Source organism: Coregonus lavaretus (genome assembly GCF_964263955.1).
Source record: "Coregonus lavaretus genome assembly, chromosome: 5".
Lineage (NCBI taxonomy): Eukaryota > Metazoa > Chordata > Actinopteri > Salmoniformes > Salmonidae > Coregonus > Coregonus lavaretus.
The window spans coordinates 73,250,707-73,394,885 of NC_139992.1; the positions used below are offsets into that span (position 1 = coordinate 73,250,707).

Genomic DNA, 144,179 nt, shown 5'->3' on the forward strand with positions numbered 1-144,179 from the left:
AATTGCCATCCCTTATTTTTATTTATTGGTAAAATAAACTATCTTAAAGTCCTCCTCTCATGCCTTTAGAATTTACCAGTGTGGATGATTAATTAACACCAGAAAGTTAAAACAAGAGTTCAGAGGCAATTGAAATTCCATCCCATAGTATACCAAACATTACCATTATTCTAAATATTTAATAAATGTTACTTATCCCAAGTGTTCATTGATCCTCATGACATTCATTCTCATAAGAAATCATATATACCCCAAACTCAGCCAAAACCTAAAAAACTCCATAAAATTCACTGTGTGCTCCTCTAAGACCTATCACCCTTGACCTGCTGAAAACCCCCCAAAATTGATACAACAAGGCTTTATAAACATCATACTAGGTGTGTTGTTTTTTATTTGAAAACCCCAATTAAAAAACAACAACCAAACAGCCAGGTCATGAGGACTCCTGATTTCTCTCTTCCCCTTCTGCCTACAGTTTCTTAACTGGTGCCCTTTCCTTGCACAGTAACTACACGGTTCCTCACATTCTCTAGCAAAATGTCCCGTTTTGTCACAATTGTAACAATTCCACTCACTCCTGTCTCCACTATTACCATTTCCTTCTTGTCGGTCTTTGCTACCGTAACCTCTCTTCTCTCCTAGGTATTGACTAATAGTCTCACTGTCTCTAATTCAACACAAAACCCCATCATCCAATGTACTCCCAGCAGAACTGAAAAAAAAAAACAGACTGTGATTTCCAGGACACTGCACCTTTGTTTCTGGCCTCACTATCTCCCCGAGAATTGGCCCTCCCTCAAGGTCCCTCACAATCTGCTTTTGGTAAACTGCAAACCTTTTATTGCTTCTGGTTTCATAGGGTATTGCTTCTGATACGGCCTATGATTAGATTTGGATATCACCTGTACTGGAATTACCCCTTTTATTAATCCTACGTATGCTGGACCCCGGGACCACAAATGCTCTGGAACTTCTTTTAAGTCTGACTCCTGTTGTTCTGTCAACAGGTATTCCTCTCCTCAGCATCTGCTATTCTCATCTAAATGTACTATCTGTGGATGGGCTGTGTTGATCGCCACTCACAATATTGACACAATCAGTGATCCTCTTACCCTTGGATACCCACTGGCCCATGTCTTTCCAGTCCTCTGCTGGCTCCTTTGCTAGGGACACATGTGGGCTCCATATTTCCCTGAACAGTCTCTGACTTTGGGGCCCTAGTTCCACCTCTACTACTGCGTGGGTGTTGTCATAGTGAAACCATTTCAAGGCTATAGTCCTTTCTGTGGTTTTAAATAATGCTTCCTCATATATTGCATCTGGACCTGGGTGTTTGTTATACCAGAGAGTACAGTGTAGGTCATCTGGGGACATTTTAGTGGGGCCTGGTACTACATCATCAGCAAGTTCCATCAAGGTTCGGGGAATATTCCCCCCATTAACAATTCTTGCCTATACCAATAACATGGCTCCCCTTACCCACAGACCACCATATTGTCTCTGACTATGTGTACTTTCATTCCACTCTCAGCGGAAATGACAGCCACATTCAATTTAGTCATTACATCACGTCCTAGTAAATTTACCGGACACAGCTTAGATATCAGGATGGGTATGGTTGCCTCTCCTCCTGATTGGTCATGTTTTAGGGTTATTGGGGCTGATAACCTTTCAATAAATTGATGACCAGAGGCAGATCGCACTATGATTTTCTCCCCATCAATCCTGACTCCATCTGGCTTGTCTGTTGCACAGATTGCTGTCCTGCAGGCTCCCGTATCACAAAGGAATTTAATTTTCTTACCCATTACTGTCAATGTCAAATAAGGTTTCTGGTCCTGTTGAAGTGCTAAGTCAATAGTAGCCAATTCAAACACCTCACAATTTGGATCAAAAGGTTCCTTAGTCTTCCCCTCACTAGAGTCTACTATTTCTCCCTCAAGGACTAGTCACGGCTTATCTTCCTCTTCCTCACGCTCAAAGCTGGGGGATGGACTTCTCTCTCGCTCTTCTCTCTTTTCTCTCCCCGGTTTCCCTTCTTGCCCTCTCCTTTATGTTTGCAGCGGGAAAAGTTATTGCCTATCTTGCCACAGTATTTACACAGGGCCTCACATTCTTTGGCGAAGTGCCCTCCCTTGTTACAGTTAAAGCCCCTATTCCCCCCCCCCCCCCCCCCCCGTGGCCTTCACTCTTTCCTGCCTTATCTCCTCTCTCTCCTAAGTTTCTAGTTCTCCCCGCCATCTCTCCCAGAGTGGCAATTAGTTACTCTGCATCTTCGTCTTCTTTCTTGGCTCTGTCCTGTCTGTTATTCTGCTCATGATGGATTGCATGTCTCTCTGAGGCTATTACTCTCCATGATCGGCCCATGGCAAAAGTGTCCTCTGGGCATCCCCTGAAACCCACTGCCCTCTAACGGCAGCCCAAACCTTACTATTCCTGTTTTGGGGTGGGTCATTCCTTCTACCGCTCTGGCCACGTCCTCTGTGTTCATGGCCTGTCTGCTAAATGGCATATTATTATTATTACTGTATACATCTAAGGTTGCTGGGGCCCCTTTCATTCCCCGCCAATAGGTTAGGTGAGGCTATCAGTGGGTACTGGCCCCCTCCTACTCTCTCTCTCTCTCACTGCTTATTTCTCCTTTACACACCTTATGTATCTGTTTAAGCATGGATTCGAGTTTATCTGCGTCTAAACGTCCCTCAAAACCATACCTCTCCCTCCACCTGGTTACATAATGGAGATTTCTTCTATCCCTGGATTCCATTTTAATTACATCAAGTATTTCTCGTCCCCAGTAAATTCTGGGACCTCTTGTGAGGATTTGCCCCCCCATGGTTGGTACTGTTAAAAATCCCTTAGCCACCTCTTCTATATAACAAGTCAATTTAACAAGTAATTCAAAATAGCTTCACACAACAACACCTTGAATCACCCCTTCCTGTATATGTAATCTTGACTAGTTCCCCAGAATTATCTCATACTTTTACAGAGGGATTGATCCCCACAATGTAATCTTGATCATTCCTGACAGTCTCATACAACAGGAATGGGTTCTCCCTCCTCTATACAACCACCTGGAATTATTCATAGGATGTGACTTTTGAGCAAACATTAGGTCTCACACGTATACAACCTTACATGATTATTGGTGTTATATCGGTAACCTGGAGTTTATAAGGCTCCAGAACGGATAGAGTTACAGCAAAATCTACAGTTGTTTGTGACTTTTGACTTTACTAATATTCTATTTCTCACACATGCTATTTTAATTCCTTCTGGTGTACTTTTTGTATTTGTTTAACCCGGATTATTTGTTGACTGTTCAATAATCTCTTACAGGTTCCATCCCATAGGTGTACTTTTAATAGTTCCTTCTATTTCAACACCGGGTAGTTTCTTTTGGTAATGGCCTATTACCGTGAATCATTACGGACCCACCAACAGGTTGACTAGTCCCCCAGAATTATCTCCTACTCTACGGAGGAGTCTATCCTCACAATGGAATCTTGATAATTCTTGACAGTCCCCTACATTTCACTTAAAATGGCTACGCATTGATCAATTTGCTACTTTTCAATATTTTAGCAAGTTCTCAAATCAATTTCACCAAGTAATGAATAAAGACTACTGACCTTATCCTTGCAGCCAAGATTCAATGTAGGTTTGGATTCCGTCACCGTCTCTGTCATTAATCAGGTGTCCTCTGGCCTGTTTTAACCCTTAATGTCAAAGGGCAGGACTTTCTATTTACGAATGTATCATTCGCCCGTCGACGGTTTTCAGAGTTACCTGGAATGACAGAAACAGGGTATTGGAGTCCGGCTCAGAAGGACCAAGCTGTTATGTGAATTATTTAACAAACTATTTTAGTGTCTCTGTGCGTCTCCCAAAAGGTTGTAAGTCTTTTGGGATTTTAAGTAACGGCCAGAGTCCCGGTCTGCATAGTCAGAGATATTTATTCATTGAGAATTCTGCCATCACAATTTCAGAGTCCATCTTTTATACTCATACGTCATACAAAAAGAAATCCCTTCCCTCTGTAGGTGGGCTGTAGTTTTCCACTCTAAAACTGCTCTACTGACCTTCAGTTCACACACATATACACACATACATACACACACACACACACACACACACATATCCTACTCCCTGCTTTACTCAGTTATTGCCGTTCTCACAATATTCTGCACCATGTTTTCATAACAGTTTCTCCCCTCCCTAAATTGGGAGGCCTCTTTATCTTAGTTTCTCAGTTGTCTTTGTTGTCTGGCCTAACTCTTACTCACATTGCTAAATAGTGGCTCAATGCCATAGCCTTTACTGGTCCTACACTCACACATTTCTAACACATTATACACAGTTTCAGGGTGTAATAATTAGTCATTAATAATTAATCTATCAGGGAGGTTTTTGATAATTGCCGTAGAGTGGATCTACAGGCTTTGGCTGACCACTTTTCTGTACCCATACCAAGGGTTGTAGTGAAAGCAGAAGTTAGGAAAGCGGTGTTAGAGATATTATTGAACGAGCGAGTGCTTGCGTTACCGCCGCCTGCTGCTCCTGTAGGGGATGTGGGTGCTGCTCCTGTAAGCCCGTCGGTGTCTGAGGACGAGACGAGGCTAAGGCTCCAGCCACATTGCCCTGTTTTGACCCACTCTCCCCACTGGCCGACAGTGATGCCAGGATGGACGTCCGCTCGACACGGCTCCAAATGGAGGCGGAAGAGTGGGCACAAATCAGGCAAGAAAAGTTGGAGATGCGTAAGATAGAACTGGAGACGCGTAGACTTGATCAGGAACTGGAGACGCGTAAGATGGAACTGGGGGCAGAGACGGCAAGGTTACACTCTGCTCATGCTAAGCCTGCTAGTGAGCTGTCCTCACCAGCTCTGTCTGCTACTTTTGATATTAGTAGACAGATCACCTTGGTACCTGTGTTTAGGGAGTCAGAGATTGACTCCTATTTCAGTGTTTTTGAGCGTATAGCAGTAGCATTGAAATGGCCCGAAGAGGTATGGTGCCTATTACTTCAGTGTAAATTAACAGGTAAAGTCCAAGAGGTTCTGTCAGCGCTACCTCTTGAAGACAGCTTGAATTATGACGTGGTCAAAGCTACTGTTCTTCGTGCCTATGAGCTGGTTCCTGAGGCATATCGACAGAGATTTACGTCTCATAAAAAGTATTCTACTCAGACTTATGTGGAGTTTGCTAGAGACAAAGGAAATCTGTTTGACAAATGGCACACTACTAGTAAGGTAACTGATTTTAACTCTCTACGGGAGTTAATCTTGTTAGAAGAGTTTAAAAATTGCTTACCCGAACGCATTATAGTTTATCTGAACGAACAGAAAGTATCCTCACTGTCGGAAGCGTCTGTATTGGCGAGTTATGAGTTTGTGTTGACGCATAAGAGCGTGTTTTCGGCTCGTACGGAGAGCAGGGCCGCAGAGTTGCTAACTTTTAGCCCTAGTCGACCAGCAGTACATCCAGCACGCCCGAAAGATGTGCGTCACTGTTTCTATTGTCATAAGGTGGGACATATGGTTAATGATTGCTTTCTGCTAAAACGCAAACAGGGGATGCCTCTGCACGCCAGGCCGCCAACAAGTGTTGGGCTGATTCGTACGGTTGTAAGACCAGAAACAAAACAGATGCCTCAGGGTAAAGGTGGTTTGAAAGTCCCAGTCCCAGATCGCAGTTATGAACGATTCATTTTTGAGGGGTTTGTTTCCATATCAGATGACGAAGCGTCTCAGCGTCCAGTTAGAATCCTTAGAGATACTGGTGCGGCGCAGTCGTTTATACTATCTGATGTTTTGCCCTTGTCTGATAATACATATTGTGGTTCCAGTGTGTTAGTACAAGGAATTGAAATGGGATTCGTCCCAGTGCCATTGCACTTTGTGAACGTACACTCTGAGTTAGTCAGTGGATTGTTCAGAGTTGGAGTACGTCCTATGTTGCCAGTAAAAGGTGTGACATTTATAATGGGCAACGATATTGCCGGAGGAAAGGTGATACCCGTATTGGAGGTATTGGATAAAAGTGACCAGTCTCTCTCCGAGGAGCTGGCACAGAGTTATCCAGATGTGTTCCCCGCTTGTGCTGTCACACGTGCTCAAGCACGACAAGTGGGTGACGTGATAGATTTGTCGAACACGATTCTATTCAGAGAGTGTGACCCAGAGTATAGCTTGTGTGCTACCTCTGGTAAGCTGGTGCAGTCTGACCAACAGCCCAGGGAAAGGGAGAAGTATGTGGAACTTGTTGCTGATGCAATACAGTTACCAGTCACTAGTGAGCAGCTGATCGCTAACCAGAAGGTTGACATTAGCCTGGCTAAATGTTTTTCTAGTGTTGTCTCAGAGGAGGAGCTAAAAAAGAAAAACATAGCATACTTCATTGATGGTAATCTCCTCATGCGTAAATGGACATCCCATGTTGTGGACCAAATAGTGATTCCTACAGTCTTTCGACAAAATGTTTTATCCCTCACTCATGATCACCAGTGGTCCGGACATCTGGGAGTCACCAAGACTTATGATCAGGTTTTGCGACATTTATTTTGGCCTGGTTTAAAACAAGATGTGGCTCAGTTCTGTCGGATATGCCACACCTGTCAAGTAACTGGGAAACCGACCAGGTCATTCCTCCCACGCCTCTTTGTCCCATACCTGCCATAGGTGAACCATTCGAACATGTGATGGTTGATTGTGTTGGACCATTACCAAAGTCAAAATCTGGTAACCAGTTTCTGTTAACGATAATGTGTGTGGCCACCAGGTACCCAGAGGCCATTCCTTTGCGAAGGATTACTGCTCTGGTGGTGAGTAAAGCTTTGATCAAATTCTTCTCAACTTTTGGGTTACCTAAGGTGGTACAAACTGATCAGGGTACGAATTTCCTTTCTAAGCTTTTCAAACAAGTGTTAAAATCCTTGTCAGTTACACACCGTGTGTCAAGCGCATATCACCCAGAGTCTCAGGGTGCGCTTGAACGTTGGCATCAGACACTGAAGTCTATGCTCCGTAAATATTGCTTGGAATCTGAGAAGGATTGGGATGAGGGAGTTCCTCTAGTTTTGTTTGCTGTCCGTGAGACGGTACAGGAATCCCTAGGGTTCAGCCAGCTGAACTGGTGTTTGGACACACAGTGAGAGGACCTATGAAAGTCCTTAAGGAGCAGTTTTCATCACAAGAGTTGTGTGTGAAAGAAAATGTGTTGGACTACTTTAGTCGCTTTTGTGAGCGCCTACATGGTGCCTGAGCTCTAGCAAAGGAAGCGCTGTCTTCCTCACAGAGACGTATGAAACGGCACTATGACAACCAGGCTGTTTCTCGTTATCTGCAGCCAGGTGACCAAGTTCTTGTATTGTTGCCTGTGCCAGGAGCGTCATTGTCAGCACATTTCTCTGGACAACGACAATCTCGTGTGTGCCACATTAACATGTTGAAGATATACCACACCAGACCCGTCACTCAGATAGACAGTCCAGAGAAACTGGCAGAGACGGCTGTCTCTAATGCTGCTGCGGCTGTAGTGGGAGGTCATGTTAATGATGTGGACAGAGATGGTTTGGAGTTGCGCAATACTCAGCAGCGGTATGCTAGATTGCCCAATTCAGAGATGTTGCTGTCTCTCCCGTCAAGCCTGATTCATTTAACGGACGGACGGTCAGATGATATTGTGAGGCTATTACTCAGCTTTCCATGTCTTTTTAATGATGTTCCTACATGCACAAATGTGTTAGAACATGACATTCATGTGGGAAACGCTGCACCTATCAAGCAACATGCTTATTGTGTCAACGTCTCTAAAAGAAAGATAATGAGGGATGAGGTCGGTTATTTGCTGGAGAATAACCTGGCTATGCCAAGTTCAAGTCCTTGGAGTTCTCCGTGCATTCTGGTTCCCAAACCTGATGGGACATCCAGGTTATGTACGGACTATCGAAAGGTCAATGCTGTCACAGTGCCCGACTCGTTCCCGTTACCCAGACTGGATGATTGTATTGACACTGTTGGTGCTGCTACTTATGTAACCAAACTAGATCTTCTAAAAGGTTACTGGCAGGTGCCGTTAACCTCACGTGCCTCCGACATCTCTGCCTTTGTGACCCCAGACCACTTCCTACAATATGCTGTCATGGCATTTGGGATGCGGAATGCACCAGCCACTTTCCAACGCCTGGTTAACACAGTATTGGCTGGAGTTCCTAATTGTAGTGCTTACCTTGATGATCTTGTCATTTATTCTACTGAGTGGTCAGATCATATTAACACTCTAAGGGTAGTGTGTGAACATCTAGCAGCCGCTTCTCTAACCCTGAACTTAGCAAAGTGCGAGTTTGGGAAGGCCACTGTTACTTATCTCAGTAAACAGGTTGGCCATGGTCAGGTGCGCCCTGTAGATGCCAAGGTCTCAGCTATAAATGCATTTCCCGCACCTATCACTAGAAGAGAGCTACGCTGCTTTTTAGGGATGGTTGGCTACTACCGTAGTTTCTGTAAAAATGTCTCTGCGGTAGTTGCTCCATTAACGGATTTGCTCAGTCCGGCGAGAAAATTTGTATGGTCTACAGATTGTCACACTGCATTCAACACTGCTAAAGCACTCTTATGTAGTACCCCTGTTCTTGCTGTGCCAGATTTTGAACGGCCGTTTAAACTGGAGGTAGATGCGAGTGCCAGAGGTGCTGGTGCTGTTCTACTGCAGCCGGACCAGAGTGGAGTGGACCATCCTGTCTGTTATTTTTTGCCGAAATTTAACAAATGTCAAACTAACTATTCAACCATTGAACAAGAAGCCCTAGCTTTGTTGTTAGCTCTGCAGTACTTTGAAGTCTATGTTGGTTCCAGTGCACTACCAGTGATAGTGTATACTGACCATAACCCCTTAGTTTTTCTCGTCCGAATGTACAACCAGAACCAACGCCTTATGTGTTGGGCACTTGTTGTGCAAAATTATAATTTGGAGATCTGCCACAAAAAGGGTTCGGATAATGTGTTGGCAGATGCTTTGTCTCGTGTTTAGAGATCTTCAATTTATTTTCTATCCCATGAGGATGCTTTTGCTCTTAGAATGTTTGTGTTGTGATAGTACGTGTGTCGCAAACCATTGTGGTTTGCTCTTTTAAGGGTGGGAGTGTTACGGATACAGGTATCCTGTGTTTGTGTTTTTCCTCTCCTTCTGTTCTAATCACAGGTGTCCTTTGTGTACCTGATTGGAGGTTGTTGGGGTGTCCCACCTGTCAGTCATCAGTTAATCTGCTGATTGCTGAGGTGGACCAATCAGTGGACATTTCTCCTGATTGCACCACCTGTTTCTGTTTTCTTACCCAATCATATCACACATCCCCTTGTGTTAAAAGCTAGTCAGTTGTGTTGGCTGACAGACTATTTTTGTTTGTGAGTATGTATACGGTGGTGTCTTGTTTTTGTGTACTCACTCGTTAACTGTTTAGTCCGTATGGTACCTATATTGTTTGTTTGTGCCTGGGAAAAGGGGGATTTAGTAAGTCGCCCTTGGGCATACACTACCCGTAGGAAAACCTTGTCTAAACACATTAGTTAGACCTGAGCGGACCACCCACTGTATTTTTGTATGGTTAGCAGTAAGCTTAGTAGTTCTTGAGGCAGGCAATATCAGTTTAGGGAGTTTTGACTTTATTGTTTCATTCCTTGGGTCCAGCTCAGCCCCTTTTCCCCAAACCATTTACCGTGCATTTTATAATAAACATTTTGTGTTTGACGGTAGCATTTGGTTGTTGGCGTATTTTGTTCTCACTGTTCCTTGGCAGTAGCCTAATTTGCATGAGTTATGTTACGGGCCTCTTTTCCATCCACCCTAGACCTTTAAAGCCACAGGGTTCGTAACAGACTGCAAGAGACAGGTTGGAAAGTCTGACTGAAATACGGGACAAATCAACCTACTTTTCTACTTTTCTAAATTGGTATTGTTTGAATTTGTTGATAAAATACGGGACATGATTGTTTGGTTACGGGACAAACGGACAAAATGCAGGACTGTCCCGCACAATCCCTCTAGGCCAGGGTTTCCCAAAGTCGGTCCTGGGTGCACGTTTTGACTTTTGCCCTAGCACTACACAGCTGATTCAAATATCAAAACTTGATGATGAGTTGGTTATTTGAATCAGCTGTGTAGTGCTAGGGCAAAAACCAAAACGTGCACCCAGGGGGGACCCCAGGACCGACTTTGGGAAACCCTGCTCTAAGCTAACATTAGCCACTCTGTATACCTGCAGATGCTAGCTAGCTAACATAACAAGGCGGGAAAGCATAGCTAACTGATTTGCTTACTTGTTGTATGGGTTAACTAGCTATCTAACTAGCTATCATAGCTTGTGATCGAGGGGCATTAATAGGCCACTAACAAGGGGGGACGAGGGGAATGAGTTGGCCAAATGTACTTACTGCTGATGATTAGTCATTGGTCTGTGCGCATGTAGATAGCTAATTTTAGCTATGTAGCTAGCTAGCAGCTAACCAGTGGAGGCTGGTGGGAGGAACTATAGGAGGACAGGCTCATTGTAATGGCTAGAATGGAATTAATGGAGCGCAGGCAAATGTGGTTTCCATTTGTTTGATGTGTTTGATACTGTTTAGTTTATTCCATTCCAGCCTTTACAATGAGCCTGTCCTCCGATAGCTCCTCCCACCAGCCTCCTCTGCAGCTAAAGTTAACGCTAGCTAACGTTAGCTACTCTGGGTAACGTTACACAAGCTGTGTTCGAATACCCATACTAACATACCGTATACTACATACTTAATGAGTATATACTACATACTATATACTATTAGTTCATTTTAGTATGCTGTAAACAAATGGTATCCTTTCAGTTGAGCGTACTAGCGCTTCGCCTGTCTACCGGAAGTTGATGCTGTTGCCATGCAACCTCTTGCTAGCTTGTTAGCATAACAAATGACTAGCTAGACATTTTACGATTTCGGGTTTGTTCGTAAATTCAATCTGGAGCGCCAGAGTGTGCAAATCCAGAGCGCTGTCAGATTGTCCGTTCGTAAATTCAGAGCGTTTTGCTCTCTGAGCATATACTGGACGCTCTGGCTGAGGAGTAGGGTTGATCCGAGCGTTCTGACCTCACAACGGCAGTCAAGCACCCAAGCTAACTGGCTAACGTTGGCTAGCTTGCTAGCTACTTCCAGACACAAATGAGAGAACACGTCACTCTGACCATTTTACTCGCCCTAGCAGAGCTGAGTGGGCTGTTTTCATGTTATCCAGAGCATTTTAATTACGCTTGTTTTTGCCGACGTTTACTGACACCGGCCATGTTCAACGGGTGTTGAGCGTTTGTAAATCCATCAGTTATTCTGCGCTCTGGCACACTCAGATGACTATACCACTTAGCTATGAATGACGTGAATAATCAAATCAATAAACGTTGGGTAGTTAGTTAGATAGCATATAGTTAATATACTGCCTGGCAAGTTCGATGTATTAGTAGCCAACTAACGTTAGGACGGTAACTAGCTAACATGCCGGTACATACTGTAATGCTATGAGGTTCGTAAGGATAGCGTAGCTAACAAATTGTCAGACAACATAACGTGTAACGTAACTTATTTGAAAAGTCATTACTTTATTGCATTGCTCAACATGTTCTGAATATTTGTCATAATTAGTTAAAGCAATGAATTTGTATCTGCTCTCGTTGGACTTCGGCTGCATATTTTCCTCAATTTTCTTCAAATCTGAAAACGTTGTGAAGTCACACCCATTTTCTGAAGAATTGCAATATGGGCCCTAAAAGCACGGAAATAATGTCCACTGCTTGTATACTTTGTACGACATCCGGGAACTTTTGGCATGCTAACTATATCCATACTATGACCAATAAGCATACTACATACTCGATTTACGTCACAAATAGTACAGTTAGTGTGGTTAGTATGAGTATTCGAACAAAGCTCTGCAGTCAGATGCTAGGTAGCTAGTTAGCAAGGTGAGAAAGCATAGCTAGCTGGTTTGCTAACTAACTAACTAACTAGCTTGTTGTAGCTATGCAACTATCATAGCTCGTAAGAGAGGGGTGTTAAAATGCCACTAAGAAGGGGGAATGAGAACAATGAGTTGCCAAATTTACCTACTGCTGGTGCGTGAGCACACACGTTTTCTGCTATGATACATTTGATTACTGCACCATTTGTATTAGCTAGCTTGTTAAACATGTTTTAAGCAATCAAGAATCAGCCTGTCCAAATTTTGTTTAAACCTTCAAACCCCTCTCTGCCCCTTCCGCTTTTGCTTCTCCCATGCTACCTTGTGTGTGTCTGTGTGCACTGTCACTGGCAAATGCAGTTCAAAAATGAGAGAGCTGTGCATTCTCCTTACCAGAGTTTTGTTAGGCTATGATGCACTTCACTTTATTGTTAAACAGACTTTTTGTAGTCATGGTAGGATCACATCAACAGAACAGTTTTTACAATATGCTAAGGCTAATTTTTGCTTTTTGCCTTTTATCACAGATCAGCATTGTGTTGGTGGGCTGTTACACAAGTTTCATCATGTAGCAGTTGGGTTTTTGCATAGCTGATGATAAAACATAATATGAAGCATCATATGATGCTAAATGCATCATACGTGGAAGATTGTCTGTATTTTCTAAGTTACATATCTTGAAAACTTGATTGCTGACAAGCAAAATATTTTTGGGATTATGTCAACAATGGACTAATGAAACAAACACCAAAATATAGTTATTGGGTGGAATTTTCCTTTAAGTTTATTTTTGAATCTTTTATCTCGGTTTTGTACACCAGCTTCAAACAGCTGAAAATACAATATTTTGGGTTATGGAAAATATATTTCACAGCGGTATAGTTGGTACAATGATCCTCTACACAGTTACTGCTTGTTTTGTTACATAAACTGAAATTAGGCGAACTATTAGAATTTTAGCAACCAGGAAATGGCAGAGAGATTTCTGCATAGTGCACCTTTAACCCCCTAAGATTGATGTATGTGCCCACATGGAAATCGAATTAGCATAATAAAATAATCTGTTAGTTTAAGCTAGAGATATGTGTTTTTTTGCATCGGATGCGTCTCAAACCACCGCATCCACCTATGTAACACTTCTGCATTTGCAGTGAATGGTAACAGATCTAGAGCGGTGTTTGTCAGACCATGAGACACCCCGAAAATCAGTCTTCTCACAAAATCGTCTGTAGCGTCTGAACTATTTGGCCTACATGACCCCTCTATGGAAAGATGAGACTCTCATGAACACGATGGTGTTCTCCGTTTTGCTCTACGACTCCCACAAGCGTCTTGGGACTCGTCTGAAGTCGGTACAGCATATCTGCCAACTTCTGTCTGTAGTGTTAGAACAGTTGGGGCTACACACTAATAGGACCCCTCTGTGTAAAGGTGAGACTCTCAAGAACACGTACATGTCGGTTTTGCTCTAGGACGCCTACAGGCCTCACAAGACTTGTCGGAAGGTACCGCGGTACCAGTTGAAAAAATTGATGGAAGTACAGTATTATTGGAGACTGATTATTGACAATAATAAGGGGTTAAATACATGTTTAAAAAAATAAAATAAAAAAAGTGGTTGTCCCACTGGCTATCATGAGTTGAATGCACCAATTTGTAAGTCGCTCTGGATAAGAGTGTCTGCTAAATGATGTACATGTAAAATGTTTGTATGGGCTAACAGTTGTAAGGCAAAAATAAATACATCAGCGAAAAATTAATTCTTATTTTTTTATATACTTCAAGGGGTCTTATAATTCAAAAAAATCTAATAGCAAAATGATCCTTGGTATGACCTTCTTCTTCCATATAGCTTAGTAGTACCCCTCCCCCGGCTTAGACAGGAATTAGTACATTCTGATTAAGGGCCTATTTATGGCTGTATTAACTTTAACTGTCTATATCGAACATCACATTGTAGGATTTTTAATGAATTTATTTGAAAATTATGGTGGAAAATAAGTATTTGGTCACCTACAAACAAGCAAGTTTCTGGCTCTCACAGACCTGTAACTTCTTCTTTAAGAGGCTCCTCTGTCCTCCACTTGTTACCTGTATTAATGGCACCTGTTTGAACTTGTTATCAGTATAAAAGACGCCTGTCCACAACCTCAAACAGTCACACTCCAAACGCCACTATGGCCAAGACCAAAGAGCTGTCAAAGGACACCAGAAACAAAATTGTAGACCTGCACCAGGCTGGGAAGACTGAATCTGCAATAGGTAAGCAGCTTGGTTTGAAGAAATCAACTGTGGGAGCAATTATTAGGAAATGGAAGACATACAAGACCACTGATAATCTCCCTCGATCTGGGGCTCCACGCAAGATCTCACCCCGTGGGGTCAAAATGATCACAAGAACGGTGAGCAAAAATCCCAGAACCACACGGGGGGACCTAGTGAATGACCTGCAGAGAGCTGGGACCAAAGTAACAAAGCCTACCATCAGTAACACACTACGCCGCCAGGGACTCAAATCCTGCAGTGCCAGACGTGCCCCCCTGCTTAAGCCAGTACATGTCCAGGCCCGTCTGAAGTTTGCTAGAGTGCATTTGGATGATCCAGAAGAGGATTGGGAGAATGTCATATGGTCAGATGAAACCAAAATAGAACTTTTTGGTAAAAACTCAACTCGTCATGTTTGGAGGACAAAGAATGCTGAGTTGCATCCAAAGAACACCATACCTACTGTGAAGCATGGGGGTGGAAACATCATGCTTTGGGGCTGTTTTTCTGCAAAGGGACCAGGACGACTGATCCGTGTAAAGGAAAGAATGAATGGGGCCATGTATCGTGAGATTTTGAGTGAAAACCTCCTTCCATCAGCAAGGGCATTGAAGATGAAACGTGGCTGGGTCTTTCAGCATGACAATGATCCCAAACACACCGCCCGGGCAACGAAGGAGTGGCTTCGTAAGAAGCATTTCAAGGTCCTGGAGTGGCCTAGCCAGTCTCCAGATCTCAACCCCATAGAAAATCTTTGGAGGGGGTTGAAAGTCCGTGTTGCCCAGCGACAGCCCCAAAACATCACCGCTCTAGAGGAGATCTGCATGGAGGAATGGGCCAAAATACCAGCAACAGTGTGTGAAAACCTTGTGAAGACTTACAGAAAACGTTTGACCTGTGTCATTGCCAACAAAGGGTATATAACAAAGTATTGATAAACTTTTGTTATTGACCAAATACTTATTTTCCACCATAATTTGCAAATAAATTCATTAAAAATCCTACAATGTGATTTTCTGGAATTTTTTTCACATTCTGTCTGTCATAGTTGACGTGTACCTATGATTAAAATTACAGGCCTCTCTCATCTTTTTAAGTGGGAGAACTTGCACAATTGGTGGCTGACTAAATACTTTCCCCCCCCCCACTGTAGTTGTCTAATGTTGGTGGGGCATATTATTCTGCTTTAATGTTACACCTGAATCACTACGAGAAATATAATTATTGATTTTTAACAAAGCTGAGAAGTACTTTGAAGTCCAAAGCTGTCACGGTCGTCTAGGAGCGAAGGAGACCAAGGCGCAGCGTGTGCAAGAAACATGACTTTATTAAATAAAGTTTCGAACTACAAACAAAAGACGACTCATGAAGTCCACGGTACACCGACCGAAACGGAACAAAAACCCACAACACCCAAAGGAAAACATACAGATAAATATGGCTCCCAATCAGAGATAACGAGCCGACAGCTGACACTCGTTACCTCCGATTGGGAGTCACATGACTACACAAGAACTAACCAAAACCACACACACCCAAATGAACACACCCTATTCCCAACCTAATCAAAACAAACCCCAACAACACGAATACACCCTGGCTCAAATACAAGTCCCGGAGCCAGAGTGTGACAGTACCCCCCCCTAAAGGCGCGGACTGCGACCGCGCCTCAACTAGGGCTAACCCAGGGAGGGCTGGGTGGGCATACCTCTTCGGCGGTGGTTCCGGCTCTGGTCGTGGTCCCCACCCCACCATAGTCACTACCCGCTTCCGTAGCCTCCTCCAACTGACCACCCTCCAACTTAACCCCACCGGATTAAGGGGCAGCACCGGACTAAGAGGCAGCACCGGACTAAGGGGCAGCACCGGACTAAGGGGCAGCACCAGGATAAGGGGCAGCACCGGACTAAGGGGCAGCACCGGACTAAGGGGCAGCACCGGACTGAATGGCAGATCCTGGCTGGCTGGCTCTGGCGGATCCTGGCTGGCTGGCGGACCCCGGCTGGACGGCTCTGGCGGATCCTGGCTGGACGGCTCATGGCTGGCTGACGGATCTGGCTGCTCATGGCTGGCTGACGGATCTGGCTGCTCATGGCTGGCTGACGGATCTGGCTGCTCATGGCTGGCTGACGGATCTGGCTGCTCATGGCAGGCTGACGGATCTGGCTGCTCATGGCTGGCTGACGGATCTGGCTGCTCATGGCAGGCTGACGGATCTGGCTGCTCATGGCTGGCGGAAGGCTCTGGCTGATCCTGTCTGGCGGACGGCTCTGGCTGATCCTGTCTGGCGGAAGGCTCTGGCTGATCCTGTCTGGCGGAAGGCTCTGGCTGATCCTGTCTGGCGGAAGGCTCTGGCTGATCCTGTCTGGCGGAAGGCTCTGGCTGATCCTGTCTGGCGGAAGGCTCTGGCTGATCCTGTCTGGCGGAAGGCTCTGGCTGATCCTGTCTGGCGGCAGGCTCTGGCTAATCCTGTCTGGCGGAAGGCTCTAGCGGCTCCTGTCTGGCGGAAGGCTTTAGCGGCTCCGGTCTGGCGGACGGCTCTGAAGGCTCATGGCAGACGGGCGGCTTTGCAGGCTCAGTACAGACGGGCAGTTCATGCAGCGCTTGGCAGACGGACAGTTCAGACGGCGTTGGGCAGACAGGCAGTTCAGGCGCCGTTGGGCAGACGGGCAGTTCAAGCGCCGTTGGGCAGACGGGCAGTTCAGGCGCCGTTGGGCAGACGGGCAGTTCAGGCGCCGTTGGGCAGACGGGCAGTTCAGGCGCCGTTGGGCAGACGGGCAGTTCAGGCGCCGTTGGGCAGACGGCAGACTCTGGCCGGCCGAGACGCACTATAGGCCTGGTGCGTGGTGCCGGAACTGGTGGTCCCGGGCTGAGGACACGCATCTCAGGGCTAGTGCGGGGAGCAGCAACAGGACGCACAGGACTCTGGGGACACACAGGAGGCTTGGTGCGTGGTGTAGGCACTGGTGGTACTGGGCTGGAGCGGGGAGGTGGCGCCGGAAATACCGGACCGTGCAGGCTTACTGGCTCCCTTGAGCACTGAGCCTGCCCAACCTTACCTGGTTGTATGCTCCCCGTCGCCCGACCAGTACGGGAAGGAGGAATAACCCGCACCGGGCTATGTAGGCGAACCGGGGACACCATGCGTAAGGCTGGTGCCATGTAAGCCGGCCCGAGGAGACGCACTGGTGGCCTGATGCGTTGGGCCGGCTTCATGACATCCGGCTCAACGCTCAATCTAGCCCGGCCGATACGTGGAGCTGGAATGTACCGAACCGGGCTATGCACGCGTACAGGAGACACCATGCGCTCTACTGCGTAACACGGTGTCTGCCCGTACTCTCGCTCTCCACGGTAAGTACAGGGAGTAGGCGCAGGTCTCCTACCTGACTTCGCCACACTCCCTTTAAGGCCCCCCCCAAGAAATTTTTGGCTAGTGCTCACGGGCTTCCAGCCTTGCCTCTGTGCTGCCTCCTCATATTGCCTCCTCTCGGCTTTAGCTGCCTCCAGCTCTTCACGAGGGCGGCGATATTCTCCCGGTTGTGCCCAAGGACCCCTTCCATCCAGTATCTCCTCCCATGTCCATGAATCCTGTGTAGGTGGATCCTGTTGCCGCTTGACACGCCGCTTGGTCCTAGATTGGTGGGTTTTTCTGTCACGGTCGTCTAGGAGCGAAGGAGACCAAGGCGCAGCGTGTGCAAGAAACATGACTTTATTAAATAAAGTTTCGAACTACAAACAAAAGACGACTCATGAAGTCCACGGTACACCGACCGAAACGGAACAAAAACCCACAACACCCAAAGGAAAACATACAGATAAATATGGCTCCCAATCAGAGATAACGAGCCGACAGCTGACACTCGTTACCTCCGATTGGGAGTCACATGACTACACAAGAACTAACCAAAACCACACACACCCAAATGAACACACCCTATTCCCAACCTAACCAAAACAAACCCCAACAACACGAATACACCCTGGCTCAAATACAAGTCCCGGAGCCAGAGTGTGACAAAAGCGCAGGAATACAGGTGAAATCAGTTATTGACACAGACATGGTGGCGTAGTAGGACGATCAGAATGCACCAAGATGTTGTGGGTTTAAATCCCAGGTAAGGACATGTTGAATAATAATTACTGTATAAATAAACATTTACAATGTAGTAATGTATGTCAAAGTGTGTCAAATATGTAAGTTGAAAACACTATGTTAAAAGCACTGTGTGTATCATAACGACTCATTTTGTCTGTCATAGTTGACGTGTACCTGTGTAAGTGGGAGAACTTGCACAATTGCTCCAGCTCTTCAAGGCAAAACTGCTCCAGCTCCTTCAAGTTGGATGGGTTCCACTGGTGTACAGCAATCTTTATCATACCACAGATTCGCAATTGGATTGAGGTCTGGGTTTTGACAGATACTCCAATCTCCGCTGTGGAGCTTTGCAGCTCCTTCAGGGTTATCTTTGGTCTCTTTGTTGCCTCTCTGATTAATGCCCTCCTTGCCTGGTCCGTGAGTTTTGGTGGGCGGCCCTCTCTTAGCAGGTTTGTTGTGGTGCCATATTCTTTAAATTTTTTAATAATGGATTTAATGGTGCTCCGTGGGATGTTCAAAGTTTCGGATATTTTTTTATAACCCAACCCTGATCTGTACTTCTCCAGAACTTTGTCCCTGACCTGTTTGGAGAGCTCCTTGCTTGGTGGTGCCCCTTGCTTAGTGGTGTTGCAGACTCTGGGGCCTTTCAGAACATGTGTATATATACTGAGATCATGTGACACTTACATTGCACACAAGTGGACTTTATTTAACTAATTATGTGACTTCTGAAGGTAATTGGTTTCACCAGATCTTATGTAGTCCCGCCTTGTTGAAGTCTGTTTTCTTCTGTTTGGTGCCTAATGATCACAACCCTGATGTCCTTCCCCCTGTCAGAGCTGCTGCCGTGCATGCTGGGTATGCAGAGCTACCTGGACAGCAGTGTAGTGGGTGTGAGGCGCATGGGCATTGTGGTTGGGGAATGTCTCTGCTGGACATCATCGGAGCCAAGCTCAAATTAGAGGTACAGTCTGGCACCTTACCCAAGGTTTTGGGTGCATCTCAATAATCTCTCACTATTTTCTGTTCTCTGCTCATACTGATCTGAAAGGACAGGTGAAAACAAATACAATAATGCTTTCAGATCAGTGCAAATTAAAGAAAGGAGATAGAGGAAGCCACTGTAGACTATTGAGGTGCACCCCTACAGTAGGCTATGGCTGCCTTGTTATGAGTCCTGTGTAGGACACAGGGAAGGGTGTGTGTTCAGTGTTGTGTTTCTCTCCCACAGGAGGAGGAGACCAATGAGTTGCTTTCACTGATGACTCCACTGTCTGATGAAGAAACAGAGCAGCTTGATAGCAGTATTATAATCAAACCCATAACACTGTAATACTTGTTGTTATACACTACATTTATTAACATAATGTTGTCTGTGAGACTGAAGTTTTATATTTAATTAAAATCATTACAACTTAATTAATCTTCCCACGGGCAGTTAAGAAGGCATGGTATAGTAGTGTTGTATTAACAAGGCTCTATGTTCCTGTCCTGTGTGTGTATGAACCAGTGATGATTCGCTCACCCCAGATATGTCAGCTGACCAGGAGATGAGCCATGCAGCCCCGCCTCGCTACCTCCGAGACTGTTTGGAGGGTAAGATACAGTATATACTGTAGGTCTCTCCATGGGTGGGAGATGGACATTTAAGCTTATCAACGCTCTCTTTATTTTACTGACTTGTTGAATGATTGATCCATTCATTCTTCCATCCTGCCGTCTCCTCCCCAGCCTTCCTCTCTTCTGAGGGTGGAGCTCAGTCTGAGAGCTGTTGAGGGACTGGTCAAGAAGACCACTTCTACACCCCGAGAGGTGAGAGGTCACACATAGTTCAGATGGTAAATATTTATATCCCTTTAGCGGTTCATCACGTAAGCAAAAGGGAATATGTTACATTATCTATGTTCATTTACATTAACAGCGCCGGAGAAGATGGCTGCCGTTTTACAGCCCTCTAACCAATTGTACTATTATGTGTGTTTTTCCGCGTTATTTGTAATTTATTTTGTACATAATGTTTCTGCCATCGTCTCTTATAACCAAAAGGAGCTTCTGGATATCAGGACAGCGATTACTCACCTCGTATTGGACGAAGATTTTTTCTTCAACGAGGCGGCCGCGCAGGATATCCTACAGACACCCGACAAGGCCCAAATCCCCGTCATTCGCGTGAGGAAGAGACGGAGATATCGTGGACGTAGGTCGGGGTGCCTTGTAAGGATCCGACGGCGAGCGAGTAAACTGCCTCTTCCATCAATCCTATTAGCCAATCTTCAATCATTGGAGAACAAATTGGATGACCTAAGATTACGGTTATCCTACCAACGGGACATTAGAAACTGTAATATCTTATGTTTCACCGAGTCGTGGCTGAACGACGACATGGATAACATACAGCTAGCGGGCTATACGCTACATCGGCAGGATAGAACGGCTGACTCCGGTAAGACAAGGGGTGGCGGTCTGTGTATATTTGTAAACAACAGCTGGTGCACAAAATCAAATACTAAGGAAGTGTCGAGGTTTTGCTCGCCTGAGGTAGAGTATCTTATGATAAGCTGTTGTCGTGTATTAGGATTATGCCTTTGTTAAATGTTTTAAGTGGAACCGGAGAGGACGTTAATTTTAGTATCAAGAGGGAATGTTTTAGTGTAACGCCACATACAACAGACAGGAAGTGTGTTGTAGACAGGGGAGACTGGTGATTGGCCAGAAGAGGGAGCACCCATCTTTTTGCATTGTTTATAAGTAGGGGCTAAACGAAGAAGAAGGCAGAGCGGCCATTGCAATCTGAGGCGTCGCTCTCCGGGTGGGCATGTCACCTGTAACTTATGCTGAAAGCTTGTGATCTGAATAAACCTTATGATCAAAGTTCAGTATGAGCGGACTCCTTTGTTTATCAGCAATAATTGCCAGCACTTACGCGATACGACAAATGGCGCCCAACGTGGGGCTGGTCTGCATCTCTCCTTTACTTCATTTGTAGCCGCCAAGCTAACTCAAGCTAACTCGGTCTGAAGTCATGACCAGACAAGGGTGAGTGTTCCTCACAGCTAAGTTGTTAGTTTTGATACTGCTTGTGTACACTGGAGAGGTGTACCATACGACCGAAATGTGCCTCGTGTGGCGTTATTGCGGTCGACTAGGAGTCTGGTAATAATTATTCTAAAATTGTACAGCAATTGAAGGCAGATATTAACGGCAGATATTGGCAGAATAAAGTCAGGAATACGTATGCAATAAGGGCATTGTGAATCTGTTAAAGACCTCGAAACGAGGCGACTCCTTAGGAGTGGGCCATAAATCCTTGCAACGCGCTAGTGTGGTGTCAGGTTGGTTCTAGGAACTATAAGGTGGACGTTTATATTGTAAGTTATTCTCATCTTATAGTCGACGGAGTATTTGCATGGGGTAACCGCTCATATATGATATCCATAACTTACGGCAGCATAAAGTTAGCAGGGGATAAATGGACAATGATTTAGGCACAATGCAGGGTTACTTAGGGCGTGGTAGGCCGCAGTTAGCTAAAGGCTAAGGCTAATGCTAAATGCTGGATTGGGTTTCATGCTACATGGTACATAGCGGCTAATGCTAAATGCTAAGGCTAAATGCTAATTGTGTTGCGTGCTACATGCTAACGTGTCCTTAGAGGGCCATTGCGATGGATTAAAGCCTCTTAAAATATGTCTGTGTGTGTAGAATTCAGAGTTCTACGCAAATGTGAGCTCTGTTATGTGTAATTGTGTGAGTATAAGGTATAAAATAGTGAAGCTGTAGCGTAATGCTATCGTTCTATTGTCTGGGAATCGTATCATTGAATGCATTTGCGCATGCGTTTAATTTTGCGACACTACACTACAGAAAGGGGGAGTTTATGGCACGAGATTAAGACACGTTTTGTTTCACGGCACTAAACTACAACACGAGGGTATAGTAAAACTACAACACGGGATTGTGGGTAACGTGTCATATTTCTGTGGGGCCTGCGTGTCGCAGGGGGAGACAGAGAAACACAGACGAGAGAACAAAGAGGAAAGATTTGAAAATGAATTAGATCTTCTATTTGTTACATCGGCGGATGGTTAAAGATGAAACTTGTTTTGTGACCTATTGAATTTATAAATTAGATATATGAGGACGAATTATAATAAATTAAATTAAATGACGATTAAAATAAATAAAAATTAAATAAAAATGTTATTGATCTATTTAGTCCTGAGTTGATTCTTAGAGCGAATGTGAACGAAGGAATGTTGAATATGGTTGAGATAACTCAGTGATTGCAGTAACTACTAAAATCTTTTTCTGTGTCTCTGTTTTTGTCATATGAGAGACGATAGGACTAGACGACAGGAGAGAGAGAGAGAAGGAGAGGGGGTGCTGACGTAGCGTCACGTGACGCGACAGAGGATCGAGTCAAGGGTTTGAGACTGGTCTGATTACAACATCTTCCCCTACAGGATATTTGATGTTATGACAATTTCACATAGGCTTGGCAAATACTATTTCATAAAAAATTGCATTTTGGAGGCTATGTGCATCACTGGGGTTGATTGGAGTTGTGTTGGGAATCAAGGACTGACATTATTCTGTAAATTTAAGATAATTAGGTGCTTATAGAGCAAGGGGTTATGGGAATTGTAGTCTGAAGTTGACTACTTGCATTTGATGGGTTGTGGTAAGATAGCCACCACTAATTGATAAATTGGTGACATAGGATGTAGAAATAAAAAATTGGTTTTAATTATTCATAATTTTTAATTGAGTTTTTAATTGATTTTTTATTTTAAAATCGAAATGGTTTTTGAATAAAAAATTTAATTGAATTTGTTCATATTCATATTTTTATTGATTTAATAAAAAAAAAAAAAAAAAAATGGGGGTTGTTAGGTTATATTAATAATTAAAGGGGGGAAGCCATAGGCTATATAGTCTAAAATAAAATAATTCACGATAAAGGAATATAAAAGGGTTGTTACAATGGGGAAAACGACATCAAGGCTATAAAAGTTATTACACCGATTGATATAGTACAAAATAGTAACCCTTTAACTAAAGTATTGCTAGGTTATCCGGCAAATGAAACAAAAGTTGCCCTTCATTCTCAAACAAAAACTGATAAAAGATTCCAGCGATAAGATAAACAACGGTATAGAGAAGGCGACAGGAAAACTAATGGCAGAAGTTAGTACACCTTTCTCACATACGGATTCAGCAAAAAGACACCCACCTTATGAGAAGGAAGTAGAGCTTAGGGATGTTTATCCTCAGCTTCCAGTGATCATCCAGCAGGGTGATTATTATTGCATCAGAGATGAAGATGAATAATAGATAGAGGACAAGCAGAAACGACAATGAAGATGAATCCAAAACTCCAGAAGGAAGAAAAACCGAGATGTCTGGAAACTAAGAGAAGAATGAGGTTCGGAAAGATGAGGATGAAGATACAGAAGGAGAAAACCTGCTGAGAAAATAATCCCAAGAATTGGAGGAGAAGAAGAATACATTGAGGCCAAGAAGCTGAAGAAAAGTAAGAAGATGATGGAAGATGATATTTCGAGGACAGAACATAGAATATAAGCTGTTGAAGAATCCTGATATGTCAACACCAAGAAAGAACAGGACGAAGAAACTCTCAAAAAACTCAATCATACAACTGGTGGAGAAGAGAAGCTTTGGTTAGGAAGAATCAGAGTGAACCAAATCAACAATCACTGTTACAGCTTCAACTGAACAATATCAAATGCAATTGTACCAGCCAAGGGGGTACCAGGTGTTTCATATCCACAGCCAGTTTCTGGACAGACACAGAATTGGAGAGGAAGAGGACGAGAAGGCTTAGAAGGAGGAGGAAGATTTCAGCTACACTTCCAGCAACTTTCAGAAGACTGTTATAATTATGGACAGGTTGGTCACTTTACCTGTGAGTACAACAAGTCAGGAGGAAACAACAGAGAACATTTTTAAGGAAGATACAGGGGCCAGTCAAGATCACCTGTTCTCCAGGTGAACCCTAAGGATTCTAGAGTGCCTAGAAGATACGAAGGGGGGTGTCAGCTGATAGCACCGATTAGAGAAGAAGAGAAAATATCTAACAATTGAAGTAAAACCAGAGGACTATGAGAAGTGATGGTGAATAGTGGAAAAGCTTTTATCTGTGTTCAGCCTAAAGAGGTTAAACATCTCACTATGTAAAATTAACTAATTAGGATAGGGATTTGAGGTAGTAAAACAGTTAATTACTCTTAAGGTACTAATATTAGAACATATACCTATTGCAGTGTTGGGAAGAGATGCATTGTGTAAATTGAACTGTACAATAAGATGTACACTAGACGGCTGTCTGGTAGAAGATTTTAAAAAAGTAGGGTTTTTGGGAATCATATTTGCTTAAAAAGATAATATCATAGGAAGGATGATAATCTATTAGACTGCCTATTAGACAATCTGTCTGGAAAATAAAGTTAAAAGGGGTGACTGTTATTCTGGGTTACATTCTTACACCAAGAGATTTCAGGCTAGGCTAAAAGGTGTTTAGTCGTTTGCCAAGTCTGTGTGTAAAGAAGTCAGAAGCAGGTGGGGACTTTCCCAATCACATATTCTAAAATTTGGTGGTAAAGGGATTTTGTGAATAAATCAGTGGGAAAAGGTTTTTAAAGGTTAGGAGAAAAGATTAGATTAAAATAAGTTAGGAGAACTAGGTTGAAGGAACTCTAAGACAGTAAGCTAAGTTTCAAAGTTAGTAGTAAGAGAGAGAGAACAGTGGTGAAGGACATTTTAGAGTAGGGAGATCAAGGTAATTATAGGTGTATTTTTATAATCAAAAGTTTGAAAGTTAGGGTTTAGAGTAGGAAGAGAGAGTGAATGTAAGTTACATTTACGTCATTTGACACTAGTGGTGATAGATGGAAGTACAAGCAAAGAGTTCAAAGCTTTGGGGAAAATGGATGAAGTAACTAGGGACATTAACACTTCAGTCTATTAAAACAACAGTGAGAAGCAATTTAACTCTTTCAACATTGATAGTTATTAAAGCCATAAATATATCGCATTTGATTATAAGGGAACCAATAGCTCCAGCACCAATTTTAGGGAAAAATACTTATTGGGGTTAGGATGGGGACGTTCCTCCCACATGGAGAGATAATTATGGAGAATAAGTATTGTTATCAGGACCAGGAGTAGAAGCTGGTGCCCGCTAGTCAAAGGAGGTATAGTTTGTACAACGATATGAAGTGGAAGAGGGTTATGAGTGACTGTTCACTTATTTTGCGTAATGATAAAAGAAGATTAGGGAGAATATGTGTACTTATCTAGTGCAAGCATTAAAATTTGTTCCGGTTAAGAATTATTGGTTAAAAGGCTATGTAATTCGTAAAGTGACGCCTATAATGGAAGATTTGAAATCTGTTGAAACTTCCGCAGTCACCGAGGGAGTTCAGGAGGAGTAGATTACAGTAGTCACTCCAACAGTAGATAATACACAGAGGATATCGGGAACTTTCGCACTAGAAGTAGTTAAGAGTGTTAATACATCAACTAAATCAACTACTTTAATGGTAACTTTGGAAGGGATTAATGATACGATGGCAATAGCAAATGTAGGAAGTATGACACCGACAACAACTTTTCTGAAATTAAAGGGGGTAGCAAGAAGGACTCAGGGGTTTATGGTACGAATTGGAGAGTGCTGTCAATGATAGTACGAATAGGGTTAAAATAGGAGAGCAGATAGTAGTAGAGAGAATATAGATTCATCTGAAATAGTGAAGGATACTATCATGGAAGTACAGGATGAGGTCTTTGATTTTAATGACAGACAAGGAGAGGTATCTGATCAGTACCGCTCGTTAGGGAAGAGAGAAACTAAAGGGATGGGTTTGATTCTTCTGTTGTGAAAATTAGAGATAGCAGCTCATTCTGTAAGATCAGTGAGGAATCTTGAGGGTCCATGTCTGTTGAGAATTCCAGCACCAGACACGTGGGGTTCGACCTCTATCAAGTATGTGTCAATCTTATGCTTTGTCATGACTGTTGTATCAGCAACAACAATCAGTAACAGATAAAATAATGTCATTGTCAAAACATTTGTTGAAGCCTAGGTTTTAGATGTTCTTGGTTAAATGAATTACCCTATGTGAATTTGTTGGATGGTAGGGAAAGTCAGGTAACAGCGAACCCTGAAGCATTTGAGGTGAAAGCAGTGAGGGCTAAAAGTTGTTTTTGTTCTAATAAAACATATGATGTAAAGGGTATGTTTATGGGAATATCAGATTGTGATGTTATATGATAACTTTGGGTAAGCATGACCTTAAGGGTAGTAATGAGAAATATAAATGTAACTTTTTATGTTCCAGGTAGTAGGAACAGCAGGACTTTGATGGTTAAAAGATTAGCTTTTGCCTGTCAATGTAACTATTGGGAATTTTAGAGATATTTGGTGGGTTTGTGGTGATAAAGCATATATATTCTTACCCTATGGATAGACAGGATGTTGTTACATGTCAACGTTGAAGCTTCCATATGAGGTTTTACCATTAAAAGAGGGGTAGCACCGGACACAGATAAATCTGAAGCTAGGTTTGAAATTGGATGAAAAGAGACATGGCTACATGTCATAGTCTTCAAGCCTATCATTGAAGTATAAATCTAAGGGAGAAGGGGGGACTTTTTCCATGGTATGGTGTAACATTTGGGAAGATCCTATTGGTAATGTTAGTTATACTTTGAGTCCAGATAGTTCAGATATTATCACTAGGGTTATATATGCATTGAAGAATATAAGGGATGCATTTGGTAGATCTGAAGGAGCGGAAGTCAGCGAAGACTTGGTTGCAAGATCAGGTAGGCCCAGTAGGGGCAGTGATGGTTCAGATTTTAGTTGCAGCTTTGATAGCACTGTGTGTGAGGTTTGTAATTTGTTACTCACCTTTGCGAAAGCTATGATATTGAGATAGGTTGGAGAGTGATGCCTGGAGACAACACTCAGATGCCGGTGTTGACTGTTCCTGATCTGGATGAAGATGGACAAGTGGAACTGAATGGATAAATATCATTTTTTGATGTTTTGATCATTTTTCAATTTTTTTTCAATATTAGTGTGATTTTAGTATGATTTTATAAATCAAAGGGGGGAAGTGGGTTAATGTGATTCATACATCATTTATATATCATTTCTATATTCTTAGTTGATATTGATGTTCAATTTGAAAGTGTTGTTTTGCAAAAGATACTGTTTGGTCTTTTCTTTCATTTCAGAAGCATTTGGGGGAACATGTGGAGATTGAAATACTCAAACAAGGACAATATGAAGGGACAATATGACTGGAGGAGATGAAACAAGGAGGGTGTGGAAAGATTCCGATTCCATCATCAACAATACATTGGAAGTCGAGACTACGGGGAGATGAAGTGTAGTGGACTACATTCCAGTGTCTGCAATGAAATATAGACATGTGTAATACATAATTTGTGTCATACTCTTACGTATTAATTTTTGTAGAATGATATTTGATGTTATTGAATACATGTGGGGAACTTAGATGTTTTTGTTTATTTCGTGAATGCTTAGGGACAGGGAGTCTAGGCAGGGAGAGGTCCACTGTAGGGTCCAATGGGTTGACCAGCCTTAGAGTGGATATTTTTTGGATAGGATTTTGTTTGCAGGGGCTTACATGTGTATTTAATTGCATCATAGTTTCAAATGCATTTACATTGTTTATGAGTTTATCTGGAGTACCGAGGTGGTTGCCTGGGGCAGAGGGACCGTGAGAGAATTTTACTGTCTTGATTGATGGATGGATTTGGAACGAAGGTTGCCGGACAGTTTTTCGCTCTTACACTCCATAAAGATTTGTTCATATTTCATAGTAATGTATTCACACTTCATAAACAGTTATTCATATTTCATAGAAAGGTATATACACTCTAGAGGAGAATGTTTTTGGTTTAATGTTAAAGATACTCAATAAGATAAATTGTTACTTGTCATAATCCTATTCTGTTTGTTTTCGAGACTTTTAGTTCGTCTCGAAGGGGGGAAATGTCGTGTATTAGGATTATGCCTTTGTTAAATGTTTTAAGTGGAACCGGAGAGGACGTTAATTTTAGTATCAAGAGGGAATGTTTTAGTGTAACGCCACATACAACAGACAGGAAGTGTGTTGTAGACAGGGGAGACTGGTGATTGGCCAGAAGAGGGAGCACCCATCTTTTTGCATTGTTTATAAGTAGGGGCTAAACGAAGAAGAAGGCAGAGCGGCCATTGCAATCTGAGGCGTCGCTCTCCGGGTGGGCATGTCACCTGTAACTTATGCTGAAAGCTTGTGATCTGAATAAACCTTATGATCAAAGTTCAGTATGAGCGGACTCCTTTGTTTATCAGCAATAATTGCCAGCACTTACGCGATACGACACTGTAGACCACACTATTTACCAAGAGAGTTTTCATCTATATTTTTCATAGCTGTCTATTTACCACCACAAACCAATGCTGGCATTAAGATTGCATTGAATGAGCTGTATAAGGCCATAAATCAACAGGAAAACGCTCATCCAGATGCAGCGCTCCTAGTGGCCGGGGACTTTAATGCAGGGAAACTTAAATCCGTTCTACCTAATTTCTACCAGCATGTTAAATGTGCAAACAGAGGAAAAAAAACTCTAGACCACCTTCACTCCACACACAGAGACGCATACAAAGCTCTCCCTCGCCCTCCATTTGGCAAATCTGACCATAACTCTATCCTCCTGATTCCTGCTTATAAGCAAAAACTAAAGCAGGAAGCACCAGTGACTCGGTTAATAAAAAAGTGGTCAGATGACACAGATGCTAAGCTACAGGACTGTTTTGCTAGCACAGACTGGAACATGTTCCGGGATTCTTCAGATGGCATTGAGGAGTACACCACATCAGTCACTGGCTTCATCAATAAGTGCATCGATGATGTCGTCCCCACAGTGACCGTACGTACATACCCCAACCAGAAGCCATGGATTACAGGAAACATCCGCACTGAGCTAAAGGGTAGAGCTGCCGCTTTCAAGGAGCGGGACTCTAACCCGGACGCTTATAAGAAATCCCGCTATGCCCTCCGACGAACCATCAAACAGGCAAAGAGTCAATACAGGACTAAGATTGAATCGTACTACACTGGCTCTGACGCTCGTCGGATGTGGCAGGGCTTGAAAACTATTACAGACTACAAAGGGAAGCACAGCCGCGAGCTGCCCAGTGACGCAAGACTCCCAGACGAGCTAAACCACTTATATGCTCGCTTCGAGGCAAGCAACACTGAAGCATGCATGAGAGCACCAGCTGTTCCGGATGACTATGTGATCGTGCTCTCCGTAGCCGATGTGAGTAAGACTTTTAAGCAGGTCAACATTCACAAGGCCGCAGGGCCAGACGGATTACCAGGACGTGTACTCCAAGCATGTGCTGACCAACTGGCAAGTGTCTTCACTGACATTTTCAACATGTCCCTGACTGAGTCTGTAATACCAACATGTTTCAAGCAGACCACCATAGTCCCCGTGCCCAAGGACTCTAAGATATACTGCCTAAATGACTACCGACCCGTAGCACTGACGTCTGTAGCCATGAAGTGCTTCGAAAGGCTGGTCATGGCTCACATCAACAGCATTATCCCAGAAACCCTAGACCCACTCCAATTTGCATACCGCCCCAACAGATCTACAGATGATGCAATCTCTATTGCACTCCACACTGCCCTTTCCCACCTGGACAAGAGGAACACCTACATGAGAATGCTATTCATTGACTACAGCTCAGCATTCAACACCATAGTGCCCTCAAAGCTCATCACTAAGCTAAGGATCCTGGGACTAAACACCTCCCTCTGCAACTGGATCCTGGACTTCCTGACAGGCCGCCCCCAAGTGGTAAGGGTAGGTAACAACACATCTGCCACACTGATCCTCAACACGGGGGCCCCTCAGGGGTGCGTGCTCAGTCCCCTCCTGTACTCCCTGTTCACCCATGACTGCATGGCCAGGCACGACTCCAACACCATCATTAAGTTTGCCGACGACACAACAGTGGTAGGCCTGATCACCGACAACGATGAGACAGCCTATAGGGAGGAGGTCAGAGACCTGGCCGTGTGGTGCCAGGACAACAACCTCTCCCTCAACGTGACCAAGACAAAGGAGATGATTGTGGACTACAGGAAAAAAAAGAGGACTGAGCACGCCCCCATTCTCATCGACGGGGCTGCAGTGGAACAGGTTGAGAGCTTCAAGTTCCTTGGTGTCTCCAACCACCCTAGTCATAGACTGTTCTCTCTGCTACCGCACGGCAAGTGGTACCGGAGTGCCAAGTCTAGGTCCAAAAGACTTCTCAACAGCTTCTACCCCCAAGCCATAAGACTCCTGAACAGCTAATCATGGCTACCCGGACTATTTGCACTGCCCCCCCACCCCATCCTTTTACGCTGCTGCCACTCTGTTAATTATTTATGCATAGTCACTTTAACTCTGCCCACATGTACATATTACTTCAACTACCTCAACTAGCCGGTGCCCCCGCACATTGACTCTGCACCGGTACCCCCCTGTATATATAGCCTCCCTACTGTTATTTTATTTTACTTCTGCTCTTTTTCTCTCAACACTTTTTTTTGTTGTTGTTTTATTTTTAAATGCACTGTTGGTTAAGGGCTGTAAGTAAGCATTTCACTGTAATGTCTGCACCTGTTGTATTCGGCGCATGTGGCCAATAACATTTGATTTGATTTGATTTGATTAGTGCAAATTGTCCACCGATATTCGTGTAATAGCTCGCCCCTTTTGGCTGTATGAACGTTTATTTCCCCTCAGGCACACACATTTGTTCTTTGATATTATAAAATCAATTTGTGTAGAATGTGCTTTTCCCCACTCATTCACCCCATCTCCTTACATTGCTTATGCATGTCCAATTCTGAACACAATTCCCTTCCTGGCAGATCTGAACCTACAGTGCCTTGCAAAAGTATTCATCCCCCTTCGCGTTTTTCCTATTTTGTTGCATTACAACCTATAATTTATAATGTATATATACTCAAGTTTTCTGTTTTTGTGTCTTATTTCTTGTTTGTTTCACAATAAAAAATATTTTGCATCTTCAAAGTGGTAGGCATGTTGTGTAAATCAAATGATACAAACCCCCCAAAAATCAATTTTAATTCCAGGTTGTAAGGCAACAAAATAGGAAAAATGCCAAGCCACTGTAATGCAAGCACAATGTGACTTTCGTGCATCCAGACCTAATGCAGCTTGGAGTGATAGGAAGACAGAAGTCGCATTTAAGTGCCAGGTGTAACCGAGGCCATACAGTAGATGCTCCATATCCATTACTTTGAGTGTTTCATATAATATAACTTTTTGTGTTTGTGTTGCAGGGGCAGTCAAGAAATGGAACGGCAAGGCCACAGAACGTGACATACGCAGAGCCATGGGAGACCACCTCAAGCATGCCCCTGGTTTGAGCCGGGGGTGGTGTTTACAACGCCACCACCACACGCCTTCAGCAGGCTTGAAAAGAGGGATTGATCTATTTGTCTTTGTTTGATCCATTTGTTTGTTTCAGTTTTCAGTAGTTGAATACTTTGACCTATTGTTGATTTAAAAGATGCACTGGATTGGTAGAAAAGTGATACTAAACTTACATACCATGCACAATTTTGACATAGTGGAAGATACACTATATATACAAAAGTATGTGGACACCCCTTCAAATTAGTGGATTCTGCTATTTCAGCCACACCCGTTGCTGACATAGACCAACATCGGCAGTAGAATGGCCTTACTGAAGAGTTCAGGGACATTCAACGTGGCAACGTCATAGGATGCCACCTTCCAGCAATTCAGTTCCTCAAATTTCTGCCCTGCTAGAGTTGCCCCGGTCAACTGTAAGTGCTGTTATTGTGAAGGGGAAACGTCTAGGCGCAACAACAGCTCAGCTGTGAAGTGGTAGGCCACACAAGCTCACAGAATGGGACCGCCGAGTGCTGAAGCGCATAGCGCATAATAAGTCTGTCCTCGGATGGAAGGAAGTCCCAGCAGCAATGTTCCAACATCTAGTGGAAAACCTTCCCAGAAGAGTGGAGGCTGTTATAGCAGCAAAGGGCGGACCAACTCCATATTAATGTCCATGATTTTGGAATGAGATGTTCAACAAGCAGGTGTCCACATACTTTTGGTCATGTAGTGTACATCCTGAATTTATACTGTTTTTTCATACTAAGATGGACAAAGATATGTGTTGCTTTTGCACATATTTGTTCATGGGTTTTGCAAGAGTCAGTTGATTGGTCAGTTCATTGGGTTCATTTTTTTTTGCAATATGATGACATTGATTAAAAGAGTAAGAATAGGATGCAATGTCCAACCCAAAATATAAGCTTGTTTTACTCCATTGTTTGTAAAATATATAATTGTACAAAACAATTCTCAGTTGGTTGCATAAATAATGATTATTACTAAATGCTACATGAAATGTAAATATCAAATATCAAAACTGAATAGAAACCTCTTTGTTAATATGTATTGGCAATAATTCCCTTAATGGTGAGGCATGGAATAATTAAAAATGTATCTTTCGTCACGCTGGATGTTTGAAATAATGAGTAAGTATGATGATTTGAGACATACTTCTTCAGTAGTGGAATAAAGACATTTAGCACTTAAATGTTCTAAAGAAATACTGTGTGTAAATACTGGAGTGTTGTATGATTGTTCATAAAATAGTTCATATAGCAATTGTATATATTGTGTCCATGTGTATAGGCTGCAAGTACATTGAAACAACAACTCCAGTATTTTCAACTTTCACTTTCAACCAAAAACAAACATAGACGGATGGCTTTGTATAGTCGTCTTTTCAACGACATGAGAATGACGTATTTTCAATGACTTGAAAAATACATATTTTCAACTTTCACTTTCAACCAAAACTGAACAGATTGGACGTTGGGCACAATCGTATTTTCAACAAGATTTTGCTTGGTGGGATATCTTGCAACTGTTCATCACATCCCAAATTATGGAGAGAGAGAGAAGTTCCTTTGGTTGCCAAAGAAGGCCAAATATGAAAGGTTACAACTGTAATGTGTTACAAGGTCCTGAACAGTCATTGTGAAAAGTTTTTCTCTCATGGCTAACTACCAGGAAGTTTGAAAAAACAGGCTGAGTGGGCGGGAAGCTTATATTCATGAGCTCGCCTTGACTGACAGCTCATTGTAACACCTATGTCAAGAAACTTGGATGTAGGGCTGCAGTAAAATAATCTCAAACTAATTTGGTCATACACAAATCAACTCAAACAAAATTGAAATTGCATCAATGATATACATTTTTATTTAAACATCTCCCGTTTGGCATGTTCCTTGTGATGTGGTTCACAGCAGCACTGACAGATGTGTTGACTTGACAACTGCGTCTTGAGTTTTGATAGACCCTCCCACCTTTTGTTCCATGCTGGCTGAAAACCTAGCTAGCCAGTAACTCTATAGCTAACACCAGACACAGATTAAAAGGGAAACATAAACTCAGCAACAACAAAAAAGTCCTCTCACTGTCAACTGTGTTTATTTTCAGCAAACTTAACATGTGTAAATATTTGTAGGAACTTAACAAGATTCAACAACTGAGACATAAACTGAACAAGTTCCACAGACATGTGACTAACAGAAATTGAATAATGTGTCCCTGAACAAACAAGGGGGTCAAAAAGTAACAGTCAGTATCTGGTGTGGCCACCAGCTGCATTAAGTACTGCAGTGTATCTCCTCCTCATGGACTGCACCAGATTTGCCAGTTCTTGCTGTGAGATGTTGCCCCACTCTTCCACCAAGGCACCTGCAATTTCCCGGACATTTCTGGGGGGAATGGCCCTAGCCCTCATTCTCCGATCCAACAGGTCCCAGACGTGCTCAATGGGATTGAGATCCGGGCTCTTCGCTGGCCATGGCAGAACACTGACATTCCTGTCTTGCAGGAAATCACGCACAGAACGAGCAGTATGGCTGGTGGCATTGTCATGCTGGAGGGTCATTTCAGGATGAGCCTGCAGGAAGTGTACCACATGAGGGAGGAGGATGTCTTCCCTGTAACGCACAGCGTTGAGATTGCCTGCAATGACAACAAACTCAGTCCGATGATGCTGTCACACACCGCCCCAGACAATGATGGACCCTCCACCTCCAAATCGATCCCGCTCCAGAGTACAGGCCTCGGTGTAATGCTCATTCCTTCGAAGATAAACGTGAATCCGACCATCACCCCTGGTAAGACAAAACCGCGACTCTTCAGTGAAGAGCACTTTTTGCCAGTTCTGTCTGGTCCAGCGACGGTGGGTTTGTGCCCATAGGCGACATTGTTGTCGGTGATGTCTGGTGAGGACCTGCCTTACAACAGGCCTACAAGCCCTTGGTCCAGCCTCTCTCAGCCTATTGCGGACAGTCTGAGCACTGATGGAGGGATTGTGCGTTCCTGGTGTAACTCGGGCAGTTGTTGTTGCCATCCTGTACCTGTCCCGCAGGTGTGCTGTTCGGATGTACCGATCCAGTGCAGGTGTTGTTACATGTGGTCTGCCACTGCGAGGACGATCAGCTGTCCGTCCTGTCTCCCTGTAGTGCTGTCTTAGGCGTCTCACAGTACGGACATTGCAATTGATTGCACTGGCCACATCTGCAGTCCTCATGCCTCCTTGCAGCATGCCTAAGGCACGTTCATGCAGATGAGCAGGGACCCTGGGCATCTTTCTTTTGGTGTTTTTCAGAGTCAGTAGAAAGGCCTCGAGTGTCCTAAGTTTTCATAACTGTGACCTTAATTGCCTACCGTCTGTAAGCTTAACGACCGTTCCACAGGTGCATGTTCATTAATTGTTTATGGTTCATTGAACAAGCATGGGAAACAGTGTTTAAACCCATTACAATGAAGATCTATGAAGTTATTTGGATTTTAAGAATTATCTTTGAAAGACAGGGTCCTGAAAAAGGGAAGTTTCTTTTTTTGCTGAGTTTATATGCATCTTTGCCATAGATGAATAGGGTAAAATATTAATTATATTTTCTGACACCCTACAGTAAAAATGTTGGCACCAGCAGAGTAGTTATCTAGCTATATAAACCACCCCCCCCTGCAAACAGGTCTTCTCCAATGTTGGTTACAAGGCGGTACTTATTTAAATTAGGTAAGAGAATAACATGTTACCATTGGTGTGTTAAAATGAGAGTTAGGGCGATTTCACCTTGTTCCCCTAATAATGAATCCAAGTTTTTGACATGTGGGAGGGGACCAGTAACTTCATGATCAAACTTTATCAATGTAGAAGCAACAGTCATTTTTCATACTTTGGTTATCATACTTTGATCCAATTTAATGAAAAACATGATTTTGACTGTTCATGACCTTTAAATAATAAAATGTGAATGATAACATACAGTATTTACTCTGGATCTCACATGGTGAAGCCCATAGGACTGAAAATAGTCTGTTGTCCTTAACAGTCATTCTGATCTAGTTCCCAATGATCAGTGCTTTAGTTCTGAATTTGCGATGCACACGATTGTCCACGTTTTTTTGTGCATTAGCCTTTTGATTTGAACATTTGAAAAGTGTTGGTGTGTACTAGGCTATTTGATTTAATTTATGTATGTTACAGCACTTTGGTTTCACTAATAAATATGTTGAAATGGAACCAAATTATCGCTTCTTCTTCTTCTTCTTCTTCTTCTTCTTCTTCTTCTTCTTCTTCTTCTTCTTTGGATTTGGTTGGCGGAGCGCATCCAACTTTTAGGTGCATTCACTGCCACGTACTGTACTGGAGTCAGAGGCCAGTCACGGTAATACAAAATTGGGAAAAAGGAAGATTACCCTGCAAATTATTAGCCCTCACAATAAAAGAAAAGAAAAAAGAAAAGAAACCACCATCCCATTCCACTATTTAACCTTATCTAATCCTACACCAGGCCAATGGTCTTGGAGGACAGAACACTACCACTCAACACCCCCTGAAAATCTTCTTCAGTAAAACCTTGCAATCCCAAATACTTCTCTGCAGCTGCCACGACAACCTCTATTTTCTGTGACATACGTTCCATTTCTGCAGTACAGTTGACAACCATGGCTATGAATGCTAAGAACCACAACTTACTGAAGCACATATTATTCCCATCCCTCTCTACTGTTCTCTCTGCTACCGCACGGCAAGCAGTACCGGAGTGCCAAGTCTAGGTCCAAAAGACTTCTCAACAGCTTCTACCCCCAAGCCATAAGACTCCTGAACAGCTAATCATGGCTACCCGGACTATTTGCACTGCCCCCCACCCCCACCCCCACCCCATCTTTTTACGCTGCTGCTACTCTGTTAATTATTTATGCATAGTCACTTTAACTCTACCCACATGTACATATTACTTCAACTACCTCAACTAGCCGGTGCCCCCGCACATTGACTCTGCACCGGTACCCCCCTGTATATATAGCCTCCCTACTGTTATTTTATTTTACTTCTGCTCTTTATTTCTCAGCACTTTTTTGTTGTTGTTTTATTTTACTTTTTTATTAAAAATAAATGCACTGTTGGTTAAGGGCTGTAAAGCATTTCACTGTAATGTCTGCACCTGTTGTATTGGGCGCATGTGGCCAATAAAATTTGATTTGATTTGGTTTGGTCTCTGCCTACTCACAGCAATCCTCTGAGGATCCCTCACCATGTACCCATCTTCCTCTCCCACTCTCTCAACTGCTTCAGCATACTACACTTGTTTTACTACTCTGACCCTGGCTACTCAACCTGCCTTTCTCTCACTGGAGCACAACTTTCTCCATCTGATACTACACATTCCTTCTTCTCACGTCCTCCTGCACACTTCTCAAATCTATGAATCTCACTCCTACACACTCCTGCAACATGACCATAGGCTTGGCACTTAAAACACCATAGTATTTCTGGAACAAAAGCTCTCACGGGATAACTAACACATCCTAACTTGACCTTGTCGGGCAAAGACTTTGCATCAAAACTTAGCAGGTCAGACAATGTCTTCTCCATTTCACTACGCTCTCCACAGGGTCTGCGTTGCACCAAACGGCGGGGCGTCACAGTATAAATGTTTTCCTAGCTATTTATATTACCTGAAGTGTAGGCTAATATTCATACACAAATTCAACACCGCACTATCATCAATACAGTAGGAGTGAATAACAACAGTGATAATAATAATACCAGAAATATAGTAATGTATTATTCATTTCGAAAATATGAATATGAACAGTTTTAAGCATTTGTGTCCAGCTCATTATCAAGGAGAGTAAATATAGCCCATAGTCTATTATCAACCGGAAGTGCGTGCGTGAACTGCTACCACGTCTCTTGAAGAAAAGTTCATGAAGTTTTCACAACACAACTTTAATGTAGTCTACTCTCCGACTGCTGACATGGCTGCAATGAATAGCTGGTGGATTTCATGCATCGTGTTAGTTCATTCCGCTTATTTGGGATCTTGTGATTCGGACTCTGAAATAGGTAAGATAAATATTTTTACTTATTGATGAATAATTTTCTCCATTGTGTGTCCATGAGTTCGAGTCGGACTTTGCATGCAATGATCTACAGTTGTTTAGTTGTTTCAAGATGTATGTTTTGCGATATTTCCCCCGAATAGACAATAGATAATTTGGATTTTGCCAATTCAATATCACCTGATGGCGCGTGACATCCCCAAAATTGATAAACGTTAAACGGAGTTATGCTACATTCACGTTTCAGTTCTGTCAGCTTTAGTTCGGTTATGTTGATACAAATAATGTACCTTAATCATTGTTAATAGTTAATCATAAGGGTTATAGTGTTTGTGCGCAGATGTGCATGTCGCACACTCGCAACGGCGGCGCGTGAGTTTGAAGTTTGTGGAAGCTAATTTTCAACATAAACATGCACCTTTAATAAAGCATTCCATGCATTGCATTTGCAGACTTGTGTCGCCTACTATTACTAATCTGATGAGTAGATTGGATAGTTAGTTATAATTTAGGCTAATAATATAACTCCACGGGTAAAATGTTGCCTTTTATAAACACATTTCATGCAATTCTGCTATACTTTTAATACGACAAAAAAAGACAGGGTAGCGTACTCTGCTGACGCTGACAAACAGATCAATAAAAACGGCGTTATCTGATCCATATAATATGCCCACGAGAAGGGGAGACACAAATTCAATACGATGTTCATCTAACCTGGAGGAGGAAATGATTGTCCAAAAACAAACTGTCAAGTGGCACTGACCCAACAATGATAAAGAGTGAATATGCGCACTCAACAGGAATATGGCTAATGCTCTCTGCTGGTGCCAATAACATAGGCTATATTGGTCACTCAATTAAGTTGAGCATTTGTATAACTAAAAGACAGATTACAGTCTTCATTGTCTTGTCTTTACAGCATAAGCCATTTGCTTTCCAAACTACACTGTAAAAATGTCCAGTATACTGGCAGCACAGTAGCCAGTAGGTTACTGTAACTGTGCAATAAAATACTGGCAGTGCAGAAGCCAGTAAATTACTGTAGATATACAAGACCTTTACTGAAACACACATTTACAGCTTATTACTGTAACACCTGACTACAGCAGCATGCTGTATTTCCAGAATTTACAGTGCATTACTGGAAGCACAGTGGTTAGATTTACAGTGCAGGCATGTGTTTAATTAAGGTATTTCAATACCGAATTTGTAATTTGTATTTCACTGGCTTGAAGTACAATTCATATATTTTGTAACAGTTTAATTAGAATACATGTATTTTTGTAATATAATAATAAACTTGCAAGTTGCCGCTTAACTACAACAACATTCTCAGTAACGGTAACAATATTTTTTCTGGCTATGACTGTGATATGTTCTTGGTTATCTACTTTAGTTTAATGCACTGATTCTTGCACAGCACGCTGCTGGGTATTATTCTAATGAGCTCCGCCCCCAAACAAGGCCACATTTGATCAAAGTAGAAAGAGTTTCAGGGCGGAGCTCATTAGAATAATACCCAGCTCGGGGTGAAGGTCAATTTATTTGGTTTTTCCTAAATTCATTACAGTTTAAAAGGAAATTCAGAATAGTCAATAAAATTCAAAGTAATAGACAATTCAAGCAAATCAAATCAAATCTTATTTGTCACATACACGTTTAGCAGATGTTATTGCTGGTGTAGCGAAATGCTTGTGTTTCTAGCTCCAACAGTGCAGTATATCTAACAATACACACACTACACACAACCTAAAAGTAAAATAATGGAATTAAGGAATATATACATATTAAAAATATTAGAATGAGCAATGTTGAAGTGGCATAGACTAAAATACAGTAGAATAGAATACAGTATATACATATGAGATGAGTAAAGCAAAAATATGTAAACATTATTAGAGTGACTAGTGTTCAATTGTTAAAGTGGCCAGTGATTTCAAATCTATGTACATGGGGCAGCAGCCTCTAAGGTGCAGGGTTACGTAACCGGGTGGAAGCCGCCTAGTGATGGCTATTTAACAGTTTGATGGCCTTGAGATGGAAGCTGTTTTTCAGTCTCTCGGGTCCCAGCTTTGATGCACCTGTACTGACCTCGCCTTCTGGATGATAGCAGGGTGAACAGGCAGTGGCTCGGGTGGTTGTTGTCCTTGATGATCTTTTTGGCCTTTCTGTGACATCGGGTGCTGTAGGTGTCCTGGAGGGCAGGTAGTTTGTCCCCGGTGACCCTCTGGAGAGCCCTACGGTTGTGGGCGGTGCAGTTGCCGTACCAGGTGGTGATGCAGCCCGACAGGATGCTCTCAATTGTGCATCTGTAAACATTTGTGAGGGTTTTAGGTGCCAAGCCCTATTTCTTCAGCCTCCTGAGGTTGAAAAGGCACTGTTGCGCCTTCTTCACCACACTGTCTGTGTGGGTGGACCATTTCAGATCGTCAGTGATGTGTACGCCGAGGACCTTGAAGCTTTCCACCTGCTCCACTGCGGTCCCGTCGATGTGGATAGGGGTGTGCTCCCTCTGCTGTTTCCTGAAGTCCACAATCAGCTCTTTTGTTTTGTCGACATTGAGGGAGAGGTTATTTTCCTGGCACCACACTCCCAGGGCCTTCACCTCCTCTCAGTAGGTTGTCTCGTCATTGTTGGTAATCAGGCCCACTACTGTTGTGTGGTCTGCAAACTTGATGATTGAGTTGGAGGCGTGCGTGACCACGTAGTCATGGGTGAACAGGGAGTACAGGAGGGGGCTGAGTATGCACCCTTGTGGGCCCCTGTGTTGAGGATCAGCAAAGTGGAAGTGTTGTTTCCTACCTTCACCACCTGGGGGCAGACCATCAGGAAGTCCAGGACCCAGTTGCACAGGGCGGAGTTCAGACCGATGGCCCCAAGCTTAATGATGAGCTTGGAGGGTACTATGGTGTTGAATGCTGAGCTATAGTCAATGAACAGCATGCTTACATACAGTTGAAGTCGGAAGTTTACATACACGTAGGTTGGAGTCATTAAAACTCGTTTTTCAACCACTCCACACATTTCTTGTTAACAAACTATAGTTTTGGCAAGTCGGTTAGGCAAATCTACTTTGTGCATGACACAAGTAATTTGTCCAACATTTTTTTACAGACAGATTATTTCACTTATAATTCACTGTATCACAATTCCAGTGGGTCAGAAGTTTACATACACTAAGTTGACTGTGCCTTTAAACAGCTTGGAAAATTCCAGAAAATTATGTCATAGCTTTAGAAGCTTCTGATAGGCTAATTGACATCATTTGAGTCAATTGGAGGTGTACCTGTGGATGTATTTCAAGGCCTACCTTCAAACTCAGTGCCTCTTTGCTTGACATCACGAGAAAATGAAAAGAAATGAGCCAAGACCTCAGAAAAAAATGTGTAGACCTCCACAAGTCTGGTTCATCCTTGGGAGTAATTTCCAAACGCCTGAAGGTACCACATTCATCTGTACAAACAATAGTACGCAAGTATAAACACCATGGGACCACGCAGCCGTCATACCGCTCAGGAAGGAGACGCGTTCTGTCTCCTAGAGATGAATGTACTTTGGTGCGAAAAGTGCAAATCAATACCAGAACAACAGCAAAGGGCCTTGTGAAGATGCTGGAGGAAACGGGGACAAAAATATATATATATCTACAGTAAAACAAGTCCTATATCGACATAACCTAAAAGGCCGCTCGGCAAGGAAGAAGCCACTGCTCCAAAACCGCCATAAAAAGGCAGACTACGGTTTGCAACTGCACATGGTGACAAAGATCATACTTTTTGGAGAAATTTCCTCTGGTCTGATGAAACAAAAATAGAACTGTTCGGCCATAATGACCATTGTTATGTTTGGAGGAAAGGGGGGGTCTTGCAAGCTGAAGAACACCATCCCAACCGTGAAGCACGGAGGTGGCAGCATCATGCTGTGTGGAGGCTTTGCTGCAGGAGGGACTGGTGCACTTCACAAAATAGATGGCATCATGAGGAAGGAAAATTATGTGGATATATTGATGCAACATCTCAAGACATCAGTCAGGAAGTTAAAGCTTGGTCGCAAATGGGTCTTCCAAATGGACAATGACCCCAAGCATCCTTCCAAAGTTGTGGCAAAATGGCTTAAGGACAACAAAGTCAAGGTATTGGAGTGGCCATCACAAAGCCCTGACCTCAATCCTATAGAGAATTTGTGGGCAGAACTGAAAAAGCGTGTGCGAGCAAGGAGGCCTACAAACCTGACTCAGTTACACCAGCTCTGTCAGGAGGAATGGGCCAATATTCACCCAACTTATTGTGGGAAGCTTGTGGAAGGCTACCCAAAACGTTTGACCCAAGTTAAACAATTTAAAGGCAATGCTACCAAATACTAATTGAGTGTATGTAAACTTCTGACCCACTGGGAATGTGATGAAAGAAATAAAAGCTGAAATAAATCATTCTCTCTACTATTATTCTAACATTTCACATTCTTAAAATAAAGTGGTGATCCTAACTGACCTAAGACAGGGAATTGTTACTAGGATTAAATGTCAGGAATTGTGAAAAACTGTGTTTAAATGTATTTGGCTAAGGTGTATGGAAACTTCTCACTTCAACTGTAGGTATTCCTCTTGGGCAGTGTGCAGTGCGATGGAGATTGCATCGTCTGTGGATCTATTGGGGCGGTAAGCAAATTGAAGTGGGTCTAGGGTGTCAGGTAAGGTAGAGGTGATATGATCCTTAACTAGCCTCTCAAAGCACTTCATAATGACAGAAGTGAGTTCTACGGGGCGATAGTCATTTAGTTCAGTTACCTTTGCTTTCTTGGGTACAATAACAATGGTGGACATCTTGAAGCAAGTGGGGACAGCAGACTGGGATAGGGAGAGATTGAATATGTCCGTAAACACTCCAGCCAGCTGGTCTGCGCATGCTCTGAGGACGCGGCTAGGGATGCCGTCTGGGTCAGCAGCCTTGCGAGGGTTAACACGCTTAAACGTCTTACTCACGTTGGCCACGGAGAAGGAGAGCCCACAGTCCTTGTTTGCCGGCCGCGTTGGTGGCACTGTGTTATCCTCAAAGCGGGCGAAGAAGGTGTTTTGCTTGTCCGGAAGCAAGACGTCGGTGTCCGCGACGTGGCTGGTTTTCCCTTAGTTGTCCATGATTGTCTGTAAACCCTGCCACATACTTCTCGTGTCTGAGCCGTTGAATTGCGACTCCACTTTGTCTCTATACTGACGTTTTGCCTGTTTGATTGCCTTACGGAGGGAATAACTACACTGTTTGTATTCGGCCATATTCCCAGTCACCTTGCCATGGTTAAATGCAGTGGTTCGCGCTATCAGTTTTGCGTGAATGCTGCCATCTATCCACGGTTTCTGGTTAGGGTAGGTTTTAATAGTCACTGTGGGTACAACATCTCTTATACACTTCTTAATAAACTCAGTCACCGTATCCGTGTATTCGTCAATGTTATTTTCGGAGGCTACCCAGAACATATCCTAGTCTGCGTGATCAAAACAATCTTGAAGCGTGGATTCCGATTGGTCAGACCAGCGTTGAATAGTCCTTAGCCCGGGTACTTCCTGTTTGAGTTTCTGCCTATAGGAAGGGAGGAGCAAAATGTAGTCGTGATCAGATTTGCCGAAGGGAGGGCGGGGGAGGGCCTTGTAGGCATCCCGGAAGTTGGAGTAGCAGTGGTCGAGTGTTTTAGCAGTGCGAGTACTACAGTCAATGTGTTGATAGAACTTCGGTAGCGTTTTCCTCAAATTTGCTTTGTTAAAATCCCCAGCTAAAATAAATGCAGCCTTAGGATATGTGGTTTCCAGTTTGCATAAAGTCCAGTGAAGTTCTTTGAGGGTCGTCGTGGTATTGGCTTGAGGGGGAATATACACGGCTGTGACTATAACCGAAGAGAATTCTCTTGGGAGGTAATACGGTCTGCATTTGATTGTGAGGTATTCTAGGTCAGGTGAACAAAAGGACTTGAGTTCCTGTATGTTATCACAATCACACCATGAGTGGTTAATCATGAAACAAACACCCCCACCTTTGACATCATGGTTTGCGTTTTCAACTCCACAGTCTGCACAGTTTGGTTGCTGGAATTATATTTTGGACGAACGTGCGCAGGTAGCCTACAGGAGAGTAGCCTAATCAGCTTAAAACATTGTGAATGGTTGTGTTTATTCCACACATAAAATGTAATACGTTTAAAAAGTTTAATTACAAATATTTAGGCTATTGAAGCGTTATGGGTTCTAGATGCGTGAGAAATAGCCGCTCGGATTGGAGAGGAGGCAGAGCGTGTTTTAAGCTTTCCTGAATAACTGGGCCTGCTGGAAACATATGTGACCCACAGGCGGCCAGTGACACCTTAATTGTGGAGGATGGGCTCATAGTAATGGCTGGAACGGAATCAATGGAATGGTATTGAACACATTAAATACATATTTTCCATGTGTTTGATACCATTCCATTTACTCCATTCCAGCCATTATTATGAGCTATCCTCCCCTCAGCAGCCTCCTGTGATGTGGCCACATTATTAGAACGACTTCGGAGAATGATGATCCGCAACAGACAGTGCATCTCAGTATCAGCACTTAAAATATAGCCAGACTGGCCTGCTACTATGCCTTTCTATACCTTATAAACTGTCAAGAGTAGACATACAACTGATCCAAATGGAATCAAATATTCAAATCACAGGGCTTTGGCACCGTTATTCTAATTACATTTTCACTGCAGTGTAGAGTAGAAATTTGTACTCATTTGAAAACAATAATGCAATTATTATTTGCAATGTGGTGTTGGAGGCTAGGTTGGATAATTGTATTGTCCCTGAACAAGATCAATAGGGGAGCTTTTTGAGCTGCGTGTCTCATGTCTTCACTGTTCTTTCATTCGCAATGACCATTGCCTCTCTGCCTATATTGAAAATTGGTGCAGCTTTGAATGATTTTATGTGTGGTATAATTGCTAGTTAGCTTATTGCAGATCTTGAAAAACAATCCCCTTACCACTATTGCCATTATGAATGGTGGCTAGAGGGCAGGATAGACAGTTAGACTGGTAGACTATATTGACCTGACTGGTATGGTTAGCATGCGGAAAAGCGTTGCGCATAAGCAAAGTACCAAAACACCTTGATATAAGGGAGGTGCATGCAAGCAGATTAGGAAATGTGTCTAGGATGGAAGAAATTATACAGTAAAACCTGCAAAATGGTGAATGTAAACCTGGGAAAAAACACACTACCCTCCCATGTGCCCAATAAAAAACCACACAACCCTCCCCAAAGCATAAAATACATTTTAAAAAGTTAGACAACCCTCAACTATTTTGGACCACCTGCCTCCAAAAGGGGGGGGAGGGTCGTTCAAAACTTGTTCAAAACTCCACAGCACAAGGGACATGTATAAAAAGGTTATACGTCAACCAAATTTGTTTGAGATGATTTTACTGTAACACTGCTCACTGCATTTAAGTTTCTTGACAGATGTTTCAAAGAGCTGTCAGGCAAGGCAAGTTCATGAATATAAGCTTCCACTCAGCCTGTCTTTTCAAACTTCCTGGTAGTTAGCCATGAGACCAAAATAATCTTCTCACATCTTTTGCATTTCTATCCTCCCAAAATATTATGGGTGAAATTTTTGTCACTCAAAAGGCTATTTTACATGGGACTCAGAAAGAATTGTTCGGGACCTTTAATTTAACACTGTTCCTGTGTCTATACAAGTCTACATTTTCAATATTAATTTAACACTCTCAGTGTTGATTTAACACTGGAGAATTTGCTGTGTTCATTGAGCCCCTATAAATTAGTATTTTAACAAGTTTGCATGTGTACCTTTTTATGGCACCTCACAGTGTACAAGTTTGATAATACATTATTTATGATTTACACAAACACACACATACAACAAGCATTTGGCCTGTATATCACAACCATGACCTTAGAATAAACAATATGCTTGAATGCTAATAAGCAGTATTTGCTCTCTGCACTATGCAAAAAGGGTTTGCTTACAGAAGAACGTTGTCATTCGCTAATTGCATATCATTTGGGTGAATTAGAGGAAAAACAGTCATTGAGTAGCATACCCTTTTATAAATTCAACAGTAGTATCAACAGTGAAATGGAGCTGCACTCTTAAAGGGATAGTGCGCTATTTTGGCAATTAAGCCCTTTATCTACTTACCCACAGTCAGATTAACTAATTGAAACTACCTCTAACTTCTTTCATACTGGACACAGCGACATAAGAATGGTATCCATGAGTTCATCTGACTTTGGGTAAGTAGACAAAATCTCACACAATCCCTTTAAGGCCCCTTCAATCGTCTGGTGGAGGCGAACAGCATAAACAATCCCACTCTCATTAATTTGTGGGGAAATGTAATTAGCTGTTCACTCAGTGTTTGATGTGGTTCATTATGCTAAAACCCCAGGCCATATGCAAAGGGGAATTGCATACCATGTTTCATTTTTAATTAGCTTTTAGCTTTTATAAAAAGGAATTTGACTTTAGTGAAGTCTACTGTAACTCTGTTGTAGTGTATTGATGTGAGTTTGTGAGGTATACTACTGTAGCTAGATCGCGTACTTACAGTAGATCTGTAAAAGAGCAACAGTCTTTTGGGTTCTACCAGTGAAAATCTGTAATGATTTCAGTGTTCGGCCCCAATTTTGATTTTTTTTACGGGACAGTGGCCATTTCACTTGACCGTAAATCTCACCTGCAGGCAATTTAAGATGCAGCATTCTCCTTTGGTTTGTTTTGGCAGTAAGTCATCTGGTTAACTTTTCAGACCTGCTTAACTACACTCTTAGAAAAAAGGGTTCCAAAAGGGTTCTTTACAGAGAGATGGGGTTCTACCAAGAACCATTTTGATCTGAACAACCCTTTTTGGAAGACAAGGGTTCTTTGTAAGGCAAAGGGTTCTACTTAGAACCTTTAACATCCTAAGAACCATTTTTGGAAGAAAGGGATCTTTGATGATTCTTTGGAATGCAAGAATGATTCTTTGGAAGGCAAGAAGGATTCTACATAGGACCATATATAATATTTCCCAGCATGCTCTATTGCAGGGAGATTTTCAGAATTGTTTGTTTTAATGTAATATTTGGGTTTTGGCATGTACATTAATTGGTTGATTCATTTTATGCTACAGGAAGATAAATAACATACCGTTTTTTAAACTAATCCAATCTGTTAGTAATTTGATTTATTGGACCCGTTACTGAGATGGTTGTTCCAGTTTAGATGATTAAGGTAGTCTCAATATTCAATATTTCTTACCCTGTCATTTTGAAAGCAGGTTGTAGGTGGGTAACAAGTCAAATTTTTGGCTATCCTAACTCTGTCTGGATTCCAATAGATTTACAAATCACTTTGCAATCCAGCATAATGTGATTTGCAGGCCTGATGTGGCATGTAAACCAGGAGTTTCCTAACACCACTCTGTTAGGGTATAACTAGGCCCTCAAAGAAAGGCCTTATGATATACAGTGCCTTTGGAAAGTATTCAGACCCCTTGACTTTTTCCACGTTTTGTTACGCCTTATTCTAAAATGGATAAAAAAATTAAAAAAACATCAATCTACACTCATAATGACAAAGCGAAAACAGGTTTTTAGAAATTTTTACAAATGTATTACAAATAAAAAAACAGAAATACCTTATTTACATAAGTATTCAGACCCTTTGCTATGAGACTCGAAATTGAGATCAGGTGCATCCTGTTTCCCGCGATCATCCTTGAGATGTTTCTACAACTTGATTGGAGTCCACCTGTGGTAAATTCAATTGATTGGACATGATTTGGAAAGGCACACACCTGTCTATATAAGGTCCCACAGCTGACAGTGCATGTCAGAGCAAAATCCAAGCCATGAGGTAGAAGGAATGGTCCGTAGAGCTCCGAGACAGGATTGTGTCGAGGCGCAAATCTGGGGAAGGGTACCAAAACATTTCTGCAGCATTGAATGGAAATGCAGGAAATTATTTATGGTTGAAGTTGAATTGAACAGAATAAAACAATCAGACTGGAGAAAGACCCATTTAAATCACTTAGAATGTATGTGTTGCCACCCTAGGGTCATAAAGCAAATGTATAACTTTTTTATTATTGAAAAACATAAAATACCGTCAAATACTGTAAAAACGTTGAAAAATACAGTGATATGATATTTTGGCCATATCGCCCAGCCCTTATCTGGAGAAGCAATGCCTACTCCTGTCCAATTCCTTCCATCAGCTTCTGACTAACTAGCTATCAGGCTATTCCTCACCTGCAATACAAAGTTGGTCAAGCAAACTTCATAAGGGCTTCCAATACTTTCCAGTATGTGACTGTAGCTTATAAAATTAAATGATGTCGTTCAAAATCATTTAAGTGTGTGTGTATTGTAGGAGTTAAACATTAATAGAAATAGGATGCACCTTGGGCAAACTAAACAAAGGTTTACACATTTTATAGCAGTTGCCAGGAGTAACAGACTGTATGGTGTCACTTAGAGCTTTGTGTTCAACCATCTACTACCCCCCATGTGTCATGCCTCTTCCTATGAGTCAGTACAGGCTGGTGCATGTCTGAGTTGATAGTGATATCTTTTTTTCTTGTTCTGAAACTTTTGGGGGGAGTGTATGTAGGCTATTTGAGTCTGTTAGAGCTGATCAGGACTTCACTGAGCATCTGTTAGCTGATAGGATTATGATCTTCCTGGCTGACTAACAAATGATTCAGTGCTGAAGTCGAATGCTTCGTTGTATAGGGATGTGTGTCAGGAAACCATGGTATGTACATGATACTGGCTCCACGAGAGATGTGGCTTGAGTTACTGGAATACTTGGAAACAAAAGGAAAACCCTGATGAAAAGGGCAATGACCAAGCCGCTTTTAAGACGTGTATGTTTTCCTAGATCTACCTGATCTTCCACTGCACATTAGTGACCCATTTTGACCATGCATTACATCAGCAGTTTACATACTGCCCACAAGCCTTTTCCAATACATATACATTTTAAAAATAAATAATTGTGACGTTCATGAAAAGCCAGTGATAATCTATGAAGGTGTGATGAAACCCCAATCTGCTGTATTCCAAAAGTGTTTTGAATCAAATTACTTGCCTAATTAGGCCTATATGAATTGATATGGTAGATTTTTGGCAACATCTTCACATTTTTCCGTTGTCAAAATGTCACCCTGTATAGAATATCAAGCCACACCGTGAGAAGATAACTCTCATGAAAACAGCAGATCCAGGTCAAGTGTTCTTCTGATGCAGAGGGAGAGAGAGAGATCTGTTCAGACACATGCCTTTTAGGTATCTATGAAACAATCAGCCTGACATTCTGCTAAGTATATAGCCTACAATACGGTTGATGAGATAAAAGATCAGATAGTCATAACAACATGTTGTGCAATGATATACTAAGCGCTCATGCAGAACAGCTGATATCAGAGAGTGTACAAAAGGTGTGGAAAAGAGACCTGGTTAGACTAAGTCGTAGCTTGCCTTTCACAAGAGATCTGAACAGAGTGAGCAATACGGGCTATTAGTTGTCCTCTATGTAAAGTGCTTTTAATTTGTTTCCTTATAATGGGGTGGAAGTGGTAGAGGTCCAATGATGTACTCTGTGTTAGGGTAAGGAATTGTTTAAGGTCCAATGCAGCCATTTTATCTCAATATCAAACATTTTCTGGGTAACAATTAAGTACCTTACTCTGATTGTTTTCAATTAAAATGGTCAAAAGGAAACAAAAATAGCTTCATAGCAAATAGCAATTTCTCAAGCAAGAATTTTGCTATAACTGTCTGGGAGTTGTCTGAGTGGGGAGGGGAAAACTGAAAATGTGCTGTTTTTGGCAGAGAGGTTAGGAATTGTATATCTTATTGGTCTATCAACTAATTTAACGCTTGGTGACGTCACCAGGGAGGCCAAAACTCCATCCTACCAAAACAGTCTGAAATTTCAGCCGGTCTTTTCAAACATACTCTTTCACAGTATTATTCCAACCTCATAGTGAGGAAATATATATACACTACCGGTGAAACGTTTTAGAACACCTACTCATTCAGGGGGTTTTCTTTATTTTTACTATTCTACAATAGTGAAGACATCAAAACTATGAAATACCACATATGTAATCGAAAAAAGTGTTAAACAAATCAAAATATATTTTATATTTGAGATTCTTCAAATAGCCACCCTTTGCCTTGATGACAGCTTTGCACACTCTTTGCATTCTCTCAACCAGCTTCATGAGGTAGTCACCTGGAATGCATTTCAATTAACAGGTGTGCCTTGTTAAAAGTGAATGTGTGGAATTTCTTTCCTTCTTAATGCGTTTGAGCCAATCAGTTGTGTTGTGACAAGGTAGGGGGGGGGGGGTGTACAGAAGATAGCCCTATTTGGTAAAAGACCAAGTCCATATTATGGCAAGAATAGCTCAAATAAGCAAAGAGAAACAACAGTCCATCATTACCTTAAGACATGAAGGTCAGTCAATACGGAACATTTCAAGAACTTTGAAAGTTTCTTCAAGTGCAGTCACAAAAACCATCAAGCGCTGTGATGAAACTGGCTCTCATGTGGACCACCACAGGAATGGAAGACCCAGAGTTACCTCTGCTGCAGAGGATAAGTTCATTAGAGTTCCCAGCCTCAGAAATTGCAGCCCAAATAAATGCTTAACAGAGTTCAAGTAACAGACGCATCTCAACATCAACTGTTCAGAGGAGACTGTGAATCAAGCCTTCATGGTCGAATTGCTGCAAAGAAATCACTACTAAAGGACATCAATCATAAGAAGAAGAGACTTGCTTGGGTCAAGAAACACGAGCAATGGACATTAGACCGGTGGTAATTTGTCCTTTGGTCTGGACTCCAAATTGGAGATTCTTTGTTCCAACCGCAGTGTCTTTGTGAGACGCGGTGTGGGTGAACGGATGATCTCCGCATATGTATTTCCCACTGTAAAGCATAGAGGAGGAGGTGTTATGGTGTGGGGGTGCTTTGCTGGTGACACTGTCTGTGATTTTATTTAGAATTCAAGGCACACTTAACCAGCATGGCTACCACAGCATTCTGCAGTGATACGCCATCCCATCTGGTTTTGGCTTAGTGGGACTATCATTTGTTTACCAACAGGACAATGACCCAACACACCTCCAGGCTGTGTAAGGGCTATTTTAACAAGAAGGAGAGAGATGGAGTGCTGCATCAGATGACCTGGCCTCAACCAAATTGAGATGGCTTTGGATGAGTCGGACCGCAGAGTGAAGGAAAAACAGCCAATGAGTGCTCAGCATATGTGGGAACTCCTTCAAGACTGTTGGAAAAGCATTCCAGGTGAAGCTGGTTGAGAGAATGCCAAGAGTGTGCAAAGCTGTCATCAAGGCAAAGGGTGGCTATTTGAAGAATCTCAAATATAAAATATTTTGATTTGTTTAACACTTTTTTGGTTACTACAGGATTCCATATGTGTTATTTCATAGTTTTGATGTCTTGACTATTATTCTACAATGTAGAAAATAGTAAAATAAAGAAAAACCCTTGAATGAGTAGGTGTTCTAAAACTTTTGACCGGTAGTGTATATATATATATATATGAAAAAGAACACAGGATAATCTGGTTTTTGACTGCGCTGGGCCTTTAAAGGATTTGCAATAAGAGGAGCTCTTTGAGATCAACATTTATGTTAGTGACTTGGCATAGTCAACCTTTAGTTTAAGACTGTTTCATAGGTAGTATAACTTATCCTGCTTTTATGCTTTTTTTCTCCATCCCCCACTCCCTTTAGTAACAATGAAAGGCCTGGTCACTCGATAGTGGCTCTAATTTTAAGTTTCTCTCCTGATGCCAGAACACATTTGGAACCTACACCTTTCGCACTTCTGGTCACACTGGGACACGCTATTTTGTGTCCCTCATTGCATTTGTCTCTCCATCATCGCCCCACTAGTCCAAATGTGTCATTAGTTGGTGAAGGAAACCATAGTCACAGAGAAGAAATTGACATATGTTGCTAGATTGGCTAGTTATTGAAGAAAAGTCTAATAGGAAAAACATATTGGAGGGCATGATGAGGGCTTTCTGTTTCTTCAACACAGAAAAGGAATCTGAATATACCCTGAAAAAATACACTTAAACATATCTTTCAATATTTAGCAACTGAAAGGGATGAGTAGTGGGCGAGGAATGAGCAGGGAAAGGGCATGCTATATTGTCATATTGAATTCTGCTAATCACCTCTGTGAGGACCTCAGTAACAGAGCACTTTTGGAAGTGTGTGCGTGTTTGCCATATTTGAAATATGGGAGCACCAAGCAATAAAAGGGTGGCAGTACTACAGATAACAATGACAATTCCATTTTGGCATTCTGGAGCTGAAGCTGGGCAAATTGGACTGATTGTGATATTCCATTCAGTTTCACAATTCATATGTGTTATAATAGGAAAACAAGTATGTGCTCTAATCCCTCTAAGGAATAGTAGTGAATGCAGCTCTGAGTTCCACAGCAGTTCAGTTCACTGCTGCCAAGATACACTACATGACCAAAAGTATGTGGACACCTGCTCGTCGAACATCTAATTCCAAAATCATGGGCATTAATATGGAGGTGGTCCTCCCTTTGCTGCTATAATAGCCTCCACTCTTCTGAGAAGGCTTTCCACTAGATGTTGGAACATTGCTGCTGGGACTTGCTTCCATTCAGCCACAAGAGCATTAGTTTTGAGATGGCTATCAATCGAAAAATTAGAGCCAAGTCTTTGCAATCACAAAACATCTCCTCACATAAACCCTCAGCACTTTGACGCGTGAGTCCGGATTGGCAGATGTAGCAAATGCACGTACCCACAAAAGAGTTTGTCGATGGTGAGAGAGAGACATCCGCACGAGGTCAGCCATCCACACAAAAAGACGCGCATGCAATTATTGAACTGGGAAGATTTCATGCTGTGAGAAATTTTACAACAAGACACAATGTGGCGAGTGATTTGAAAGGAGTCAGGCGCAGGAGGGTAAATCTCAGAATAAAAGGGTTTATTCCGAAGGCACAGCGGTATGCAGTAATGCGTCAAACACTCCAGTGCGTAATCAGGCGCACTGGGAAACAACAAGGCACACGGGTGAATATCCCAGCGATACAAAATACAAGGAGCTCCACCGAGCTAAACTATCCTCCACAACAAACAATCACACACAAGACAAGGGGGCAGAGGGAACACTTATACAGGTACTGATGAGGGGATATGAACCAGATGTGTGTAATAAACAAGACAAAACTAATGGAATGATGAGATGAGGAGAGGCAGTGGCTAGAAGGCCGGTGACGACGAACGCCGAAGCCTGCCCGAACAAGGAGAGGAGGCAGCTTCGGAGGAAGTTGTTACACACAATCACAACACAATCAGAACGATTGGGAACTATTTCATGCTGGGAAGATGTTTACATGACACAGGCCAGTCAATTTCTTCCACACCGATCTCGACAAACCATTTCTGAATGGACCTCGCTTTGTGCAGGGGGCATTGTCATGCTGAAACAGGAAAGGGCCTTCCCCAAACTTTTGCAACAAAGTTGGAAGCACAGAATCGTCTAGAATGTCATTGTATGCTGTAGCGTTAAGATTTCCCTTCACTGGAACTAAGGGGCCTTGCCTGAACCATGAAAACAGCACTAGACCATTAATCCTCCACCAAACTTTGCAGTTGGCACTATGCATTCGGGCAGGTACCGTTCTCCTGGCATCCGCCAAACACAGATTCGTCCATCGGACTGCCAGATGGTGAAATGTGATTCATCACTCCAGAGAATGCATTTCCACTGCTGAGTCCAATGGTGGCGAGCTTTACCCCACTCCAGCCGACGCTTGGCATTGTGCTTGGTGATCTTAGGCTTGTGTGCGGCTGCTCGGCCATGGAAACCCATTTCATGAAGCTCCCAACAAACAGTTATTGTGCTGATGTTGCTTCCAGAGGCAGTTCGGAACTCGGTAGTGAGTGTTGCAACTGAGAACAGATGATTTTTACGCGCTACACGCTTCAGCAGTCGGTGGTCCCGTTCTGTGTGCTACCACTTCGCTGCTGAGCCATTGTTGCACATAGACATTTCCACTTCACAATAACAGCACTTACAGTTGCTGATAACCTGCATTGTAGAAAATAAGTACATATTGATCTTACCATTTAATCAAGAGCGCATTTACAGTGTGGATCGGTCTGAGTGTGACATCAGACAAAGCTCTTTCTTGGTTTCTATCTATTCCATTGGTTCTACAGTATAATCACATCCTCTTCAAGGAAGGAGTTGGTAGGCAGAAAACATTTACGCATGGATACTGGATAGTAAATTGTGTCCTTGAAACTCTCAGATATTTCAGGTGCATCTGACTTCAGGTGCATCTGACTGCTTTGTACTTCAGATATCTCGATCCAAAATCAGCACTATAACCTCTTAGTAACCTCAAGTAAACATTGGTTTACTTTAGAGACAGTAACTGCACTTTTGGCTTGTTCTTTTACTCCAGGTCGCTTGTACACTTGCTTCAGCTTCATGTAATTGTTGCTTGTTGTAACACAGGATAAATAGCTGTGTCTATTTAGCACCTTTTCCTTAAATTCAAAGGGTTTAATGTGTAGTAATAAAGAGGGTTTAAATTTACATTTATGTCATTTAGCAGACGCTCTTATCCAGAGCGACTTACAAATTGGTGCATTCACCTTATGATAGCCAGTGGGACAACCACTTTACAATTATTATTATTTTATTATTTGTATTATTATTATTATTATTATTATTATTATACATTACATTTAAATAATTTAAGGGGATTGTTTGTTTTAACAAACAAACAAGTACAAAGAGGTGATTGCTCTGCTGATTGCTCAAGGTCTCCTGTGTGCATACAGTATATGAGCTTTGTGTTCTATGGTTTTGTGAAAACACAACTATGATCCCCATGACGATACCACCATGAAAGCAATAATGATTTTCTCCACACACATATTCCAATTAAATAGTGTTATGAAAGGAAAGTGGTCAATTATACGTATACCGTATATACGTAATAAGTATGCTAACTATACTAAGCTTAAAGGTCCTACACATAGGGTCTTTTAGAGTTTTTGCATTGAAATTTAAGAAAAGGTCCATCATTGTACCATCTAAATCACTGTGAAATATATTTTCAATAACAAAAAATAGCAGTAAAAATGATATGTTTTGTTATTAAAAATATATCTCACAGCGATTTAGATGGTACAATGATTCCCTACACTATTCAGTGCTTGTTGTCTCACATAAACTGACATTGAGTGAACAGTGTAGAATTTTTGCAACCAGGAATAAACAGAGCGATTTCCACTAGATAACGCAGCCACAAAGTGAGAACAGCTTTCTCAATTTGACAACAGAATATCACAGCCAATCACAACACTGGTGGGTAAGTAATACTGTGACACACTATCATTCCACTATTAGCGGCAGATATATTATGGATGATAGTCTTATACTCAGCTGGCCCCTCCCCAACAAAGCTTTCATAGTGTTCAACAAGCTTTATCTTCCCTTAACCTTGTTCTGAACATCTCCAAAACAAAGGTCATGTGGTTTGGTAAGAAGAATGCCGCTCTCCCCACCGGTGTGATTACTACCTCTGAGGGTTTAAAGCTTGAGGTAGTCACCTCATACAAGTACCTGGGAGTATGGCTAGACGGTACACTGTCCTCTCAGCACATATCAACGCTGCAGGCTAAGGTTAAATCTAGACTTGGTTTCCTCTATCGTAATCGCTCCTCTTTCACCCCAGCTGCCAAACTAACCCTGATTCAGGTGACCATCCTACCCATGCTAGATTACGGAGACGTAATTTATAGATCGGCAGGTAAGGGTGCTCTTGAGAGGCTAGATGTTCTATACCATTCAGCCATCAGATTTGCCACCAATGCTCCTTATAGGACACATCACTGCACTCCATACTCCTCTGTAAACTGGTCATCTCTGTATACCTGTCGCAAGACCCACTGGTTAATGCTTATTTATAAAACCTTCTTAGGCCTCACTCCCCACTATCTGAGATACCTACTGCAGCCCTCATCCTCCACATACAACACCCGTTCTGCCAGTCACATTTACATTTACGTCATTTAGCAGACGCTCTTATCCAGAGTGACTTACAAATTGGTGCATTCACCTTATAGTCACATTCTGTTAAAGGTCCCCAAAGCACACACATCCCTGGGTCACTCCTCTTTTCAGTTCGCTGCAGCTAGCGACTGGAACGAGCTGCAAAAAACACTCAAACTGAACAGTTTTATCTCCATCTATTCATTCAAAGACTCAATCATGGACACTCTTACTGACAGTTGTGGCTGCTTCGCGTGATGTATTGTTGTCTCTACCTTCTTGCCTTTGTACTGTTGTCTGTGCCCAATAATGTTTGTACCATGTTTTGTGCTGCTACCATGTTGTGCTGCTGCCATGTTGTGTTACTACCATGTTGTTGTCATCAAATCAAATCAAATTTTCTTTGTCACATGCGCCGAATACAACAGGTGTAGACCATACAGTGAAATGCTCACTTACAGGCCCTTAACCTACAATGCAGTTTTAAGAAAAATAAGTGTTAAGTAAAAAATAGATAACAAAAAAATAATTAAAGAGCAGCAGTAAAATAACAGTAGCGAGGCTATATACAGGGAGTACCGGTACAGAGTCAATGTGCAGGGGCACAGGTTAGTCAAGGTCATTTAGGTAATATGTACATGAAGGTAGAGTTAAAGTGATTATGCATAGATAATAAACAGAGAGTAGCAGCAGCGTAAAAGAGGGGGTGGGGAACAATGCAGATAGTCCGGGTAGCCATTTGATTAGCTGTTCAGGAGTCTTATGGCTTGGGGATAGAAGCTGTTAAGAAGGCTTTTGTACCTAGACTTGGTGCTCCGGTACCGCTTGCCGTGCGGTAGCAGAGAGAACAATCTATGACTAGGGTGGCTGGAGAATTTGACAATTTTTAGGGCCTTACTCTGACACCGCCTGGTATAGAGGTCCTGGATGGCAGGAAGCTTGGCCCCAGTGACGTACTGGGCCGTACGCACTACCCTCTGTAGTGCCTTGCGGTCGGAGGCCGAGCAGTTGCCATACCAGGCATTTCTTGCAACCAGTTAGGATGCTCTCGATGGTGCAGCTGTATAACTTTTTGAGGATCTGAGGACCCATGCCAAATCTTTTCAGTCTCCTGAGGGGGAATATGCTTTGTCGTGCCCTCTTCACGACTGTCTTGGTGTGTTTGGACCATGACAGTTTGTTTTTGATGTTGACTCCAAGGAACTTGAAGTTCTCAACCTGCTCCGCTACAGCCCCGTCGATGAGAATGGGGGCGTGCTCGGTCCTCTTTTTCCTGTCGTTCACAATCATCTCCTTTGTCTTGATCACGTTGAGGGAGAGGTTGTTTTCCTGGCACCACATGGCCAGGTCTCTGACCTCCTCCCTATAGGCTGTCTCATCGTTGTCGGTGATCAGGCCTACCACTGTTGTGTCGTCAGCAAACTTAATGATGGTGTTGGAGTCGTGCCTGGCCATGCAGTCATGGGTGAACAGGGAGTACAGGAGGGGACTGAGCACGCACCCCTGAGGAGCCTCCGTGTTGAGGATCAGCGTGGCAGATGTGTTGTTACCTACCCATACCACCTGGGGGCGGCCCGTCAGGAAGTCCAGGATCCAGATGCAGAGGGAGGTGTTTAGTCCCAGGGTCCTTAGCTTAGTGATGAGCTTTGAGGGCAGTATGGTGCTGAGCTGTAGTCAATGAATAGCATTCTCACGTAGGTGTTCCTTTTGTCAAGGTGGGAAAGAGCAGTGTGGAGTGCAATAGAGATTGCATCATCTGTGGCTCTGTTGGGACGATATGCAAATTGGAGTGGGTCTAGGGTTTCTGAGATAATGGTGTTGATGTGAGGCATGACCAGCCTTTCAAAGCACTTCATGGCTACAGACGTGAGTGCTACGGGTTGGTAGTCATTTAGGCAGGTTACCTTAGTGTTCTTGGGCACAGGGACTATGGTGGTCTACTTTGAAACATGTTGGTATTACAGACTCAGTCAGGGACAGGTTGAAAATGTCAGTGAAAACACTTTTCACTTGATCAGCGCATGCTCGGAATACATGTCCTGGTAATCCATCTGGCCCTGCGGCCTTGTGAATGTTGACCTGTTTAAAGGTCTTACTCACATCGGCTACGGAGAGCGTGATCACACAGTTGTCCGGAACAGCTGCTGCTCTCATGCATGCTTCAGTGTTGCTTGCCTCGAAGCGAGTATAGAAGTAGTTTAGTTTGTCTGGTAGGCTCGTGTCGCTGGGCAGCTCGCGGCTGTCCCTTTTGTAGTCTGTAGTAGTTTGCAAGCTCTGCCACATCCGACGAGTGTCGGAGCCGGTGTAGTACGATTCACTCTTAGTCCTGTATTGATTGCTTATGGTCTTATACAGCTCATTGAGTGCGGTCTTAGTGCCAGCATCGGTTTGTTGTGGTAAATAGACAGCTACGAAAATATAGATGAAAACTCTCTTGGTTAATAGTGTTGTCTACAGCTTATCATGAGATGCTCTACCTCAGGCGAGCAAAACCTTGAGACTTCCTTAATATTAAATTTCGTGCACCAGCTGTTGTTTACAAATATACACAGACCCCTTGTCTTACCGGAGGCAGCTGTTCTATCTAACCATGATCGTAGTTTGTCTATTTTGTTATGCAGATTGTATGTTGTCTAATAGGACTGATGGTAGAGGCAGATTACCCACTCGCAGTCGGATCCTTACAAGGCACCCCGACCTACGTCCCCGATATATCCGTCTCTTTCTCATGCGAATGACAGGGATTTGGGCCTTGTTGGGTGTCTGAAGAAAATCCTTTGCGTCCAACTCATTAAAGAAAAAATCTTCATCCAGTACGAGGTGAGGAATCGCTGTCCTAATATCCAGAAGCTATTTTCGGTCATAAGAGACGGTGGCAGAAACATTATGTACAAAATAAGATACAAATAACGCGAAAAAACACACACAATAGCACAATTGGTTAGGAGCCCGTAAAACGGCAGCCATCTCCTCCGGCGCCATTCTTTGATGTTGCTACCATGCTGTGTTGTCATGTGTTGCTGCCATGCTATGATGTTGTCTTAGGTTTCTCTTTACGTAGTGTTGTGGTGTCTCTCATGTCGTGATGTGTGTTTTGTCCTATATTTTTATTTTTAATCCCAGCCACCATCCCCGCAGGAGGCCTTTTGTCTTTTGGTAGGCCGTCATTGTAAATATAAATTTGTTCTTAACTGACTTGCCTAGTTAAATAAAAAATAAAATAAATAAATGTAGACTACTGAGCTTCTCTGATGCTTTAAGCACACTGTGATTAAATAATTAAGACACAAATGATTCAAGAGGGAGCCAGAGATCAAGATAGCCAAACCAGAAGAAAAAAACCTGTTCCCAAACCACCTCCTCCCGCTGCTGCTGGCCTTCACAGATTCTGCCATTATGCTCCCGAAGTTGCTGGAAATAGGCTACACCAAGGGTCAGCAACCTTTTCCAGTTGGAGTGCCAATTTATGTTACAATTTCTGCCGATCTGCATGCCAGTTATAATTTTTGTGGACCAGTTTCATTTATTTTATAATAAAGTCTTCCTATCTCAAAATCATTGTTAATTGGTTAATAAGAAATATATCAAAATCTAAATGAAAATTATACAGATCTAAAAGTAACATATTGCCAACTATGTAAAAATAGCCTACATAAAATATCCTGATGAAAATAAATCACATTGGCTACGCATGGCCTGTCTGCAAGAAACTTGAAACATTGTATCAACTATCAACTTGGTCCAGCCTGAAGCTTGCTCTAACAAACTTGCAACATTGTATAAAATATCCTGAACCCTCAGAGTTTCCCGTGCCCTGAGCTCTGGACAGACACAGCTGAAGGCTATTTGTGCAAGGGATAAGAAGTAATCAGGTAGGCCTATTTTATGACGCTTCCACCGGATCAGAGCATGACATTATTTAATTTATTTCACCGGGTAGTTATGAAAAGGGAGAGAGCTAGAAAGATTTTTCAAATAGGCTACATTGATGAACTATTGTCATTCACAATGGATGTAAACACAGACTTTGTTTAAATTACGTTGAGAAGCTCCACAGCTCATTAGTGGTGGTGAGTTAAGACAATCAGAAATACTATCAGATCCCCAAATGGGCACATTTATAAGCCTACATTTGCGCGCAGACCAGTTAGCCTAGGCTTACTTCTATGCGTAATCAGGTGCGCATCCTTACTCAATATTGATAAGAGCTCTCCAAACAAAACATAATTAATAAATTAACAACTCGTAAATGGAATGAAATAAAACAAAACTTGTTTCTCACAAGTGTAGCATAGGTTGTGCGCTCTGCAAACAATGTGTCCACTCCGACAATGAGAACAGTAAAAGACTGTAACAATAATATATTGAATGCATTAACAGAAATTATGGTAACTTAACAAACATTGTAGATGAGAAATTAAGTTTTACTTCCAACTGCTCGACTAACAAATACTTGGTCGACCAACAGCCTTTCGACCAAACAATCGACCAGTCGAGTAAACCAAGATGGCGTAGCAGTGCAGTCTAGTTTTTGTTGTGTGTCTGTAAATAGCTTGTAAATACCCAGTTTTTTTGTATTTTTCGTACATATTTCCCTATCAGACTTTTCATCCTTCTACAAAATATACTTTCCTGCAACCCGCCTCACTCAATATGGAACGGATTCTATTATTGACTTACCTTTTATCTAAAATCTCCAGTTGAAACTAGCTAGCCAGCTAACTAGCTACTTGCTATTAGCCACAGTTAGCGGTATTTCATCCAGAACATTGGATTTTTCTGCCGGAATAATTTAATCACTGGACATTAATCACCGGATCGCAACTAGCTAGCCGCAACCGAATGGATGTTGCTGTTTGGCTAATCACCACTGCCCCCGATGCAAGCACCAGTTAGCCTCGAGCTAGCCTAGAGCCAGGCCCATATCCCGGCTATCTACCTCTCAGTCTAGCGGACGGGAGTAGCCAGCTAACTAGCTACTTGCTATTAGCTACCGTTAGCGGTTTTTCACCATTGTCCGTGGCCTGCACCACCTACCAGCCAGCTCTAGCCTGGACTATTATTCGCCCAGTCTGCACTGTCTGCACAGCGCGTTATCGACCCAGAACATATCGTTTTTTCTGCCGGAATCACTGAATCACTGGACCTTTAACACCGGATTCATCGCTACCAGCGAGCTGCAACAAAATTGCCGTTGTGGTTTGGCTAATCAGCCTGAGCTAGCTTTGAGCCAGGCCCATCTCCCGGCTATCTACCTCTCTGACAACCGGACGGGACCACCTAGTGTTGACACGGAGCCCCGCCGATCCAACACGACTGGTCTGCCGACGAAATCGTCTGATGTGGTTACAACAGGCTTCCCGTTACGACGTCGACCACGAAGATTCCATCTGCTAGCCGTGGCCTCTTGCTCGCTAGTGCTTTAGCAGCCCCCGAACTACCTCCGAACTATCCTATTGCTGTTCACCGGACCATATGATAACTCAGCTATACAGCTGATGCCTGCTGGACTGTTCCTTTTTTACGGTACCGCATCCTGTTTATGTTTAGCCTCAGCCCAAACTGTGTCGCCATTACCAGCTGTTGTCTTAGCTCTCCAAATTACACCTGTGATTGCTTTATGCTTTTTGCTTATTGCTATTTCACTGTAGATCCCCCAGCCCAGCTAAACCTGCCTTAGATAGCTCCTTTGTCCCACCCCCCATACACGCGGAGACCGACTCAATCGGTGCCTCCAGTGATAGTATCTCTTTCATTGTTACCCAATGCTTAGGTTTACCTCCACTGTACTCTTATCCTTCCATATCCTTGTCTGTACATAATGCCCTGAATCTTTTCTACAACGCCCGGAAATCTGCCCCCTTTATTCTCTGTACCCAACGCACTAGAAGACCAGTTCTTAAAGCCTTTAGCCGTATCCTTATTCTAGTCCTCCTCTGTTCCTCTGGTGATGTAGAGGCTAACCCAGGCCCTGCAGCCCCCAGTATCACTCCTACTCCCCAGGCGCTATCATTTGTTGACTTCTGTAACTGTAAAAGCCTTGGTTTCTTGCATGTTAATATCAGAAGTCTCCTTCCTAAGTTTGAGTTATTCACTGCGTTAGCACACTCAGCCAACCCTGATGTTCTAGCAGTGTCTGAATCCTGGCTTAGGAAGGCCACCAAAAATTCAGAAATTTCCATCCCCAACTATAACATTTTCCGTCTAGATAGAACTGCCAAAGGGGGTGGAGTTGCAATCTACTGTAGAGATAGCCTGCAGAGCTCTATCATACTATCCAGGTCTGTGCCCAAACAGTTTGAGCTTCTACTTCTAAAAATCCACCTTTCCAGAAATAAGTCTCTCACTGTTGCCGCTTGCTACAGATCCCCCTCAGCCCCCAGCTGTGCCCTGGACACCATATGTGAATTGATTGCCCCCCATTTATCCTCAGAATTCGTACTGCTTGGTGATCTAAATTGGGATATGCTTAACACCCCGGCCATCCTACAATCCAAACTAGATGCCCTCAATCTCACACAAATTATCAACGAACATACCAGGTACAACCCTAAATCCGTAATCATGGGTACCCTCATAGATATCATCCTGACTAATTTACCCTCTAAATACACCTCTGCTGTCTTCAACCAGGATCTCAGCGATCACTGCCTTATTGCCTGCGTCCGTAACGGGTCCGCGGGCAAACGACCACCCCTCATCACTGTCAAACGCTCCCTAAAACACTTTAGCGAGCAGTCCTTGCTAATTGACCTGGCCCAGGTATCCTGGATGGATATAGATCTCATTCCGTCAGTAGAGGATGCCTGGTTGTTCTTTTAAAAGTAATTTCCTCTCAATCTTAAATAAACATGCACCATTCAAAAAATACAGAACTAAGAACAAGATATAGCCCCTGGTTCTCCTCAGACTTGACTGCCCTTGACCAGCACAAAAACATCCTGTGGCGTACTGCATTAGCATCAAATAGCCCCCGCGATATGCAACTTTTCAGGGAAGTTAGGAACCAATATACACAAGCAGTTAGGAAAGCAAAGGCTAACTTTTTCAAACAGAAATGTGCATCCTGTAGCACTAACTCCAAAAGGTTTTGGGACACTGTAAAGTCCATGGAGAATAAGAGCACTTCCTCCCAGCTGCCCACTGCACTGAGGCTAGGAAACACTATCACCACCGATAAATCTACAATAATCGAGAATTTCAACAAGCATTTTGCTACGGCTGGCCATGCGTTCCACCTGGCTACCACTACCCCGGCCACCAGCTCTGCACCCTCCGCTGCAACTTGCCCATGCCCCCCCCCCCCCGCTTCTCCTTCACACAAATTCAGACAGCTGATGTTCTGAAAGAGCTGCACAATCTGGACCCCTACAAATCAGCTGGGCTAGACAATCTGGACCCTTTCTTTCTAAAACTAGCCGCCGAAATTGTCGCAACCCCTATTACTAGCCTGTTCAACTTCTCTTTCGTAACGTCTGAGATCCCCAGAGATTGGAATGCTGCCGTGGTCATCCCCCTCTTCAAAGGGGGTGACACTCTAGATCCAAACAGTTACAGACCTATATCCATCCTGCCCTGCCTTTCGAAAGTTTTTGAAAGCCAAGTTAACAAACAGATCACCGACCATTTCGAATCCCACCGTACCTTCTCCGCTATGCAATCCGGTTTCCAAGCTGGTCATGGGTGCACTTCAGCCACGCTCAAGGTCCTAACATTATTATAACCGCGATCAATAATAGACAGTACTGTGCAGCCGTCTTCATCGACCTGGCCAAGGCTTTCGACTCTGTCAACCACCGCATTCTTATTGGCAGACTAAATAGCCTTAAATGACTGCCTCGCCTTGTTCACCAACTACTTCTCAGATAGAGTTCAATGTGTCAAATCGGAGGGCCTGTTGTCTGGACCTATGGCAGCCTCTATGGGGGTGCCACAGGGTTCAATTATTTTCTCTGTGTATATCAATGATGTCGCTCTTGCTGCTGGTGACTCTCAGATCCACCTCTACGCAGACGACACCACTGGCCCTTCATTGGACACTGTGTTAACAAACCTCCAAACGAGCTTCAATGCCATACAACACTCCTTCAGTAGCCTCCAACTGCTCTTAAACACTAGTAAAACTAAATGCATGCTCTTCAATCGAACGCTGCTGGCACCCGCCCACCCGACTAGAATCACTACTCTCGACGGGTCTGACCTAGAGTATGTGGACAACTACAAATACCTAGGTGTCTGGTTAGACTGTAAACTCTCCTTCCAGACTCACATTAAGAATCTCCAATCCAATGTTAAATCCAGAATCGGCTTCCTATTTCGCAACAAAGCCTCCTTCACTCATGCTGCCAAACATGCCCTCGTAAAACTGACTATCCTACCGATCCTTGACTTCGGCGATGTCATTTACAAAATAGCCTCCAACACTCTACTCAGCAAATTGGATGTAGTCTATCACAGTGCCATCCGTTTTGTCTCCAAAGCCCCATACACTACCCACCACTGTGACCTGTACGCTCTTGTTGGCTGGTCCTCATTACATGTTCGTCGTCAAACCCACTGGCTCCAGGCCATCTATAAATCACTGCTAGGCAAATCCCTGCCTTATCTTAGCTCATTGGTCACCATAGCAACACCCATCCGTAGTATGCGCTCCAGCAGGTATATCTCACTGGTCATCCCCAAAGCCAACACCTCCTTTGGCCGCCATTCCTTCCAGTTCTCTGCTGCCAATGACTGGAACGAATTGCAAAAATCTCTGAAGCTGGAGACTCTTATCTCCCTCACTAACTTTAAACATCAGTTGTCAGAGCACCTTACCGATCACTGCACCTGTACACAGCCCATCTGTAATTATCCCACCCAACTACCTCATCCCTATATTGTTATTTATTTTGCTCATTTGCACCCCAGTATCTCTATTTGAACATAATCTCTTGCACATCTGTCATTCCAGTGTCAATACTAATTGTAATTATTTTGCACTATAGCCTATTTATTGCCTTACCTCCATAACTTGCTACATTTGCACACACTGTATATATATTTTCTGTTGTATTTTTTGACTTTATGTTTTGTTTTACCCCATATGTAACTCTGTGTTGTTCTTTTTAAACGCACTGCTTTGCTTTATCTTGGCCAGGTCGCAGTTCTAAATGAGAACTTGTTCTCAACTGGCTTACCTGGTTAAATAAAGGTTAAATAAATAAATACAAATGGGGTCAGCCCTAGCCCATACAAACACATTGAATAAAATATTCACTACATTGAACAACAGATAGTCCCCCCCCCAACAAAACAAAAGGAAGTTTATTCTGAAGTGTCTGTCCTATATCTGAGAGATATTAGAAAGATCAGGATTTTTTTCCCCCATGTATTTAACCCCTTATTTTTGGCACTAAACAGTCTCCATATATACTGTACTTCCATTCAATTTTTTCAACTGGTACCAGGGCACCTTCAGACAAGTTTTGTGAGGCCTGTGGGTGTCCTAGAGCATAACAACCGAGATGTACCCTACCGGTCAAAAGTTTTAGGACACCTACTCATTCAAGGGTTTTTCTTTATTTTTACTATTTTCTACATTATAGAATAACAGTGAAGATATCAAAACTATGAAATAACACATATGGAATCATGTAGTAACCAAAAAAGTGTTAAACAAATCAAAATATATTTTATATTTGAGATTCTTCAAATCGCCACCCTTTGCCTTGATGACAGCTTTGCACACTCTTGGCATTCTCTCAACCAGCTTCACCTGGAATGCTTTTCCAACAGTCTTTAAGGAGTTCCCACATATGATTCTGATCAGTCCCTACACCCAAATGAGGGCATTGCGTTCATCCACCTCTGGCCTGCTAGCCCCCCTACCTCTGCGGAATGCAAATTAATTACTTAAAAATCATACAATGTGATTTTCTGGATTTTTGTTTTAGATTCCGTCTCTCACAGTTGAAGTGTACCTATGATAAAAATGACAGTCCTCTACATGCTTTGTAAGTAGGAAAACCTGCAAAAAAACCGGCAGTGTATCAAATACTTGTTCTCCCCACTGTATCTCTAGCTTATTCTGACAGATTTTTATGGGGATGTTTTGGTTATGCTAATTAGATTTCCGCAGCTATATGTAGAACAATCTCTGTATGCAAACACATTTACCTTCTCTCTCTCTTGCATACAATACTACACAGAACAAAAATATAAACACAACATGCTACAAGTTACAGTTCATAGGAAATCAGTCAATTGAAATAAATTCATTAGGCCCTTATCTATGAATTTCACATGGGAATACGGATATGCATCTATTGTTCATAGATACCTTTAAAAAAATGGTAGGGGTGTGGATCAGAAAACCAGTCAGTATCTGGTGTAACCACCATTTATCTCATGCAGCGCGACACATCTCTTTCGCTCAGGCTGTTGATTGTGGCCTGTGGAATGTTGTCCCACTCCTCTTCAATGGCTGTGCGAAGTTGCTGGATATTGGTGGGAACTGGAACACGCTGTTGTACATGTCGATCCAGAGTATCCCTTACATGCTCAATGGGTGACATGTCAGGTGAGTATGCAGGCCATGGAAGAACTGGGAAATGTTCAGATTCCAGGAATTGTGTACAGATCCTTGCGACATGGGGCAGTGCATTATCATGCTGAAGAATGAGGTGATGGCGACGGATGAATGGCACATCAATGGGCCTTAGGATCTCGTAACGGTATCTCTGTTCATTCAAATTGCCATCGATAAAATGCAATTGTGTTAGTTGTCCGTAGCTTATGCCTGTCCATACAATAACCCCACCGCCACCATGGGGCACTCTGTTCACGACGTTGACATCAGCAAACTGCTTGCCCACACGATGCCATACACTCTATCTGCCATCTCCCCGTTACAGTTGAAACCGGGATTCATCTGTGAAGAGCACACTTCTCCAGTGTGCCAGTGGCCATCGAAGGTGAGCATTTGCCCACTGATGTTGGTTACTACGCCAAATTGCAGTTCGGTCAAGACACCGGTGAGGACGACGAGCACGCAGATGAGCTTCCCTGAGAAGGTTTCTGACAGTTTGTGCAGAAATTCCTCGGTTGAGCAAACCCACAGTTTCATCAGCTGTCCGGGTGGCTGGTCTCAGACGATCCCGCAGGTGAAGAAGCCAGATGTGGAGGTCCTGGGTTGGCGTGGTTACACGTGGTCTGCTGTTGTGAGGCAGGTTGGACGTACTGCCAAATTCTCTAAAATGGCGTTTGAGATAGATCTTGTCGTAGAGAAATGAACATTCAATTCTCTGGCAAAACCTCTGGTGGACATTCCTGCATTCAGCATGCCAATTGCACTTTCCCTCAAAACTTGTGGCATTGTGTTTTGTGACAAAACTACACATTTTAAAGTGGCCTTTTATTGTCACCAGCACAAGGTGCATCTCTGTAATGATCATGATGTTTAATCAGCTTCTTGATATTCCACACCTGTAAGGTGGATGGATTATATTGCTAAAGGAGAAATGCTCACTAACAAGGATGTAAACATTTTGTGCACAACATTTTTAGAGAAATAAGCTTTTTGTGCATATGGAACATTTCTGGGATCTTTTATTTCAGCTCATAAAACATGGGACCAACGCTTTGCATGTTGCGTTTATATTTTTGTTCAGCATATAATAATGGGTGAAGAAGGATTTCAATATGCCCTATAAATGTCCTTACGAACGTAGCATATTGATTTTCCACACGAGATACTCATCGACTGGTGTCATCGAAGTCCCTTCCTTTGAGTGACTCACTGGTCATCCTTTCCAGCGATGCCACAAATAACTCTTTCTGCCTCTTGTCAGGGAAGTTTCTGGGGATGCCATATCATCGTAGATCAGTTGCGCTAAAGACCACCTGCATTGAATCCAAACTCAGTCCCAATACGGACAAATAGGATACGTTATTGAGTGAAGTAGTTACAACATCTGCATCTGTTATTGCATCCCTAGTTGTCGCTAAGGGAGAGAGAGAAACTGTCTGATCAACACTAATTTAAAATTCATAGGTTTCAGTGTACGCTTTTAGGAAATTAAGCAAAGCCTTCCTTGCAGTTCCAGCAAACAAGCCAGAAATGAATGGGTTTGATCTTAGAGGTCACTAGGGCATCTGCTAATGAATCTTGCTTTTCTGAGAGCCTCTTGGAGAGCCAAGCACTTAATATCAATGGAAGTGGTAACACTGCACTCCATGTAGAAATCACTTCACCCAGGCTCCTTGGATCTGTTTTTTGGTTCTGGTTATGAAAGTGCTTGAGGCATCTTTGATCTCTAATGTGAAGTGAGATAAGCCTTCTTCTATAGCAACCACAGGATGCTTGTGATTATGAGGTCATAATTAGTCGCCTTTGAAAGCTATCCTTTAATTTGTGTGAGAGATCCTTGTAACCTATTTATTTCTGAGCCTCTCTTCCTGCCTCTCCTCTGCCCCTTTCTGTCTTGCTCTCTCGACTTCACACTCTCTCTCACTCACTCTCTCACTCTCTCTCTCTCTCTCTCTCTCTCTCTCTCTCTCTCTCTCTCTCTCTCTCTCTCTCTCTCTCTCTCTCTCTCTCTCTCTCTCTCTCTCTCTCTCTCTCTCTCTCTCTCTCTCTCTCTCTCTCTCGCTCTCTCTCTCTCTCAACCTTACAGGGAAAGCAGAACCAAACATCTTGGGAATACATCTTTCATTGGAAATGACCATGGCCTGGTATCTTTTCAGGCTTTGTTTGCACAGCCAGGGATGATGTGCCCTTTACTTTATAGACTGTCGTTACAGTGATCACACCCAACTCTGCCTACCTGATGACTAGGGTGAAAACCTCTCTTTCAACATTTGGTCACGTAAATAAATTGTGGTGACACTTGAACCCTCCGTCATAAGGACGACATAATCGCTGACTCATGTGTTACTATCGTTAGACTTACGTCTTCATCCACACGATTAATTTTGTTAAGATAACGGTGACTAACTTGGACTTGGAACAATCACTTGGACACACCTTTAATTGATCTTCTTCAACCTATCATGTTATGGGATTATAATGTAGTCTGCCCTCACACTGTCGATCTTGAATGATGTTTGTTTTTCAGGCCTGACAAATGTCAAGTCTCCCATCTCAATGAAATCAACGCTGCCTTCCCCCTGACATTTCTCTAAACAAGCCACGACTGAGCCTCTACTCGGGGCAACCTGCCCGTATTCTGCATTACCAAGAAGCTAGGCACACCACCAGCATTGAGTAATTCAGCTCATTATCCAAATTAAGAGGCCAAAAATGTGTTGGTACGTTTTGCGCCAGCCTCCACAGTACATATTTTGGGGTGAGCTGAAAATGCTGATCTATTGGTTGGCGTCATCCAGGCTTTTGTTGATGTATTGTGGGAAGATTAACATAAATAGCCCCAACTCATTGGCATTCAGTGCAAGGGCGCAGTGGTCCACTCTTGAGATGCAGACATACTTTGAGAGGGAGGGTGGAAGGGGAGAAGTGAGAAGGGGACTGAAAAATAACTTATGTATGCACTGTACTGTCAAATTAGGTATTTTGGTGAAGTTTCACTTGAGTTTCACGATATGTCCAATTCTGTTTTATTTCAAATAATGAATAGTTGATTAGGTAGAACACAACTTGTTTACAGTTACTGTGCACCAAGGCTAACTTTTGTCAAGTTTCTAAGATCATCCTTTTATGGAAAATAGTGTCTGGTGCAATAACAATGATTTTTTTTAAAAATCTGATCAAGTTTGTAGTTGCCCAACGCTTGAGGCGATATGGTTGTCTCTAGGAGTGTTGTTTTTTGGATGGCCCACATTAGCAAGGCTGGACATTGGACAATAAGTGAACGAAGAACACACTGACTATTGTACAGTATTTCTCTTGGCCTCACCAGATGGCGGATAAAATCAATAGGAACATGCTGTTTTCTCTATCCTCTTTGGGAAGACTTGTCCTCGCTTATTACACATCTTTGAATAAAACAAGCTGTTTTCACAGTGTCCACTTAACACAAGTACGATTGAACAAATGAGCAGTCACTTTTTCCCTTCTTTTACTTTTCATACATCTTAGGACTGAACAGCGAAGTGACTGCTGTTGCACCCAGGGTGGTGCTGTGTGGGCTTTGAGGGAAAGACAAGGCAAACAGTCTGAACTTGTCATTATTGCCCTGTGCAGTTTGTTTAGGGAGTCTAAGGACAGATACATGTTTACACAGCCAAAGAGGGCTTAGCGGTACAGAGACGAAGACAGAATGTGGATTGCCTGTCTGCTGTGTAATTATCCCCTGGAAGGGCCATTTCTCTCTCTGCTTATCTGCCCGGACAAAGGAATGTAAATAAAAATATCTGGAACCATGCTCAGAAAACATTTAATCTCCCCTGCAAAAGCAAACCGCCATAAACCCGGAGGTTTGAGTTTGCCGGGAGTATTTGATTAGTGTTCCCAGCCTCGGCTGACCTGCTGTGGGCTGGCTGGGGCCTGGGCAGCATGTGGGGGCTGTGGAGTCTGCAGGTGTTGCTGGGCAGGGAATCCCGCAGCATTTAATAGTTGTCAGGCTGTTTGCTATCAAAACAACCCTCACAAACAAAGTGACACACACTGGATGACTATTGAAGTTTTAGAAATAAAATAGATGAGTATCGAACTTGTCACATTGCGATTGTTTATATCATTATATGTGACCGGCTGTATATGATAGAAGGTAGCCTTAAACATAACCAGAGGGGCCAACTAACCTGATCTACAGTGTAGAAAAGGCACATGTTGGCAGATGTTGAAGGTTAAGTGATCCACCCACTGGAAAGCAGGCTGTCACTCAACACTCCCCCCGCGGGCTGAATCTAGACCCAGACTGAGATGGTGATTTAACATCTTGCTGTGAAGATGCTACAGTGTTTTGATACTATTCCAACTCATCTGTTCCCATGTTTTGTAGAACACATGGCATGCAATGCATGTGTTTGGTGGAATGCATTTATAAATCACTGTGAAAGTCACAGCTACATTTTTTAGGGTTTTGTTGTTGAGGGCACTTACTGGAAGTCCGTCTAAATAGGTGGTGCAGTTGAGAATTCTGAACATGTTGAATTCTATACAGGATTTTTGAGAGTTACCAGCGAGGCTGTAATGTAAAATAATTTATCAGAACGCAGCGAGGGGTCTTGAACCACTAAAATTGGAGTCGTTTGGAATGTACCAGAGACATGTTCTAACCTAGTCCAAAGCCTCAGGTTAAAGTACAGCGCTGACCTAAATTACACCAGAGCATTTCCATGAATTCTGTGGAACTGTGCATGACTGTATGCCAACTTTGGCTTTCTTCCTTTCATAGCAGATGGAGCCCAGCCCGAGCTTTTCATTTTCCACGAGTTGTGCGCCCTAAAGAAGGATGAAGGGCCCTGCAAGGCATTAAAGGAGCGCTTCTATTTCGAAATTGACACGGGCCGCTGCGAGGCCTTCAAGTTCAGTGGCTGCAGAGGCAACGCCAACAATTTTGAGACCTTGGAAGCGTGTGAGGGAATGTGCCTAGTGTCTGGTGAGTTGTTGGACCCTTTCTCTGATTTCTCTGCAGGTCAAATGTGAAAATGTGCCTCAGTTGATATGTGGAAAATCCTTCCTTTTTCTACCAGGGAACATTCTGCATATTCAGAGAGACACTTGTTATTTTATTTTATTTAGACAGCTGAAGCAAGCATACACATTTTGTTCGGATATGTACCTTTTATAGTATATACTTCCTTTACTACAGTTGAAGTCGGAAGTTTACATACACAGGTTGGAGTCATTAAAACTCGTTTTTCAACCACTCCACAAATTTCTTGTTAACAAACTATAGTTTTGGCAAGTCGGTTAGGACATCATCTTTGTGCATGACACAAGTAATTTTTCCAACAATTGTTTACAGACCAGATTATTTCACTTATAATTCACTGTATCACAATTCCAGTGGGTCAGAAGTTTACATACACTAAGTTGACTGTGCCTTTAAACAGCTTGGAAAATTCCAGAAAATGATGTCTTGGCTTTAGAAGCTTCTGATGGGCTAATTGACATCATTTGAGTCAATTGGAGGTGTACCTGTGGATGTATTTCATGGCCTACCTTCAAACTCAGTGCCTCTTTGCTTGACATCATGGGAAAATCTAAATAAATCAGCCAAGACCTCAGAAAAAAAATGGTAGACCTCCACAAGTCTGGTTCATCCTTGGGATCAATTTCCAAACGCCTGAAGGTACCACGTTAATCTGTACAAACAATAGTACACAAGTATAAACAACATGGGACCATGCAGCTGCCATACCGCTCAGGAAGGAGATGCGTTCTGTCTCCTAGAGATGAATGTACTTTGATGCGAAAAGTACAAATCAATACCAGAACAACAGCAAAGGACCTTGTGAAGATGCTGGAGGAAACCGGTACAAAAGTATCTATATCCACAGTAAAACTAGTCCTATATCGACATAACCTGAAAGGCCGCTCAGCCAGGAAGAAGCCACTGTTCCAAAACTTTTTGGAGAAATGTCCTCTGGTCTGATGAAACTAAAATAGAACTGTTTGGCCATAATGACCATCATTATGTTTGGAGGAAAAGGGGGAAAGCTTGCAAGCCGCAGAACACCATCCAAACCGTGAAGCACGGGGATGGCAGCATCATGCTGTGGGGGTGCTTTTCTGGTGCACTAAAATGTATGGCATCAAGAGGAAGGAAAATAATGTGGATATATTGAAGCAACATCTCAAGACATCAGTCAGGAAGTTAAACCTTGGTCGCAAATGGGTCTTCCAAATGGACAATGACCCCAAGCATCCTTCCAAAGTTGTGGCAAAATGGCTTAAGGACAACATAGTCAAGGTATTGGAGTGGCCATCACAAAGCCCTGACCTCAATCCTATAGAACATTTGTGGGCAGAACTGAAAAAGCGTGTGTGAGCAAGGATGCCTAGAAACCTGACTCAGTTACACCAGCTCTGTCAGGAGGAATGGGCCAAAATTCACCCAACTTATTGTGGGAAGCTTGTGGAAGGCTACCTGAAACGTTTGACCCAAGTTAAACAATTTAATGGCAATGCTACCAAATACTAATTGAGTGTATGTATCTTCTGACCCACTGGGTATGTGATGAAATAAATAAAAGCTGAAATAAATCATTCTCTCTACCATTATTCAGACATTTCACATTCTTAAAATAAAGTGGTGATCCTAACTGACCTAAAACAGGGAATTTTTACTAGGATTAAATGTCAGGAATTGTGAAAAACTGAGTTTAAATGTATTTGGCTAAGGTGTATGTAAACTTCCGACTTCAACTGTATGTTCCCTGGTCAACTTCTTCCCTGGTTGCTATGTTATTGGTTTGAGTCTTCAAAACAATCATCAGCCGTGTTACCAACGTATCAAAATAGATTAGACATTATCTTTGAGACAATAAACACAATGACATCATCGACGTAGTTGCTTTGGAATGCAGGTTTTATTGAATGATAGTAGGTAGTTCCCAGTGTCCTATCATATGTTCAAATAAGCAATATAGTTTTAGTGCTTTATGGTTTTGGGAGGAACGCAATCGTTGTTTTCACTTTCATAAGACTGTCAGACCAAACATTTACTCCCAAACACATTCCCATAATGCACCCAGTGCCATTTAGAGGAAACCTGGATGTTTTTCTATCAAATTATCAGCCAAATCTATTGGCAAGACTGGGACAATGACGCTGTTGGCTGATTGGCTATGTGCACAGCAAATGATTCAGTGTTAAATAACACTGTAAGAGTGGGACCACATACTCCAGTGTTTTCCAAACTCGGTCCTCGGGACCCCAAGGGGTGCACGTTTTGTTTTTTGCTAGTGATGGGGAAACTAAGCTTCCTGAATCATTGAGCATTTCCAGCCAGTTGTGTCGAAAATAGGTTCATTCCGCAAGGCTTTGAGCAACATGGTTTACACTATTGGCACCTGCTGGTCAAAATAATTTATTACAGATGACGTCGCACACACTCTAGCGTGCGCAGGGTAGCCTTTTTGTCTTCTACCGAAACCAATACCAAACCAAGCAGGTGGTGTTTGACAAAACGAAGCTTCGGACGTCATTGATCACGTGCTTCTGATAAAGTGATAAGCATCGGCACAGTGCTTCAAAGTAAACTGCTTAGCTATTTCGATGCATGCCTCAGCGCTCCGGTATCAAACGTAACATCACTATTTTCCCCCTCCCCTAACACTACACAGCTGATTCAAATTATGAAAGACGGATGATTAGTTGATTATTTGAGTCAGCTGTGTAGTGCTAGGGCAAAAACCAAAATGTGCACCCCTTGGGGCCCGAGGACTGAGTTTGGGAAACCCTGATATACACACTGGAACCAGTGTTAAATTAACACACTACTTAGTGCAGTGGTTTCCAACTCCGGTCCTTGTGTACCCCCAACAGCACACATTTTTGTTGTAGCCCCGGACAAACATACCTGATTCAACTCATTGAGGGTCTGATGATTAGTTGACAAGTTGAATCAGGTGTACTTGTCCGAGGCTACAATAAAAATGTGTACGCTTAGGGGTAATCGAAGACTGGAGTTAGGAACCACTGGCTTAGTGTAAAACCTTATTTGAATATTTCCCAGGGTACCTTGCCTTTTGAGTGAATTGTAGAGTTACCAGCCATGTCTGTATTTGTTAGTGACAGAGACATTGTTGTTGCATTCATAATTTTTTTTTGTCAAATGGACTTCACCAAATGAGATCCTAAGTGAATGTTATCGTAAAAAAATAAAATGTATGTATATATATATATATATATATATATATATTTTTTAATGCAACACGATACCAAACGTGTTTCATAAGGCCTTATTTTGAAGGCATAGTTTTACTCTAATACAGGAGCCTGAACCTTATACACAGTACTTTGAACCAAAACCACTCTTTGGTGTAACATAACCCCAGTGTTGGTGTTAATAACCATAGTTGAACCAAACCCACGCCCATCATTGTCATATTTCCTAGCATGCGCCACTGCAGGTAGATTTTTTTTATAATTGTTTTTGCATGTATATTGATTGAATGATTTATCTTACGCTACACAAAGATAAATAACATACCTTTTTCCAAACTAGATTTTTTTGCATCCGTTACTGAAATGGTTGTTCCAGTTTGAATGGCTTACATAGTCTCCCCGCAATGTTCCAAACACTGGCAGTCATTCTGAATACAATTTGCAGGTGAATGAAAATGTTGGCTATTCTAACTCTGGGTGTCTTCCAATACGGATTACACATCACCTTGCAAGCTAGCATAATGTGACTTACCGGTATGGTTGCAAACTCTACTTGCAAGCCTGATATGGCCTGTAAACAAACTGTGAGTGTCAGGCCACTGTATTAGGGTTACAGTAGGCCTCAAAATAAGGCATTTTGGGAAATGTAATTTATTGTCATAAGTTTAATGATAATTATCACCTAAGAACTAGTGAAAGCCATTACATTTAAAATAAATTAATTCAACAACCACATCTCTGGCACTAAAAATGCAGTCATGGGTGGTAACTCCACAATTCACGCGAAAAGGCAAGACACATTGGGAAATTATGTTGGCGGCATGGCTTAGTGGGGGCGTGGCTTTCAGTTAGATATTTTTGGCCACCCGTGAGTGGAAGTGTTTTACCAGTTTATGTGGTCTATGGTAGAGTAATATTGTTACCATTAACAAGGAACAAATGGATTTGTCATTGTGGTGGTATTATATAGATGTAACTTGATTGAATGCATTTGCGTTTCTGATTTGATTATCTTATATTGGATCAGATACTTATTATTTTAGTTGTTTACTATTTTGAATTCTAACTAAATTGATTAAGATTATTATTTTGATGTGGGAAAAAACGAATAAAATGACCTATAACTAAAGCTACAAATTAAGTGTTTGTTCCCCTTTAGGAACAAATCGCAGCTTTTTTTCTAAGAGTGTAATACAGTGGCCTGAAACTCCAGAGTGGCGCAGTGGTCTAAGGCACTGCATCGCAGTGCTTGAGTTGTCACTACAGACCCCCTGGTTCGATTCCAGGCTGTATCACAACCAGCCGTGATTGGGAGTCCCATAGGGCAGCGCGCAATTGGCCCAGCGTAGTCCGGGTTTGGCCGGTGTAGGCCGTCATTGTAAATAAGAATTTGTTCTTAACTGACTTGCCTAGTTAAATAAAGGTTAAATTAAAAAATTAAAAAACATCAGGCCTGCAAGTCACATTAATTTCTATTGGGGATGGGGATATCCGACATTTGGAAATTCTTTATCACCCCCAACCTGCATTCAGAATTGACTGCAAAGGTTGGGAAGACTAAGATATGAGACTACCTAAAGCATCTAAACTGGAACAACCATTTCAGTAATGGGTGCAATATGTCCAAGTAGCATATTGGATTAGTTTAGAAAATGCATGTAATTTATATTTGAGAAGCATAAAATTAATTATGCAATCAACGTACAGTACATGCAGAAACATAGATATTGAAACAAACAATTCTTTAAAATGTTAAGGGTCCTGAACAGTCATTCTGAAAAGTACTTCTTCCTCTCATGGCTAACTACCAGGCAGTTTGAAAAGACAGGCTGTGGGTGGGGAGTTTATATTTATGAGCTCAGCTTGACTGACAGTTCTTTGAAATGCCTATGTCAAGCAGTGAGCAGTGTTGCAGTAATATAATCTCAAACAAATTTGGTGATACACAAAGCTACTCAAACATTTAAATCGCATCAATGATATACAGAGCTTTCAGAACGTATTCAGACCCATTCCCTTTTTCAAAATGTTGCCTTATTCTAAAATGGAGTAAATTATATTTTTTTCCTCATCAATCTACGTCTGGAGGAAACCTGGCACCATCCCTACGGTGAAGCATGGTGTTGGCAGCATCATGATGTGGGGATGTTTTTCAGTGGCAGGGACTGGGAGACTAGTCAGGATCGATGGAAAGATGAACGGAGCAAAGTACAGAGAGATCCTTGATGAAAACCTGCTCCAGAGTGCTCAAGACCTCAGCAGCACCTTCCAACAGGACAACGAGCCTAAGCACACAGCCAAGACAAAGCAGGAGTGGCTTCGGGACAAGTCTCTGAATGTCCTTGAGTGGCCCAGCCAGAGCCTGGACTTGAACCAGATCGAACATCTCTGGAAAGACCTGAAAATAGCTGTGCAGCAACGCTCCCCATCCAACCTGACAGGGCTTGAGAGGATCTGCAGAGAAGAATGGGAGAAACTCCCCAAATACAGGTGTGCCAAGCTTGTAAAGTCATAGCCAAGAAGAATCGAGGCTGTAATCGCTGCCAAAGGTGTTTCAACAAAGTACTGAGTAAAGGGTCTGAATACTTATGTAAATGTAATATTTCAGTTTTAATTTTTTTTATGAATTTGCAAAAATGTCTATTAACCTGTTTTGACTTTGTCATTATGGGATGTTGTGTGTAGATTGATGAGGGAAAAAAACAATTTAATCAATTTTAGAATGAGGCTGAAACGTAACAAAATGTGGAAAAAGTCAAGGGGTCTGAATACTTTCCGAATGCCCTGTATATACAGTACCAGTCAAAAGTTTGGACACACCTACTCATTCAAGGGTTTTTCTTTATTTTTACTATTTTCTACATTGTAGAATAATAGTGAAGACATCACAACTATGAAATAACACATATGGAATCATGTAGTAACCAAAAAAGTGTTAAACAAATCAAAATATATGTTATATTTGAGATTCTTCAAATAGCCACCCTTTGCCTTGATGATAGCTTTGCACACTCTTGGCATTCTCTCAACCAACTTCACGAGGTAGTCACCTGGAATGCATTTCAATTAACAGGTGTGCCTTAAAAGTTAATTTGTGGAATTTATTTCCTTCTTAATGCGTTTGAGCCAATCAGTTGTGTTGTGACAAGGTAGGGGTGGTATACAGAAGATAGCCCTATTTGGTAAAATACCATATTATAGGTCTTCCGAGTGGCGCAGTGGTCTAAGGCTGTGTCACTAGAGATCCTGGTTCGTATCCAGGCTCTGTCGTAGCCGGCCGCGACTGGGAGACCCATGGGGTGGCGCACAATTGGCCCAGAGTCGTCCAGGGTATGGGAGGGAATGGCCGGCAGGGATGTAGCTCAGTTGGTAGAGCATGGCGTTTTTAATGCCAGGGTTGTGGGTTTGATTCCCACGGGGGGGCAGTATGAAAAAAATTATAATGTATGCACTCACTACCTGTAAGTCGCTCTGGATAAGAGCGTCTGCTAAATGACTAAAATGTAAATGTAAATGTAATGGCAAGAACAGCTCAAATAAGCAAAGAGAAACGACAGTCCATCAATACTTTAAGACATGAAGGTCAGTCAATCCGGAAAATTTCAAGAACTTTGAACGTTTCTTCAAGTGCAGTCGCAAAAACATCAAGCACTATGATGAAACTGTCTCTCATGAGGACCACCACAGGAAAGGAAGACCCAGAGTTACCTCTGGTGCAGAGGATAAGTTCATTAGAGTTAACTGCACCTCAGATTACAGCCCAAATAAATGCTTCACAGAGTTCAAGTAACAGACACATCTCAACATCAACTGTTCAGAGGAGACTGTGTGAATCAGGCCTTCATGGTCGAATTGCTGCAAAGAAACCACTACTAAAGGACACCTATAAGAAGAAGAGACTTGCTTGGGCCAAGAAACACGAGCTATGGACATTAGACTGGTGGAAATCTGTCCTTTGGTCTGATGAGTCCAAATTTGAGATTTTGTGTTCCAACTGCTGTGTCTTTGTGAGACGCAGAGTAGGATGATCTCTGCATGTGTGGTTCCCACTCTGAAGCATGGAGGAGGAGGTGTGATGGTGTGGGGGTGCTTTGCTGGTGACACTGTCAGTGATTTATTTAGAATTCAAGGCACACTTAACCAGCATGGCTACCACAGCATTCTGCAGCGATACACCATCCCATCTGGTTTGTGCTTAGTGGGACTATCATTTGTGTTCAACAGGACACAGGCTGTGTAAGGGCTATTTGACCAAGAAGGAGAGTGATGGAGTGCTGCATCAGATGACCTGGCCTCCACAATCACCCGACCTCAACCCATTTGAGATGGTTTGGGATGAGTTGGACCGCAGAGTGAAGGAAAAGCAGCCAACAAGTGCTCAGCATATGTGGGAACTCCTTCAAGACTGTTGGAAAAGCATTCCTCATGAAGCTGGTTGAGAGAATGCCAAGAGTGTGCAAAGCTGTCATCAAGGCATAGGGTGGCTACTTTGAAGAATCTCAAATATAAAATATATTTTGATTTGTTTTAACACTTTTTTGGTTACTACATGATTCCATATGTGTTATTTCATAGTGTTGATGTCTTCACTAGTATTCTACAATGTAGAAAATAGTAAAAATAAAGAAAAACCCTTGAAGGAGGAAGTGTGTCCAAACTTTTGATTGGTACTGTATATATTTGTTTGTAATCTTCCATTCGGGTTGTCTCTTGTGATGCACTTCACAGCAGCAATGATGGATGTGTTGACTTGACAACTGCATCTGAGTTTTGAACGACCACCCCCCCTTTTGTTCCATGCTGGCTGAAGACCTAGCTAGCCAGTAACTAGCTAACAACAGACATAGATGAAAGGGGAAACATATAAGTATCTTTGCCATAGATGAATAGGGTAAATTCTTTATTACATTTGCTGACACCCTACAGTCACATTTTGACACCAATAGAAAAGCTATCTAGCTATATAAGGCACGCCCCTCTGCAAACACGCCTTCTCCGATGTTGGTTACAAGGCAGTACTTATTTAAATTAGGTAAGAGAATATCATGTTACCATTGGTGTATTAAAATGAGAGTTAAGGTGATGTCACCCTGTTCCCTTAATGATGAATCCAAGTGTTTGACATTGGGGAGGGGACCAGTAACTTTATGATCAAACTTTATCAATGTAGAAGGAACAGTGATTTTTTTCTGATCCAGTTTCCTTCAAATATCATCAAATTTCATGAAAAAAATATTTTTTAATGAACAATTCCCACTTTTATGAAATACATATTGTATTGTGTTAAATAATGTAATTTTAATGAGAACATAGTCGCTCAGGATCTTACTTGGTGAAGTCCATAGGACTGAACATGGATGAAGGCAACAACCATGTCTCTGTCACTAAGAAATATAGTTCATGGGTGGTAACTCTACAATTCACCCGAAAGGCACTCTGGGAAATAAGGCTTTACATTTACATTTTAGTCATTTAGCAGACGCTCTTATCCAGAGCGACATACAGTTAGTGAGTGCATACATTTCCATACTGGCCCCCCGTGGGAAACGAACCAAGAACCCTAGTGTTGCAAGCGCCATGCTCTACCAACTGAGCTACAGGGGACTACACCATTACACCATGTGTCAAACTCATTCCACGGAGGGCCGAGTGTCTGCGGGTTTTCGCTCCTCCCTTGTATTTGGTTGATGAATTAAGGTCACTAATTAGTAAGGAACTCCCCTCACCTGGTTGTCTAGGTCTTAAAAAAACAAAAATCAGCAGACACTAGGCCCTCATGGGGTGTCTATAACGTTCCACACTTTCAGTGTTAATTTAACACTGGAGAATTTGCTGTGTAGCACTTCTCCAGGTGTTCAAAGCATTTTACACTGTATGCGAGAAACTCACCTCATTCACTACCAATAAGTAGCCCCCACCTAAGGCTCTCTAGACCTTAGTCATGCAGTCACACACTGTTCCATGCTTGTGGCAAGGCATTGTCGTCATCTTAATGTGCCAACAAGGACAAAGAAAAACTGAATTACTCAGCGACGCCCCCGGCTCATTTCATAGGTTTACAGCTCTTTGGCTACAGAGGGCCATATCTCATTACCCCTGCTGGGTCAGGCCATTATGTCTCACATAATGGCCTGACCCCCCCCCACTGCAGCGCCAGTGGATGTAGGGAGAAGAGCATTTTATGTTTTGTAATAGTGTTGAATGAAAACGTAGACATGAACATAAAAACAGCAGCTCTTTGCTGTATTCTTTGACAGTCTCTCTCTGGTCATGGTTTTAAAAGTCATGAAATCTCATGTAGGCTAGTATCAAACTTTGCTGTGGCCGGGGTCGTGGAAGCTGTGGGCATGCAGATTTGAGCCATCCAATTGGCCAACGCAGTAGGCACACTCGATTTAGCCACAGATCTCCCAGTCTGCCAGGTAGGCAGAGTTTGTCTTTTCAGACAAATTAAATGGTTAAAAATGGGAACACTTTGCCTTCCCGGTGTGCAGGGCTTCTGAATCAAGTGCACCTACCACCAACAGCGCAACACGAAGGAATGCGATCGCGATCGATCGGTTGGTGACCACTGGCTTAGAAGAATGGGGGCTGGCAAGATTGTGGGGGAGCCCTCTTTAGATAATGACTCTAACTGTAGTGTAGAGCTCTGATTTAATTTCACTTGCTCCTAGAAATATCCAATACACATTTATTCAGTTCTGCCAATTTAGGCCCGTAATCTAATATAGCCGCATTGTGTGGAAGTCTCGTCAAAGCTTATCCTGCCAACTGTGAACAACCATAACCTTTTTGACATTGCTCCATAAATTATATATAAATCTATTTACATTTGTGTGGCAACATCTCCGAGAAGCCTCTGCAGACGAGTGGGCATCTGTGGTCAATGCGATTATGGGAGTGCCAACGTGTCAGAGGGTCTCTGCGTCAAGGCTTAACCCTGTTTTATTTCTAGCTTGTAAAACTCTTAATGCCTCTTTTACAGGCAGGGGTATCAAGTTAGTCCTGATGAAGTCACAGTCCTGTTATGGGATTCATTGGAGAATGAGTACCTCCATCTAGTGGCAAATGGCTTTTAATACATCTGTAAGGGAATACAATGGCCCTGATTTGAAAACTCTTAAAATACCTTCCTTCCTGTCTCCCTCACTTCCTCGTGGATCTGTCACCTCTGTAATGTTGTAAGCAAGCTTTCCACAACATTGCTTTCACCAGTTATGTCATGTCAGATCAATGGTTACTTCAAGGATGGGAGGAGGGAAGGATGTATTGTAAGAGTATTAGAATCGAGCCTTAGTGTATTGGAAAACTCCTTTACCTGAAATAGTCCAGTGAAAATGTCATGTTGTAAAACAACCATATCCTTGAAAGACAGAGGGTCATATTATTATTCCGATGGGTCACCAGTAATTCACCACCAAAACACAGATCGCTTTTTCCACCTTAGATGCCTTTCGGGTGAATCACTGTTTTAAATTATTCAGCGGGCTGGATTTTAATCTTTCATCACTCAAACATGAAAAGAAAAGTCTCTGCTCTCTATTTGTTGTGTTACTGTTAAGGTCAATGTCATTCTGGTTTTTACGCGGTCAGGTAAAGCATTGTCCCGAAATTTAAAAGGACATGATATTTGGTGATAAAGTGATAAACAGTAGTATATTTGAACAGCAAACTAATTATTCACAACATATTTGAGGATGACACTGGCACAGTTATTAGAATGGTCTCAGACAGACTCTTCTAGACTTCTATTAATCTGGTAGAAGACAGAGAGGCTGCGAGACTGGATTAGTACAAACACTGCTTTAACAGCGTATGATTTTACATACTGTATTCATGACCTCTTCATTTTTGGGGTGTTTCACCCGATGATGGACAGCCACTTAACTGAAATATTTTAATTAAGCGCCTTCATCAATAAACAGCATGTCATAGCCATGAAGTGTCAGGATATTACAGTTTTTTTCTATTGCTAACAAGCATTGTTCAATACTGCGGATACATGTGCAAAACGCTAAATACCGTTATCGCAACAACATTATGTGGCAACCTGTGGATCATTTGTCATTGCTTTGACACAAAATGCATTCAATGACAACATCTTTCAAATTACATAAATACTTGTCTCACAAAAACACATTTACCAACAAAACTCTATGTATCTACAGACCATTTTGCAAATGTTAAGATACTCTTATCAAAACTGTTAAACTCAAGTTCAAAAGCTACTGAAAATTGAATTAGACTGCAATTTTTTTACCTTGCTATAATAAAAGCAAAATAGAAATTCTAAAATAAAAATAAAATAATAATAATAACTCTTAATTATTCACAGCTGATTTTCATTCTACATTACGTAACTGAAGACCTACCGAGGTGTTTTCTATTTTTATGTCATTTGGACAATATGCTATGCATATTTATAGTGTGTATACACTTTTTGTTTGTATAACAGTACTGGAATTATTTATGTTTGTGTATATTGGAATTACTCTGCAAAAAGCAAAATACAGTAATTTGCCAAAATACAGTCAATTGTATTGAAGCATATTGCAGCCTTTCTGCTTTATTTCTTTACATATCTTGCAGGACATTCTATACAGTACAGATTTGCCACTCTTCTTTTGTAAAAATGACTGTTGGTTCATCTAAAAAAAATATGATATTAAAGACAAATTGACACATTTTCAAGTGGTAGCTGTTTTTAGAGTTTTGTAGGTCATGATACTATGAATGACAAAGTGTGCATGTCATGAGAGACTGTTGGCTTTCATTTGGTAGAAAGATTTGCTTTTGAGACATGTAGGATGTGCATTGCCAAGTTGCATGTTGTTTTGATAACTGTATTTAGAGTTTTGCACATATTGAACAATGCTTGTTAGCAATCGAAAACAACTGTAAGTGACTTATCTACGGGGGCTTGGCCCTGGGCTAGTCATTTCAGCAGGGGGATATGTCCTATAGATGGGGTGAAAACAAATCAATCACCCAACCCTCTGGATTATGTTTATGTGGCACACATCCAGGTCCGTTGTTCAAGGGAAGTTGCTGAGGACTCCACAAGTGCAAACTTTGGAAAGATACTGTATGTGAACAAATTATGTTTTAATTGTTTAATTAACAGTTATTGGTATCTGGACCCCTACAAATCAGCTGGGCTAGACAATCTGGACCCTTTCTTTCTAAAATTAGCCCCCGAAATTGTCGCAACCCCTATTACTAGCCTGTTCAACCTCTCTTTCGTATCGTCTGAGATCCCCAGAGATTGGAAAGCTGCCGCGGTCATCCCCCTCTTCAAAGGGGGTGACGCTCTAGATTCAAACTGTTACAGACCTACAGTTGAAGTCGGAAGTTTACATACACTTAGGTTGGAGTCATTAAAACTCGTTTTTCAACCACTCCACAAATTTCTTGTTAACAAACTATAGTTTTGGCAAGTCGTTTAGGACATCTACTTTGTGCATGACACAAGTAATTTTTCCAACAATTGTTTACAGACAGATTATTTCACTTATAATTCACTGTATCACAATTCCAGTGGTTCAGAAGTTTACATACACTAAGTTGACTGTGCCTTTAAACAGCTTGGAAAATTCCAGAAAATGATGTCATGGCTTTAAAAGCTTCTGATAGGCTAATTGACATAATTTGAGTCAATTGGAGGTGTACCTGTGGATGTATTTCAAGGCCTACCTTCAAACTCAGTGCCTCTTTGCTTGACATCATCGGAAAATCTAAAGAAATCAGCCAAGACGTTAGAAAAAAACTGAAGACGTTCACAAGTCTGGTTCATCCTTGGGAGCAATTTCCAAACGCCTGAAGGTACCACGTTAATCTGTACAAACAATAGTATGCAAGTATAAACACCATGGGACCATGCAGCCGTCAAACTGCTCAGGAAGGAGACGCGTTCTGTCTCCTAGAGATGAATGTAATTTGGTGCAAAAAGTGCAAATCAATCGCAGAACAACAGCTAAGGACCTCGTGAAGATGCTGGAGGAAACAGGTACAAAAGTATCTATATCCACTGTAAAACGAGTCCTATATCGACATAACCTGAAAGGCCGCTCAGCAAGGAAGAAGCCACTGCTCCAAAACCGCAATAAAAAAAACTGACTACGGTTTGCAGCTGCATATTGGGACAAAGATTATACTTTTTGGAGAAATGTCCTCTGGTCTGATGAAACAAAAATATAACTGTTTGGCCATAATGACCATCATTATGTTTGGAGGAAAAAGGGGGTCTTGCAAGCCGAAGAACACCATCCCAACCATGAAGCACGGGGGTGGCAGCATCATGCTGTGGGGGTGCTTTGCTGCAGGAGGGACTGGGTGCACTTCACAAAATAGATGGCATCATGAGGAAGAAAAATGATGTGGATATATTGAAGCAACATCCAAAGACATCAGTCAGGAAGTTCAAGCTTGGTTGCAAATGGACAATGACCCCAAGCATACTTCCAAAGTTGTGGCAAAATGGCTGAAGGACAACAAAGTCAAGGTATTGGAGTGGCCATCACAAAGCCCTGACCTTAATCCTATAGAAAATGTGTGGGCAGAACTGAACAAGTGTGTGCGAGCAAGGAGGCCTACAAACCTGACTCAGTTACACCAGCTCTGTCAGGAGGAATGGGCCAAAATTCACCCAACTTATTGTGGGAAGCCGAAACGTTTGACCCAAGTTAAACAATTTAAAGGCAATGCTACCAAATACTAATTGAGTGTATGTAAACTTCTGACCCACTGGGTATGTGATGAAATAAATAAAAGCTGAAATAAATCATTCTCTCTACTATTATTTTGACATTTCACATTCTTAAAATAAAGTGGTGATCCTAACTGACCTAAGACAAGGAGTTTTTACTAGGATTAAATGTCAGGCATTGTGAAAAACTGAGTTTAAATGTATTTGGCTAAGGTGTATGTAAACTTCCGACTTCAACTGTATATCCATCCTACCCTGCCTTTTGAAAGTATTTGAAAGCCAAGTTAACAAACAGATCACCGACCATTTCGAATCCCACCGTACCATCTCCGCTATGCAATCTGGTTTCCGAGCTGGTCATGGGTGCACCTCAGCCACGCTCAAGGCCCTAAACGATATTATAACCGCGATCGATAAAAGACAGTACTGTGCAGCCGTCTTCATCGACCTGGCCAAGGCTTTCGACTCTGTCAATCACCACATTCCTATTGGCAGACTAAATAGCCTTGGTTTCTCAAATGACTGCCTCGCCTGGTTCACCAACTACTTCTCAGATAGAGTTCAATGTGTCAAATCTGAGGGCCTGTTGTCTGGACCTCTGGCAGTCTCTATGGGGGTGCCACAGGGTTCAATTCTCAGGCCAACTCTATTCTCTGTGTATATCAATGATGTCGCTCTTGCTGCTGGTGACTCTCAGATCCACCTCTACGCAGACGACACCATTTTGAAAACATCCCTTCATTGGACACTGTGTTAACAAACCTCCAAACGAGGTTCAATGCCATACAACACTCCTTCAGTAGCCTCCAACTGCTCTTAAACACTAGTAAAACTAAATACATGCTCTTCAATCGAACGCTGCTGGCACCCGCCCGCCCGACTAGAATCACTACTCTCGGCGGGTCTGACTTAGAATATGTGGACAACTACAAATACCTAGGTGTCTGGTTAGACCGTAAACTCTCCTTCCAGACTCACATTAAGCATCTCCAATCCAAAGTTAAATCTAGAATCGGCTTCCTATTTCGCAACAAAGCCTCCTTCACTCATGCTGCCAAACATGCCCTCATAAAACGGACTATCCTACCGATCCTTGACTTCGGCGATGTCATTTACAAAATAGCCTCCAACACTCTACTCAGCAAATTGGATGTAGTCTATCACAGTGCCATCCATTTAGTCACCAAAGCCCCATATACTACCCACCACTGTGACCTGTACGCTCTCGTTGGCTGGCCCTCAATGCATATTCGTCGCCAAACCCACTGGATCTATAAATCACTGCTAGGCAAATCCCCGCCTTATCTTAGCACATTGGTCACCATAGCAACACCCACCCGTAGTATGCGCTCCAGCAGGTATATCTCACTGGTCATCCCCAAAGCCAACACCTCCTTTGGCCTCCATTCCTTCCAGTTCTCTGCTGCCAATGACTGGAACGAACTGCAAACATCTCTGAAGCTGGAGACTCTTATCTCCCTCACTAACTTTAAGCATCAGTTGTCAGAGCAGCTTACCGATCACTGCACCTGTACACAGCCCATCTGTAATTATCCCACCCAACTACCTCATCCCCATATTGTTATTTATTTTGCTCATTTGCACCCCAGTATCTCTATTTGCCCATCATCTTCTGCATATCTATCACTCCAGTGTTAATACTAAATTGTAATTATTTTGCACTATGGCCTATTTATTGCCTTACCTCCATAACTTACTACATTTGCACACACTGTATATAGATTTTCTATTGTGTTTTTCTATTGTGTTTTTGACTGTACGTTTTGTTTATCCCACAACTCTGTGTTGTTGTTTTTATCGCACTGCTTTGCTTTATCTTGGCCAGGTCACAGTTGTAAATGAGAACTTGTTCTCAACTGGCTTACCTGGTTAAATAAAGGTGAAATTGAATGGTGGCAGCCTTATTTGACGCTTTTGAGAGAAAACAGTGAAATGTGCAAGCCCTTCAAAGGTTCTAGGACATCTAGCAAATGCAATGGAATTTGAGTTCACCTGTCAAATAATTTGATAACAGACATGTGGTTCTGGGAAAGGGTTTGAAAATACAAAAATAGAAGTTCACACTAAATAAAAATACTGCAGACAGAACTCCTCCTGCCGACCTGGTTTGCTCACTGTGACAGGGTGGCTATTTGAAGAATCTCAAATATAAAATATATTTTGATTTGTTTAACACTTTTTTGGTTACTACATGATTCCATATGTGCTATTTCATAGTTTTTATGTCTTCACTATTATTCTACAATGTAGAAAATAGTAACAAATAAAGAAAAACCCTTGAATGACTAGGTGTTCCACAACCTTTGACCGGTAGTGTACATTTTTCTAAATTAATCCAGTCTGTAAGTGGTTGGACTTATTTCACATTATTTAGATGTTTAAGGTAGTCTCATTTATTAACCTTTCCTACTCTGGCAATCATTCTAACTGCATATTGCAGGTCATTAAAAGTTCAACTTGTTGGATATCTTAACTCTGTCTGGATTCCAATAGGAGTTATGTAACACTTATGGTAAAAAAGAAGCAATATAAATATTTATGATAAAATATTTATCTAGTGAATACTACAGGACTGAAAGCCATCGAATGCAACACCCATTTCTTTGTCACTAGCAAACACAGTCATGGGTGGTACTGGTACCGCTAGAATACACTGGAGAGGCACCCTGGGAAATATATATGCAAATAAGGCTTTATACCCTACAGTGCTAAAACAACACCCAAAAACGAGTTACTGTAACACCACAAGTGTTAATTCCCTAACACTGAGGAAGTGTAACAACATCAGCCCTAATAAAGTGTTCATTTAAGTCAGAATTTGCAACACCCACAGTGTTAGGGACCCAACACTAAACTAACACTGGGGTGTTAGTTTATCAACACTTTGAAAAATGTTAGTTTATTTTGGTGGGTCACATATACACACTAAGAAAGTGTTACATTTAACACTTTGGCTGTTAAAATTCCAAATGCAAATGTGCTGTGTATACCTGCCCTGATGAAAAGGATGAGATCCATAATCTATCTGCTCAGTTCTTATCACATGCTTCATCGACTAGAGCATTTGACTATGGCTCCAGGAAGATTCTCAACTCAACATCTCTGCGCCTCCTTCCTTACATTTCTCCTCAATGTAATGTGGTTCCTTTTTCTTACCTCCACTTTCCCCTCTTTCGCTCTCTCTCTCTCTCGTTCTTTTTCTGTCTCTCCACATCTATTTTACATCTATCTATTTATGACTAACTGTGTCAGCAGCCCACACTATCTTCCTCCATGCCTAAGTATGTCTTCTCCCTCTCTCTACCCCCTCTCTCTTCCTTTATCCATCTGTTCAGTCACTCTCTCTAGCACTCCAGTCTTAGTGCCACCTCTTTTCTTCTATTATTCACAATTTGCCTGGAAATCAATTGACTGGGTTCCAATGGTCCTTAATGTAGATTGTATTTTACTTCAGTGAACAGGATGTCTCAGTAGCCCATTCCCCATACTGCACTTTTTCACATTTCCCAGCTATCATCTTTTCAAATGACCCAGTAGCTAGTACCTAGTTCTCCCCTTTTCAGTATCTCAATAAAGGTATCTCTCTCTGCCCTCTGCCCTCTCCATCTCTCTCTCTGTCCATCTCCCTCCATCTCTCTCCAGCTGACAAGAGTCCCTGTCACCTGGAGGAGGCTCCGGGGCCGTGCCGAGGTCTGGTAACGCGCTACTTCTTTGACAGCCAGAGCCAGGAGTGCAAGCACTTCTACTACGGAGGCTGCTTCGGCAACGCCAATAACTTCAAGAGTATGAAAGAGTGCCAGGCCAGGTGCCAGAACCCAGGTAGGGCATCAGCATCGAAAACTGCCCTTCAAAACAATGGATTACACCAAAGTAGTCTAAAAGGGACCAACCAATCATATGGTTTGCAAGAAAGATTTGATCAGTGAGGCTAATCAATATTTTTAAATTGAAGGAAAAAGGTTTGGACTTATGGCCCTAGAAGCACTGTCAAGGCTTTGTTTAATAGAAATGTGCTAGGGGAGTATATTACTTCTCCAAAGTGCATTTATGTCATTTTTGTGATGCCTGGGCTCTTAGGCAGTCATACCTCTTTAAATGACAAAATACCCACTTATTTTATGCAATGCAAATTAGGAGATAATTAATTTCAATGTAGTTGCCCAGTCGATATTGCACTACCTTGCAAATTATCTTGTTGATGGATTTTTTTCCAACCATGAAGTCATGCCTCACCTTAATTTTGCATTTAGATTGTATTTTTGGCCTTTTGGGCATATTTAATTATTTTAGACATAGGTCCAATTTTGAATTAAATTAATCTAAATGGACAAACAATGTAAAAAACTATATTGACGACAACTCAAAGATAATTACATTTTCATTCTGTATCAGAATCCTTAATCCATCTGTATTGGGCTCAAAAGTATTTTTCTCTTTAATAATCCTGAATCCATAAGTGTAATAAGTTCTGTATACTGTATGTCATATTACAATACTTCCTTGGTGAACAGGTTTTAACAATAGAGTAGTACACTGTTTGTATTATGTTACATTTCTATTACATGCTGTAACTTATTATGTAAGTAAACTCTAACCATGCTTTGGTTTCATGGCAGAAAACGCCAATGTGGCCCATAAATTGGATGTGACCCCTAAATTGGAGGTCACCGTCCCAGAACCCACTAGTAAACCTAATGGACAGCCTCTCAAAGTAACTGGTAAGACAACAATGTTTATGTATTTTGAGTTCATGTTTGTATCATCTTTATTTCTTAAACAAATGATAGCTCTAGGAATTGATTAAAGAAGACAATTAATTGTGCAGTAGCACCAAAGATATTTCAGGCAGGCCTAATCTGATTTAACAAAATGGATGTCTATAAACATAACTATATATTGATCTAATGTTTCAATAACCAGACAGAAAGTAATTGTTTCATTTGTGCATTATTTTTGCATGTAGGCCTACGTCATGATACTGTACATAGCGTCAGTATATTAAACTGTTTGCCCAATAAGCTTTTTATTTTCCCAGCATGCCTGTCTGTCCTTCTGTCAGCCCTTCTGATTGGCAGGGTCAGGAAAGTGGGGTTGTGGGGTCTCTGAAGACTATGAACCACTATGTGGAAGGGCTGATATCCTGTCAGCTGTGTTTTAGAGAATTCTGAGGGAGGATGGAAAAGGCTGAGGGAAAAGTTTTATAGAGATAGTAGAAATGACAACACCATGTACCCTTGTGGATCTGTATTGCTACAGTATATATATCTTGTGTCATGGTGAGTTGATATTAACTCCCTCTAAGTTAACTACAGTATCACAACTTCTAATACTGGTAAAAGGCTGAATAAATGCATGCTCCACTCTCATATTGAAAGCAGCATGTGAATGCTGAATATTTCCTATTTTTCAGGTGAATTTGCTTTAAGCACCTCACACATGCAGCAGAATCATCAACACCAGGCCACAGGTTAGTACTGTAACCCAGGAATGCAGTCAATTCTCATGTGTACTATTGCACACATACCATGATGCAACTGCAATAGCTAGGTAACATTTACATTTTAGTCATTTAGCAGACGCTCTTATCCAGAGCGACTTACATTTAGTGCATACATTATTATTTTTATTTTTTTCATACTGGCCCCCTGTGGGAATCGAACCCACAACCCTGGCATTGCAAATGCCATGCTCTACCAACTGAGCTACATCCCTGCCGGCCATTCCCTCCCCTACCTGGACGACACTGGGCCAATTGTGCGCCGCCCCATGGGTCTCCCGGTCACGGCCGGCTACGACAGAGCCTGGATTCGAACCAGGATCTCTAGTGTCACAGCCTTAGACCACTGCGCCACTCGGGAGACATTCATTTTACATGTGCCATTTCAGAAGCAGTTGGGTAAACGAACAACTTATAAAGGCAGCAAATCGCCCACCATACCTCCTCCCACCTCCTTCTTCCATGTAACACTGATTCACTGCTATTAAAATGGGAGTGTATGGTGTATGAGGAGTGAGTAAGTACTCATAGACCACCACTGTCAGATACAGAGGTCACAACACAGTACAAAGGGGCACAGGGAGTCTGCCATCACTCAGTCACAGACAAGTAGTTATGTTTCATGTTACAAAATTCCACCCAGTTCAGTGAATTCAGGAAAGGAGTGTTTCTGTATACATGTTTGTCATTCCAGTGAAGTGATATAGGATACCTACAGTACTCCCCTAACCCAAGGCTGACATCTTGTGGATTTTCCACAGTTTGACTCTTGAGGTAGTAAAAACAAGGTTTCCTTTGTTGTGATACATTTCAAAAGTAAAAGACAAAGTAGTAGAATCCAGTACCCACTGGGCACAGGTGTAAATTCCACGTTAGTTCAGCATAATCTCATTGAAATGGTGTGGAAATAACGTTGTTTCAACCAGTGTGTGCCCAGTGGGTAGTCACTTTTACAGTAGGTTTCCATTAACCACACTTTTTTATAAAGGTAAAATAAAAAAATGCTTTTATTAAAGTATGTTCTATCAGAGCTGCATTGCAGATGTAGCCTACACACTTTCTTTAGTGTTATAAAATGTGTCTTTGGTACTATGGAGTCATTGTTGTACATACATTTCAGCTTATAATTGCCTCTGTGTAATTCTTTCAGACTTCAGTCCTCCAGAGTTCTGTCTCAGTCCCATTGACAAGGGCATGACATGTGACGGAGAGGAGAGAAGAACGGGAAGGAGATATGTGTACAACCCCAAGACAAAGAGATGTCATTGGTTGCGCAACAGTGGCTGTGGGAGCAACAAGAACCACTTTGTCCTCAAGAGACACTGCATGAAGATGTGTATGAAGCCGAGTAAGATCCAAGTTAACCGTTATCTCCAACACCGGTCCTATAGAGCTACTGGGTGTGCAGGCTTTTGTTCCAGCCCAGCATTAACACACCTGATTCAAATGATCAACCTCCAGACTGAAGACCATGATTAGTTGATTATTTGAAACAGGTGTGTAAGTGCCACACTTTTGTTCCACTCTTGGATCTTTCATTTAAAAATCAAGTGTGTTTTTGCTAAATAGCATTTACCTTAAGGATGCAATGTTTATTTCTTGACTAGTGCCATAGAGAAGTGTTAAAAGATTACAACTTGCCATTTGTGTTGTGCCATTTTCAGATCCCACTCACAAAAGGAAGGCCATCAGGATAAAGAAGAACACCAACATCTTATTTCAAACTGTCTAAATCAAGGCCTATATAATTCTTACACTACTTTATAATTACACTTTATTCATATTATTCTTATTTGACTGTGGTATCATGTTGTAGTCTTACAGCAATTGTATAAAAGGCTTGTTTTGGCCTATTGTGTAATTTTGTATTGCTTATTTTAACCTTTTAACTCTTTGTACGAGGAGTTGTTTTGTAATATCACAATTGTATACTTTTTTTCACTGTCACATACTAAATACCGGTATATCATTGTAATTTATTTCCTGAGTACACCAGACAAGTTTGTTCTATTGACAAATGATTAACATTAAGGAACCCAATAGCACAGCACTGCACATAAAATATCATTACTATAAAGCACAATCTGTGTCAATTACATTATCAGTGTAATTATTTCATCCCAGGTTAAGATAATTCCTTCATGTGAGTAATGTCTTACCATGGAAAAAATGTTTTTAACACAGTTGGAAAGAACATATATAATCAACCAATTGAAGCCTAAATAAAATGTTTCATAGTCATCAACATTGCATTTGTGGATATTTTCATTCTGTTCAAAGTCCCGTTTTATATTGTAAAATGGGGCGGCAGGTAGCTTAGTGGTTAAGAGCGTTGTGCCAGTAACCAAAAGGTTGCTGGTTCTAATCCCTGAGCCGACTAGGTGAAAAATCTGTCGATGTGCCCTTGAGCAAGGCACTTCACCCTAATTGCTCCTGTAAGTCGCTCTGGATAAGAGCGTCTGCTAAATGACTAAAATGTCAAATGTATGCTATTGGAATTTACTCCGCTGATAAGTCTGTTATTCAAACACAGGGGGGCAGTGTTGTATTATCAATACAGGCTAACATTTCCATATGGTAGCCGCTATCCAGGATCCTTAACCATAACCCTTGCCTTAAAGGGCATGAACAGTAAAAATCATGTTTTTCATAAAATGTGATAATATTTGGATGAAACCAGATAAAAGTATGATGACCAAAATATGAACAACCTGCATGGAACAAAAGGGGGGGACTGGTCGTTCAAAACTTAGACGCAGTTGTCAAGTCAACACATCTGTCAGTGCTTCTGAAAACCACGTCACAAGAGACCTACCAAACGGGAGATGTATACAAAAAAGATCATCATAATTTCATCTGGTTTCTTTAAATATCATCCAATTTCATGAAAAACATGACCGTTAATAGTTGAGCTAAAACCACGCCCATCATTATATTTCCCAGCATGCTCTATTGCAGGTTGATTTTAAGAATTGTTTCAATATCTATGTTTTTGCATGTGCATTGATTGATAAATTAATCTTACGGTTATGAAATATAAATGATATACAGTTGAAGTCGGAAGTTTACATACACCTTAGCCAAATACATTTAAACTCGTTTTTTCACAATTCCTGACATCTAATCCTAGTAAAAATTCCCTGTCTTGGGTCAGTTAGGATCACCACTTTATTTTAAGAATGTGAAATGTCAGAATAATAGTAGAGAGAATTATTTATTTCAGCTTTTATTTATTTCATCACATAACCAGTGGGTCAGAAGTTTACATACACTCAATTAGTATTTGGTAGCATTGCCTTTAAATTGTTTAACTTGGGTCAAACGTTTTGGGTAGCCTTCCACAAGCTTCCCTCAATAAGTTGGGTGAATTTTGGCCCATTCCTCCTGACAGAGCTGGTGTAACTGAGTCAGGTTTGTAGGCCTCCTTGCTCGCAAACGCTTTTTCAGTTCCGCCCACAAATATTCTATAGGATTTAGGTCAGAGCTTTGTGATGGCCACTCCAATACCTTGACTGTTGTCCTTAAGCCATTTTGCCACAACTTTGGAAGTATGCTTGGGGTCATTGTCCATTTGGAAGACCCATTTGCGACCAAGCTTTAACTTCCTGACTGATGTCTTGAGATGTTGCTTCAATATATCTGCATAATTTTCCTTCCTCATGATGCCATCTATTTTGTGAAGTGCACCAGTCCCTCCTGCAGCAAAGCACCCCCACAGCATGATGCTGCCACCCCCGTGCTTCACGGTTGGGATGGTGTTCTAAGGCTTGCAATCGTCCCCCTTTTCCTCCAAACATAACGATGGTAATTATGGCCGAACTGTTCTATTTTTGTTTCATCAGACCAGAGGACACTTCTCCAAAAAGTACGATCTTTGTCCCCATGTGCAGTTGCAAACCGTAGTCTGGCTTTTTTACGGCGGTTTTGGAGCAGTGGTTTCTTCCTTGGTGAGCGGCCTTTCAGGTTATGTCGATATAGGACTCGTTTTACTGTGGATATAGATACTTTTGTACCTGTTTCCACCAGCATCTTCACAAGGTCCTTTGCTGTTGTTCTGGGATTGATTTGCACTTTTCGCACCAAAGTATGTTCATCTCTAGGAGACAGAACGCGTCTCCTTCCTGAGCGTTATGATGGCTGCGTGGTCCCATGGTGTTTATACTTGCGTACTATTGTTTGTACAGATGAACGTGGGACCTTCAGGCGTTTGGAAATTGCTCCCAAGGATGAACGAGACTTGTGGAGGACTACATTTTTTTTTCTGAGGTCTTGACTGATTTCTTTTGATTTTCCCATGATGTCAAGCAAAGAGGCACTGAGTTTGAAGGTAGGCCTTGAAATACATCCACAGGTACACCTCCAATTGACTCAAATGATGTCAATTAGCCTATCAGAAGCTTCTAAAGCCATGATATCATTTTCTGGAATTTTCCAAGCTGTTTAAAGGCAGAGTCAACTTAGTGTATGTAAACTTCTGACCCACTGGAATTGTGATACAGTGAATTATAAGTGAAATCTGTCTGTAAACAATTGTTGGAAAAATTACTTGTGTCATGCGAGTTTTAATGACTCCAACCTAAGTGTATGTAAACTTCCGACTTCAACTGTAAATATGAATTGATTTAATACCTTGCTTTAAACTTTTTTACTTGAATGCCATTTGAATTATGTATGACTCATGCATAACCAAATAAAATGACCTAAATATTCAGAAGGTTGGATATCCCAACTCTGGCTGGATTTCAAAAGGAATTACACCTCACTTTGCAAGCCAGCATAATATCACAGGTTCTGTGAATAACCCAACACAAGTTAGTTTAACCATAAATTGGGTTTTCAATTATGCTGGGTTGATCAAGCAGCTGGATCTTTTTTTAAAGGTCCTGAACAGTCATTCTGTTAACCCATAACATTTGTTTTGCATAAAAATGCTCAACATTTTTGAAAAATTACTTTCTCTCATGGCTTACTACCAGGAAATTTGAAAAGACAGGCTGAGTGGGCAGGGAGCTTATATTCATGAGCTCGACTTGACTGACAGCTCTTTTAAACGCCTTTGTCAAGCAACTTTGGTGATACACAAAAGCAACTCAAACATGAATTGCATCAATAATGGTATTTCTGTATTTATTTTGTATTCTTTACCTGTAAAATGTTACATAAGTTAAAATGGAAAATAATAAACAATTCAAAACAATAAGCAATCAATTCAAATTAGGCAAACCAAATGGTAATCTAATCAAACAAAAACAATCAATCAAAAAAACGGAAGAATCGGTAGAATTAGTCTATCAGTCAGCGTCAGTCCACATTGTGTCTGTGTCTTTGTGTTGGGGGAGGGGAAGGGCTGGCAGTTGCTAGATGGAGGTGGCAGTTGTGGTTGGTCGGTGCTGTGTCCAGGGTTGGTGCTGGTATTGAGGCTGGAACTGGAAGTCGTGCTGGTGCGAAAACTGGGGGAAAAAATAGGAACTGGGGCTGGTGCAGGTGCTGGGTCTGTGGAGGGGAGGAAGGACAACCTGGGGAGCCAGCAGACACACAAGGGAGCCCTGGACCCAGAGGTCAATGGTGGTTCTTCCCTGTGGCCTGCTTGCTCCAGGTGAAGATCTTTGGTCCCTCCTCAGCGCCTGGTCTGGTGCTGGGACTCGTGCTGGAAACAGGGTACTGGGAAGATGCTGGTGCTGTATGAGGGGGTGCTGGATGGGCTGGTGCTGGATGAGAAGCGATGCGGCGGCAAGGCTGGACGCACAAGAGCAGAGGACAGAGGTAACAAACAGGGCCTAGACCCGCCTGGCCACGGAGCACTCACGAAACAGTTGGTAGGTGTGTTCCATGCGAGTGCATCCATGGGGGCAGTTCTCTGTACATACCTTGTGCAGTCAATGGATAGGTGGGAAGGGGAGGCAGCCATGGACCATTCTCCAAGTGCTGTCTTCCTGTGCTCTGTCTTATGGAGATATTGATAATTGGTTATTAGGGGGGGTCCGGGCCTGGGGTTGATCATTTCATTCCAGAGGAGGATAAGGGCCACTAGTGGGTGTTTGGTGTTGTTGGGTGGTTCCTGGCTGACCATGGGTCTTGACCTGCCTCCCCACTGACTGGCTGGTGGCCTCCTGAACTTTCTTGGTGGTGGGATGGTGGTCCTGAAAGGAGAAGGCGGTTCGGGGGGTTCGGGGGTCTCGACTGAGGCTGGCTGGTTTGCTGCTGTGCGGAATCAGGGGCCGGGAGGGCTAAGGGGGGTGGATCTGGGTCACTAAGGAGCAGGGGGAAGGAGACGGGCAGTAGGGGATGTATGGGAGGGGGATCAGGGGCAGTTGTTGGTGAGACGTGGGGATCAGGGACAGTGAGGGGCGGGCAGGAGCGATCAGGGGTAGTAATGGGTTGTGGGGGGGGGGGGGGGAGTGGTATGCTGAAGGATCTTGGAGGGGGAGCCGGTTTCTCTGAGGGAATAGAGGTTTTTGGGAGTTGTGCTGTATGGTCAGACGTAGTAAGGACCCTGGGGGATAGATCTGGACCCATAAGGGCTAGGGTGAGGGATCAGGGATTTGGAACTAGCTCCCCTCTGGCCCAGGGTTTGAAGGGGGTGGAGGTGGACAGGAAGGAGGTTCTGGTGGAGGCGCCAGCAGGGGTGGGGGCCGTTTCTTGAATGTCTTGGGTGGTGGGTTGAGTGGTGCCTTTCGCAAAGGTCTGTGTTTTGATGTTGTTGTCTGGTGGAGGGTTGGGATTTGGGTTATTGGGGTTGGGGTTGGTGGCCCTTGCCCTGCCGCCGTAGGAATTGGGGCAGGTTTTACAGAAGTGGCCCCCTTCCCCTCATAGGTTGCAGGGTCATGTTTGGCCGCAGTTCCTGCACAGTTTGGGCATGCCGTAGCAGTGGACGGAGCCCCTGTTGTTCCCCAGCGTGATGGTACTGGGGAGATGTTAGACTCCGCCCACTCCTGTTGGGTCTTCGTCCAGGACCCTACTAGCCGCTGCCTTGAGGGTGGCAAATGGTGTAAACCAAACGTCTATGTCATACTCTTGGATGCTTTTGTTGTGGAATTGGACTGTAACTATATACTTTTGATTCTGTGTCTGAGAGTGTAATTACTGTGAACTTAAATGGGACCTTATCTTTACAATTTCTGTATTTTAATCTAAACTGTTCTAGTAACTGGGGCGTCTTGAAATTGGCTTCAAATTATTCCTGGCCCTGGGGGTTTCACCAGGCAGTTCAGATCAGACTGCACAAAGCCCATACCTCTCTGTAAAACTGCCCTGCTGAATTCCAGGTGGGTCATGGTTTCTGGTCTGGTGGTTGTTATTGCAGCTCAAGTTGCTTCAGCTGCTCCCCGGCGATTGATGGCTCCGTCCTCGGCAGCCTCCCCGATGGGGATTAGTGCCAGCCTCACCACGTTGTAGCGGCGCATCACTCTTGGGTTCATCCTGGTCATCTTGTTCAGGTTGGGTGGGGGGATTTGGAGAAGGAGGGTGTTTGTTCTGGTCTGGTCTGGTCTGGTCTGCTCCGCTCCGGTCCGGTCCTGCAGGGGGAGGAAGGACAAACCTCAGAGTGAGCAGACACACCTGGAAGCCTGTGACCTTTAGGTCAATGGAGGCACTCCCTTGTGGTCTGCTCACTCCAGGGGTAGGTTGGTGTCTTTGATCCTTCCTTCACGCCTCTGGTTCTTGTCATCATGCTGTCTGGTCTTCTTTCTCCTTCTGTTGGTCTGCTCTGGGTGGTTGGCGTCCTGCTGTTCCTGGTCTGGTCGGTGGTGGCCTGAGGAGGGCAGATGTGAAAAATGAAAGGCAGGGGAGGAGGGCTGCAGGCCAAGGGTAGAGGGAGTAAGGCTCGCCTCGGCAGTACTCTACTCACCTCGAGGCCTGCAGTGCATCGTTTCCTACACAGGCAGCTGGTCTGGTGCTGGTTTTGGATGCTGAGGGGGTCCGGGGTGGACCGTGGAGTCAGGTCAGGTCGCAGTCAAGCCACAATTACATTTCCGTCTTCCCCAATCCGATTCCGGCCTTGTCCGCTGGACCAGTGAGACTGTGCCAGCCGTGGTCAGTATAGCTACTCTTTGGCCACCCGTGAGAGTAAATGTCATTCCTGTTGATCACGTTAAGTTTGTACAATGCAATGTTTAATTTCATTAGAATATTATTGCACATTACGTGTTCTAATACCAAAATATTTACATTATTATTTACATATTGCAACAAAGTAGGTACTATCACTTTGGGATTTGTGTAAGCTTTTAAGGAACTCATACACTTCTATACGGTTCATTAAAGCAACAAAAGTGTCAGTGTTCGACCCTAACAAGTGATAACAATTCAACAGAGATTAACCGGAATGAAATTTACTCTCACAGGTGACGAAAAAGTACTTATTGAAAGCCACGCCACTACTAAGCCAAGCCTCCAGTCTTCTGATCTGATCTGATCCGCTGGGTCATATCTCAATATCCCAGCATCAACAAATCAACCTTGCTCTTTTTACCAATGCCTGCAACCCAGTATTCTTTTGAGCGTAAGCCCTAAAAATAAGGCCTCATGAAATACATTGTAATGTGTTAAATATTAATGGCATCAAACACATGGAAACCATGTGTTTGATGTATTTGATACCATTCCACCAATGCCGTTCAAGCCATTCCCACGAGCCTGTCCTCAGGACTACCATACCACTGTCACAGCTGTGACTCTGATTGAGTGAACATGTCCAACATTCACTCACACACACACAAACATTCAGTTGTTTAGTTCAGATGTTGTTGTTTAGTTGTCAGACGTTATTGTTTAGTTGAAAATGGGCAGTTAATGGAGTGTAGAAATAATAAACATTTTATGATTTGTAATATTATATTATTATTTATTCCACACAAAATGTTAAACATGGCAATGTTGTTTTCATGTTCTCAATAAAGGCTTTCAATATGTTGTTATGTGTCTTTTTTTTTTTTACTTTTAAATTTCACTCCAAGCCCTATTACAACTGACCTGTTTGTAAAATGTCACTCCTTGTATTTGAGACAAAGTCACACCTTGTCTGTTTGATTTAGAGATATAATACCTATACCAATTTGTAGAAGACCGATGTAAGTTGTTCATATCACATTTTGAATGTTGTAGCTCAAACAATCTCGGAGAAATTGACAAAAATGCAAAAAGTGTTACAACCATCCCCGGTATCCCCTATAGGCTACATATAGGCCAATATATTTCAATAATATTGAAATCAATTTCATGTTCATTCAATGTAATTTTATTTTGCTATTTGGCTACTGTAATTCTTGCCTAAATATATTTCCTTATGTGTAGCCTAACATATGCGCCATGATATGCCAAATGTTGATTTAGTGCATTTTTATAGGCTAAGCATTAGAATAAGCTGCCTGAATATTTGCAGCCAGGGGTGATAATATCTCTCTAGGAGTTGATCCGTCGTCAGTATTGTGGAATAATTATAATGGTAAAGTAAGATTTGGATGGAGAAAGCTGACCCGAGAGCAGCGCTGCCTTTCTTTCGATCCTATGAGTATCGACACATGCCTCAACGACGCACTTTTTAATTTCGATCGCTGTCGGGAAACCGGGCCCAACCCGTGAGACAACCAACCCGGTCTACCCTACATGCCGTCGGCATCTGTTGCGAGTGAATTATATTAAAGCTTGGTGGGTTCTCCTGAAGAGCTGTAGGCTAATTCGTGATGTAAGAGGAAGTCGGCTAACTATAGTGGGTGCCTTCCACAACATCACAGCGGCTCCAGTCCGACACTGTATGCATTGAGTGTTGGGACCCGTTGGGTTTGATTCACCATCACCGCTGCAGAGGTTGCATTTGGGCAAAGGAAAGCTGTCGCTGGAGTGTTTGGTCGGTTTATGTGATTTTCTAAATTGCGTTGTCATTGGATTTTAAACTATTGTCATCAGGTAAGAAATATTCCAATAGCCTATAATGGCCATATTTACAGATCTATTTTAGGATTACTATTTTCCAGTTTTATCCATACATAGGCGATTTGCTTTTCTCAAATCAAGAGCCTATGAATATCCAATTCAAGACCATGATAATCGGAAAGAGTCTGTTGTAATGAGCTACATTGCTGTCGGATTAATTTAGACCTTTTTGATTTCAGTGCACTGTCGACATGGGATAGCCTACTGTATTTGTTGTAGTCCTCAAAAAACAATTGCGCACCGCAGATAGGCTAGGCATTTGCAGTAATATTTTGCATAATTCCATGGGGAAATGAGAACCCATCATCGATACCCCTGTGAGGCAGTATGGAAGAAGAATATCAGTAATTGGGTCAATAACGAGGCTATAGCCTATTACTTGGAATAGCCTATGAATACTTAATCAGTAGGTTATGTTATTGTTTAACGGATTTGTTTAATCTATGACAACCTTTCCAACAAAGGGTTTTAATTTTAAAGGAATTGAAAGCCCAGTAAGCAAAATTACGTTGAAAATATGTATTTTAGAAGTATTTTCCAGACGCTGACATCACCTCCATTTCAGGTGCTGAATTAAAGTTTAGAAATGACCAAAATGTAAATGTAAAAACAAACACTAGCAAAGCATGCTGGGTATTATTCTAATAAGCTCCGCTTCCAAACAAGTACAAATCTGGTAGGTGCGGACCAGATCCAAATTTGAACGAATCATAGACGTCTAGGCTATGTTTCACAAGTTTGAAAATCACAGTACAGTACGGAACAGTTTAGTACAGTAGAGCACAGTAGAACACAGAAGAGTACAGTACAATACGGTACAGGACAGTAGAGGTTTATTCAGTAGAGTACAGTACATTACATTACAGTACGGTACGGTACGGTACAGTACAGTTTAATTAATTAGAGTAGAGTACATTAAAGTACAGTATAGTACAGTACAGTTGAGATTAATTCATTAGAGTAGAGTACAGTAGAATGCAGTAGAGCACAGTAAAGTACAGTACAGTAGAGTAGAGTACAGTATAGTTTAATTCAGTAGAGTAGAGTACAGTACAGTAGAGTGCAGTATAGTTTAATTCAGTAGAGTACAGTACAGTTTAGTTCAGTAAAGTACATTAGAGTAAAGTAGGGTACAATACAGTACAGTATAATATACTTTTCTTTACTGTACTCTAGTGTACTCTATGGTATTGTACTGTACTTTTCTTTACTGTGTAATGTACTGTAATGTACTGTACTCTGCTGTGCTCAATTGTACTGTACTGTGCTGTCCAAACTTGTGAAACATAGATGTCTATGATTGATTCAGATTTGGTCCGGTCCGGACCAAATCTGAATCAATTATAGACGTCTGTGTTTGGGCAAAATCAAGGCCGGTCCGGACCGGACCAAATCTGAACCAATTATACAGATCTATGTTTGGCCCAAATATAGGCCGGTACGGACGTTGAAATCAAGGCCGGTCCAAATCTGAACCAAATATAGACATCTATAATTGGTTCAGATTTGGTCCGTATCGGACCAAATCTGAATCAATCATAGACAGCTATGTTTATGACGAATGGAAAATCAACGTCCGAGGACATGACCAAAGAAAGACGTCCAAAAGACGTTGCCTGATGGTAAATGCTTAGTGGGAGGTAACCTATCAGTAAGGTTGCACTGCAACATGCTTCATAACATGTTTATAAGTAAGACAATCTGCAATATGGAATTATTAATAACTCTCTGGCTCTATTCAAGAAGTGTTTTTACATGAAAACTTTTCAAACTTTATAGTGGAAGCTGCACATGAAGTGTAAGTGTTAGGCTACCAATTTGTTTTATTTTAGAGCATGATATGGTAGGTAACCTATAAATCATAAATTATCATCATAACCATGTTATTCCAAAACAAAAGGTAGTTTACTGGGCATTCTACAAGTGTATGCATGTCATATTGCTGTTTGATAATGAGTTGACTGGAGAGTTTTTCTATTTGGCCTGAACACTGAGTCAAATGAATGAGATGTATTGTATCACAGATAGCCATCTTGTAATATCATAAACTGTCCAGACACAGGGAAAATGTGGTTTTCCACAGACACTGTTACGTTTCAAAACCGACATGAAAAGCAGACATGCATTTTACATGGCACAGCACATCCAGTTGAACTGAACTTTTACTGACAGCATTGCAGTGGTGAAGTCATTCTTGGTATACCCGAACCCTGTTTGGCACCAGTGCTATCTCAAGTTGTTGTTGAATCAGCTGCATGGTTATGTAAGGCACAGATTGGACATGATGAAATGTTGTGGGGAAGCTAGAGGGAAGACCATGATGAAGATGATGATGTTCACATCAGATCTTGCCATGATACGATGAGAAATGCAGAGATATTACTCCTTCAAGGAGAGGATAGAGTAGACATGTACAAACCAAGTACTATAAAACATTCAAGTCCATCAAGACCCTTTAGACATCGTAAAGCCTTTCCAGATGCATTTAGCTGACACCGTATTACTCACCTGCCCCCTAACATCCATCATTTGCAACCTTTTTAAACTCACAAGCACTCTCACGAGTCTAATTACTTATTAAACATCCAAAATAACCCACCACCATGAAAAAAATGACATGATGCGAAATATTCTTGTTTAGTTCAACATTTATGACATCTTTGATGATTTTTATGTGTTCCATTTAAAAGCATGCTGAGGAAAATATGCTGTTTCACTGCATGGCCTGGGGATATAGGACAGCCGGAGATGGTTCTTCGGACTGAATATCGCATGAGAAGCCAACTGACAGAAGTGTCTAATAAGTCCTCAAGGATTTGCGCTTGAAATCCTCAATGGCCAAGTGTTCACAGTAAATATACAGATGTAGGATCTTCATTTGAGCCAGTTTGCTACAGCAGGAAAATAATCCTGCAGCAACAGGAAATTATTTTTGGGATTATAATTTAATTTATGGACATTTTTTGTAGGGGTTGATACGTTTTTTGTTAGGGCAAATCAAGTCTGACATTTTAAAGTGTAAATTACAAACTTTAGAAGCCTGTTTTAACCTTTTTAACCTTGAATACACTGCAAGTGTGATTAAATTACGATCCTTCATCTGTATGAGCTCATATAGTAAAAGGAACCCAAATACATTTTTGCTGGAGAGTATTTGTTTTGAACTGTAAAGCATTGCATTTGGATTCCAACCCCGAGCAGTCCTGTGGAGTGGGCATTGCATGCTGACTCGAAATGGGATATTAAATGTCAGTGTAACAAAGGTGCCTCCATGACTTGGTGACATTGCCTTAAGATGCTCAGCCATCTCCATGGCACAGAGTATGCCTAGGCTGAGGCATCCAGAAGAGTCAACAAGGAGAACAGTGTTGTAGATGGAAAATGTGTCTGTTTCTCACTCTGGTCTATATACAGAATGGACTGTATTTCGGATCAGTTAAGATCAGTCTTTATTGTCTTACCTAGAGATTCACATTACGTGTGAATATGAACTCACTTCTCACAATGGATCTGTCTTTATTGTCTTACCTAGAGATTCACATTACGTGTGAATATGAACTCACTTCTCACAATGTTATGAAAAAGTATGCAAACCATCCACAACATGGGGGGAATAAACAAAATGCCATTCTTCAAAGACAAATATGATGTATTTTCCCAAGAGCTACCTTCAAATCTGACATTGTTCATAGTTTGGTTTGCGTAATAGATGAGCTTCTGAACAAATTCTCAACACAACTGTCCCCTTACTTTTCCGATATCTAAACATTATCTGAGCCAACAGCTGCAGACAGCCTCCTCTCTCCCAGAAGATGAATCCACATTTAGGGGGGTATGTTAGCCAGGGTATCTCCTCAGGGAGCAGATACCGTAGATGCATGCTGCTGATCTGCAGAGATGATGCTGTTCACTGCTCAACCATCTCCAATAAATAATCTCCCACGTTTTGAAGTGGGGACGCACAAACACAAATGCATTGTGATGCTTTCATCATGCTGGAGGCCCTTGGTTGTCCGACATATCTCTCTCTCTCTCTCTCTCTCTCTCTCTCTCTCTCTCCAGCCTGTGGTTTAGTCATTAATCTGAGAGCAGGCTAATAACACCATCATCGCATATCCTGTCTCCATATTTTATTACCCTTCGTATGCATTCAAGTGCATCGGGCCATTATTGAATCCCCCTGTCTAAACAACAACCTTGGCACACATCATATATTTAGTGTTCCGCTCTCCCTAGGCCTTGGCTATCACATTACACTCAACTATAATGATGATGATATGTATCACTCTCTCAAACCTCCCTCTAGACCCTATATTAAATTCAGAGTCGAAACCCAATGACATTAAAAAGACCCCCAACACACATACACACTCACACATTACAGATAATTATTTTAGTTAGTGACCGTTGATTATAACTATGTATGTTTCACTGACAGCCCTGTTGTGTTGACTGGACTTAGCGTGTGTTATTGCAACAGTCAGACCTTTTGGACAGCATGTGCTATGCTTGCGTGTGGGTGCTAGGCTAACGTTTATCTGAGATTGAGGGCTTTTTGAAGAATATAGGTCAGTGGAAATAATCTGTGGCCGTTTCCAGGGGTGTTCCATGTTGATGCGTGCTAAACAAACTGTCAGCTGCTGACACAACCTTCCTGATTTAGAGGGTGGGAGGTGGCTTCTGATGGGGCACGGAGAGAGAGAAAGGGTCCCTGGGAGTTAGTATGCGTATCCTCCCCATCCAGTTATCTATCTCATCCCTGCCCTGGGCAGAATAGTACAAGCGAAAACAATATCATGTGTCAGGCCTATTATTTCCATAAGATTCTATATACAGTGGGGAGAACAAGTATTTGATACACTGCCGATTTTGCAGGTTTTCCTACTTACAAAGCATGTAGAGGTCTGTACTTTTTATCATAGGTACACTTCAACTGTGAGAGACGGAATCTAAAACAAAAATCCAGAAAATCACATTGTATGATTTTTAAGTAATTAATTTGCATTTTATTGCATGACATAAGTATTTGATACATCAGAAAAGCAGAACTTAATATTTGGTACAGAAACCTTTGTTTGCAATTACAGAGATCATACGTTTCCAGTAGGTCTTGACCAGGTTTGCACACACTGCAGCAGGGATTTTGGCCCACTCCTCCATACAGACCTTCTCCAGATCCTTCAGGTTTCGGGGCTGTCTCTGGGCAATACGGACTTTCAGCTCCCTCCAAAGATGTTCTATTGGGTTCAGGTCTGGAGACTGGCTAGGCCACTCCAGGACCTTGAGATGCTTCTTACGGAGCCACTCCTTAGTTGCCCTGGCTGTGTGTTTCGGGTCGTTGTCATGCTAGAAGACCCAGCCACGACCCATCTTCAATGCTCTTACTGAGGGAAGGAGGTTGTTGGCAAATATCTCGCGATACATGGCCCCATCCGTCCTCCCCTCAATACGGTGCAGTCGTCCTGTCCCCTTTGCAGAAAAGCATTCCTAAAGAATGATGTTTCCACCTCCATGCTTCACGGTTGGGATGGTGTTCTTGGGGTTGTACTCATCCTTCTTCTTCCTCCAAACACGGCAAGTGGAGTTTAGACCAAAAAGCTATATTTTTGTCTCATCAGACCACATGACCATCTCCCATTCCTCCTCTGGATCATCCAGATGGTCATTGGCAAACTTCAGACGGGCCTGGACATGCGCTGGCTTGAGCAGGGGGACCTTGCGTGCGCTGCAGGATTTTAATCCATGAAGGCGTAGTGTGTTACTAATGGTTTTCTTTGAGACTGTGGTCCCAGCTCTCTTCAGGTCATTGACCAGGTCCTGCCGTGTAGTTCTGGGCTGATCCCTCACCTTGCTCATGATCATTGATGCCCCACGAGGTGAGATCTTGCATGGAGCCCCAGACCGAGGGTGATTGACCGCCATCTTGAACTTCTTCCATTTTCTAATAATTGCGCCAGCAGTTGTTGCCTTCTCACCAAGCTGCTTGCCTATTGTCCTGTAGACCATCCCAGCCTTGTGCAGGTCTACAATTTTATCCCTGATGTCCTTACACAGCTCTCTGGTCTTGGCCATTGTGGAGAGGTTGGAGTCTGTTTGATTGAGTGTGTGGACAGGTGTCTTTTATACAGGTAACGAGTTCAAACAGGTGCAGTTAATACAGGTAATGAGTGGAGAACAGGAGGGCTTAAAGAAAAACTAACAGGTCTGTGAGAGCCGGAATTGTTACTGGTTGGTAGGTGATCAAATACTTATGTCATGCAATAAAATGCAAATTAATTACTTAAAAATCATACAATGTGATTTTCTGGATTTTTGTTTTAGATTCCGTCTCTCACAGTTGAAGTGTACCTATGATAAAAATTACAGACCTCTACATGCTTTGTAAGTAGGAAAACCTGCAAAATCGGCAGTGTATCAAATACTTGTTCTCCCCACTGTATTTAGAGAGCTAGCTTGTGTGTCTGCATAGTACATACTGTATTTACAATAGTCATCTTGTTTTTATGATCTCCAATAGCTCTCCTCCCACTCAGATGTCAATATTGTGGTTTTAACATTTGCATGTGTGCGTCACAACATCCTTGATTTTGCAATGCTTTGTACACTACTACCCTTTGTAATCCTTTGTACATTGCCTGTATATGCATCTCATTTCCATGTCTGTATTTGCATACTTTAAATGTCTTGTTCTTTTGCAGTTGACATGTAAACACACTAATGCTACAGTAGTCTACATGAGTCTGTCACGTGTGAGGGGAATGGTCTCAGAGGTTAAGTTTAGGGACTATGGTGTGCACGTGTGGGATGATTCTTTGGCCCCTTTGGCCCCCCAGGTCAAGTTCACAGGCCAGCTAGCCTCCATAGAGATCAGGACTGGATCTGTCAGAAAGACTAAGATGCAGTGAGAGACGAATACCCCTTTCACACTAATGAGCCAAACCAAGCCAGGTGTCGTGACGTGACTTTCATTAATATGGCGACTGTTATTTATCAAATCAACTACACTACTGTTCAAAAGTTTGGGGTCACTTAGAAATGTCATTGTTTTCGAAAGAAAATCATTTTTTTTGTCCATTAAAATGATCAGAAATACAGTGTAGACATTGTTAATGGCTATTGTAGCTGGAAACAGCTGATTGTTAATGGAATATCTACATAGGCGTACAGAGGCCCATTATCAGCAACCATCAGTCCTGTGTTACATTTAAGTCATTTAGCAGACGCTCTTATCCAGAGTGACTTACAGGAGCATTTAGGGTTAAGTGCCTTGCTTAAGGGCACATCGACCGATTTTTCACCTAGTCGGCTCGGGGATTAGAACCAGCGACCTTTCGGTTACTGGCACAACGCTCTTACCCACTAAGCTACCTGCCGCCCCTAATCCAAGTTTATCATTTTAAAAGGCTAATTGATCATTAGAAAACCCTTTTGCAATTATGTTAGCACAGCTGAAAACTGTTGTGCTGATTAAAGAAGCAATAAAACTGGCCTTCTTGAGACTAATTGAGTATCTGGAACATCAGCAATTGTGGGTTTGATTACTCAAAATGATCAGAAACAAATTACTTTCTTCTGAAACTCGTCAGTCTATTCTTGTTCTGAGAAATGAAGGCTATTCCATGCGAGAAATTGCCAAGAAACTGAAGATCTCGTACAACGCTGTGTACTACTCCCTTCACAGAACAGCGCAAACTGCCTCTAACCAGAATAGAAAGAGGAGTGGGAGGCTGCGGTGCACAACTGAGCAAGAGGACAAATACATTAGAGTGTCTAGTTTGAGAAACAGATGCCTCACAGGTCAACTGTCCTCAACTGGCAGCTTCATTAAATAGTACCCGCTAAACACCAGTCTCAACGTCAACAGTGAAGTGGCGACTCCGGGATGCTGACCTTCTAGGTAGAGTTGCAAAGAAAAAGCCATATCTCAGACTGGCCAATAAAAAGAAAAGATTAAGATGGGCAGTCTGAGATATGGCTTTTTCTTTGCAACTCTGCAAAAGAAAGTAACTACTGATGTTGCATGTGTAATTTAAGATTGTCTACTCAAAGGCAATACATGTGTAAGTTGGCAGATATTAAAACTTAAGTTTAGTCTACCAAGACACAAGGGAGACGTGTCAACTTTGTATCTATGATTGAAAAACAAGGTGTCAGGCTCTGTCGTATTACATTGTTTTAAATCTCAGAATATCAGTGCAAAAATTAGCTACAACTGGATGTTCAAGTATGAATACAAGTAGATGCATTAGGATATATTGTTGCCATAGTGATGATAATTATAGTAAAATCAAACTCTGACCTGTATATGTATTGCCTTATTATCCTGGGCCCGGTTTCCCAAAAGCATCTTAGGGCTAAGTTCATCGTTAGAACCTTCGTAGGAGCATCGCTAAATCACAGAGCTGTTTCCCCTAAACCCTCGTTATTAATGTTGCACTTGAAAATGTTTGTAATCTAACGCCTGACTAAAGCCATTCGTAAAACAGCTAAGTGTGTCGTTAGATGCTTTTCTGCCCTGTTGCATCACTTTATACATTGAAGATCTCCGCTAAACATAGAATGACATGGTTTATCCGTCTCTCTGTGACCGCCAATAACTTCAGAACAAAGTTGACTACCCATACAAAGTTGCCAATGTCTTTGCAATTGATACAAGCAAGCGACGTATAAAAGTTGCTTCAAATGAAAACCGAGATGACTGCATTAAAATATAAACAGTAGGCTATAGCCCTATTTCAGTCATATTGAAATACATTTCATATTCAGTCAAATGAGTTCTATTTTGCTACTTGTAGGCTACTGTCTGTCATTTGTCTCAATATACACTGAACGAAAATATAAACGCAACATGCAACAATTTCATATATATATATAATTATAGCCAAAAACATTTAAACTCAGTATTTCACAATTCCTGACATTTAATCATAGTAAAAATTCCCTGTCTTAGGTCAGTTAGGATCACCACTTTGTTTTAAGAATGTGAAATGTCAGAATAATAGTAGAGAGAATTATATATTTCAGCTTTTATTTCTTTCATCACATTCCCAGTGGGTCAGAAGTTTACATACACTCAACTAGTATTTGGTAGCATTGCCTTTAAATTGTTTAACTTGGGTCAAACGTTTCAGGTAGCCTTCCACAAGCTTCCCACAATAAGTTGGGTGAATTTTGGCCCATTCCTCCTGCCAGAGCTGGTGTAACTGAGTCAGGTTTGTAGGCCTCCTTGCTCGCACATGCTTTTTCAGTTCTGCCCACAAATGTTCTATAGGATTGAGGTCAGGGCTTTGTGATGGCCACTCCAATACCTTGACTTTGTTGTCCTTAAGCCATTTTGCCACAACTTTGGAAGTATGCTTGGTGTCATTGTCCATTTGGAAGACCCATTTGCGACCAAGCTTTAACATCCTGACTGATGTCTTGAGATGTTGCTTCAATATATCCACATAATTTTCCTTCCTCATGATGCCATCTATTTTGTGAAGTGCACCAGTCCCTCCTGCAGAAAAGCACCCCCACAGCATGATACTGCCACCCCCGTGCTTCACGGTTGGTTTGGTGTTCTTTGGCTTGCAAGCCTTCCCTTATTTCCTCCAAACATAACGATGGTAATTATGGCCAAACAGTTCTATTTTTGTTTCATCAGACCAGAGGACATTTCTCCAAAAAGTACGATCTTTGTCCCAATATGCAGCTGCAAACCGTAGTCTGGCTTTTTTATGGCGGTTTTGGAGCAGTGGCGATATAGGACTCATTTTACTGTGGATATAGATACTTTTGTACCTGTTTCCTCCAGCATCTACACAAGGTCCTTTGCTGTTGTTGTGGTATTGATTTGCACTTTTCACACCAAAGTACGTTCATCTCTAGGAGACAGAACGCGTCTCCTTCCTGAGCGGTATGACGGCTGCGTGGTGCCATGGTGTATATACTTGCGTACTATTGTTTGTACAGATGAACGTGGTACGTTCAGGCGTTTTGAAATTGTTCCCCAGGATAAACCAGATTTGTGGAGGTCTACAATTTTTTTTCTGTGGTCTTGGCTGATTTCTTTTGATTTTCCCATGATATCAAGCAAAGAGGCACTGAGTTTGAAGGTAGGCCTTGAAATACGTCCACAAAGGCACAGTCAACTTAGTGTATGTAAACATCTGACCCACTGGAATTGTGATACAGTGAATTATAAGTGAAATAATCTGTCTGTAAACAATTGTTGGAAAAATTACTTGTGTCATGCACAAAGTAGATGTCCTAACCGACTTGCAAAACTATCGTTTGTTAACAAGAAATTTGTGGAGTGGTTGAAAAACGAGTTTAAATGACTCCAACCTAAGTGTATGTAAACTTCCGACTTCAACTGTATATATATATATATATATATATATATATATATATATATATATATATATATATATATATATATATATATATATATATATATATATATATATATATATATATATATACACACAGTTCATATAAAAGGAAATCAGTCAATTGAAATATATTCATTAGGCCCTAATTTATGGATTTCATGTGACTGGGAATACAGATATGCATCTGTTGGTCACAGATACCAACAAAAATAAAGCTAGGGGCGTGGATCAGAAAACTAGTCAGTATCTGGTGTGACCACCATTTGCCTCATGCAGCGCGATACATCTCCTTCGCATAGAGTTGATCAGGCTGTTGATTGTGGCCTGTGGAATGTTGTCCCACTCCTCTTTAATGGCAGTGCGAAGTTGCTGGATATTGGCGGGAACTCGAACAAGTCGTACAAAAATATGGTCAATGGGTGACATGTCTGGTATGCAGGCCATGGAAGAACTGGGACATTTTCAGCTTCCAGGAATTGTGTACAGATCCTTGCAACATGGGGCCGTGCATTATCATGCTGAAACATCAGGTGATGACGGCGGATGAAAGGCACGACAATGGGTCTCAGGATCTCGTCACGGTATCTATGAGCATTCAAACTGCCATCGATAAAATGCAATTGTGTTCGTTGTCTGTAGCTTATGCCTGCCCATACCATAACCACACCACCACCATGGGGAACTCTGTTCACAACATTGACATCAGCAAACCGCTCGCCCACACGACGCCATACTGTCTGCCATCGGCCCGGTACAGTTGAAACCGGGATTCATGCGTGAAGAGCACACTTCTTCAATGTGCCAGTGGCTATCGAAGGTGAGCATTTGCTCACTGAAGTCGGTTACGACGCTGAACTGCTGTCAGGTCAAGACCCTGGTGAGGATGGCGAGCACGCAGATGAGCTTCCTTAAGACGGTTTCTGACAGTTTGTACAGAAATTCTTCGCTTGTGCAAACCCAGTTTCATCAGCTGTCCAGGTGGCTGTTCTCAGACAATTCCGCAGGTGAAGAAGCCTGATGTGGAGGTCCTGGGCTGGCGTGGTTACACGTGGTCTGTGGTTGTGAGGCCGGTTGGACGTACTGCCAAATTCTCTGAAACGACGTTGGAGGTGGCTTATGGTAGAGAAATTAACATTCAATTCTCTGGCAACAGCTCTGGTGGACATTCATGCAGTCAGCATGCCAATTGCATGCTTCCTCAAAATTTGAGACATCTGTGGCATTGAGTTTTGTGACAAAACTGCATATTTTAGAGTGGCCTTTTATTGACCCCAGCACAAGGTGCACCTGTGTAATGATCATACTGTTTAATCAGCTTCTTGATATGCCACACCTGTCAGGTGGATGGATTATCTTGGCAAAGTTGAAATGCTCACTAAGGGATGTAAACAAATTTGTGCACAACATTTTAGAGAAATACGTTTTTTGTGCATATGGAACATTTCTGGTATCTTTTATTTTAGCTCATGAAACATGGGCCCAACGCTTTACATGTTGCATGTATATTTTTGTTCAGTGTATTTCATGATGTGTTAGCGTGGTGTTTTGGGAAACACGTTACATCTTCAGCCGTTGTAGGAAAGATGCATCAATAAAACACTTGTTAGCCTAAGTTCCATCGCTATTGGGAAACCGGGGCCTGACTGTGTTGTGACTCATTTTTGCTGTAGGTACAGTCCTGATATTTCACCAAGGTACATTACATGGTACTTTCTACGTTTGTACTTTAATCTCGTCAAAATTTCAACATCTCTTTAGTTTTAACCTTTGAAGGTCACTTGTGATTTGGCAAGTTTATATAAAAAAAAAAAAAAAATTGTTTCTCTTGACCTGGAATTTGCATATTTGTCAAGGCCATTAGTATGATGTGTTTTTGAAATGCTGCCTTACTAACAGCATGCTTTACCATTGGGTGTCCAATTGTTTTTTTGCAGCAGGGATACTTCATTGAGACTTCCTCATTCTCAGCAAATGCTGGGAATGCCTTCACTGGCCTTGTCTTAGTTAGCCTCTAGTGAGTAATACAGTGGTGTGAAGAGTCTTGAGTGTGCATGCCAAGCTTTGGTAGGGTTGGCAAACCATCTGCAGGTGGTGTGGGAAGAGACAGTAGCTTGGCATCTGGGTTTGTCATTTGGGTGAAGAGGAAAGTGGGCATAAGCTCCTCTACTCCCCCTTGCAGTGCCAATATGAAGCATATTTTCTTCCCCCAACACAAGTGTCTGCTTCACTCTCATCTCCAGAATTATACTGCATGTCTCTGTTTATCTGCTGTTTTTTGCAAGTGGGCCAATTGAGCCAGTGTAGGCGATGGATGTCCTTCCTATATTATGGTGGAGAAACATAACACTCATGCCTAAGACGTTTGGTTCCTTGCATGTCCATTTGTGAAATGGCTCCTCCCTAGCATTTTACATTTTTAGTCATTTAGCAGACGCTCTTATCCAGAGCGACTTACAGTTAGTGAGTGCATACATGTTTTTTTTTCATACTGGCCCCCCGTGGGAATCAAACCCATAACCCTGGCGTTGTAAGCACCATGCTCTACCAACTGAGCTACACGGGGCATCTGTGTGCATTTGTTATTGTTTTCCTTCACATCTGGGAGTGCCCAAGGCGAACTGCGAGCCAACATGATGTGGTCTGTCCATTCTCATGTCCTGCTAACATGGCTGCCGCCTGAGATGTGAGGCCAGGAACTTCCATGATCATATGGGAGGGATTACCCAGAGGATCTGATGCCACAGAGTTGGTGCACAACCAGGATGATGTTCCAAGAATGTTCCTAGAATGTTCTGAGAACATGACAGAACATTTTCTTGTTTGCTCCTTTGCTTCTTTCTGGGTTGGTTGTGAAATAATGTTCAGAGACAATGTTCCCTGAATATAATTAATTAGTCAGGTATCTTGAAGAAATTAACCTTCATACTACCAACATATTTTACATACAGTACATGGATTAACAACTGGGGTCATAGAAAAATCATAGCAAAATATCAACTTAATTCACATCAAAACATTATTAGACATGTAAATAATGTTATCTGATTTTTAAAATCCAAAACAGACTGTTATTTTAGCAAAATTACAGATAATTGGCTAATTTTGTCAGATTTAATGATACATTTTTCCCTTAAATAATATGGAGTTTTTTTCCAAGTACAATCTAAGTACAATCCACATACTAAAAAGCTGATTCACCATCATTTGATTGCAATATCATTTTTAGAACTTTGAAGTAAATATACATTTTGTCATATTTATGTGGAGAAAACGACTGCCATTAAAAGGGGCGCTAGAACCAATATTTTAAATATATTTATTTTATTGACAAAAGCAATTCATCCATTGATCCTGAGAGACAATGACCAAAAATATGGCTTAGTTTTCTTTATTTGCTTACCTCACAGCCAGCATTAGCATTACTGCTAGTAGGGCCTATGGCAGGATGCTTAAAAAAGCATGCTCAAATCTTCAATGTCACTTCAAACCAAATGTTATAGCAACCCAAATTCCATAACAAGTTGCATATGGAATATTGGAGATATTACAGGAATTCTGGTATTTATATAACATTTCCTGTAGAACAACAATTTTTCTGAGAATACACACCAATACTATGTGTACATTTAGGGGGTAGCTTGTTTCCGTATAACGGTTCTACCAAGTATTCATGCCACTGATAGACTTTTATGAGCTGTTTTGACTGCAACTAAGCATATCTGTAATGTCATTTAGATTTTGTACGCGGTCATACCTAGTTATAACTAGTTATAACCATAGGCGAGTACATAAGGTGCTCCATCTCTGCAGGTGATCTGTCTGTCTGGTGAAAATCCCTGAGGATATTTATAACTTAATATTATGTCTCCAGAGAAACCTGGATTCAAATAAATGCTTTTTTTAGATTTTCCCTAGAATAACTACTTTTTGGAGAATACACACCAATATGCTCTCTGTGTAGTTTTACAATGTATCAGTTCTGTATTGCAGTTCTATCAAGTACAGACTTTGTATACCATTGGCAGATTTTTCTATGCACAAAAATAAAGTAATTTTGGTTTTGTACACAGTCATATGATATGTGGTATAGAAAAGTACAATCTTAGGCAACTACATGGGAGGTCCTCCTCCACCCTCTGGTGGTATAGATAACTTGTTATCTATACCAGGTCCTCTGTAGCTCAGCTGGTAGAGCACGGCGCTTGTAACGCCAAGGTAGTGGGTTCGATCCCCGGGACCACCCATACACAAAAATTTATGCACGCACGACTGTAAGTCGCTTTGGATAAAAGCGTCTGCTAAATGGCATATTATTTATTATTATGTCTCCAGAGAAACCTAGATTCAAATAAAGGTCCTATCTATCAAATTACAATAGGCGGAATTAGGTGTTTTTTGCTGGGGTCAAAATTTCCCCAAATAACAAAAATATTTTAAAAGTCCATATTGATACAGAAACACTAAGCGATTATTTAGATTTATTAAGAACAAATTGATTGACAAAGTCATGAAAAATTTGAAGAATTGAATAAACCACCTTTGGGCTATGATAAAAAATATGCCTCTGGGGTCAAAATAACCCCAGTCGGTAGTATGAGAGTTAAGCTAATAAACTCACCATATTATATTATTGGAAGGATCATTATATAATTCTATTATATTTAAATTAAAAATATTACACAGTGGCGAACTGTGACTATAGGACCTAGGCCTTCAGAGCGACCAAAAATCTTCCAGTACGTTGTATCAAACAAAAAAATCACCAATAGCGACAACAACAGTGTCACATCAAAGGTGACAGGCTCATGGTGCTGAAAGGGACGCAACTGTAATACCTGTGCACTCCATGGCGCTGAAGGGGAGCCAATTTTGGTCAAACACATAGACACGGCTGATAGACAGGCGACAGCAGTCACACCCAGCATCAAATCATGTTAAAGAATAAGCAGCCCATTTACTTCTGTAGGCCCCATGAAATCATACCAATACAAAAGCACCACCATTTCATGTCCAACATGAAATTAACAAACCAGCTATTACTTCCCATTGCAAATATATTTTATCACGTTCATCACACTAACCGGTGATCTAAAGTTTAAATGCAACAATGTTTCAGTCATTCTTTTCAAAGAGATAGCTAACAGCAAGCGAGCTGCAACAAAAAACAGTGCCACTCACCAGATGATGATTATTTGTAAACAAAGTTTGAAAGTACATCTTGAAAAGGGTGACGCTAAACAAATTAGCAACAACATCCACCTTGAAGTTGATAGCAGCTGCTGCAACCGCCATCGCCATTGTCACACTACTACAACACAAGCTAGCTAACAATGAGTGTGGTTACATGCACACAATAAGGCGATTATTGTGCATAGTCAGATTAATATAATCTTTGCAAGAAGAATGATTTCCCTAATAACCCTCTTTACATGGACACATCTGAAATCAGGCTACCTGATGGCACTCTGATAAATCAAAATAAACATTTTACCACAGTGAACATGTTATGTTTGGGAAGCATATTTGATTCTGAGTTTGGACATTTAAAGTTTGTATGTGAAAACGACTTCCAAGACACATACATTCAGTTGTTTCCGAAACCACCTCGCGTGAAGAGGGAGGCTCACTCGGCTGGTGTTAGCACATGCACAGATCAAATACACTGCTGGAACGCCGATTAAGTTGTTTACATGTCTTAATAATTTGAAGGTTTTGCTCAGAAAACCAGGTGTTTTAATCGGCGTATGCTTACTTTGATTTTGACCTTATGCCAATTAAGTTAAGCAGAGTAAGGCATTTACATCACTTTTGCATAATCTGCCTACTGCCATAATCAGTTTAATATCGATTTATTAGTGTGCATGTAAACGTACTCATTGTCACGCAACTACAACACAAGCTAGCTATGGCAGACTACAACCTGTTAGTTTATTGCCACCACCTACTGTATTGGCTGTTTATCAGTTCTCTGAAGGTCTAGAAGGCTCTGACGGTTCCCCACTGATATTACATTATATATATATATACACAATATATTACTCACCAGGCTCTCATTTAGTCATATTTCAACATACACAAAATGTCTCCCCCTCCCCTGTGGTCTGTTCCTGGAATGTGACCATGCAGAAAACATCCAGAGACATTCTAGGAGCCAAAGATCGTTTCCCTTCAAGAGACATTCTAGGAACAAAAAATGTGCTTTGAACAGTGTTTCGCCGAATTCATTCCCTTGACATTACACAGGGCTTGTCAGCAGGTCTTAAAACCAGCATGTGCATATGCAAATAAACACAGCCCAGCTGAATGCATATTATCTGCTCTCAATGAAGCTGGACTAACACATCATTCATCACCTGCAATCCTTATGTCGGGTCCATAGAAAAGTGTTTCATGGTTACAGCTGATAATGCATATGCACTCAGCCACCTGTTTCCTTGAATAACTGCCCTGGCACGTGCTGTATCTCGTGTAGGAAAGAGTGCCATACGTCATTCACCTGCACACCATCAGGGAAAATGAAGGGACTTTTTCATCAAGGTCCATGCTTGTGTCAAAGGTGCCCCTTCTCTTTGTACTACAGTGAAGGAAAAGCGGATAATCTGTTCCCCATTGAGCTTCTGTAATGAGTATGCTTTTTTTTGTCCTGGGCCTGTATTCATAAAGTGTCTCAGAGTAGCAGTGCTGATCTCAGTTCATTCATTATAATCTAAAAGGTATAACTGAACTGAGATCAGCACTGCTACTCTGAGACTCTTTATGAATACAGATTAAACCTACTCCTGGGCCCGTACTCATAAAGCGCCTCAGAGTAGGAGTGTAGATCATGGCCTGATCCTAGATCTACACTCCTACTCTGAGGCGCTTTATGAGTACGGGCCCAGGAGTAGGGTTAATCTGGGTTACTCCAGGCCCAAAAAAAGCCAGAAGTCAGACTGCCCTCCCTTAGCTCCCAGATGACATCTGCCACTAGTTTAATGTTTTAAAGCTGCATGTTGACTGCTACAATGACCTTAAGAAAGGGACAACCGCATCCTTGTCTCTCCAAGGATCCTCCCTACACAGTTGTTGAACTCAATGTTCAAATTTGTGAATGGTGAAGTCGTTTCTGAAATATGTGAATTATAAAATACACCCACAGTGCTGAATATCAATCAATCAATCACATTTATTTATAAAGCCCTTTTTATATCAGCAGATGTCACAAAGTGCTATACAGAAACCCAGCCTAAAACCCCAAACAGCAAGAAATGCAGATGTAGAATACTGCATGCTTCTACAAAGAAAGATAAGCAACCTCAATATTTTGCCAGCTGACTGTTTTTTTGTTTATAGATACACACACAGCTCTTCTCTAGGTGCTCCAGTAGCCTTTTTAGTATTTGAATTCTTAAACAGTGATGGGAATTATGTAAACATTGTATCTGACAATGTTTATGTTTGTGTCCTTGCGATTGGTCTGCGTTTGATGTGCTATTGAACGATAAGTGTAATCTCAGCAGGTCACATTGTGAGAAAATGACTGCAATGTTTGAGCAAAAAAAAACAAAAAAAGGGAAATAAATTGCCTCTCTAAATGCCATACAAAGGAACTTGGGAAGGATGGGGCACAAACATCCTGTGAGGGTAGTAGGATGTTTACAACACACAACCGCATCAACGGACAATGGAGTTGAAAAGTGAAGGCTGCTCACTCGCTGGCTCGTTAGTTCGCTTGTTGTAGCGGGCGAGAATTCACAGCTGTTCTTCATATATCCGAGGGATCTCTCTGGGCCTTCAGATGTAGAAGAAGTAATGTTCTTCTTGTTACAAAGGCTTGTAGAAGACCACCCACTGTCTTCCCCTCTACAGATGTGTCTGAGTGGCTAAACAACGATAAAAGTTGTATTACCCAAATAGATCAATAACTGACCTGATACCTGCTTAGCTTAGCTGTGGGCTGCGTTCAGAAAGAGAAAATGTTCTGTTTTAGCTAAAAATGTAGTGGATGGAAAGGGCATGATTGGCTACTCCACATGATAAAATAATCGTATCTGTTTTGTTATATTAAAATGCAATTCTACCTGCAATTCACATTTCACCCTATTGAATGAGTCCTTTGTGGTATCTTGTCCCGACCAAATATCAGAGCTATATGATAAGCGGAGTTCTCTCTTCTTGATCTCTATAAACTGTAGGTCACGTAGGAGGTAATGCATGTGTTAAGTGTTCCTCCATTTGTCTTATAGCGTGCGGCCCCAGACATTTCCATCATAAATAATAGCTGTAGTCCATAGCAACATGATTCACAGCATTATGTGTATTAGGACAGGAGAGGGTGGGGCAGGGGTTGTTCAATGACAGACATGTATTTGTTTAAAATCTACACAGCAAATTGGCCAGTGTTACCTAGTATTAATTATTCAGTGTAACATGTCTATTGTTGATCCAGGTGTTACATTATCTCTGTAAGTGTTAAATTAACACTCATTTGTGTAAACGAACCCCAGTGTTGGTGTTAATAACCAGTGTTACACCAAAACCACGCCCAACATATAATATTTCCCAGCATGCTCTATTGCAGGTTGATTTTTCGAATTGTTTGTTTCAATATCTGTGTTTTTGCATGTATATTGATTGATTAATTAATCTTATGCTACTCAAATATAAAAAAAAAAATCAACTAATCCCATCTGTTACTAGGTTATTCCAGTTTAGATGCTTTAGGCAGTCTCATATCTTAGTCTTTCCAACCCAGCAGTCATTCTGAATGCAGGTTGTGGGTGAATAAAATTTCAAATGTTGGATATCCCCACTCTGGCTTGATTCCAATATGAATTACATATCACTTTGCAAGCCATTATAATGTGACTTTCAGGCCTGAAAACAATGAATTTCAGCCTACTGTATAAGAGTAAATCTAGGCCCTCAAAATAAGGCCTAATTAAATACTTATTTTATTGTGTTATTTAATTTTAAAGATGACATATTAGTTTAGGATCACACTTGGTGAATGTCACAGGACTGAACATTTATGAATGCAACAACCATGTCTCTTTCACTAACAAATACAGTCATGGGTGGTAACTCTATAATTCACTAGAAAGTCAAGGCACTCTGGGAAAAATGCAAATAAGGCTTTACACTAAGCAGTGTGTTAATTTAAAACTGAAAAGTGTGGACCAGTATAGATACTGGACCAGTGTTAAATGTAACACTCTCAGTGTTGATTTAACACTGGAGAATTTACAGTTCATCACTTGATGGTTTCATTTCAGAGACACAAATAATCATGTTTTATTAGCGAAATGCTATATATCCACCAAAACGTTGGTAGTGCCCTCTAAAATCGGTATAATTATTTTGCCTAATTGTGTTTTTTTCCCATATTCAATTTTTTCAGGTGGGTTCTTCAGGTTTCGGATTTCCACCAGTTTTCTTTTCTGGTTTTCCTCCAGTTTTTTCAAACTTTTCTATAGAAAAACAACACATTTGGATTTTCTTGGATTTTCTGTGTTCACAACAATGCTTAAACCATATCAGGTGACCACTTTTGAGGTCTGGGAAAAATCTAAGAAACTTAGATTTTTTTAGTGTAGTTACCTTTAATTCAGTGTGCATGCACTGTTTGGTTAGCTGGTGTTTCTGTAGCGCAGTAAGCGCACATGTGATGGAGTTTGCAAATCAAATGCCCACTGGACTGCGAATAATGAGTAAGCTAACCTTTATTTATTGTAATGTAATTTTGTTTGTAGTAGTTATATAAGTGCTGAGTTAGAATACATAGCTACTTCAATCGTTATTTCAAATAATTTCGGTGACTTCACAGCAATTGCTTGCTATCTAACAGAACTTTATTTGTTGGTACTTTTAAGGTTGGAACCAACATGCAGTACTTCCAGCAGGCAGAGAGGCAAGAACCATTCATCCGCCAGCTCAGGGTCAAGCTACACTATTCACAGCCCTGTAATGTTCAATGTAATTGCATGGCTGGACTTTGAAACTTTATGTATTTGTATTGTTTAAAAAATGTAGAGATAAAAGGAAATGTATGGTTTAAACTTGTCTTTAATGTTTATTTGTTTTAGCTGTTAGTGATCATTCCTTTAGAGTTAATACATTTGTGTTTACATCATTAAGCCTTTATGTATGTGTTATGAATGACCAAAGGGGTCTGACTTTAAAATAAGTACAGTGTCATGCGATATAAAGTCTTTATGGATGTGTTATGAATGACCGAAGGTGTCTCATTTCATACAAAGTATTACAGGACACTACATAAAGTGTGAATAAATAGGTTATAAATGTTTTGCCGATTTATGAATGTTCTCATGATCCACATAATTTATTACTGTAGGGTGTGAGAGGTATTTAGATGGATTGATGGACCTACAAAGCTTGTGTGTGTGTGTGTGTGTGTGTGTGTGTGTGTGTGTGTGTGTGTGTGTGTGTGTGTGTGTGTGTGTGTGTCAGAGCTGAGATGATTTGGAGTTGTCCAACCTGAGACTACCGCACCAGGTATTCCTCTTCTGTTCCCATGCTGGAAACCAGTGCTTGATTACAACCTGTTACAATGGTGCCAACATTTTGTGGCTGACCTTTCAGCGGGGGAGTGGGTGAATGGGACTGGACCCAGCACCCCACGGTATGGCTTGTTATATTGTTGTGTGAAAGACCTGACTGGGCCCAGCACCCCACGCAATGGCTCATTATATTGTTGTGTCAAAGACCTGACTGGGCCCAGCACCCCATGCAATGGCTCATTATATTGTTGTGTCAAAGACCTGACTGGGCACAGCACCCCATACTATGGCTCGTTATATTGTTGTGTCAAAGACCTGACTGGGCCCAGCACCCCACGCAATGGCTCGTTATATTGTTGTGTCAAAGACCTGACTGGGCACAGCACCCAACGCTATGGCTCATTATATTGTTGTGTCAAAGACCTGACTGGGTCCAGCACCCCAAGCTATGGCTCGTTATATTGTTGTGTGTGTGTTTGTGTACTGAGGAACATGTAACTTGGTTCCAGAAGCCACTTTCAATTTGGGGACTTTCATCAAGGTAATTGGTGCCTGGTGTAATGTGACTAACATGTCTTCTCTTTAGAGCGTATGTCATCCTGTAGCACAACATGAAGCCCTTTATAAAGCACATGTTTATGTCATATTCAACATAGTGGGTTATGTCAAATTTGACATTGGTGATTATGTCACACAGTTATGCCACATTTATGAATGCTTTATAAAGCATGACATACGGTTATAGATGCTTTGTAACACATTTATGTAGTGCTTAGGAAGGCATTATGAAGGCTTTATGAAGCCTTTATAAGCTGAACGTCATTTAAAGCGGGACCCAAAAGGGTCATCATTCTAAAATTGGTGCCGAACAGTCCTTTGAATGTCTTACAAAGGGATTATCATTAGAATTGTTGGAGTCCAGGTTGGGGGGGTTGGGGGGGTTGGGGGGGATGCAGGGGGTTGGACGGAGACATGTTGGGCTGGGGGGAATGGGATGGGGAGTTGGGGGTGTAGGCCTACATCTTTTTCTTTATTTTTCTTTACATGCCAATTTTACTATTACAAAATCCTGTTTGATTAATATGATAATTTCTCTGTATGTATTTTTTACTTTTGTTTTCCTTTTGAGTGGCAGCTTACAGGTACATGTTATATAAAATGAAAATATGATTTGAAATTGATATTGTACCTGTAAACCCCCCAACACATTTAAAAAAAATAGAATATAATTGTTTGAGTCATGGTCATTCGTCTTGAAAATTTACAACAACTGAAGATTTATTTAGAATGTCCAGATTAAAACAACAATTATTTAATCATCCAAATGGCTTTTGCAGATTGTCTTTGACATAGAGCTAAGCATTTCACTCTTGGTGTCTTAAGCTGGTTTGCTGATTAGATAACACGTTTCTACAAACCTCTCAGTCTATACCCCAGCAGGCAGTTTTGCCAAGTTTTACCCTCTGAGATGTATATCACGAAGTAGCACTGCATATCTGAATCTTATCCAAGTAAACCATGGATGCATTCTGTAATCTGTAATGTATGTTTTATATTGTCATTGGACAGATCCATCCTTGGCTGTAGTCTCAGTTTGTAAAAGGTTGGAGTCAGCCTTTCCAATACAGCTGGGGGATTTGGCACAGAGGACCATTAGTGTGTGACAGTGCAGCTGATAGTTTCCTTTCTGTTTCCAATTTGCACATTGCCATAATGTTTTACAATCCCAGTTCCAGCATTCCCCTGGTGTAATGGCGTTTTAAATCCAAGCAGACTTGGGAGGCAGGCATCCATTCCCCTGGCCTGGATTTAGGGTCTCTAGAATAGTAGATAGCACAGTGCAGGATAACGTGAAGTTACCCATGACCATGTTTGTTGGGCTTTATCAAAGTTAATATCTTTCTGTGCACACCGAGTCTATTTAGCATGCGTAGTGGTTACTAACCTCTGTCGTATTGTGAAAAATCACATTGAATTGTTTGCTGGATGTTCTTGAATACAAACAGCAATTTTCTCTCAGTTATATTTCCTATTATCATGGGTCAATTGCATTAAAGCTTAATTAAATTAGCCATACAACTTGAAGGATAAAAAAGTCCTACTCCTTTATGCCATTAAAGGTATTTCTGTTCACTTAACCCTACCACTCAAGTATAGCACATCTCCCTTCCCATAGCCCTTGAAGCTAAACAGACATATTTAGCTAACATATTGTGCTATAACAGTTGTATACACAATGGTGGCTTGTGTGTCAGGAATGCTAACATTTCCCTACTGTCTCACTAGAAAAGTCTGTTCTGGCTAACAGCTAGCAACGTTACTGCAAGGTTCAGCCAATGCATCATACAGAACTCTGACTCTGCATACATGTCTGTACATCTATGTCTTGTTAATCAGATGGATTATTGCTTACAAGTGCTAGATGGGCTTCCCTCGGGTCTATGAATTAGACTCTGAATCCAGTGCCGACGTTTGTACAGACATTTCTTCTTGGCAACCACATTTGGTTAAGATTGAAATTCCCTCATCTTCCCTCGATATTGAAAAGCACATTTGTTCGACCTGAGGGGCATGTGAACATTTGAATTTTGTCTTTTAAACTATGCACCAGCCATGCTGCAACCTCAAAGAATTACCATGCAGTTTTTTATATAGTATTTTGTGGTCTTGATAAGACACAATTCTACAACACTTACATAAAGTGTGCAATCCGTAAGATATCCTGTCCAAACAAAGTGTAAGGGCGACGCTTCTAGATAGTGATTGATATAGTATCCAAGACTTTGTTTTCTGATCCATCTGACAAAGCATTGTGTCCACTGTATGCACTGGGAATTTCAAAATGTAATTGATATGCAAATTACCTTTGTGAATTTGCAAATACAAACAGAGCAATATAAATACTTTTCTCAAAAAGATTGTTCGGACTAGTAAATGCATTTTACTGTTTATATATTTACAATATACAAATACATCAGGACTACATCAAGAGGAACAAATGGCAGTTGTACAAGAAATACGCCTCCAAGTCTGTAACGTCTGAACATATTAGAGATCAGGTGTTTCTTTACTCTCCCCTGTCTCCTCTTGTCATCCTCTGGGATTGTGTTGACCTCGCTACTACCCACACTGGCCAATTTGCACTGAACTGGAGTGCATGTGCATGTTCTGTTTCCATAAATACTGGTGATGGCACAGCACAGTCCACAGCTGCACTAAGGAGCCGATGTGATGTCCGTGGTTGGAAATAATCTCATGAAGGCGCACACTTCCTTTGGGCACATTCGATTGCACTGGATTTAGGTAGAGAGCAGTAAATGGGTGTATATCTACATATTGGAGGGAATGAGTGATGAAAGAGGGATAGAGATAGAGGGATGGTATTGATTGCTGTAATGAGAAAATGTGGATCTGTATTTTAATGGGATTTTTTCCTTTTAACAGATCGATAGCCATTAAAGAGTGCATTGTCTGACATGCCGAAAAAGAAGATGGATGGTTTCGGGTGGTGTTGGATGGTCATCTGTCTCCTACTGTGCACTCCCACTGATGTAAGAATTGGCTCTCTTTACTCTCTCTTTTTCTCTCTTTTTCTTTCTCTCTGTGTCTGTCTGTGTATCTGTCACTTTCTCTGTCCCTCACACACATATACGCTCACACACACATACACACACACACGTTCAGGGCGCAGAGAAATGCTATTTTCATGTCTACTGTCTCATTGTTGGGTTCATACACCATATAAGATAATGTGTATGATAACATTTTTAAAAGGCATGCTCAGTAATATAACGCCACAGTTTGTTGGGAACATCAATTGGTGTTTGTATCATTTTTCATTCTAGTGAATTCTCTGTGCAGAAAATCTCAATAACTTTGGTGAATGTACGTTTATATTGATGAATATTCAATAAGGTGCATGTGAGATTGGCAAGGGGTCAATATGATGGCATATTATACCAGGCAAAAGTTTGGACACACCTACTCATTCAAGGGTTTTTCTTTATTTTTACTATTTGTTTACATTGTAGAATAATAGTGAAGACATCAAAACTATAAAATAACACATATGGAATCATGTAGTAACCAAAAAAGTGTTTAACAAATCAAAATATATTTTATATTTGAGATTCTTCAAATAGCCACCCTTTGCCTTGATGACAGCTTTGCACACTCTTGGCATTCTCTCAACCAGCCACATGAGGTAGTCATCTGGAATGCATTTCAATTAACAGGTGTGCCTTCTTAAAAGTTAATTTGTGGAATTTCCTTCCTTCTTAATGCGTTTGAGCCAATCAGTTGTGTTTTGACAAGGTAGGGGGGGTATACAGAAGATAGCCCTATTTGGTAAAAGACCAAGTCCATATTATGGCAAGAACAGCTAAAATAAGCAAAGAGAAACGACAGTCCATCATTACTGTAAGACATGATGTGAGAGTGTGATTTGATAGAGTCAGGCGCATGAGGGTAAATCACAGAATACAGAGTTTATTCCGTAGTATACAGTTACGCTGGATAGCGTCAACAGTCCAGTGCACAAAACAGGCGCACTGGAACAAATACAGGCACGCGGGGAAAATATACCCCGGCAATACAAAGTACAGGTAGCTCCACCGAGCTACACTCATCTCACACAAAACAATCACCCACAAGGACAAGGGGGCAGAGAGAACACTTATATATGTACTAATGAGGGGAATGTGAACCAGGTATGTGTAATTGACAAGACAAGACAAATGGAATGATGAGATATGGAGTGGCAGTGGCTAGAAGGCCGGTGATGACGAACGCCAAAGCCTCCCCGAACAAGGAGGGGAGGCAGCTTCGGAGGAAGTCATGACACATGAAGGTCGCAAAAACCATCAAGCGCTGTGATGAAACTCATGATGACCTCCACAGGAATGGAAGAGCCAGAGTTACCTCTGCTGCAGAGGATAAGTTCATTAGAGTTACCAGCCTCAGAAATTGCAGCCCAAATAAATACTTCACAGAGTTCAAGTCACAGACAAATCTCAACATCAACTGTTCAGAGGGGACTGTGTGAATCAGGCCTTCATGGTCGAATTGCTGCAAAGAAACCACTACTAAAGGACGCCAATAATAAGAAGAGACCTGCTTGGGCCAAGAAACACGAGCAATGGACATTAGACCGGTGGAAATTTGTCCACCGGTCTAATTGGAGATTTTTGGTTCCAACCGCTGTGTCTTTGTGAGAAGCGGTGTGGGTGAACGGATGATCTCCGCATGTGTAGTTCCCACCGTAAAGCACGGAGGAGGAGGTGTTATGGTGTGGGGGTGCTTTGCTGGTGACTCTGTCTGTGATTTATTTAGAATTCAAGGCACACTTAACCAGAATGGATACCACAGCATTCTGCAGCGATATACCATCCCATCTGGTTTGGGCTTAGTGGGACTATCATTTGTTTTTCAACAGGGCAATGACCCAACACACCTCCAGGCTGTGTAAGGGCTATTTGACCAAGAAGGAGAGTGATGGAGTGCTGCATCTGATGACCTGGCCTCCACAATCCCCCGACCTCAACCCAATTGTGATGGGTTGGGATGAGTCGGACGGCAGAGTGAAGGAAAAGCAGCCAACAGGTGCTCAGCATATGTGGGACCTCCTTCAAGGCTGTTGGAAAAGCAATCCAGGTGAAGCTGGTTGAGAGAATGCCATAGTAAAAAATGAAGAAAAAACATTGAATGAGTAGGTGTGTCCAAACTTTTGACTGATACTGTAGGTCCAGACACTGGTAGGTAAACATGCATTAACTTGTTAATTGATTCTTGTCACTATTGTCCCCATCAATGTATCCCTCTCTGGGGGATTGTGCTGTACAAAAAAAGAGCAGGACAGCCTTAAAGTCATTGAATACAAAGCAGTGTATCCTGCTTTTGAGTCCAGTGGTCACCTAATGATTCAGCAATATGAAATAAGTAAAAAAAAATCCTGCCCACCCAGTACACCCACAATTTTGTTATTTTGGCATGACATTTTGTTAAGACTATTTTGCAATTTATCATTGCCCCATAGTATTTGGGTTCACATTGGGTGGTTTGACATTTCTTTGTACACCATTAACTGTTTAATTTTCCAAGGAGCTCACATGGATTTAAAGGGAGTCGCTCCGCTCTACATTACTGTCTCTTCCTGTGTCCTAAATGAGGATATGGTGACTGAGTATTTTAATCGGTCCCCCATGGAGTTCAAATATAGAACTCAGACACAAACCTGGGTGCAGACACATTTTAAAAATATACTGTGTTGTTTAGCTAGTCGCTTACAGCCAAACGAGTCAACAAACGAATGATAGCGACGACAAACAATCTATATACACTTCAGTTAATATATAGTTTAAGATGACTTCCATCATATTATGACTTCTACACATTTTATTTTGTGATTACCAAAATACTTTGCACCTACATTTCTAAATGAATGTTTATTAATTTCACTTAAGCTTTGCATTTGTATGATTCATATGATTTACTGCTGTTAACTTGATACTGTTCCCTTGGATATTCTATATTTATTCTGTCATGTGATGCCATGTGTTATGTTATCTAATGTGCTGGGTTCTCTTACTTGTAGAACTTTGTTGCGGCTAGCCCAGAGGTGAATGAGACCCAGCAGCACGTACCGTTGAATGTCTACCACGACTTAGGAGTCACGAGGAACAAGATCATGACAGCCCAGTTTGAGTGCTACCAGAAAATCATGAAGGATAACGACCACAACAAAATAGGTAAAATAATCAAAAATGCATGACCTGTGTTCAGGCACCACTGTCATTGGCATAGTGGGTCATGGTAAATTATTATTTGTGTGAGGGAAAGTGAGTGTCTGAATCCCAAATAGGGAAAAGTTGTCTTGTAGCAAAATTTGGTTGCTACATTGACATACATTTTTTTATGTATCTTGTAGAAAATCTGACAACAGTACCACTCATGGTGAATGGCAACATCCTCAGCCGATTAGGTAGAATAACTTGATTATCGAGTGCTTGTGCTCATGCAGAGTTTGAATCCTAAGTGGGTTCGATTCATGTTACACAAGCACTCGAGCTGAGCAACTGATGTCGAACGAGGAGCTCTTTGATAGGGAGAAAAAAAGCTTACGTTTTGTGTAGTCAACGGCTAACAAGGTTTGATAATCCCACCATTCTTATTTGTATCCAGACAATTAACGTTAGCCTATCGGCAGGTGAGGACACAGTGCATCTTAAGTCCACCTGCTTTAATGTGCCTGGCTGTGGGGAGAGAAGAGGTGCTGAGGGACTGCCAATATATCAGTGCTGCAGTAATTTGGTGTCATTTACACAAGGTGCTATAAGCCTCTTATTTGGATGCTAATCCGCTAGCGTTGTGTCTGATTAGCTTTAGGATTGGGCGATATACCATTTATACCTCATACCGGGGTATTTCAAAATACCGACTGTATGATTTTCAATACCGTTTACATGTTTTTTTTATTTATAATAATAAAACAATTATATGTAACTCAGGGCTCCAGCTTTGCATTTGGTTTGCTAACTTGCTAGCTAAGTGGCTAGATGTCAAGATCAACAGCAGAGACATTGAAGCCCGTCCTGAATCAAGATCCCTGGTGCCTAAATTATATATATATTCTTTAAATAGTGCCCCTTGTGTGCACTTCCAGTAATACCGTCTACCCCGGTATGGTACAGAAACAGTATGACGGTATGAAAATCTGGATACCGCCCAACCCTAATTAGCATTCAGTCACACTGGCAATCAGCTAGGGGATGTTCACTTGGAGTCTTGGCTAATTAGCAATCTTATCACACTTATAAATCAGTAGTTAATTTTAGGGTAACCCTACAGGTGTAATACCAACACTTATCTGACTATTCCAACCAAAAGATTTGGAGATATTTGGGGAAGTGTATTTGCCACTTTTCTTTTTATAATGCTTTTAACTTTAGTGTTACAATATGTATTTATTCATGTGTTTGTGTGGGTGGCTGCCACAGTAGGGAGGTATGACACATTTCCTTCAGTAGAAGGACCAATCTTTGCCAGGGAAATGTTTTCTAAAATAACTCTCCCCATCAAGAGCAACCTCTACCTCTTCTATTATTTCAAGCGTTGTTGTCACCACATGCCAGGGGATTTTGAATTTCAATCCAAAGCTTTAAAACACACATCCCACCCTGTTGTCAAAAACAAAGTCTGAAACATCCGACTATTAGATCAAAGTGAAGAAAAGTAAATAGTGTGACAGGCAGGGATATTTTTCTTTTCAAATTCAAACCCAAGAAAGGGCATTTGTATTCCTTTCTGATTCAATGTTGTTTCCTAAAATTGATTTTAGTCAACTGGACTTTTATGGTGGATGGAAGACAGAATCAGGAAGCAGTTCTGTATTTAGAAATCAGTCTGATGTGAGATGTTTAATTACCTGGGTTTTCCACAGTAATGTCTCATTGCCACCATACAATTAGGGGCTTAGTCAGGATAAACAGATGTTCATTCGTTAGTATTGTACATAACAACCTGATATGTAGATAAAAAGCAACAAAGACATTAGCAACAAGATATATCAGAAGGTGTCTCCAATAACTACTGAATATGATGTCAACAAACAACATACAGTGCCTTGAGAAAGTATTCATACCCCTTGACTTATTTCACATTTTGTTGTGTTACAGCCTGAATTCAAAATGGATTAAATAGATTTTTTGTGTCACCCATTTACACATAATACCCCATAATGAAAAAGTGAAAACAGGTTTTTTTTTATGTTTGCAAATGCACTAAAAACATATTATGTGTGATTTACTCAAACATGTTTTGTTTCTCCTCTCAATGCTATTTAATTACTTGCAATCAATGCAACACGAAGCAAAATCAGATCTACTAGTTTGAATTATGTAGGGGGAGTGTGAACCAATAAAGCTAATTCATGACGAGTAATGAGTAACAATTCAAACCTTGGGAGAGAAGAATCTTCCAGAAAGAACGCTGGCGCGTTAGCGGAGAAGACAGTACCTAGAATCTTGGTCAAGGTAAGCATGGTGATTGATTTTATTCAACGTTTGTCTGTGTGGTTGTAGTCAATTTGATTTTATTCAACGTTTGTCTGTGTGGTTGTAGTCAGAATTGTAACCAGTAACGTTGTAGTGATTGCTCCATATCCTAATTTTGTGCTCTTGAGTCTGAAACATATTGGCATGGCAGCTAAAGGTAAAATACTATGTTGCTAGCTAGCTTCTATAAACAGTAAAACAGTACTAGGTCAATGATTAACATTTTGCAAGGAGGTGAAGTTAGTTGGCGAAACACCATGATATTTACCTATTGGTCAAGAACTTCGAATTTACCAAGCCAATAACTAATTAAGGTTTGCTGAGGAGTGCACACCGCTTGAGTTAGCTAACATGCTAGCTAACTAATGTTTTGGTGCATGTGCACGACATTGTCTGCAATCACTTTGCAGCAGCATTTTGTGCAGCATTTTTCTTTTGTTGTAAGGTAAAAGTTAAAAATTGTAAAAGTTAATGTATTTGCATCAAAACATAAAACATTTTTTACATTCTTTTTCATTACATATTTAAGACCTAATGATTATACACCTAATAATATGAGATTGGTGCTTTCATGCTGTTTGCCCATGGCTGCCTCCTTGTTGTAAAATGTGGTGCAAAGGTGACATACAGACTTATTGAAATTAGTTCATTTTAGCACTTGAACAGTGTTACTTTTTATTATGGGTGTCCATTCATTTATCAATAAATGTACAATTATTTGACAAAAAATTTAATAATTCAACGTATGTGCATATGAGTGGATGCATGCATAAATCAATAGATAATTGAATCAAACATTTCATAATGAAAATAATAATAATTTATTGAACAACATTTATATTTACAGGTCCATGATGTTTGCCTACTATACTACATTTGTGCTGCTTTGTCTACCCATTCAAAGGCTATATAGTGTTGGTGAGTACTGTTATCAGATGTTGTTTTAATACCAAATAATTATTCACTCCGAATGTCAGTCTTTAGGTCTTATGGTATTTCTGTTCTCTTTTTTTCAGTGTTGTGGAAATGTAAGGGGTGTTCAGAATTGGTGTCAAGTAGGTCCCAACTTTTGCATCATTACAAGTTAAAGCACCCACATTACAGCTGTACTGTCCATTACCCAGAGGTAAAGTCCACTCAACAGAGGTTACTAAAAATCTCACCAACATGGCAATATTCAGTTGTCATCTATGTGCTTGTAATGATTTAGCATCAGAAAATGATTATTTTGTACACATCAACAGCCATCTCAAGAGTAATGAAACTATCACTTGTATGTTTGTAGGCTGTCATTTTCAGACAAACATTAATGATACCTTTAAATCTCACAAATATCGCAAACATTGCTCTCACACATGGTTGGATTTTAAACCTGGAGTAGTCACAACTTCTTCACCATAAGCAGATTAATCACTTGCAAATAGTCAGGAAGAAGAGTTTGTTGATGATGCCAATGCTTCTTCTGATTTGTATTGTACAGCTAAAGGATTAGCAACTATTATTGAGGAAAGATTTGCAGCTTCTCTACCGAAATTAGAGCATTTGGTCCATGTGCCAAGCTCAGCTTTTGATGAGTTTTTAAGGGAACTCCATCATTTGATTTGTTCCGCACCTGTCCCTTTATCTAGTGACTTTGTTAGTTGCACCTTTCGTCAACATAACCTCCAAGTGGATGAATCGACCATTAAAGAAATTGCTGTTGCAGTTTGTTCTGGTAATGTGCAAAAGTCTATTGAAAAGGGTGGTCGTCTTAGTACTGCTTATCAGTATAAGCAGTATTACAAGGAGAACTAAAGTGTTGTGGAGCCAATTGAATACATACATACTCAATGCTAAAAAGAGACACACTTTCCAGTATGTCCCAATACTGAAGTCATTACAAAAGCTTTTACGTAGAAGACATTGTTGATAAAGTAGTTGAGAGTCATTGGGGACAGCAGGACATTAATATTGGACCATCATATCAATACAAGTCCTACAAATATGGTTCACATTTTGAGGATAACTGTTTTCTCTCTGGAGAAGAGCTAAGGATACTCTTAGGTCTTGCACGGAAGAAACACAAGCTATGTACTGTTTTTTGGGTGTTGGCTAACTTGCCCCATGTGTCTCATTCCTCTTTATCATCCATTTATTTAGCAGTTCTGTGCAAGAGCAATGATGTTAAAACCTATGGTTATGGTACGGTTTTAGAACCTCTTCTACGAGATCTACTAACTCTGGAGGAACTAGGTGTTTATACTAGGTGTATCTGTCAAAGGTACAGTACAGAGTGTAGTGGCTGACAATCTGGGTGCTCACGGCATAGTTGGTTGAGTACTATTGCAGGTTTTTCACAAGAAAGAGTTGTGATATTCAGTTACATGAAGTTGCATCTGGTGCTTTCAGCTTGAGAACAAAATAACTTCATGAGACTCATGTAAAACAAGCTCAAGACACTTGTACAAAAATTTTTGGGGTGAAGAAAGACTGTTTTCACAAGCAACTTCTCTCATTTTAACAATCTTTGGCTATTCTCCAGATCTTGCTCACAATATTTTTGAGGGTATTGTCCCAAACGAGCTGTCTCACTGCTTAGCATTACTTGTATCAAGACGACTTTCTGCATTGGATGACCTGAATATAGCTATTCTGAATTTCCCCTACAAGTGGTCAGACAAGACAAACAGACCTCATGTGTTACCACACAGTTTGTCCAGTAGAAAAACAGTGGGTGGAAACGCTCATGAAAACTGTTGCTTGCTAAGGTTGTTACCATTTTTGATCGGCCCCCTTGTACCTGAAGATGAGCCAGCATGGCTTGTACTTATGGACCTGAAAGACATCATTGAGCTTGTTGTTGCCCCTGTGCATAGTGATGACTCTATTTCTTATCTAGAAAGCAAAATAATTGAGCACAGGGATAATTACAAAGAGTTGTTCCCTGGCGTTAGGCTTCTACTGAAGCATCATTATCTGGAACACTACCCGCAGGTGATTAGGTTTTTTGGTCCTCTTGTAAGGCTATGGACAATGTGGTTTGAAGCCAAACATAGCTTTTTTTTAAGCATGTTATCAAAAACACAAGGTGCTTCAAAAGTGTGCCTCTTTCATTAGCCTCCAAGCATCAGATGATGATTGCTTACCAGTTGAGCTCTCCATATCTTAGCAAGTCTGAACTCGAGGTCTCAACTGTCTCCACTCTCCCAGTGGATTTACTCAAAAATGAAATAGCTGAAGCCATTAGACAGAAGTACCCTGACACACCTGAGGTTCATCTTTCCCAGTGTGTGACAAGTAAGTGCATAGCCTACAGGAAGGGAATGATAGTTGCCCATGAATTAGCAGGTGGATTACCAGAGTTTGGTGAAATTGTTCAAAATTGCATTTAGCATGAGAGTGCGTTTTTCATTGTCAAGGAACTGTGTGGTTGGTACAGAGAACATTAGAGCCTTTGAACTTAGTCCTGCTCCCACAAGAGATGTCACTCTATTGGCACTAAGTGAACTGGCAGACAGTTATCCACTGGTTGACTACATCATTGGATCCGTCCGCATGGTGACTTTGAAATGGCATACAGTGAGGGAAAAAAGTATTTGATCCCCTGCTGATTTTGTACGTTTGCCCACTGACAAAGAAATGATCAGTCAAAATGTTTTATGGTAGGTTTATTTGAACAGTGAGAGACAGAATAACAACCAAAATGTTATAAATTGATTTGCATTTTAATGAGGGAAATAAGTATTTGACCTCCTCTCAATCAAAAAGATTTCTGGCTCCCAGGTGTCTTTTATACAGGTAATGAGCTGAGATTAGGAGCACACTCTTAAAGGGAGTGCTCCTAATCTCAGTTTGTTACCTGTATAAAAGACACCTGTCCACAGAAGCAATCAATCAATCAGATTCCAAACTCTCCACCATGGCCAAGACCAAAGAGCTCTCCAAGGATGTCAGGGACAAGATTGTAGACCTACACAAGGCTGGAAGAAACACAAAAGAACTGTCAATCTCCCTTGGCCTGGGGCTCCATGCAAGATCTCACCTCGTGGAGTTGCAATGATCATGAGAACGGTGAGGAATCAGCCCAGAACTGCACAGGAGGGTCTTGTCAATGATCTCAAGGCAGCTGGGACCATAGTCACCAAGAAAACAATTGGTAACACACTACACCGTGAAGGACTGAAAGCAAGGTCCCCCTGCTCAAGAAAGCACATATACAGGCCCGTCTGAAGTTTGCCAATGAACATCTGAATGATTCAGAGGAGAACTGGGTGAAAGTGTTGTGGTCAGATGAGACCAAAATCGAGCTCTTTGGCATCAACTCAACTTGCCGTGTTTGGAGGAGGAGGAATGCTGCCTATGACCCCAAGAACACCATCCCCACCATCAAACATGGAGGTGGAAACATTATGCTTTGGGGGTGTTTTTCTGCTAAGGGGACAGGACAACTTCACCGCATCAAAGGGACGATGGACGGGGCCATGTACCGTCAAATCTTGGGTGAGAACCTCCTTCCCTCAGCCAGGGCATTGAAAATGGGTCGTGGATGGGTATTCTAGCATGACAATGACCCAAAACACACGGCCAAGGCAACAAAGGAGTGGCTCAAGAAGAAGCACATTAAGGTCCTGGAGTGGCCTAGCCAGTCTCTAGGCCTTAATCCCATAGAAAATCTGTGGAGGGAGCTGTAGGTTCGAGTTGCCAAACGTCAGCCTCGAAACCTTAATGACTTGGAGAAGATCTGCAAAGAGGAGTGGGACATAATCCCTCCTGAGATGTGTACAAACCTGGTAGCCAACTACAAGAAACGTCTGACCTCTGTGATTGCCAACAAGGGTTTTGCCACCAAGTACTAAGTCTAAATTTTTTACATGCGTTTTTCTGGATTTTTTTGTTATTATTCTGTCTCTCACTGTTCAAATAAACCTACCATTAAAATTATAGACTGATCATGTCTTTGTCAGTGGGCAAACGTACAAAATCAGCAGGGGATCAAATACTTTTTTCCCTCACTGTATCCAAAAAGAGGTTAAGTATGTTTAGCACATACTGGTTGAATATCAATTCATATGCATGCCTGCATAATCAGTAGAAAAATACATTTACATTTTAGTCATTTAGCAGACGCTCTTATCCAGAGCGACTTACAGTCAGTGAATACATTTTTTTTTTTTATACTGGCCCCCCGTGGGAATCGAACCCACAACCCTGGCGTTGCAAACGCCATGCTCTATCAACTGAGCTACATCCCTGCCGGCCATTCCCTCCCCTACCCTGGACAACGCTGGGCCAATTGTGCGCCGCCCATGAGTCTCCCGGTCGCGGCCGGCTGCGACAGAGCCTGGATTCGAACCAGGATCTCTAGTGGCACAGTTAGCACTGCGATGCAGTGCCTTAGACCACTGCACCACTCAGGAGCTGATAGATATGAAAACTATATTTCTTACAACTTTCAAATATAATAATGCTATGGACCATGAAGAACAATCCTTGACTGTCATTCTTGTCTGTCTTCTTTGCAGACTAAGAAACAAGATGTAAACTCCTGCAATTATGAAAATCATCCTGATTGATTGGCAGCTGCCAGAGACTGACCTTCCCTTGTGGACTACCTGAATCTGTGACTGACCTTTTGAACGATGTAAAGAAGTAGTGTGGACTTCACGGCAACTTCAGACTTCAGTTCATGGACCCTATTTTTGGAAATTAGTTATTTAACCTGAAGTCAATGGCAGAAGTAGAGGACAAAGGTACTCTTAAAGTTATTGACATGTCAGAGACCCCCACAATTCACTGTGCTGAAACCTCCAGCAGAATCAACACCCCATTCCCGACAACCTCCGCCTTCAATTGTCACCACATCGATGACTCGTCAACACTATCCAGTGGCTCAGTTGATACTGACATACTGTCTTTTCCAGAGTCTACTAGCTCACGGTCCTCTTGGCCTACTTTGTTCTGTGTGCCTAGATTCTCCTATGATGCTGAGATAAAACTTCAGCAGGCCAATTCAGCTTACCTTGAAAGTTGCACTCTACTTGTTCCAGAGCCTAAGTTGAAGTCAGACATACGCAACGGCTTGTTGCAAGAAATTGTCCAGTATAAAGGTTATGCCACTGATGGAGAGATGCAACAGGTTGCAGAGTCTAATCAAGAAGCATCCATGTTTGACTGAGAAGTATTCCTTCACTGGATGTGGCGGATGGAAAAGCAGTTTGAAATACAAACTGGCAAACTACCGCACTCGCCTGAGAAGACTGGGATGTCCAGAGGTGACAAACTCCTTGAAGCACAAACCTGCAGGGAAGTCAAGTGCAGCCTATGGTGTTAAAAAGGCAAAGAGAGCAGAAATGAACTTTTGCCCCACATATCCCTCAGGAGAAACAGAAGAGAGCCTTGAGGACATGCGAAAAGCTCTACTCTCCGATGTGAAGAAAAGGAATAACAGAGAGACAGTGAAGTTCAAAATGGAGAAAACGTTTGCATACAAGAGACATGAAGTTGTCCGTGGTAGAGGACTTCATGGCAAGATGGCCTGCGCTCTTTGAAGTCATTGAGGTAAGTTAGCCATGCTTGTCTTATTGTTGATCTATTAGGTATGTTATCTGGGATTTGGTGAAGGTAGAAGATTATTTTCCCTCAGCTTGCCACATAAGTGAGCCTTATTCAGAGGTATCACCATTTGTGCTGGCTGCCTAGTTATTTATCTTCCTCTAGTTTGCTGCTTGTGTGATCATCTCGTCTATTTTCCTTTCTGGAGTTTTTAATCTAATTTGTTTAATTACTATTTTCAGGTCAATGCTGAGTTTAAGAGAATCACCACAACCCCACTCTAGTCCAAATGTCTTTCTCAACTTGATATACACGTAGATAACCTGCTGAAGTTGTTCCAAAGAAGAGGAGGTCAGCTGGGCAGAAGAATCATATCAATCATGGCACCAATTGCTGATGTAAGAATTCCTTATGCTTCAAAAGACACATTCATATGTGGTTCTAAACCAAAAGTTGACTTCAAAATGAGACATTCTTAAAATAGCAACATAGATGTGGGATGAGAGTGCACCATAAAGGGAGTGTGTGTGTATATGGGTGAAGACCCAGAAAACCTTGTTCAGGAATATGTGGTATGTTAATAGATTGAAGTGTTTCCTTCCTTTTCTTTCTCTTCCACTCCTGTTCCGTGCCACCATCATATTTTGTTTTAATTCAGAATTGTATTATTCAGATTAAAGACTCCATTTCTTTTTTTGTTTGCTTGAATGCTGAATACAGTGATCAAATTGGCTATGTCTCAAATGTAATCTAAATAGAATGGAAATCTTGGTTAGAACCACTTTTAATTTTAGCCTTGTAATAGGCGGTGTTCAAATATTACCAGCAGTTCTTGATTTAGTTGACACTTAAAAGGACTCCAGTCTTGATTTATTTCTGTCTGTATCATGCTCTTGCGCTTCATGAGCTATACATTTTGCAATCTAGAGTCCCTAACTGTAAACACTTCATTGATGAATGATTCATTTTGTATGATTGACAAGTTTTTCCTTTGTGTCTTGTTCAGGGCATGGATGAAGAGTCCACTATGCCAGCCATTGAGTACACTACTGTGGGGATCTACATTATCACAGACCATGCAGTGAGTGAGTTACCAGAGGACACTGGGATTGTCCTTGAAGGCGTCAAGGTGCTGCAGGATCTGGGCAACGTAACATTTGCTGTTGCAATGCTGTTCAGCCTCATGTAAGCCATGAACCTCAGTTACCCTACTGAGCTCCGCCACACCTTTGAAGTCTTTCAGAAGGTTTTTATGGAACTAAATGGGGACAAACTTTCTAACAAAGCTGTTGCATTTAAAAACAGGCTGTTTCAGTGAGCTGTTTTGTTGTGTGTTGTGTTTCAGACTGTATGTTGTGTTTCACACTGTATGTTTGACTTATGTTGAACTTGTTATATTGTTCACAAAAACTCAAAACAGAATGAGCATGTCCAAAGATGGAGCTATCGTGATTTTGTTAGATATTTTGTATGGTGTTTTGAGTAGATGCCCTTAATTGTCTTTGCGGCTTATGGAAAAAGTTCAGTTTCACTTTGTAGTGACTTTTAGTCAATAGAATTAACATGCACAAAAATGTACACATACAGTGGGGAGAACAAGTATGTGATACACTGCCGATTTTGCAGGTTTTCCTACTTACAAAGCATGTAGAGGTCTGTAATTTTTATCATAGGTACACTTCAACTGTGAGAGTCGGAATCTAAAACAAAAATCCAGAAAATCACATTGTATTAATTTTAAGTAATTAATTTGCATTTTATTGCATGACATAAGTATTTGATACATCAGGAAAGCAGAACTTAATATTTGGTACAGAAACCTTTGTTTGCAATTACAGTGATCATACGTTTCCTGTAGGTCTTGACCAGGTTTGCACACACTGCAGCAGGGATTTTGGCCCACTCCTCCATACAGACCTTCTCCAGATCCTTCAGGTTTCGGGGCTGTCGCTGGCAATACGGACTTTCAGCTCCCTCCAAAGATTTTCTATTGGGTTCAGGTCTGGAGACTGGCTAGGCCACTCCAGGACCTTGAGATGCTTCTTACGGAGCCACTCCTTAGTTGCCCTGGCTGTGTGTTTCGGGTCGTTGTCATGCTGGAAAACCCAGCCACGACCCATCTTCAATGCTCTTACTGAGGGAAGGAGGTTGTTGGCCAAGATCTCGCGATACATGGCCCCATCCATCCTCCCCTCAATACGGTGCAGTCGTCCTGTCCCCTTTGCAGAAAAGCATCCCCAAAGAATGATGTTTCCACCTCCATGCTTCACGGTTGGGATGGTGTTCTTGTGGTTGTACTCATCTTTCTTCTTCCTCCAAACACGGCGAGTGGAGTTTAGACCAAAAAGCTCTATTTTTGTCTCATCAGACCACATGACCTTCTCCCATTCCTCCTCTGGATCATCCAGATGGTCATTTGCAAACTTCAGACGGGCCTGGACATGCGCTGGCTTGAGCAGGGGGACCTTGCGTGCGCTGCAGGATTTTAATCCATGACGGCGTAGTGTGTTACTAATGGTTTTCTTTGAGACTGTGGTCCCAGCTCTCTTCAGGTCATTGACCAGGTCCTGCCGTGTAGTTCTGGGCTGATCCCTTACCTTCCTCATGATCATTGATGCCCCACGAGGTGAGATCTTGCATGGAGCCCCAGACCGAGGGTGATTGACCATCATCTTGAACTTCTTCCATTTTCTAATAATTGCGCCAACAGTTGTTGCCTTCTCACCAAGCTGCTTGCCTATTGTCCTGTAGCCCATCCCAGCCTTGTGCAGGTCTACAATTTTATCCCTGATGTCCTTACACAGCTCTCTGGTCTTGGCCATTGTGGAGAGGTTGGAGTCTGTTTGATTGAGTGTGTGGACAGGTGTCTTTTATACAGGTAACGAGTTCAAACAGGTGCAGTTAATACAGGTAATGAGTGGAGAACATGAGGGCTTCTTAAAGAAAAACAAACAGGTCTGTGAGAGCCGGAATTCTTACTGGTTGGTAGGTGATCAAATACTTATGTCATGCAATAAAATGCAAATTAATTACTTAAAAATCATACAATGTGATTTTCTGGATTTTTGTTTTAGATTCCGTCTCTCGCAGTTGAAGTGTACCTATGATAAAAACTACAGACCTCTACATGCTTTGTAAGTAGGAAAACCTGCAAAATCGGCAGTGTATCAAATACTTGTTCTCCCCACTGTACCTACCTCATTCTTTGTCTATGTTACTCCTTATGAAAAATAACTACCTCATTTTGTAACAAAATGCATTGTTAGGACAAATCTTCTTATTTATTTAATACAGATGTATAGCATTGTGATTTAGAACTGCGCAATTCATTGAACACTGAATCGTTACAAAAAAGACAGTATCATTTTTTAAACACATGCCTTTTGCCTTCTTTGTCACTGACGCAAATGGTCTCTTGCTCCTTGGTTATACATCTTTAGCATAAACTTTTTATTTCCCTATTAATTTGTGTAAATACAAACATTAAGGTAGAAAATGGCAGCATTTAATCTTGTGCTTACATTAATAATTATGTAGAACCTTGTCCAAAACAAAGTTCTACATAATAATGAGTAATATCATCAATAAAATGTTAATTATTAATAATAATAATAACAATAATATGCCATTTAGCAGACGCTTTTATCCAAAGCGACTTACAGTCATGCGTGCATACATTTTTTTTGTGTATGGGTGGTCCCGGGGATCGAACCCACTACCTTGGCGTTACAAGCACCGTGCTCTACCAGGTTAAGTAGTGATCAGGTTTAGGGAACATGATCAAATCCATTTGAAGCTACACATTTCATTCAAATAAAATTAGCTTTACCAAATCATGTTAAATTGATTATATTCCATTACAATGCATTTACTTGAACAATTTATATTTGCTTGACAAAAAGAAAATAAGTAAACTGAAAAAGAATAATTGTGTTTATCTAACATGTTTCATTCATGTGGAACCAATGTACACATTTTAATTAAGTAAATTCAAAGCACCATTTTTTTCAGTGTGTATTGAAAATGAAGAAATATCTCATTTACATAAGTATTCACAACCCTGAGTCAATACTTTGTAGAAGCACCTTTGTCAGCGATTGTGGGTCTTTCTGGCTATGTCTCTAAGAGCTTCACACACCTAGATTGTGCAACATTTGCCCATTATTATCTTCAAAATTCTTCAAGGTCTGTCAAATTGGTTGTTGATCATGGCTAGACAACCATTTTGAAGACTTTCTTTCAAGCAGATTTAAGTAAAAACTGTAAATTTGCCATTGTGTTTTAGGTTATTGTCCTGCTGAAAGGTGAATTAATCTCAGTGTCTGGTGGAAAGCAGACTGAACCAGGTTTTCCTCTGCTTAGGTCTATTCTGTTTCTTTTTTATCCTGAAAAACTCCCCAGTCCTTAACATTTACATTTTAGTCATGTAGCAGACGCTCTTATCCAGAGCGACTTACAGTTAGTGAGTGCATAAATTTTTTATTTTTCATACTGGCCCCCCGTGGGAATCAAACCCACAACCCTGGTGTTGCAAACGCCATGCTCTACCAACTGAACTACATCCCTGCTGGCCATTCCCTCCCCTAGACGACGCTGGGCCAATTGTGCGCCGCCCCATGGGTCTCCCGGTCACGGCCAGCTACGACAGAGCCTGGATTCGAACCAGGATCTCTAGTGGCACAGCTAGCACTGCGATGCAGTGCCTTAGACCACTGCGCCACTCAGGAGATGGCGATTACAAGCATACCCATAACATGAGGTATCCACCACTATGCTTGAAAATATGGAGAGTGGTACTCAGTAATGTGTTGTATTGGATTTGCCCCGAACATAACACTTTGTATTCAGGACAAAAAATGTATTGCTTTGCCACATTTGTTGCAGTATTACTTTAGTGCCTTGTTGCAAACAGGATGCATGTTTTGGAATATTTGTATTCTGTACAGGCTTCCTTCGTTTCACTGTCAATTAGGTTAGTATTGTGGAGTAACTACAATATTGTTGATCCATCCTCAGTTTTCTCCTATAACAGCCATTAAACTCTGTAACTGTTTTAAAGTCACCATTGGCCTCATGGTGTAATCCCTGAGTGGTTTCCTTCCTCTCCAGGAACTGAGTTAGAAAGGACACCTGTATCTTCGTAGTGACTGGGTGTATTGATACACCATCCAAAGTGTAATTAATAACTTCACCATGCTCAAAGGGGTATTTACTGTATACTTTTTTATTTTTACCCATCCAATAGGTTCCCTTCATTGCAACACATTGGAAAATCTCCCTGGTCTTTGTGGTTGAATCTGTGTTTGAAATTCACTGCTTGACTGAGAGACCTTACAGATAATTGTATGTGTGGGGTACAGAGATGAGGCAGTCATTAAAAAAATCATGTAAACACTATTATTGCACACAGTGAGTCCATGCAACTTATTATGTGACTTGTTAAGAAAATTATTCCTCCTGAATTTTATGTAGGCTTGCCAAAACAAAGGGGTTGAATACGTATTGACTCAAGACATTTCAAATTTTCATTTTTAATTCCACTTTGACATTATGGGGTATTGTGTGTAGGCCAGTGACAAAAAATATATAAATGTAATCGATTTTAAATTCAGGCTGTAACACAACAAAATGTGGAAAAGGTCAAGGGGTGTGAATACTTTCTGAAGGCACTGTATGTACTTCCATCGCATATTGATTTAAACTGCGTATTGGCTTGACCTGCTTTGTGTAACAGACAGTGTCAGTGTCCTTACCTCTCAGTGCTTTATTTGAACAGGTTTCTTCTCTGATTGTTTCTATGCTGCAGGTCCAGTGTGTAACCGGACCTGGGATGGGTGGCTGTGCTGGGACGACACAGAGGCAGGCTTCACTTCAGAGCAGCACTGCCCTGACTACTTCCAGGACTTTGACCCCTCAGGTGAGCCCACGAAGTTCCCAATGACATTGGCTAGAGTTCCTGGGGACAGGGGACCCATGTCATTTCAACCCATAACTCCCATCAACAATGCTCAATTAAATGCCCAAAATGTAACTTTTAATCATTCTAGCTATTTCAGATGTGTCATGTGCTGTCCTTTTTAAAAACGTTTTTGCAGATTGTGGCTTCTATCAATGTAATTGTCTGCATCATTTCCAATCTCCCATATATTTTTTTGTAAATATATATTATTAAAAATATATATTTTTATATATTTTCCTTCTTTATTATTTTCCCCTAACCCTACCACCCCTCCCCCAATTGGAGTAAACTAATGGACAATAATACTTAGGTATCCACTTCCATCTTATAAATACTACATACATTTCACGGACAGTATATTTTACATTACCGGTAGTTATCTTTTGTTTGTTTTTAGTCCCAGCCTTCAGCTACCCTTAACCCCTCCCATCTATCTTTGAAGACCATCCAGTGTTTTTCTAGCTGCCATATATTTTTCCATTGTGCTGTGATGTTTCACAAAAGTTCTGAAGCTTTCTATTCTCATAGTTTTCTACAGATTGTAAATTAAAGATAAACACCTTTGCTAAGAGTATTATTATATTACTGATTGATTGACTATGACTTATCAAATCACCCAGCAGTGCTATTTGCAGAGTTAGATCAAAGTAAATGCTGAATTTTTTCAGCCATTCCTGAACCTGCGACCAAAAACAAGCTACATATGGGCAGTACCAAAACAAGTGATCAAATGACTCTCTTCGCAGCTAAATTCAAGCCAATTTTGGTCTTTAATGCAGTGCTGACAGACAAGTTCCTTACCTTCTCCCCTTTCCACTTGTGTCACGACTTCCTC

At 41.7% G+C, this 144,179-nt stretch overlaps 2 protein-coding genes across 3 annotated transcripts in view; both read left to right on the top strand.

Annotated features, from left to right (window-relative positions):
* Positions 1 to 37,724: 37,724 nt before the first annotated feature.
* On the top strand, positions 37,725 to 93,240 carry LOC311129092 (tissue factor pathway inhibitor-like). 2 transcript variants are annotated; one of them, XM_084161363.1, is made up of 7 exons: positions 37,725 to 37,882; positions 71,337 to 71,540; positions 89,145 to 89,321; positions 90,119 to 90,220; positions 90,913 to 90,969; positions 92,150 to 92,347; positions 92,664 to 93,240. In XM_084161363.1, the coding sequence occupies exons 1-7, from the start codon at positions 37,744 to 37,746 to the stop codon at positions 92,729 to 92,731; spliced, it is 945 nt and encodes a 314-aa protein (XP_084017489.1). In that variant the 5' UTR covers positions 37,725 to 37,743; the 3' UTR covers positions 92,732 to 93,240. The 2 variants fall into 2 exon arrangements, with proteins under 2 accessions (XP_084017489.1, XP_084017490.1); XM_084161364.1 differs by having other exon boundaries at positions 37,726 to 37,882; positions 71,340 to 71,540.
* A 7,305-nt stretch (positions 93,241 to 100,545) lies between these two features.
* LOC311128876 (calcitonin gene-related peptide type 1 receptor) overlaps positions 100,546 to 144,179 on the top strand; it is a 53,969-nt gene continuing 10,335 nt past the window's right edge. Inside the window, exons 1-4 of the mRNA XM_084161096.1 lie at positions 100,546 to 100,902; positions 125,249 to 125,355; positions 128,397 to 128,550; positions 143,192 to 143,302. Coding sequence (XP_084017222.1) covers positions 125,281 to 125,355; positions 128,397 to 128,550; positions 143,192 to 143,302 — 340 coding nt within the window. The 5' untranslated portion in view covers positions 100,546 to 100,902; positions 125,249 to 125,280. The remainder of the gene's footprint in view (positions 100,903 to 125,248; positions 125,356 to 128,396; positions 128,551 to 143,191; positions 143,303 to 144,179) is intronic.

Coding starts and splice junctions, on each gene's coding strand:
- LOC311129092 (XM_084161363.1), top strand. CDS start 37,744: ATGAAGTTTTCACAACACAACTTTAATGTAGTCTACTCTCCGACTGCT. Junction 90,221..90,912: donor ACAGCCTCTCAAAGTAACTG/GTAAGACAACAA, acceptor CCTATTTTTCAG/GTGAATTTGCTTTAAGCACC. Junction 92,348..92,663: donor GAAGATGTGTATGAAGCCGA/GTAAGATCCAAG, acceptor TGCCATTTTCAG/ATCCCACTCACAAAAGGAAG.